The 116429-nt window shown below is 35.6% G+C and overlaps 10 protein-coding genes and 5 non-coding genes across 28 annotated transcripts; 13 read left to right on the top strand and 2 right to left on the bottom strand.

Annotated features, from left to right (window-relative positions):
- Positions 1–1990: 1990 nt before the first annotated feature.
- On the bottom strand, positions 1991–20236 carry LOC109075109 (ubiquitin carboxyl-terminal hydrolase 20). 6 transcript variants are annotated; one of them, XM_042724204.1, is made up of 25 exons: positions 20130–20236; positions 18904–19002; positions 18766–18819; positions 18595–18657; positions 18345–18479; positions 18027–18129; positions 17199–17268; positions 16934–17047; positions 16711–16798; positions 16122–16554; positions 13315–13461; positions 13099–13211; positions 12625–12797; positions 12228–12322; positions 12094–12127; positions 10841–10886; positions 10565–10745; positions 10327–10453; positions 8951–9120; positions 7200–7281; positions 6798–6906; positions 6147–6249; positions 5097–5165; positions 4822–4980; positions 1991–3498 (listed from the first exon to the last, which is right to left on the bottom strand). In XM_042724204.1, the coding sequence occupies exons 2-24, from the start codon at positions 18982–18984 to the stop codon at positions 4826–4828; spliced, it is 2745 nt and encodes a 914-aa protein (XP_042580138.1). In that variant the 5' UTR covers positions 18985–19002; positions 20130–20236; the 3' UTR covers positions 1991–3498; positions 4822–4825. The 6 variants fall into 6 exon arrangements, with proteins under 6 accessions (XP_042580138.1, XP_042580137.1, XP_042580136.1 ...); XM_042724203.1 differs by lacking the exon at positions 20130–20236 and adding an exon at positions 19876–20018; XM_042724202.1 differs by lacking the exon at positions 20130–20236 and adding an exon at positions 19291–19826 and having other exon boundaries at positions 12228–12298.
- Positions 20121–22706, top strand: LOC109090145 (telomere length and silencing protein 1 homolog). Its single transcript, XM_042724211.1, is given in 9 exon segments — positions 20121–20454; positions 20618–20682; positions 20807–20853; positions 20971–21041; positions 21136–21213; positions 21333–21497; positions 21606–21741; positions 21888–21984; positions 22078–22706. Coding segments are annotated over 9 exon segments (831 nt in total). The 5' UTR covers positions 20121–20374; the 3' UTR covers positions 22170–22706.
- A 386-nt stretch (positions 22707–23092) lies between these two features.
- On the bottom strand, positions 23093–26315 carry LOC109090670 (mediator of RNA polymerase II transcription subunit 22). 2 transcript variants are annotated; one of them, XM_019104499.2, is made up of 5 exons: positions 26199–26313; positions 25638–25792; positions 25467–25547; positions 25180–25388; positions 23093–23376 (listed from the first exon to the last, which is right to left on the bottom strand). In XM_019104499.2, exons 2-5 carry the CDS (start codon positions 25758–25760, stop codon positions 23187–23189), a joined length of 603 nt encoding a protein of 200 aa, XP_018960044.1. In that variant the 5' UTR covers positions 25761–25792; positions 26199–26313; the 3' UTR covers positions 23093–23186. The 2 variants fall into 2 exon arrangements, with proteins under 2 accessions (XP_018960044.1, XP_018960045.1); XM_019104500.2 differs by lacking the exon at positions 23093–23376 and having other exon boundaries at positions 23806–25388; positions 26199–26315.
- Positions 26315–29437, top strand: LOC109090671 (60S ribosomal protein L7a). Of its 2 annotated transcripts, none has more exons than XM_042724209.1 (8): positions 26315–26343; positions 27102–27222; positions 27434–27583; positions 28130–28270; positions 28413–28492; positions 28749–28879; positions 29085–29154; positions 29294–29437. In XM_042724209.1, exons 1-8 carry the CDS (start codon positions 26341–26343, stop codon positions 29396–29398), a joined length of 801 nt encoding a protein of 266 aa, XP_042580143.1. In that variant the 5' UTR covers positions 26315–26340; the 3' UTR covers positions 29399–29437. The 2 variants fall into 2 exon arrangements, with proteins under 2 accessions (XP_042580143.1, XP_018960046.2); XM_019104501.2 differs by lacking the exon at positions 26315–26343 and adding an exon at positions 26886–26915.
- LOC122137520 lies at positions 26950–27016 on the top strand. Its single transcript, XR_006154923.1, has one exon. It is a non-coding gene; the product is annotated as a small nucleolar RNA SNORD36 (small nucleolar RNA).
- On the top strand, positions 27290–27361 carry LOC122137522. Its single transcript, XR_006154925.1, has one exon. It is a non-coding gene; the product is annotated as a small nucleolar RNA SNORD24 (small nucleolar RNA).
- On the top strand, positions 27888–27960 carry LOC122137521. Its single transcript, XR_006154924.1, has one exon. It is a non-coding gene; the product is annotated as a small nucleolar RNA SNORD24 (small nucleolar RNA).
- Positions 28546–28622, top strand: LOC122137518. The gene has a single exon (XR_006154921.1). It is a non-coding gene; the product is annotated as a small nucleolar RNA SNORD36 (small nucleolar RNA).
- Positions 28929–29000, top strand: LOC122137519. The gene has a single exon (XR_006154922.1). It is a non-coding gene; the product is annotated as a small nucleolar RNA SNORD36 (small nucleolar RNA).
- A 3319-nt stretch (positions 29438–32756) lies between the features above and the next one.
- On the top strand, positions 32757–35528 carry surf6 (surfeit 6). 2 transcript variants are annotated; one of them, XM_042724208.1, is made up of 6 exons: positions 32757–33004; positions 33200–33298; positions 33486–33683; positions 33772–33851; positions 34293–35114; positions 35466–35528. In XM_042724208.1, the coding sequence occupies exons 2-5, from the start codon at positions 33205–33207 to the stop codon at positions 35004–35006; spliced, it is 1086 nt and encodes a 361-aa protein (XP_042580142.1). In that variant the 5' UTR covers positions 32757–33004; positions 33200–33204; the 3' UTR covers positions 35007–35114; positions 35466–35528. The 2 variants fall into 2 exon arrangements, with proteins under 2 accessions (XP_042580142.1, XP_042580141.1); XM_042724207.1 differs by having other exon boundaries at positions 32758–32999.
- A 154-nt stretch (positions 35529–35682) lies between these two features.
- On the top strand, positions 35683–41518 carry LOC109089785 (kynurenine--oxoglutarate transaminase 1-like). Its single transcript, XM_042724210.1, has 14 exons — positions 35683–35956; positions 36194–36299; positions 36407–36468; positions 37127–37274; positions 37413–37562; positions 37672–37758; positions 37849–37974; positions 38334–38454; positions 38535–38611; positions 38753–38842; positions 38924–39110; positions 39685–39761; positions 39861–39947; positions 40356–41518. The coding sequence occupies exons 2-14, from the start codon at positions 36228–36230 to the stop codon at positions 40425–40427; spliced, it is 1356 nt and encodes a 451-aa protein (XP_042580144.1). The 5' UTR covers positions 35683–35956; positions 36194–36227; the 3' UTR covers positions 40428–41518.
- A 4733-nt stretch (positions 41519–46251) lies between these two features.
- On the top strand, positions 46252–46808 carry ifitm1 (interferon induced transmembrane protein 1). Its single transcript, XM_019104496.2, has 2 exons — positions 46252–46482; positions 46569–46808. The coding sequence occupies exons 1-2, from the start codon at positions 46294–46296 to the stop codon at positions 46737–46739; spliced, it is 360 nt and encodes a 119-aa protein (XP_018960041.1). The 5' UTR covers positions 46252–46293; the 3' UTR covers positions 46740–46808.
- A 597-nt stretch (positions 46809–47405) lies between these two features.
- LOC109090650 (5'-AMP-activated protein kinase catalytic subunit alpha-1) lies at positions 47406–60082 on the top strand. Its single transcript, XM_019104472.2, has 10 exons — positions 47406–47565; positions 50991–51132; positions 51441–51534; positions 52543–52687; positions 52801–52888; positions 53022–53246; positions 53368–53517; positions 54294–54642; positions 56643–56769; positions 57443–60082. Exons 1-10 carry the CDS (start codon positions 47469–47471, stop codon positions 57745–57747), a joined length of 1722 nt encoding a protein of 573 aa, XP_018960017.1. The 5' UTR covers positions 47406–47468; the 3' UTR covers positions 57748–60082.
- Positions 60083–60949: 867 nt separating this feature from the next.
- On the top strand, positions 60950–71958 carry LOC109070532 (KN motif and ankyrin repeat domain-containing protein 1-like). 4 transcript variants are annotated; one of them, XM_042724197.1, is made up of 14 exons: positions 60950–61219; positions 62163–62273; positions 62398–62414; positions 62806–62887; positions 63691–66144; positions 66237–66323; positions 67579–67678; positions 67869–67991; positions 68083–68170; positions 68963–69182; positions 70667–70809; positions 70893–71093; positions 71233–71331; positions 71431–71958. In XM_042724197.1, exons 4-14 carry the CDS (start codon positions 62857–62859, stop codon positions 71503–71505), a joined length of 3621 nt encoding a protein of 1206 aa, XP_042580131.1. In that variant the 5' UTR covers positions 60950–61219; positions 62163–62273; positions 62398–62414; positions 62806–62856; the 3' UTR covers positions 71506–71958. The 4 variants fall into 4 exon arrangements, with proteins under 4 accessions (XP_042580131.1, XP_042580132.1, XP_042580129.1 ...); XM_042724198.1 differs by having other exon boundaries at positions 62160–62273; XM_042724195.1 differs by lacking the exons at positions 62163–62273; positions 62398–62414.
- Positions 71959–80267: 8309 nt separating this feature from the next.
- On the top strand, positions 80268–85726 carry LOC109099642 (probable global transcription activator SNF2L2). 3 transcript variants are annotated; one of them, XM_042724194.1, is made up of 6 exons: positions 80268–80544; positions 82812–83041; positions 83253–83358; positions 83687–83788; positions 84412–84544; positions 84715–85726. In XM_042724194.1, exons 1-6 carry the CDS (start codon positions 80461–80463, stop codon positions 84864–84866), a joined length of 807 nt encoding a protein of 268 aa, XP_042580128.1. In that variant the 5' UTR covers positions 80268–80460; the 3' UTR covers positions 84867–85726. The 3 variants fall into 3 exon arrangements, with proteins under 3 accessions (XP_042580128.1, XP_018968711.2, XP_018968710.1); XM_019113166.2 differs by lacking the exon at positions 80268–80544 and adding an exon at positions 80657–81043; XM_019113165.2 differs by lacking the exon at positions 80268–80544 and adding an exon at positions 81422–81776.
- Positions 85727–116429: the final 30703 nt, after the last annotated feature.

The raw sequence follows: 116429 nt of genomic DNA, 5'->3' as shown, positions 1-116429 counted from the left end.
CTCTCTGCATCCTTCTCTCCTCCTCCTCCTCCTGCGCTGTCCTTTCTTCAGCCTGCAGATGGAAAGAGGACTTACAATGACATCAGCATTGATAGTGAGCTCTGTCATATAAATATTCACCTTCCCTGTCAGATTATTTGGTTTATACAGGGCAGCTGATGGAAGCAATATTCCAGGGGCTGTCTGAGGACAAAGGGAGAATGGAGATGAAGGGTGGGGGTTGGGGGCACGTGGGGAATGGTGATTAAGATGAACAGAGCTTGGAGAATACACGTAACATTGAGTAGCCGTTCCTCAGCATGCTTAAAGAACGCCTGTGTCTCTGGGAGCTAAATATGGATCCTTGAAAATTTAAAGATGTGTGCTGGACCCATGGAAATAGCTCCACTTGAGAATCACACATTTTTTTTTTAATGTCGTAATAGCAAAAAAAACGGAGAAAATAAATAATGATTAAAAAAAAATTATTAATAAGACCCTGCGGCCTTATATGAGGACATTGTATTTTGGTAAATTTCTCTGAGACTGTACATGTCACAGTTTTAAGTCTGAATATCCTGTACAGAGCACACTAGGGCTTTTCAGAGATAGCAAATGATTGGATGTTTCACTATGACCACTCCCTCTCCTTGGTCATCAAAAAAGCTGAAATTAATTTAGTGACACTCTTATGAAAATATATTATTTTGTAATTATCATTTAAATCTGTCTAATTTTTAAATTGTGTGTCATAAATAAACATCTCAGGAAAATGTTATGGGGTTTCAAATTTCTGTTACGAAACAGGATGTTGATTTCATACATCTCATATGAGGACACCAGGACATTTTTATTATGCATTTTGGGAGACATAACAAATGAATAGGTAAAAAAAATATATATATATATATTTAAATATTCTATGAAATATTATGTATTATTATGAAAATCTTGTCAATTATCACTCCCATTATTACACTTATTTTTTTCATTACATGTTGCCCCAAAAACACATTAATATGCAAATTAGATTTATTTTATAGAGACGTTGTATATAATGAGAAAACCCATTTATGGTAATTTTACACACATTTTGCAGAAAGAGAACTGGTATATTGAATCATTCTGTTATAACATAGCTGAGAATCATCGTTATACAAAGTTTGGTAAAAAATCTTGAAAACTAAAAATGTATTGGTGACTTAAAAAAGCAATTGTTTTTGCCTATGCATCTTCATTCATGTCTTTTTATTTTTTTAAAGAAATTTACCAAGGACATAGCATAACTTATGAATGAAATATCTTTTTTTTTTTTAAATGCTCTAAACAATGTAAAGACATGGAAAAAAGTTTTCCTAAAGTTTTCCTAAAACTTTTTTCTCGGGTCTTAAGAGGTTAAAAAGCTGTAAAAGAGTGGAGTTTTTTTATTATGGTAAATAATAAAAAACAAAAAATTGTTTATTAAAAAATTTTTAATTGTAATGAAGATAAATATAAGAAAACAAATCGATCTAAAAATAAATAGATGAACGATTAAAAATATTGCCTTGGCAACTAACTGACACAAAAGTTTAAGTATTAAAATTACTAAAACTGAAATAAAAATAAAGAATGACAAAAAACATAAAAAAATGTAAAAAAAAAAAAAAAATCAAAATGTAAAATATTAAAATAAATATTATTAAATATTATTACAGTATATAAATAATAGAAGCTTAGAGTATATTGTCAATGTCCAGTGCAATTTATTAAAACAATTTATTTTTAAGAAATTATTTAAAATAATCAGCTAAAAAAATGAGACTATTAGAATGCTGGTTAAGAAGTAACTTTCGCTTCAGTGTTAACAAGTGTGGGCATGAGTTAAGGTTTCGCAAAAGAGATATTTGCTGAAGTTTCTGGATCAAACAAGTCATGAGTGTAATCACAGCCATTACTCATAGATGTGGAGAAAATTCCGGGAACCACAAGAAGTGTATATAAACTAATAAAAGAAAAGAAATGGACACTGTGAAGAAAGAACAGGCTTTATTTCTATTTGTCAAATCAGACAGACCTTAACATTTAAATCATTTAAGTTAAAAAGACATTACATCAGAAGTTACCTTGGAATTTTAGATTCCTGCAACAAAATATGTAACAGACCATGTTGTCCTAAACACAACTCAGCAATTCTGCACAATTCTGACCTGCTTATGAGACATTCATAAATAAAAACTGTTACATTTTACTATGTACAAAGAATACATTTGGAAAGACAGCATTCAATTAGCATTTCTAATGCATCTGATACAGCTCATTGCACGTTCCCTTAGAAATGTAGTTTAGTTACATTTTGGGCCATGGTGCTGCATCATTATATCACTGTAACATATAAATGATGCAGCTTTTAATAGACCACACATCAAGCATTTAAATAAACAGTTATGTTTTTGCCAGTCTGAGGAAATTGGGAAAATTTGAAGACCATTTAATACTGAAGAAATACTGCAGCTTGCGCAACCCTGTGTAAGAGTTGGGGCACTGAAATGGTAATATCCGGGAAAGATTCACTTCCTTTGATTGGGACAGAGCATGGAGCTATGCCAAAACTTAGGATTTTAAAGGGCATGAAAACCAAATGCAATATTAATGGCAGAAAAAGAGAAACATCCTGATAGTTAGTCAGATTTCAGTAGTATTGAGTAAACAGTCCTCGATTAAAGAAAACTTTTACTATCAACATGTAAAGGCAAAGTCACCTATAACATCACAGCCTGTTGCTACTTAAGATTTTTAATGCCTGAATTATAACTTCCAAACGCAAATGTGTCGGCACCAACGTATATCTGCAATATCAAAGCTTATCCCTCTTACAGTATAGTTCCCAAAAAGTTTTAATGGCCAGTGTGAACATGAACGTTGGATTGAGAAGTATTTTTTGGAAATTGTTTTAATGGATCCCGGGGGTAGGAAGTGAGTTGGAACATAAACAGAACTCACTTTGATGTGAAATAGGGAAACAAGCCTTCACCACTATTATGATTCACTTGTTTCTTCGTAAAAAACACAGTGCCAATAGGCTTGATTTCATCACATTTTTAGTGTGAATTATTGGGATATAGTGTAGTTTGGTGACAGGGAATGCTTCTTTGAACATGCAGGTACTAAGTTCAAGCCTTGTTTTTCCTAGGCAGACGTCAGAAAAGAGCTCCAACAAAGATTTGAATGTGTCCTGCGTGATGAATTATGTATTTACCTCTGCACTTCTGAGAAAGGCTTATGTCACTGCCCTGAGTCCCACTGACAACAGACACAAGCATATCACCAGCGCACACGAATGAAGCTTGTTCATGAATGTTAAATATGTTTTATGCGTGTATCTGATAGAAGATTTATTCACTTAATAAATAAGACCCTTTCCTACACTAGAAGAGCTCTGTCAGAAATAGCAGATCCACAGAAAGGCTCACAAAGTGCTTGTGAGACAGAAATGTAAGCATAGTGAGTATCGGTCATCCACACAAGGGTCTTCATTACCTACAGCAGAGCAAAGAAACAAAGAAGACCTATCAATAACAAATTAATGTTTTATGCCTTACTATATATGATTGGGTTATTTTTGGAGCTTCTCTGTCCCTTAGGATGATTTTACAAGAAAGAAAGTTTGATATTTTTCTTTCAAAATCATGCAAGGGGACTATATATATATATATATATATATATATATATATATATAATATATTATATATATATATATATATAGAGAGAGAGAGAGGAGAGAGAGAGAGAGAGAGAGAGAGAGAGAGAGAGAGAGAGAGAGAGAGAGAGAGAGAGAGAGAGAGAGAGAGAGAGAGAGAGAGAGAGAGAGAGAGGAGAGAGAGAGAGAGAGAGACAGATAGATGGATAACATCAGGTTAATAGTTTAAGTCCATAGCTTAATCAACACATTTTTCAAAATGTGAAATATATCTTTAAACGTGTGTTACCATCTCTCACACACACACACCATTAAAAAAAACTACATTGCACATTATATCAAAATCCACCTTAAGATTAATGAAAACCTTTATTAGAACTAGTATTAAATATTTGAAAAACCAAGTCTGAAGAACTTTTATTTTTCAGGATTTCAAGAAGTATATACAAAGTTCCCTATAACTGAAGAATCCTTGTAACTCTCTTATGACACACACATACACACACAAGGGTGATGTATTTATTTAGTGATGAATCAGCCTGTCTGTACCATACACTGATAAAACATGTCTGGCATTAATGATGCTAGAGCTTTTCTCAGAACCATCTTCACTTTCTCAGACTAGAGGATGTTTAAAGGGTTCCCCTCTAGGTCAGAAGAGTAGATATAATACCAGAAGACTAGATATAATACACCGTTTTAACTACACACATATTCTATAACATTTAAAAACCAAAAAGGGGCTAAATACTTGTATTCATTTTGAACAACAAAACATTGTCATATTAAAGTTGTGTGAGTTTTATGACATTATTTTGTTTGAAAAGCATGTTTGTGCTATTTGTTTTAAATAAATGATACTTGGTTTAACATTTTATTATAGAATGGGAAGAAATCTTATATGCTGATTTAGTGCTCAAGAAACATTTATTATCGTCAACGTAGAACAGTTATTAATTATAATTAATTAATTTTGTAAATGCCTATATATAATTATAAATGACACTTGTGTGGTGTATATATATGCGGTAATTGGCTGAATTAGAAAAAAGAAAAAAAAATCTTACTGTCCCTAAACTTTTGGAAAGTACTGTATTATACATAACACATATAAGTGTGGCTTAGTGTTTTAAATGCTTTTGTGGTTATTCTATGTGCCTCACCATTTCAGAGGGCTCTGGTCTCCGCCTCTATCTTCCTCTCACCATGCGTGTCAGTGTCTGGGGGGCTGATTGTTTGCCGCACTGCAATCTCTGGCCCACCGCCATAAATACTTAACAAGTACTGCCATGTTTCTTCAGATATCTGCCCATAATCTGCTCCTAAAACCAAGTCATAGATAATGAATTATACATACACATATGCGTGTCAGACAAAGTTTTGAAATGCAAGATGAGTCACAGACATGTCAATCTGACACACACACAAACAACCATACCTTGTTTAAGCTGGATATGTCCACCTTTCATTACTGCAATCTTGCTGTTGTCAATGGGGCCTGGCGGCTCTAAACCAGCAGAGATAGAGACAGAGAGAGAAAGATGAAAAAAATAATGACCTTTACAGTGCATAAGCAAACATTCCCTTGAAAATACAGAGGGTGGTCTTGACAGAGCTAACAAGAGTTGATGTCGCCATGTCAGGCTGGTCCAAACACTCAAACAAACAGAGCAATGTTTTAAATGTGTTTCAGAGATGCAGTGTTTACAATTTGTGGGGAGCACTATAACATCAGAAAAATGTACCTAAATGTAACATGGATTTTTGCAATGCATTTTACACAAAGCCTAAAAAAATAAAAAAAATAAAAATAAAATGAAAACACTGTGGAACACAAGAAAAATATATCAGTAAGAAATTGTATAAATGTTGCAGTGATATTTGGCCTTATAGTAAAAGTCAATGGAACATATTTTTTTAAAATATCTATCAAGTCTGCATGTACAGGAAATTGTGATTGACTGTTCTTCTCTATTATGACATTAAATGCGAGTGAAGGGCATCTCAAACAAGACACATAAAGAAAATGTGTCCACCAGGAAACGATTGAATTTTTGTCATATGCTACTTATTGTAATCGTTTCATGTGAGAGACAAATTGCTGGAGGAAAGGGATTGCAACTCATCAGACCATTGGACAACGTAATTACCCAGCCCTCAAGCTCACACCAGCAGTTTAGAGATTACAAGGACATGCAAATTTAAAAATGTGCAAGGATAAATTATTTGTAATAAATACTGCAAAAAAAAAAAAAGATTTGTCAATGTTGATTTCACTTTAAAAATGGAAATTAGACAAATAGAATACAAATAGAAATTGTCACAATGGTCACAAAGTATAACCAGACACCTATATACCACCCTCAGGTCAGTGAACTAAATGCCACAGATTACATTATTTATTTTGCTGCATATTTTCTCAGATTAAAAAAAAAAAAAGTTTCATGTTTCTTGAGATGTGCATTACTCTGTTTGTATGAGACTGTACCGTTGTCTTTGCCCTTGACAAAGTTCTCCCATTCTCTAAACCACTGCATGCTGATACACAGGATGACTGTAGGCGCTTCTTCAGCTTGAAACTCCTTATTTAACTACAGACAGTGAGAGAAAAAGAGAAACAGAGATCAAACTCCCTTCTACCAATCTGAGGATTTCAGCATTTGACTGAATTGAATTATATAGCAATTCAATTGTTATATTTCATTCTTATGTTCCCCTTGCAAACCTGAGGAGTTTCATACAAGACCTCTAGGTATTTCCAAAGCTTTAAAACATGCATCTCACAGATCCTGCATTTCTTATAAGACTGCAGTGCAGATCACACCCTTGATCTGTCAAGCATGCAGTCTGTGTTTCATCAATTTTCTGGCTTTTACGAGCACCAAACACTTCCAAGAACATTTAGCTCCTTCCAAGAGGAGTTTCCACACCATGTTACATAAAAATGCTGTAGCTATGAGGACATAATCTAGAATAACAGTATTCAAATACACTTACTCCCCATCTATGATTGACAGTGAGGGTTGTGGTGATAAGCAGCATCTCATTGTATACTTTTAAGTGGGTTACAATAGTCGGCAATACACAAGCAGGCACTAATTTGTCTGTACTTGGATATCATTTGAAGTAATTTGCTCACCTTTATGAAGGTGTCTATCTCCAGTTTCCGCCGTTTGGCTAAAGTCTCGATCTCTACTTGGCAGATGGCACACACATATAAGTGATTCACGGCCGGGCCTCCCCCAAACCTGTGAAAAATGTTTCAAACCATGAGGAAACGTTCAAAGCATGGCCAGTGAAAAGAGCAAACACATAACTCAACAATGTTTACATTTAACTGCTGGTGGAGGTCTATACACATGACATCAGACGTCTTGAACCGACAGAACTCCATACGCATTTTGTTAGTTCAGGATTGGACTGAGATTTTGTTGACTTCACCAGATCAAAAGCTTAAAAGTCATACCATATTCCACTAATTCGGTAAATGTCACAAGGACTTCCTAAAGGTCAAAAATGTGCATCGCTATGCATGACTCACCTGTTGTAGAGATATTCCCACACATTTTGGGGAAGGATCACAACCAGATCATCCACATAATGGTACTTGGTAGGAGGGATTCCTGTATAAAATCACACCTGAGTTTAGTTTTTACTGCTTACAGTAAGTGGAAAAAGGTGAAAATCCACCAAGGTGCACATTATGGGGGGATATACCAGGCTCAAGATTACCTATTAGTTGTAACTGACAAAAGTGGATTAATTTTCTTGCACCAAACCGTTGAGCTCATTGTGTCACTTGTAATACAATGTCAGCAGTTATCAACCAGGGAACTCCACTAAGGGGCCTCAGCAAACTCCCAAGAAGGGCCCAATATTTTTTAAAGGGGTCATATGACGTTGCTAAAAAAAGAACATTATTTTGCGTATTTGGTGTAATGAAATGTGTTTATGTGGTTTAAGGTTCAAAAAACACATTATTTTCTATGCACCGCCTTTCTGAAACGTGTCAATTTTTACAAAGCTCATCAGTCTGAAAAGCGAGGTGTATGCTGATTGGCCAGCTATCCAGTGCATTGTGATTGGCTGAATAGCATGTGACAGAAATGTTATGCCCATTACCATACTGTGATGCCATATCCCGGCATGACGAAACAAAACCAATAAAACCCATTATAAACGAGGCATTTGTTGCATCCAGTGGGGACATAATTACTGATTATAATGACTGATTCTATCTTTTTATGCATTGCATTGTGCCGCGTAAACATAAAATCATGTCTGCATTTGTGATCAAAGAAACGACAAACAATAAGTGCTACCCTACTGCTCAAAACTCATGTTTGAATCATCAGTGGCAAATCCTTTAAACATTTATACAATCATTCGGTGGATTAATGTAATTAATAGTTCACATATGAGTCATCACATAGAGCTCTAGAGGAGGGAAAAAACAAACTTCAGCCATCCTAGATAAACTTCTGAAGGTAAATTTCCCACTAAGGGGAAAAAATGCTGTAAAAAGATGTGTGAGTTCTGACGGCTCAAATCTGTTGATTTGAGAAGAAACACAAACATTTACACTATAAGATTGTATCCTTGATTTATTTTTATATGTCACTTATGTTAGGCAAAAAAAGGGCCAGCCTACAGTTCTTGCAATTTAATGTGATAGTTCACCCAAGAATAAACATTCTGCCATTAATTACTCACCCTCATGTTGTACTAAACAAGTCCATTTCTCATAGCTTTATAAAACTAAGGTTGAACCACTGATGTCACATGGACTATTCTAACAATGTCCTTACTACCTTTTTTAGCTGCATTGCTGTCTATGCAGGATCAGAAAGCTTTTGTATTTAATCAGAAACATTTTAATTTGTTCTGAAGATGAACAAAGGTCTTATGGGTTTGGAACAACATGAGGGTGAGTAATTAATGATGGAATTTTCATTTTTGTGTAACTATACCTTTAAATTATTTATATTGCGTCATCTTACATCAGTTAATATCTACCACATACTGTAGCCAGTAAAGCCATTAACATACTTGCTAAAATGTATAATCACATTCAACTCTTCATTCTTGCACAGTAATCACAGCAGTGTATAAAAAAAACACAAGTAACTGTCCTTATAGCAGCCAAGTTTATGACAGAGCAAGACTCAGCAGTGCCCCCCTAAACTCTTCTGAACTTATTGTGTAACACAAACTTGATGTAAATAAATTAATACTTCCAAAATAAATCCACTTAAATTAAATATACATCAGAGTATTAGTGTGTGATTGTACCTCCATGCTGACAGAGGAAAGTGTGGTTGGTGATGGGTCCAGGCTCAGTAAATGTGTTGAACTTGTTGAGCCATTCTCTGGAGATGTAGAACTGCAGCAGACTGGGCTCCTTTAAATTAGCCAGAGCAACAACCTTCTGTCTTTCTCTCACAGATTCTTCACTGCTCTTCCTGAAAGAGAAATGAACATAAAATTACAATCATTTTTGCTTTCACTCCATATCATAAAACAGTACCAGTATAATAGACATTCTTGGAACCAACTGAAATGAATTTTTGTATTCTGCTGGTGATTCATTATGGTGCACGGCAAGTCACGTGATGCCAACATAGCAGCTTCCATGAAGAGGCAACCTACTCTATGTAGAGCAAAAAAAGCTATCATTAGGCTACTGATATAACTGCAGTCAGCCTCTTATGTTAATGTTAGGGATGCAACAATGCACCATAAGCTGGTTGAAAATTGATAAAAATGTGACGATTCAAATTGATTGAGATGTTAAATGAATTGTGATACAGTTGGGAGTGGGGTTCTCTGAGGGGAATTGACTGTCTTCAGAAGAAGTTGAGATTTTTAAGCATTTTCTTTTCATCATGCCTCTGTGTAATGCATATTAAGGTAGTGTTTATAAGAGTAGCCCTGCTTTGTTTACATCAAGCAAACCCTATATCTATAAACAAGAGCTGTTCCATTAGCACCACCTGTTGTCAGAGAGTGAATTTGTATCTCATTCAGCCTGTCTGCTGCTTTTTATTTCGTGCAGATGTTTTATGTAGCATCATTTCACAAAGCTAAAGTCAGAACATAATGTTTTAGCTTCAAACTTTGAAATTATACAATTTTATTTTAGATTAAAAACTGCTCATGCTGCATGTATGCAGCATCTTTTTTTCGTTCATGATTCAAATACAGTGGTTGCCTCAAATTTTAAATGGAAGGACCACAGGCAAAGCCATTTATTTTATTTGTATTAATTATTTATTTTATTTGGGATTTGTTTTAAAATTCAGTTGTTTTGACATATTTCGGTTTCACAAAGAAATGTACGACATTTTGTCTGAGAAATAATAAAAAGACCTTTTTATGTATAATTTGTTTTAAATATCATTTTGTTAAAAAATCATAAAAAAATGTAATCTTGAAATCACACTAAGTGAATCGTTACATCCCTATTGAATGTAAATTTTTTTACTCATATCTTTCAAAATTATTCCATTTTACCGTGTGTAAAACAGTTTAAAGGCATGACAGATCTTCCGTAGTATCTGAGTGAAAATGAATATTGAAAAAAAATGTAGGGAAGAACTTTTTTACAAAAAAAAAAATTACTGAGTGTGCTATTCACAACCATTACAAGGTCAAAAAAAGAAGTGTACCTGTAAAAGAGAACATATGCCTCAGCGTTCTGCACTACTGTCTCATGAACTTCTGTTACATACTGATCGTCAAACTCATACCACTGTCCATTGATCACATTCTGACAGTAGGCTATGTAGTGACCACCTGTCGAACACAAAAAACAACAAATTTTCACCTTAAAATAATGTCGTAATTCTCATCTGCCAAAAGCTTCTGCTCCAATTTATTTCGCAATATTACAAAGAAGCATCTTACTCCCAGCAGTGCCGTGATGACAGATGACAGACAGTAGGTCGTAGGTAGTAACCTGAGATGGGCTCTCCTTAGCCAAGAAGGGCTTAAGATCCAAACCCTCCAATGGGAATGACACGTGGCTATTTATCTTGAATGAGTACATGATTTCATGCCTGAAACGCTTCAGATGAATGCACAATATCTGAAAAGGAGATGACACACATTCAAACTCACTAGGATTACAAGCTGTATTCAATAGAGCAGTAAATGAGCAAACTTACACACAAACATACTTACTTCTGGCAGACGCAGAACTTTACAATATTTCACACCATTTCTCAATCTGGGAAAACAGGTAAAGTAAATAAGCTCATGTTTCATCAACTTAACATGCAAACCACAGCTACAGCATGATTTTGGCTGTAAAAACATAATTACTATTTAAATTAGACTATTTAATTAGGGCTGTGCGATACTGAAGAAAAATGCGATATTCAATATGTGATACGATATTGTTTAAAGTGTGTAGAATCCATTAAAATTATATTTTAAAATATTTAAAAATTTTAGCAGCAGTGTTTTAGCATTACATAAAAGGAAATGTCACAAATCAGAAAATGTCATTTTAACATCAGTGTGAACATACAAACAAAAAAAATTAATGACACTTATTTTATATCATTGTAACTTTGCTTTCCATACGCTTTACACTACCACAGCAAAAACTATAGTCTGAGAAAGTTCAAACATGATTAAAGACAAGTGAACACTCAGTAAAAAAATAAATTAATAAATACACAATTTCCAAGCATAGATAAAATAAACAGTAGTATTTAGGTACAGAAATTTAATAATTAAGTGTAAAATAACACCGCATAGTGTTCACTGTATTAATTAAATCTTTGCTATAGCTGTTTTGTTGTTTGATTAACATTAGTGACACATTCAGCAGCATGTATTTATAAGTTGCTGTCCCTTTAAATCCAACTGCACGGATCCAGTATAATGATACACATCCGATTTCTTTCTCAGCTGTTTACATTCATTTAAAACATAACCGACTGTGTTTACAAGAATGATCGTCGAGACGGGTACATAATTCTGTGTGTATGTGTCTGTTCAAACATGAGAAGATGCGAAAAGACAAATCAGCTTGGTGTTCGCGCTCTCTGAAACGGTCTCTGTGTGTGTGTGAATGCGCACGCTTTGCATGTGTGCGACAGAACTGAAGATACGATGTGCGAGATGCGGCTTGTGCATGCACTTCAGGTATGAATCGGAGAGCAAGACGAGACGGCAAAGAGTTGTTTTCTGCAACTTATTGCACTTATCTCTTTTTAACGTCAAGCAATTCTCTGCTATATGCATCGAACTAAAACTTTGAACTGTTGCAGCGTTTTGATTTAAATATTAATAAAATTATTCAGATAGCGCTCTGCATATTGCTATATTTCGATAATTTCGATATATCGTGCAGCCCTATGTTAAATATTTACACAGCATAGCAACCACTACATTTTTAAATGTTGATCACACATTTAAAATCTTACTTTTTACATCGCTCACAGCTGTACATGTTGTCTCCTGTTTGGCAGAAAGAATATACACATCAGCCAAGGGTTTTTCCATCTTGCCTATCTCACTCATATTGCACATTCAGAAATGTCAAACACAATGTGCTTACCTTTCAGCTCATCAGCAGCAAAGAAGGCTGCCAGGCAGTCCTCCAGTGTTACCATTGGGCCCCAAAACCAACTGGGAATACACGACACAACAAACCTGCATAAACACATATGTTTATATTAAAAGATCAATGTCTGGTTTCAGGCCAATTACATTTTTTTACATTCAGTTTTTAGTAAACACACTAACGTTCAAAAACTGACACTAAAGGCTTTTGTTTAAAAATAAAGTTATTTTACACATCCTATTCATCAAAAAAATGCTTTCCACAAAAATATCAACCAATTAAGAATATCAGAATGATTTCAGAAGGATCATGTGACACTGTCCGGAGTAATAGTTGCTTGAAAATGTGAAAAATCTTGATCATTCTCTGCCACATCACTCTCTCACTGTACCTTCGTATAGATTCCATGATGTAGGAGACCCAGCCCTGGGTGGCATAGCCTTCCGTGCAGACACCAGCTTTAACAGGAGCACTCTGGTGGATGGAGGAATGGAGTTTGGCCAAATCCTCTTTACCCGGAATAGGCAAAGAGAGGTCCTGAAAGGTCTCCACGGTTGTTGAAACCTACAACGGCAGATATTTTCTTTGAAACATTGCTCTTTCTGCTGTCTCACACATACCGTTCCCTTAAAATAAATCCTTCTACAGTTACATAACATTTAGTTTATGTGATATGAACACTGTTTGTGCAGCTATACATTGCAGTATTCTTTGAGAAGCAATATGAATTGAAAGTGGAGCTTCTCAAAAAATACTACATGGTGCATGATGATCTTGCAGTTTTTAATGCATTTTTAAGCGTAATGAAATGATTTGATGCTTAGTGCCCTCAAGAGACAGAAAAACTCCTTGCATCCTTCCTCACCCTGTCACATGTCAAACACTGAACAAGACTCAGAATGGATCCGTCAAAAATATCTGAAATAACACTGCGGAAACGGGACTGCTTCTTCTTCTTGGTGCTTAAGAGCATCTGAGCTATAGGACAAACAATCACAACGGTTATTCAGTGCAAAGCAAAGTACTTTTTTACTAAAAACCTTTTTTTTATGCTGCATTTAGTTATATGAGAGAAGCAAACCTTTCTTGAACGTATAAGTGGGTCCAGCTCTGAGGGGGCTTGATCTTGGTGGGCTGCTGGAGAGTCTGGAGTGGAGTTCCTGCACACTGTGAGTGGGGCTACAGGGACGAGAGGATGAACAATGCATGGAGGCTTCATTATCAGGTTCTGTAATAAAAAGAGGGATCAGGAAGTGAGAAGGTTTATATCTTTTTAAAGAATTATATTCCCATTCATAAACTACTAAACATACACTACCTTTCAAAAGTTGGGAGTAAGTAAGATTAAAGGGATACTCCACCCCAAAATGAAAATCTGCCATCAGACGTGCAATCTGAGTTACACAGCATACGGGGATATGGAGAGACACATAAGAGACTGTTGACAAAGGAATTGTTGAAAAAAGTCGTTATTTTATTTTTTCTTCGCTTACAAAAAGTGTTCCTGTTGCTTCATATAACCAAGATTGCACGTCTGATGGCAGATGGAGTATTCTGACGACGGCTTTCATACCTTTTCTGGACCTTGACACTGTTATTTACTTGGCAGTCTATGGGACAGTCACAGGCCTCCCGGTTTTCATCCAAAATATCTTAAATTGTGTTCCGAAGATGAACAAAGCTTTTACGGGTTTGGAAAGACATGGAGGTAAGTGATTAATGACAAAATTTTCATTTTGGGGTGGAGTATCCCTTTAATACTTTAAAGGGGTCATCGGATGGCCATTTACCACATCTTGATATGATTCTTTAGGGTCTTAATGAAAAGCCTATAACATACTTTAGTTAAAATTTCTCATTGGTAGTGTAAAACAACACCCTTTTTACCTTGTCAAAATCAGCTCTGTGGAAATCAACTCGTTTTTTTGTTTGTTGTTGCTTTAAATGCTAATGAGCTCTGCTCACCCTGCCCCTCTCTTCTGTGGGGTGACTAGCTGTGCTCTGAGAGACTATTTACTCAAAGAAGTAGTTCACGTCCAGAACAAAAATGAACAGATAATGTACTCACCCCCTTGTCATCCAAGATGTTCATGTCTTTCTTTCTTCACTGAGCAAAACATTTTAGGATTCCTCTCCATATAATGGACTTCTATGGTGCCCCCGAGTTTGAACTTCCAAAATGCAGTTAAAATGCAGCTTCAAAGGGCTCTAAATGATCCCAGACGAGGAAGAAGAGTCTTATCTAGCTAAACGATTGGTTATTTTCTAAAAAAAAAAATACAATTTATATACTTTTTAACCTCAAACCCTCGTCTTGTCTAGCTCTGCGTGAACTGTTTTTCCTGGTTCATGACAGTTAGGGTATGTCGTAAAACTCCCGTCTCATTTTCTCCTCCAACTTCAAAATCGTCCTACATTGCATTTTTACCGTTTTTTGTAAAGGGCGTTTGACCTTCTTTGCACGTTTCCTTTGTAAACACTGGGTCGGTACATCTGCAGAGACGTAGGGTGATTTTGTAGTTAGAGGAGAAAATGAGATGGGAGTTTTTCGACATACCCTAACTGTCATGAACTGAAAAAATGGAAAAAAGTTCATGCAGAGCTAGACAAGATGAGGGTTTGAGGTTAAAAAGTATATAAATTGTCATTTATTTTTAGAAAATAACAGATGGTTTAGCTAGATAAGACTCTTCTTCCTCGTCTGGGATCGTTTAGAGCCCTTTGAAGCTGCATTTAAACTGCATTTTGGAAGTTCAAACACGGGGGCACCATAGAAGGCCATTATATGGAGAGAAATCCTAAAATGTTTTGCTCAAAAAACATAATTTCTTTACGACTGAAGAAAGAAAGACATGAAAATCTTAGATGACAAGCGGGCGAGTACATTATCTGTATTTTTTGTTCTGGAAGTGAACTATTCCTTTAAGCCGCATTTAATCGCGAAACTTGCTAACTAACACGTTATTAGGAATAGCGATTGCAAAGATTCATAAAAAAACTTATACTCACTTCTGCTGTAAGTGGAGCTGGATCACAAATGATTTGCGCTAATGTAGATGCACTTAGGTAGATCGGGAGGTGCATTCCCTTCACAAACAAAAGTAATCCACTGCGTCTTCAGTGGATCAGATGTCGGGAGTAAATGACAACTGCTATGTTCATTATTACATCCAACAACAAAACACCTCATTTGCTATGGAGTCATTCTTGTCTATGTCCCTGCTAAGGCATCGAAACAATGGTGATCGGACTGTTAGAGCTCACTCAAGGCGGGTCTAAGGTAAGTCGGCTGTGTCAATCAACTATCGTGGGAGTGGCCTTCGTCCGTGTGATGTCACACAGACAAGAAGCTAAGAACAACCTGATTTGAATAAGGGGATATTATTTTTAGGGATCAAATAAAAACCACTAGGTGGATTATCATTATAGGGTAGATGTGTACACACACTGCCAACACACATTTATGTTCAAAAAACAGTGAATTTAGCATCCAATGACCCACTTTAAGCAGGAAAGATGCATTGAGCGACAGAAAAGACTATATTTATATTTTAAATAACTGCTGTTCTTTTGAGCTTTCTTTTCATTAAAGTATCTTTAAAAAAAGATCATGATTTCCACAAAAACGTTAAGCAGCACAAATGAAGATTTTTTTTTATTTCTGAAAGACACTGAAGACTGGAGTAATGGCTGTTGAAAAATTCAGCTTTGCCATCACAAGAATACATTTTAAAAATATTAAAATAGAGAGAAGATTCTAATAGCTGTAATAACATTTCACAATATTACTGTTTTTGCTGTATTTTTGCAGTCTTGGTGGAATTCTTTCGAACACACAGTCACACACACACACAAAAATCTATATGTAAGACTATAAGAACATCATACCTGTATTTCCTGGTGCCGGCACATGTGTGGTTGCAGTTGTTGCCTCTGTTTCTCTCTCTGCCTGTCCTTCTTGTGCAGTCGTGTCCACATCTGCATCCTCATCCATTTCCCGTGTCCTCTCTTCTCCTCTTCTCTCCTTCAGTCTCTCTTTCTCCGAGATTACTCCATTTCCTCTCACTCCCACACATTCATCTTGGATGAGCAGCTCTGCTTCTCCTCCAGCTCTCTCTCCATCTCCTCTCTCGCTTCCTGATCCTGAGTCACACGACAGGAACTCATCCTCAGAGGGGCTTCGGTCTCCATCGACATGATTACGGCTGTCAACCTTGTGGTCAGGCTCGACATCTGAGATTGCACCGCTGCAGTCGGTCAAAGGCTCCTTCAGCTCCTCATGAAGTTGGTCCATCAGACATCGCAAAAACTCCTGAGTGTCCTAAAAAATTACAAATTAAATTAAAACAAATATTTTAAAAACTAAAAATGACAAAAGTTCCTAAACAAATTAATAAAACATAATATCAAAATAAAAAGCATTTTAAAATATGAATAATTACTATAAAAGTATATAAATAATACTTAAATTACTTGCTTCATATACCTGTTGAGCATAGCCACGAAACATGGGGTTCACCAGCTTGATTCCATGAAACAGACTAGTGGGCACAACATAACTTGGCTTGACAGAGTTAAAAAGAAACCAACAAAGAACCATAAGATTCAAGTAAATTATGAACAAGCTCAATAGATTAAGATTACGTTAGCTACAACTGGCCAAGTCTAGGTGAACAGTTTGGCGAGTCGGTGCTTGTTACCGTTTCCTGTGCCAGAGCTCAGAGATAAGCTTCTGAAAGCTTTTACACAACGCCGGCTTCTTATCCGTACGGACCAACCCACTGCAATCCAGGAAAAACTGAGTCAAAGGAGGACTGGAGAGAAAAATAAAAAGAAACAAGAAAACAATGTAAATTTAAGAGGCAGGATACATGGAACTGAAAAATAAACCAGTCAAATCAGTCAAGCTTCCACTTTGTGTTGTCTGAATTATGCTTATTCGTGCTTCACAAGTTGTGAGCTCACCAATTGGAGAGGGCCTGCAGTGCAGCATTCATGTAACAGGAGTTCCCAATGTTCTTCATCCCTGTGAGACCTTTGGCATGTGGAACAGAATCTTAACCGTTACACATAACCACTTACAATGAGATCCAATTTAATGCAGCTTACTTCCATTAAGCCTTCTCATATTAAGAGAACAGAAAAGGTAACTGGTTATTTGTTATTATAGACATTATTCAATCTGCTCCTTTAAAATGTTGCATAAGCAGGACATAATAGTCATCTGTTAGTAAATATACAAGTTACAGAAAAGGTCATTTGAAAAATCCATACTGACTGACAACTACTGTAAATATTTGGGGTCGCTTACATTTTTAAAAAAAAATCAATACTTCTACTCAGCAAGGATGCATAAATGTTGTTATTTAGAACTTTACATTCAAAGAAATCTGAAACAAGTATCACAGTTTCCACAAAAATGTCCAACACTGATAAAAATAAGAAATGTTTCATGAGAGCCAAATCAGTTTCTTGAGTTTCAAATGTTTTTGAACACCAAATCAGAAAATTCAGCTTTGCCATTTCAGAAATAAATTGCATTTAATAATATATGTAAATTAAAAAAAAGATAATTAATTGTAGTCATATTTCAAAATATTGCTGTTTTGCTTAAATCTGTTTTTCAGTCAAATAAATGCAGGTTTGGTGAGCATAGGGGACTTATTTCAAAATCATCAAAAGATCTTATCAATCTTAATATTTTCTATGTGCGTGTCCTTGCTTTTTAGCCTTTATTAGAGGATTTGAAATACCATGCAATGTGTACTAGCTAACCTGTTCATATAATTATACCTCTAGGTTTGAGCTCATCCTCCTCAGATTCTGAGCCTTCCTCATCCGCCACTGCGATAGGTACTGCTTTTAACGGGTGACATGCTGTTTGGGGAAGAGGATCCTTTGGGGATGAAAAACAATAGAATTATGTTTATTGTATTACACATGTGCTTTATAACTTATTGTGACTAAATGACATGTTAAGACTGATATTAACAATGCAGGAGACACGGCCAACCTCAACCAGGAAGAACCATCTTAATCTTGTTTACACAATCCTAAAAAGCTAAAAGTGCACATTTCTGTGAGATGTTTCGAATAGTCTGATGACTTTACCTGATCATGTGGTTTGCAGCGGTGAGTTAATGATACAGGAGTAACAGGCTTTGGTTCCAGAAACACCTCTCTCTCACAGACATAACACCACACCCTGAATGTGGTCAAGTTTACTGTCAGATTGTGTTTTTTGGCCTGGGAAAAAAAAGATGCACATGTACAAAAGAACAAGAGAAACTGATATGGATAATAACTGAACAGAATGAATGCCAGAGAATGGAGTGAATAATTGAATGAATAAGAATTTCACCTGTGCATGTATAGTACTGTGATCTGAATATGATTCTCCACAGCCTACATAAGGACAGTCAAACTGTGGGAAAAGCAGGGCAAAGAGAGTAATAATTATGATTTTTTTTTTTCTGGGCTTAAAAATGCATTTTACTTATCTAACATGTTTGCTAGGGAAAGGGCTCCTCACCTGTAGACATGCCCAGAGGTTGGGTCCACCTACTCCACATGACTGGCATGTGCCTTGAGTAAAATCAATGAGATCAAATTCACTCTGCACCACTCATAACACATCTAAGACTTAAATATTAGCAAAAGCAATTCTTACCTTTGATTTCTGAATCAGTTCCTCCTTAGTAACTTCACCAATAGAGTCCAAGTGGTGACAAAGATCCCCGCTGTCAGTCATCTTGATTTTCACCTCACTCTATTACAATGCACAAAGAACACTTTGAGAACTACTGGTACAGCACCAATACAATAGACATTGAAAAAATTTAAATGAAATCATCTACTCAGCCTCGTGTAGTTTTAAAAATCTAATAACTTTCTTTTTTTCTGTGATGAATAAAAAAAAAAATGACTATTCACTTTAACTCTATGCAAAAAATATTCTGTGCAACATCTCCATTTGCGTTCCACAGAAAAACACGGATTTGGAAAACCATCTGTTTTCGTTTTTGTTAAAAAAAGTATAACCTTCTAATGTACTTACAGTCTCGGTATCAGCGTAATGGAGAACATTTGCCATCAACGAATGCATTATTTGAAAAATATAATGAAAGAAGAAGTGTGTTATCTAGCAGCGAGAAGCTGAGTCTGTGCCTGAAACTCTCAGGAGCCCAAAACTGCTGTTTCATGCGCCTAGCACGACTGAGAAGGATGCATTCACCCCGTATCACCTCGTCTATTGTTACAGTGAGGAAATGCACAGTAATGCATCATAAAGATGTAATTAATCCGTCAATCTATTTTTCCATAAGTAAAGAAGCTTAAACAGAAATCCGAAAAAAAGGGAAAAACAATAGCTAATAATAATAATATGAATCGGCCCCACTATTCGTCTGAATTTAAAGAATAATATCTCAAAACAAACGGCATCTTTCTGCGTCTACAGTTACTCTACATGTCATCGCCAGCCACCTAAAAGCTGTTTAACATCACGATCTTAACAGAATAAACAGGCCATATTTCCACTCTGCAAGACACCATCCATGCGCTGACTCGACATGATAGTATCTAAGGAAATAAACAGTGACACTCCGCTTTAGCCGAAGGAAAGATAAGAACAAACATTTACCTGTCAGACAGAAACCAAAATAACGCTAATAGATGATCATTTAGGCCAATCGGTGGTATTTGTAACAGTGTTGCACTAGGCAGCATCCATACTGAATACAGCATGAGTGTGCGTCACAGCTTTCACGGAGCCAATGAACGCTTTCAGTTCTTTCATCTGATCAAAAACTATTTTTAATTGACTTAAACGTATACAGTTTACATGCTGCTTGGTTTAGGAGTTGATGTTTCTAATTGTTTTGTTATTATTTTTACCTCGTTTTTTTAATGACATATAAGTAGCTGATCTTGAACCAGCCTCTTCATCCGCATTAGTCACTTTACACCGTTAAACGCTTGTATGGAAAACAGAAGAGCTGACCTCAGATCAGCTGTTAAAACCGTAATTGTGACGTCGGCGGAAGTTACGGGAAATGTGAGGAAAGCGGTCCGTCGATAAACACAGACCGCCGACGTTGCGTACAGAATAAACATTAAATAATTCAACGCTTTTTGAAATCATGCCCTCAGGTAAGATTAACAGGAGGAGGAAGGAGGAAACATCCGACGAGGAAGATGATGAGACAAAAGCCGTGGTCAGGTAGATATGTTTTCACAATAGAGTAACTTAACCAAAAAATGTCCGTATATGGAAAAGTATTTATGTAACGTTAAGTGTCAAATTCATTCAGATGCCACATCCAGACGCCTTTTTATATGTGAGAATATATTTAAAAATGTTACATTCAAACCTATTTTCTAAGGTCCAAGGTGGATGAAGCCAAGGAGCTTCAAAGTTTTTCGAAAAAGGCAGCATGGAGTAAGGTTGGTCACATGTCTAATTGGAATGATTTTCATTTTATACGAATATAACAGTCTTAAACGTTTTGTGCATGTCTTATTTTTACAGTGTGTAATTTCCCAGTTTAAATTAATGTATACATTCTGTAATATTCTGTTACTTGTAGGAGAGAAGCTTCCTTTGGAGGCTGAGCTTGAAGTATGTTTTTTTTTTTAAACCAAACTACATTTTGTATTACAATGAAGGTCTTGCAGTGTTAGAGTAAATGTATAATTTAAGTGCTTAAATATTGTCACTCCATGTTTTGTGCATTAGGACGACCCATTTAAACTTAAGACCGGGGGTGTTGTTGACATGAACAAAGTGAAAGACAGAAATCAAGATATGTAAGTGATATTATGGAGCCATGTTTGCTGTTTATTTAAAGTTGATGTTTCTGTATTTTAAAAGTGAAATGATTAACATTACTCTCCACTACAGGACAGCGGATGAAAACGACCTGAATCTTGGTACCTCCTTTTCTGCTGAAACTAACAGACGAGATGAAGATGCAGACATGTAAGTGCATATGTGTCCACGCAAACCATCTGCATTCTACATGATCGTTCTACATGATGCTTGTATTTTGTGTTTATTATGTTTATATCATCTCTCTCCTTGTATGTTTTTTAATTCAGGATGGAGTACATTGAGACCGAATTAAAGAAAGGCATGGTGATGGCGGAAGGGCAGAAAATGAAGAATCCAGAGGACCTCCTGTATGAGCTTCCAGAGAACAAGACAGAAAAGATGTTGTCCAATCAGATGCTGAGTGGAATTGTAGAGGTGGATCTGGGGATAGAGTAAGTAAAGACCAAAACTAATTCACTTTGCTAACATCTGTGATATTTCTTTATACTCCACCTAGCAATGGATGTCAGCTTAAAAACCTTTTTTCCCTTTCTTATCAGTGCAAAAATAAATAACATCATCATTACAGAAGAAGCCAAAGCAAAGCTGCTTGCTGAGCAGAGGAATAAAAAGGACAACGGGACCTCCTTTGTTCCCACTAACATTGCTGTGTATTACATCCAGCATAATCGCTGTAAGTGCACAAGTATATCTGAACTACCAGCATTTTGTATTTTAAGATCATATGCTTAGTGCTCATGAATCAAGAAGTTTGTCTCCATAATTATTTTCTTCCCTAAAGGACAAAGATTAAGTCATTTTCTGTATATTTTTTTTCATAATATACATAGGATGTAAACACTCCCCAGAGATGACACAGAGAAGAACCCAAAGCCAGGCCACTACGAGTAGAAAACACTGAGAAGCCAGTACCTGAGAGTAAGATCATAATATCTTATTTCGCTAAAAATAACACATAGAACTGCATTTGTTGGATTTATATTAATGTTTAAACCTCTTGTCGTTCTCCAGCTTCACCACCCAATTACCACAAGAGGCCGAATAATGAGAAGGCCACAGATGACTACCACTATGAGAAATTCAAGATGAACCGACGATACTAATCCTCCACCTTCGCTACACAGTCACCTAGTTGGACACTTTTTTCCTGTAAAATTTGAGATGTAAATATTTTATACTGTATTTATAAATGTGTTCATAGCTTGAATGCAGTCATAAACATTTTACAAAAAAACTCCCCCCAAAACATTGGTCATTTTTGCAAACTTTATAAAATAGAAGAACATTGTTTTCATAATAATGTACTGTGCACCATTAATGCATTATAATGTGTTTCAGTCTGTGGAATAGTCTAAAATTGATTTATCACTTTATATTAATGAAATTCATTGTTTTATTAAAGGTTATTTTTATTCTACACATTTTGATAATGAAATAACAAAGTAATATTATAACCTTTATTAGAGTTACAACATATTTCCTTTTCCTCTTAGTTTTTGCTTGGATGTCTTTTAATTACCTAAAATGGAAAGGTTGTCCTAAAGTAGCACAGAAATAAAAAATATACATGTAAATGAATAATAAAAAAAAAAGAACAGTTCCTTGGCAGTCACATTTGGAAGAGCATTACAGTGCACATATACTATGAATCATACAATGACATTTAACAGCTTATTTTGTTACTTAGAGGAGCTAGATTTACTCCAAATGTATGCAGCATGTTTACAGACAAGTCTCTTTTTCTTTTAGCATCCAAAACACCACTTGCTTAAAGTTGTTAAATTACCTAACTTCTATTTTTTGCAGACCAACAATGAAAGTATAGCATAATTGTAATTCTGCTCAAAGAGACATTTAATTTAGCCAACAATCAAACACAAAGACAAACACTTCTTTATTCCAATGCAGCAAGTTACCCAACTACGATTTAAAAATACTATTCATAGAAATGTTCTCAGCATTAATTCAGTGTCATTTTTTGCAGGACAAAATCACATCATTAATTCAAGTAGTAGACTAGATTTGCAGTCTGCAGCTGGAGGTTTAAGATGGGACTTATTATAAAGGCAAATCGCTTAAATGTGTAATCTAACTGGTCCTTGAAGGAAGCCACCGGTATTTCATGACTGCTCACTAGTGCTGCTGCCGTGGCTGTTTAGGTGACGCTGCATGGACTCCTGGGTCCCCAAGTGGTCTGAATCCTCTGGGTTGGCACACGAGGGGTCAGAGGTCGTCTCAGGGGACCCCCAACTGTCCTGCCGATGAAAGGCCTCACAAAGTGGCAACTCAACACCATCCCACTGTCCACAGCTAGAAATGTTATACACACACACACACGCGTTACACAAAAACTAACATTTCCTTTGCCCACTTCTGCCTAAAAATACCCAATAATCCATTAGGAGTATGTATGAATAATGTTGAACATTCATTCACTCATTACAAAACAAACTCACACAACATGTGAAGGAACTGGGAAAGAAAGCACAAGCAGGGAAAGGAAGTTGTGAAAAGCATTGCTACTGACATGTCTGGAACCGTGTGGTCACATGACATTACTCTTCTGTTTGCTGTCTTTCTATACATTGAACAGATAAGCGTAGAGTCTAATAATAATAACTGCTCAACAGATGAAAAGCAAAAGGCTGTAAGCAGCAGAGAATTTAGATAATGCACTCAGCAGAGGCAGAAGATAAATTCCAATCAGTGGGGAGCAAATAATAGATCAGACACTAAATGTGCTCTATTTTATCTCTGGTTTATTTATGAAATTTGAAATGACCAGTTGGTTTGTGAAAAAACTGACAAATATTCTGATACATTCTGAACAGGTACTAATGTGACCAACACTGTTTCGATTTAAAATGTCACCACAAAGAAACACAGTGTAGTGCAATTTCACACACTCCATAAATGATAAATATAACATTTTGAACATGACACATATGCCACTGAAAGGTAAATATTATCCCAGTTTACAAAAACTTTGATTAGTTTAACAGAGAGAGAGAGAGAGAATAAAATCACTGCATATATAGTGAACATCTCCCCAAAAAAATCTGTTTCTTGATTTGATTTTCTGTTTCTTTAATGATTTTCTTCCACTAAGCTAATTTATATGATTCTTTAAAGTAATTTTTACAATACATACAGCACCCTACATTTTTTTTTCTTCAAATTCTAAAGTGCTCTGAATTTTGCAGCTCATCATTGAGTACAGCCATCAAAATTAATGTGCTCAGTCCAATATCAAATTTAGGTTCACATGTACATTTTTCTTAAAAAATGTAGAAAATTATTTCCAGAATTATTTCCAAAATGTCTCTTCTCATATAACTATTAATGTTTATACTGGTGTGCTTCAAAGACAGCGTGAATTGATTTAAAATCTCTGAATATAATACTAATCTCTATAAAAATTAAACCCAAACAGCACCACTAAAAAGACTAAATACACATCCTGATTGCAATAAAAATCTTCTAAAACATAATCATTTAAGGCACCTGGAGGGGATATATTTACATGCACTTCTGTATAACAGATGGGTTTTCTTGTGCAAAATCAGTTATACTGAAAGTGCTTGATAATGTCTTTGGTGTGACTACAATATGAATGGATATGACAATATGGATGGATATATGGATTTTGCTATATGTTTGCTATATAAGAAGCATAGCAGAAAAAGATATGTCTGGCTTTTTATAATTATGACAAGCTGAATAAAGCACAAAGGCCATACAGTTTCTAAAATGACTTACTACGTGACTGAACTGGGTTAAAGGAGAATGTACTCTTTCATTAGTTATTTTCTTACCTGCAAGAATGAACTCTTATTAAGGCACAATGGTATGATATGACTGTGCATGAAGGACCAAAATGGCATGGTTTAATTCAAACAAATAGCAAACCAACATGGTTAGCACATGATATTTTAGTAAAATGAAAACCAGTCAGAGCCTATAATTGGTTGTGCAAGTTAAAAATACCCTTAGCTCCATAAATCACCATGTGTTATGTTCTTATGATGAACATTTGCATCACATTTATGGTGTTGGTAAGCAAGGGGAGGCAGAGGTAACTGCACACGTTTGGGATCACTGCTCTATTTGTACCTGGAGGAGTAATACTCTTCCTCGAGCTCATACAGGTCGATGGCAATCTCATCACGCAGGGAGATGAGCTTCTTGTCGCACTCTTCCTGCAGCGTGCGTAGCTGCTGGTTGCGGAGACTGATGGCCTCGTTGACAGAGGGGAAGTCATTCAGGATGAGGAACTGCTTCAGGTCTGAAACAAGCTTCATGAGAGACTCTCCTGCACGTACCTAGGACACATTAAACATGGAAATGTCATCCAAGTCTAATACATGTATTCATTTTCATACTATCACTGTAGATCTTACAATGTTGGCAGCTCGCACGTGCATTTCATAGTGATCCTGCTCAGCTTGCGTCGCCCTGGAAACCTGAGTCTCATCTTCCACCTGATAGATGAGATGACCAGATTATCGTCCTTGTAAAATGATATTGATAATGAATGTCACATAGGCATAGCAAAACGCACACCAACATACCTTTGCTGTTTTGATTATTTCAGTGAAATTGTCTAGAATTGACCTGATGTCATCTTTAAGTCTTTTATTGTAGTTCTGCAGAAGAGTTTCTTTGCTTTGTGGAAGTACTCTCTGTGTGGCCATCACAGCGCTCTTCAGTCACACTTGACTCAGTGCTAAAGGGTCACAAACAAGACTTCACTGTTAGAACTGCAACTAGTTTTCACATTAACAACTACTAAATACATACAATAAACAGCCATTGATACATTTCCGACCCCAAACTGCAACAATATTTATTAGGTCAGTATCTTAGCTGGTGATGGCAACGCAGCTTTTTTTTAGTAATCGTCTGTGAAAACGTCTATTTCACGAAACGTATAAAAGCGAAAACAAGAATAAAACACGAGTTAATGCGTTTGCCGTCAATATTCGACATTTTGCTTTTCTCTCAGGCGCTAAAACGTAACTAAACAGCGCGTACGGGCTTCTGTTACTATACACCACGCGTGAATAATTAATGAAGTCAAAACTTTGTTGTTACTATAAATGAAAAGTAAGTTAATTCAAATCGCTACTCACAGCAAGCATTTTTTGGAAATCTCTTCAAATAAACTTGAGCCTCCCTCTTTTGTTCTGTCGCGTACAGATGATGTCATTACCAAACGTCGCGGTAGTTATATTTCCCACAATCCCTTTCTTCTTCCTTTCTGTCTGAACCAACATGGTGAGTGCCCGATGGTTTTGACTGGGAAGCCTTCACTTGTTTAAAATCCTTAAGCATCCTGCTTTGTAATATGTTTTAGGACTCCTAAAATATCGGTTATGGAAAGTAGAGTACCAACGCTTTCACTCTGAATGAAAATTGCAATCATTTTAAGTATTTCGATTAAGAATTAAGAGAACTTTTGTGAGCTGTGTAGTCCCCGCTTACTGTCAGAGCTGACGCCTCGAGATGCACGCCGTTAGACCGTAAGCCATTAAACGTTATTACCCGTGGTTTTAATACGAACTCCCTTGCCTATGTATTTTTAATATGTTTATTATTATGAGAAACTTAACCATGGGTTCCAACGCGAATGCTAACCTGTTAGCGGGCTTGTTTGTAGGCCAAAATGAATTACATTGGCCCGTCGGTTTTTATTAAACACATAAGTGCTGCTGTATTCTACACTATTGCACAGCTGTTGGTCCGTTTAAAAATTCTAATTCTAATTACTGAAAATGCGTTGTCGAGTAAGCTTTTATATCTGAGATGCTAAACTGGTGAAGTTGCTACAACGCATGTCACACCACAAGGTAGTGTATTTTGACTAGTAGGTTTTTTTGGCTTTTGCAGTGATGGCTTGAATTTCTTCACCTGAACATTTTTGTAGAACATCTTTTCAAAACTGAGCATTAGCCAAAAAAAAAGGAATTTCTCTAGAATTTTCTGCTCATTTTGGGTGATGAACTCATGAAGTATTGTTGTGCATTTTTCCACAGCCTAAGGGAAAAAAGGCTAAGGGGAAGAAGGTGGCACCAGCCCCTTCAGTGGCCAAGAAGCATGAGGCCAAGAAAGTCGTGAATCCCCTGTTTGAGAAGAGGCCCAAGAACTTTGGCATTGGTGAGTAACAACCGGACCACACATGCGATTGAGTCCTCAGTCATTTAAAATGTATCTTTTAAAAAAGTGCAGATGATGTTAAAAATATTTGCTATCTTAACAGCATTGCAGACATTCTACCATCAAGATCGCTGATGCACAATACGTCAGGAAACCAACTTTCAGTCTGTTGACCCTAATGCACTTTAAAGTCATGCACTTTAATCTCCAGGTCAGGACATCCAGCCGAAGAGGGATCTGACCCGATTCGTGAAATGGCCACGTTACGTCCGGCTGCAGCGCCAGCGGGCCATTCTCTACAAGCGTCTGAAGGTGCCCCCTGCAATCAACCAGTTCACCCAGGCTCTGGACCGTCAGACCGGTGAGTTATTCACTCAACTGGAGTCTCTCTTGACTTTCAGGTGCTGTTCATACAATAATGCTTGTAGAGGTCGACCGATAATAGATCTTATCAATAGTGAGTTTTTAATCAATAACATGAACAAAAACTTGCTTGATGTAAAATAGTGCTGCTCTTAATTAAAAAATTAACAATAATGGCTTGAACATGACCATATTGTATGTCTCACAGAGGAAATAAAATAACTTTTTTTTAATATATATCAGTGCTGATTGTTGAAAATATATCGGTCGATCTCTTAATACTTTTTAGACTTTTGTGAATGTGCAGATGATGTGAAAGAATATTTGCTATCTGAATAGTCGATGCGGACAGTTTCCACCAAGATCACTGATGCACTGTTGTATATTATTGTATTATTGCTGTTTAATTCAGCTTGGATTGTACTGTAAAATTAGTGATTTTAAGTTTTCATCAGAATGTTAACTTTGAAGACTTGGCATTGGTGCTTGAATTGAAGAGATAATTTGGGGTGTGTTACACTTAACACTTTGAAATCTTTCTGAGCTACCCAGCTGTTCAAGCTGGCCCACAAGTACAGGCCCGAGACCAAGCAGGAGAAGAAACAGAGACTGCTGGCTCGTGCTGAACAGAAAGCTGCTGGAAAGGGCGACGTGCCCACCAAGAGGCCACCAGTCCTCCGCGCAGGTGGGTGTTTTTATAGAGTATCTTTTCCTTGAAGACACCTTTCCGGAGGTGCAAGTTGCATTTTCCACTGTTCTCAAACTGTTTGACTATCAGGCCCATCCTTTGTCCAAGACAATATTTGATGATCCTTGTTTCTTCTCAGGTGTGAACACAGTAACCACACTAGTGGAGAGCAAGAAGGCACAGCTGGTCGTTATTGCTCACGATGTGGATCCCATTGAGGTGTGTTTTTCAACAGGATATAGACATCTTGTCCTAAATCTTGTTGTGGTTGTCTGCAATGATGTCTTGAATTTCTTCACCTGAATTTAAACTGAAGATCAAAAATACGAGCTTTTTAACCCTGAGCAACAACCACTTACTGGAGCATTTCTGTAACTATTATCAGAATGTCCTGCTTTGGATTGTCATTTTATCAGACTGCTGAATGCTGCTATGGATGTCTATATATAATTGATTTAATTTGTTCTATTTGTAGCTGGTGGTGTTCTTGCCTGCTCTGTGTCGTAAGATGGGTGTCCCATACTGCATTGTAAAGGGCAAGGCCAGACTGGGCAAACTGGTGCACAGAAAGACCTGCACCTCTGTTGCCTTTACACAGACCAACCCGTGAGTAAAACGCACACTCAGGTTTTATTTTCCTTTGCTGCACATCCTGAGGCTATGATGTCTGAATTTCTTCAACTGAATAACCGTGTGGTTTCAAATGAGCTTTTTAACCCTGAGCAAAATGATTTGCAGTTGATCTGTAATTTGGCCATTTTAGAGACAAGACCTTTTGTGATTGACCTTGTTTTTGTTCACCCATCTTTAGCGAAGACAAAGCAGCTCTTGCTAAGCTGGTGGAGGCCATCAGGACCAACTACAATGACAGATATGAGGAGGTCAGTTTATTGGCTATAGTGCTGATCCATTCACAATTTGATGACATTGTTTCAGTTAGCCTAACTTTTATACATTTTCCTAAGTGATGTCTTAATTTAATTCCAATGTTTGTTTCTTCCACTTCAATTCTGTCTTCAGATCCGTCGTCACTGGGGAGGCAATGTCCTGGGTGCCAAGTCAACTGCTCGCATTGCTAAACTTGAGAAGGCAAAGGCCAAGGAGCTGGCTACTAAACTGGGTTGAGCTCCTGTCTTGTTTAATAAATAAAAATGATCCCACAAAGTGGCTGGACTTTGACTGGTTCTTTAAAAAATAAAAATGAGGTATAAGCCAATACATGCAATTAGAAAACAGATTTCTAAACATTGTATGACTTTGAAAATTGTATAAGACTTCAAAAATTTTAAGAGACTGTCAATCTCTAAACTTAACTATTAATGAAATTTAAATGAAACCATCAGCAGGGCTTCTAAAACTTTTTGACTCAAAGCGCTTTCATTTTTCCAACACAATATTCAAAAGTCCCTCCCATATGGGTGTAGATTTTTTTTTTTTCTGGTATTTCTCCATTTTAAAACGTTAACACAACTGTTGTTTTAAAAAAGGCATTTATTTTGTGCTTGAAGATGTGAGATTCTGATCTGGCGTCCTGTGTATTTTTCAAAAATATTAGGGTATATTTAGTTTTTTATTTCTTAACACTTATTTCATTCTGTGGCCTACTGAGAACCCTTGTTCTAGAAGCTAGATTTCCCTGTACAGCCTTAGTATCCAAGTAATGCATTAAAGTAATATACACGCGCAAACAAATCCATGTTTATATTACCAGTACTGAGTTAAACATATCTTGATTCTAAATATATTCCATAACGGCGAAGTGCTGAATATATCTCATAAAGCAATGCGCTTAATGAATTTTGCATACCACATGTAGGAGGTAGCAGCACACAATCCATACCTAAAAGAAAAGAAAGAACAGTTCACCTCGAAGTCATCTTTAAGATTACAGTCAAAACTCATTTTTAAAAGCAATCTTTTATTTTACAGTTCAATAGTACATGCAATGCAATATAAATGCATGATTTAAATTAAAACACTCTAAATAATAAAAACAGATTCTGTGTTAAGGTATGAAAATAGATTAGCAAAATGTGTTTAATTAAACAAACCATGTGATGACATATTGCCTGTGTTCATTCCTTAAGGTTACTCTTGTCTGCCCTCCTATTGGCCCATCTGGTATTGTGCTGTCTGAATTGGGGGGGGGGGGTTTAAACAGATTTATGCACTTTTCTGGTCAAAACTTTTTATACCTTTGTACACCATATAGTCACCAATCATTACTATTAAGAGCACTTCTAACCAAGCACAGCATCAATGAAGATTTCTTAAGCGCCATGGCCTTCGGGTCACGATAGTGCCACCTATTCGCTTCCACATTTTTTTGAGGGACAATTCCTCTGCTCAGTTAAACGCATCACACCAACAAGATCCACAACTTTAGTCACCTTTTAGAAAATTTAAACACCTCTTTAACATTTAGAAAGATTGAGAAATGAATAAAGTAAGCTTGTCTGTTGATAATGTTTATGCCTGGATTTGATCAGAATCAGAATCAGAAAGAGCTTTATTGCCAAGTATGCTTGCGCATACAAGGAATTTGTTTTAGTGACATAAGCTTCCAGTACTCAAAAGACAACAACACAGTCAAAAAAAAATAAAAACCCTTTGCAGATAAATAAGTGTATAAACAATTGTGCTATAAATGATAATGGAATTGGATTGAGTAAGATGCAGGGATGTACTATGATGAAGTGGTAACAAATAAATATAAGGATATTGCACATTTTTATTGTATAAGTGGGGAACATTTAACTGTTCATGAGGTAGATTGCCGGGGGGAAGAAACTGTTCTTGTGCCTGGCTGTCCTTGTATTTGCGGCTCTGAAGCGCCGGCCAGATGGCAAAAGTTCAAAGATGGGGTAACTTGGGTGTGAGGGATCCAGAGTGATTTTCTGAGCCCTTTCTCCTCACTCTGGATGTATACAGTTCTTGAAGGGTGGGCAGGGGAGCACCAATAATCCTTTCAGCAGTCCGAACCGTTCTCTGTAGTCTTCTGAATCAAACGAGACTAAGAAAAATGGTATTACCTGCCCCTTCATTCTGGTTTCTGGTCTGATCTTATCTTTTGTTACATAACCTCTGTTCACCAAGATGGTGATTCTTAAAATTTGATCCAAAAAGCCATATCACAGTTCAAAGCAAGTGTACGGAATTAAGTGTATGGAATTCAAATTGTGTGTGTTTGTACCCCAGATCAGTACAGTAGAATGGTGTAATGCCATTAGCTCCACTGCCTCCCGGGCCTCTCTCTCAGGGTCCACAGGGGAGCAGGGAAGGACATACAGCTCTTTAGAGTGGTCAGAGTGTCCTCGCACCTTTACTCGCCTGTACTCCAGCTGCTTAATAGGACTGTCACATACAGATTACAACACCATTTCATCAAAACTTGTAATCTTACAAACACTAGAGATTATGTCTCATGGGTTTGGAAGGAGACTCACTCTACAGGCAGTGGGATAGATTCTGAAGTTCACGGATCAACTCCAACTTCCACTTTCTGCGTTTCAACTACAAAATCAAACGGAAGGCTTTTCACAAACAGCTAATAGCTGTTTTAGTTATGGTTTTTATCAGATAAACACCAAGCTCATGCATGTATCTGCCATATTCCGAGACAAAAGGTTGTGGCAGGTATCAACAAGAGAAGCCACTTCAGGAAGGAGTCTTCTCCTTCTCGGTTCCCGCAACAGCGGAACTTGACCGATGGCCATACCTGGCTAGATTACCTACAGAAAAAACATTGTAAAACATTTTAAAAAGTCACATCAGGCTGTGCAAACTGCTCAAGCAAAACACCTGGAAGAAAGACAGCTATATTTCAGTCACTAGTCTATTAGAAAGTCACTCTAACCTTACCGATTTTATTTTATGCTACTATTAAAAAAATTGGGTCAGCATTTTATTATTATTATTAAAGAAATTAATCATTTCATTAAGCATGGATACAGTGGTACAGTCTAACAATGACATTATGTTGATGATAATAACAAGAACTGTTTCTTGTTTTTAGAATGATTTCTGAAAGATCGTGACACTGAAAATTGGAGAAATGGCTGCTGAAAATTCAGAAGAATATAATAATGAGCAAGCTAAACAGAATTACACCGGAGTAACGTTACTGGAGCATCCTGACGTCTGATAAGACCCTGTCGTGTCACAAATAGGGTCCTCTTTGGTGAGATGAAATTCTTAGAAAAGAATAAATAAAATACACTTTACTCTTAGCTGTCAAGAGTGAGTGTTTGACGAAAAACGTACTGAGAAAGAAGAAAAATAAAAAAAACACACATACACATACACACACACATACATGAGGGGAAAATTAAAATAAATTTACACAGCCTTGGATTATTTTAGATGCGCTATTAGAGAGCATCAGCATTAATCTGAAACTACTCATGTTCGCTGGAATTGTAATAATCTAACAAGCAACCGCCAGGTTGACTATAACATGCCTTGTGCTTTCGGGGGAATGTTTTAAGTGTAACCATTTCCGGGGATACCGAACCATCCTGCGCATGTGTAAGATCATACACACGTGGGGCATGTTTCTGAACTTGTATTTGGCGACGTAAGAAGGGATATTGTATATAGTTCACATTTCAAGGATTTTATCCGAATGAGTTTGTAATTTCTAAGGAGGTACACAAATCCCTTTATACCGTTCTCAGCTGATGAAACGCTTCACCGCTGTTTCGACTGACGTGTTTGATTGAGCGAGGTAAGGTAAATATTCCGTACAAGCGAATAATGACACGTTTATTAAATGTATTAATTGACGTATTTGTTATTGTTGTCATAAAATACTGCATAGGTTTCTGACTTTGCTAAATGTTTTGTTTTGAGCTGTTTAGTGATGACGTTACATATCTGCATCAAATGTCTGTATTTATTAATTTATTGTTAATTTATTTATAATAGGAAACATGGCCAGCCTTGCTGCGAAGTATGATTACCTAGAGAAGCTGACCCGTAAAGTCTGCGTGTCTCACAACCAGGAGCCAAAGAAAAGACCCTATGGTAAAATTCTGGATTGTTAATTGCATATTGATACATTAGTAAATACTGAACAGACACCTGGAGCAGTTTTATTGCTGGTTTATTTATTCATTCAAAGTTTGTATTTTTCAAAGTCAATAGTTTAAAAAAAAAAAAGTATTTAAATATAATAACGATTCGAATAAAGTTTTATTAATTCCCCTTTTAGTTCCATTCCGAGGCAGTGGGGTAAATGATGGTGCTCCTTCAAACAAGAAAAAGAAGAACAATCAAAAGCCAACAAAAGGAGATAACATGAGTGCAAACAAAAAGAAACCAGTTCTAAAGAGCACTCCGCCTGCAGCACCCCTAACTCAGAGAAAAACTGTCCAGAATGGGATTTCAGAGACTCGGAAGAAGACTGAGGGTAAAAAGTAGTTTGTAAAGAGAGATTAGTACAGTTTCCAGCATGCCTTATTCTTGTTGCCTTATTCTTGCTGATTCATTTCTATTAGGTGGAACATCACAAGAATTTAATGCTGTAGACATTCTTCGTCAGAGACTTCACCAGAAGATTGAGGAATCTCGAGGACAGGTACATGCTCAAGTTGGACTAAAATATTGAAATTGGCTAAAATGTTTTCTCGGTCAAAGGATTGTTAAATGTTTGAATGTTAATATGCTGAATCACTTTACTTCAAAGATCGTTCACCCAAAAACAAAACTTCTGTCATCACTTCTGATCTTCTGCGGAACATAAAATAAGATATTATTTTCTTTTTTTGTGTTCAACAGAATAACGAAACTCGTACAGGTTGAGGGTGAATTTTCTTTTTTGGATGAACTATCCCTTTAAAAATGCCATGTTTATTTGTATGGTTCTGAGAAATTAATTGCCCGTAAATGCAAAATTATGACTGTTTTGCAGTAAAAACAAGAAAAAGTAAAAGTATTAAATGGAAAAAGTTTAATTTATTATATCATTCCTTTAAGAATTTTTAAGCCAAGCCTTTATTTCTGTTTTTTTTTTTTCCAGGGCCCTCCTAAAGATCCCTCCTCCGAGGAGATAAAGAAGAAACGAGAGAGACGAAAACAAGAAAGGGAGCGTCGGAAGAGGAAAAGAAAAGAGTTTCGAAAGAAAAAGTTAGCAGATGCTGCAGCTTTGCAGGCAGGAGAAGAGGACAAAGAGACAGCAAATCACCAACCACAAGAAACTTCTACATCAAGCCCTCCTGTCAAAAATGAGCAGAGCTTCATAGTCTTCAACAAGATGGAGGTTGGAGAAGACTATGTGGACAAAGGGACAAAGATGATGGAGAAAAAAAAGAAAAGGAAAGTGAAAGGAACGCTGACTCCGCTCACTGGCAAGAACTACAAACAGCTTTTAACACGTATTGAGGCGAGGAAAGCTCACCTGGAGGAGCTTAGAGAGAAGGATGAAGGGAAAGCAAAAAAAGAGGAAGAGAAGATGAGGTGGACCAATGTTCTCTACAAAGCTGAAGGCATGAAAATCAAAGACAACGAGGTACTCTTGTGTGCATCATTGAAGAAGAAGGAGAAAAGAAAGGCTCAGAAAAAAAAGAAGTGGGTACAGAGGAGCCAGCAAGTCGTGGAGAAGATGCAAAAGAGGCAAGACAAGCGGAGAAGGAATATTAAGAAACGCAAGGATGCCAAGATGGAGAAACGCAAACAGAGGGCAAGGAAAAAGGGTTGTGTACTGCCTGAGGATCTCAAGAAGGCCAGCTTATAGGCAGAAAGGATGAAAAGAAGTGAGAATTGGTAAAGGGCAGAAAGGATAATGCTCGCGGGGACTTCGCCTTGTGTTTGAGAGCATTTCTTCACAAAATTTCAATGGGATGTAATAGGGCTGGACAATATATCGAACGATATGATCATGCGCATCTCGTCAGTAAAGCCGGTTCCATGATTAGCGGTAAATCCCCATCACCTGCTTTCAAATGGAGCTGCAGTTAATACACAGAGCCATAGTTCACTGACAAGCTACGCTATATCGAGTTCATTATCAAAGGCGATTCATCTTCAATAATTAACTCGATATAGCGTAGCTTCTCAGTGAACTACGGCTCTGTTTATTAACTGCAGCTCCATTTGAAAGCAGGTGATGGGGATTTACCGCTAATCATGGAACCGGCTTTACTGACGAGATGCGCATGATCATATCGTTCGATATATTGTCCAGCCCTGGGATGTAATGTTTTTTCTGTTGTCACTTTTAAGATGTCAGCTTTATAAAGAATGCATTTTGTGTCCATATTTTGTGTTTTTATTCTGTCAGTGTCAACCCAATGTTGGGCATTCATCTATATTTGTGCATTTTATCCAAAGTGACTTACAATAGATGTACATAACCAATTTGTCACAGAGCCAACAATATTCATGGAGCACTATAAAAGGTTTATTAGAATGCTAGATGAGGAAACAAGCTTTTTTCCTCTTGTCTGTTCTGCATATTTAAAACTGTACAATAAGAATACTCACTACAAATATATACTACAACGTATACCGTTAGCAGTGACTGGCCCTGCCCACAGCGGAAGTACTCTTACAAAAATAAAGAGTGCTACCCGGTGCTGCCTGGAAGAGGAGCTCTGCTCGAGTTTTCATTGGCTCAGACTAAGTAAGGCGCTTGAGAAGTCAATGTGTGACGTCTTTAACAGCTGGGAGAAGTAAATGAACAAGGTTTGGTTCGAAACAGTTTTGTGTATTCGCTTTTTAGATTACAGTATGAAATCGACATTTACCACAGTATTTTATACTCTGTTTGTCTCTTGAATCTCTAAATCACAAGGACAAGACTGCTGTCAAGTCACTGAATTATCGACTGCCAGACGTTTAAAGGTTGACAGTTAAAATGCTAAAGATTCGCCTCGATTCTAATCTCTTACTATGTGTGTTACTGATTTACGGTTTTAGCAGAAATCCTGCAGTAAAGGTGTTTTGAAACACTGGAATGTGGAGAAGAGCAGCGGTATATGGGCCTTGGCTGTCAATCAGATTAGTAAACGCAGGGTTTCATGAGAAGGTATGAGATATTTTACACTCGATCGCTACACCTGTATGTATGATCAACCTGCGGTTTAGTAATGTGCAATTTTTTTGTTATTGCATGTTTTCTTCTTGATTGTGCAGCAGGGCAATATGTCTCGTAAGTTGCACGCGAGAAGAATCGAAGGAATCGACAAGAATATATGGTAATTAAGTTTCACGGCCTGTAAATCAACTGAAAGTATAAATTGGTAGACTGTATGGTAGTCATTTAGTGCTTAGGCACTTACCAAATAAGTAAATAATTGGATATAAAATAGCATATTGAGTTATTTATTATTATTATCATCATTGCAGCTAAGTTTCTGCTAGAAAGTCTGTTATAACAGAGCAAGACGAACACTAAAATATACTTGTTTAATTATTTAGTATTTTAAAATATCTTGTTTTTTTCCCAACGTTCGGCTTGTTGCTTTATCAATAGTTTTGATACATTTTTTAGGTTTATTATTATTATGCAACCAATGTAATGTACTTGGCGGACGATTTCTTCCTCTATAGTTTAAGTTCTCTCTCATCTTTGTGGTTTTTTGGCGGTTATTTATTTATTTTTCATTTTATTGCTTTAACTACTAACGTTTTTTTTTATATTTACTCATGAATAATACAATAACAATGTACTCCATTTTTAAAATAATCGCAATAACAGTTTTGATCGCAAGATGGTGCCAATTAGCAATTCCAGTATTTCAGTGAGCTGTGTAATAAGAATAGTTTATTATTCCCACAAGTAAATGAACTCAGATTTTGCTGATTTTAATGTTTAAAACTGCATGTTATTCCTTTTGTGTATGTCATCTGTAGGGTGGAATTAACTCAGCTGGCTGCTGACTATAAGGCAGTGAACCTGGGTCAGGGGTTCCCTGATTTCTCCCCTCCTAGTTTTGTTCAGGAGGCTTTCTGCAAAGCCCTGAATGAAGGTTTCTCTATGCACCAGTACACACGTGCTTTTGTAAGAACTTAAAAATACAAGTCCTTTGCTCGCTTTCAATTTGCAGTTTGTTAAGTAAATGATCAGCTACCACTGCGTAATGTAATAAGTATATAAGTAAAGCTTTGCTAAACAATCTTACAACATGCGGTCATACAGGGCCACCCAAATCTTGTGAAGATCCTGGCCAAGTTCTTCAGTAGGATTGTAGGCCGGGAAATAGACCCAATGGAGGATATCTTGGTTTCTGTAGGAGCATATCAAGCACTTTTCTGTACCTTCCAGGCTCTCATTGATGAGGGCGATGAGGTAACAATATTCATATTCAGAAAATTATATTGTTAGTAGGGAATAAAAAAGACACGGTTTATGTTCAATATGTGGTATCAGAATGCATCTTTTTTCCTTTATTGCGCAGGTTATTATTGTGGAGCCATTCTTTGATTGTTATCAGCCAATGGTAATGATGGCGGGAGGAACAGCTATATATGTGCCCCTTAAACCAGTATGTTCATAAATCACGTGACAAGATCTGTTTGCTTTATCTAAACAACTAAAAGGTTTGTTTTGAGTAATATTAGCTGTTTATTAACAGAGAGAAGACTTCTTTCAACCACAACCCATTCAAGACTGGGTGTTGTCTCCTGAAGAGTTGGCGAGTAAATTTAGTCCTCGTACCAAAGCCATTGTCATTAACACTCCTAATAACCCTCTTGGCAAGGTGAGTCAGTCACCAACAAATGGTGGACAGGTTTACCCATTCTTATATTGTTGTCCAATATATTCTTATATGTGTGAATTTCATGAAAACTGTCAAGAAAATCAAATCAAAAGAATGAAATTAAAATGTAATGTTTTAAAAAGAAATCATAAATGTCTTCACTGTCACTTTTGATCAATTTAATGCACCATTGCTGAATAAAAGTATTAATTTCTTTAAAATCTTACTGCCCCCAAATCTTTAAATGGAAATGTAATTAATATAAAAAAGTAAACTGAGCTGAAATTACTTTTCAGGTCAGTGTGTACAATTTTTACCACAGAGACAAATTCAGCCTAACCCTAACTGGTTTCTTGCAGGTCTACAAGCGGAAGGAACTTCAGATGATTGCTGATTTATGCATTAAACATGATGTCATTTGCATCAGCGACGAGGTGTACGAGTGGCTCACATATGATGGAACAAAACATGTGAAAATCGGTAAGAGCAGAACTGTGCAGTTAATGTGATTAATCATAGTTTTGTGTTCTTTCAAAGTAACATACCTTTTTTTTTGACAGCCAGTCTGCCAGGTATGTGGGAACGCACTGTCACCATTGGGAGTGCAGGCAAGACTTTCAGTGCCACAGGATGGAAGGTGAGCAGGTGGAATTTAACAGGTTTTATTTCTTGCAGTGTTATATCTCTCTGTTGACTGGCTGGAAGTGTCATGGTGATAAGGTTCAGTATGTATACACAGCATGCAGGTCATTAAATTACTCTTATTATTTTAATGTAGGTGGGCTGGGCAATGGGATCAGAACATATCCTAAAGCACTTAAAAACCGTCCATCAGAATTCAGTGTATCACTGTGCCACAGCTGCCCAGGTAAAACAATGCTCCTTTGTAAGGTGTAAAATTTGTGTAATTTGTTTTCAGTGGGCTGACATTGTCTAATGTTGTTTTTAAGAGGCCGTAGCAGTAGGTTTTCAGAGGGAATATGATGTATTTGGCACAGAGGAAAGCTATTTCCACCAGTTACCCATACATCTTCATGAAAAGCGCCTGAGGCTGGCAGATTGTTTGAAGAGCGTTGGCCTAAAACCTATACTGCCCCAGGGAGGATACTTCATGATCGCAGATATCTCAAATCTTAGTAAGTAACAGAAAAAAAAGGTAGAACAAAGTATTAAAGCAATAAATATTGATAATTATTATTATTATATATTTAAAAATCATTTTAAAGGGTTTGCACTTACAAAGAGCCATTTCTAGCTGGTAAAATAATGTAGCACTGACTGGAAAGTAATATATATAGCAAAAGTTGAGAAAACTTAAAAGTTTAAGGCAGAGTTTTCTCAAGTTGTTGTTTTCAGTTTATACAACAAAAAGTTGAGAAACCTCAAAAATCTCCCGCAAAAACAAGTTGAGAAAACTCAAAAATCTCATGAAGCTGGTTGCCTTAAAGTTTTTTCAACTTTTGATTTTTTTTTTTTTTTACAGTGTACAGAATATTTCTATAATTTAGTGTTTTGTTAATTTCCAGAAAACATTTCAAATTCCCTGATATATCCAGGTTTTCCATGAGTAGGGGAATCTTCATAATATGAGAAATCAAAGTATAGAAAGGCTACACTGTGTGATAGCAATTATAATTGTTTTGACGTGATTATTTCAAAATAAAGTCTGTTTTTAATATTGCCTTTTGTTTTTAAATGTTTTTCTACAAGATGTTGACCTTACTGACCCTAGTACTAAAGATGAACCCTATGACTACAGATTTGTGAAATGGCTCATAAAAGAGAAGGTAAGCCAAAACATAGCATTTACGATGGGTTATAAAATCTTCTCATATAGTGACATCCGTGAGCAAAATAAGTTATTAAAGTTCTACACTTCTAAATAGGGACTGGCCACTATCCCTGTGTCTGCATTCTACAGCCCGGAACACAGAAATGAATTCCAGAAATACATCCGATTCTGTTTTGTTAAGGTAAAAAGGTCTAAAAATAAAGTTCTTTATAATTGTTTAGGATGTTAATCTTGTTAGTTTTTTTTTTTTCAATAAGATTAACATTAAGTATATTTAATTTATTATCTTTTTAGAAATTGATGCATTGTGAATTTTATGCTTTAGAGACTCTTATTTAGTTTTGTTATCATCATTAAAAGTCATTTTACTTTAAATTACTTTTAATAAACTAATGATAAGCCAACTGTTACTTATTCACATGAGCCAACATGGAAACTTTGACCTTTATTTTATTGTAATATGGATTGCTTTATATAAGTGAATAGTACATCATGATACTAAATCAGGAAAAGTGATTTCCATTGTGACCTGTTCACATTGTTAAAATGTTGTATATTATTTAATTCATATTTTTGTCAACATTAATAGGAGGACTCAACCCTGCAAGCAGCAGAGGACATACTGAGGCAGTGGAGTGATGGCAAATTAAAAAAATTCTGACAGGACAGGCCTAGCACAGACTAAAAAACCTGAAAAGCAAGAGATCGTACAGCATAACAAATCTAAAATGAGACTGGGTTTTGGCAGTTTGGGATATGAATAGTTATTAAAAAGAAAAGTGTTTGTTATTAGGCTTAAGATTGACTATATGCCAGACGAACAGATGGTGCTAATTGCATCACAAAACAAAGGTATGAAAATCTTGCATGGCATGTGTGCTTAAAAAAAGGAAATGAGAATCATTGTTCCCATGATAACAATTAATATAATGTAATTTTAGTATTAGTATAATTTTATGCTCAAAACACACTAGTGGGTGCAATCTTTTCGGCCGGTTAAGTGTTATTGTTCTTTGAATGTTGTTCTCTCACATTTTTTGGCATTGTATTGCCACATATTTCCTTCCTCTCTGGATTATACCTTGAACTGCATCACCGCCTGTTATTACTGGATCCACTCCGAGTTACGAATTACACATGAATAGATTTCATTTTATGTTACACTGTGTTATTAATTGGTACAATGTGTTCTATTGTTCTAAAATGTTCTAAACACTGTCACCAATTACGCAAGTTTTTTTTTTTTTTTTTTTTTTTTTTTTTGACATTTCTGCAGGAGATATAGTAATAAATTAAGTGTAATTTTCACACACTGGTCTGTTTAAAATAATATACACAATTAATTGCAGTATAAATAGTAATAAAACAAATCTGAACATACTCTTTATAGCACAGGCACACTCATTTCTAGCATATAAAATTAAAGCATTTAGCCTTTCTTATTACAGTAGATCACTGGGTAAATGAAAATGCAATATTCCCATCAATATTGCCAAATCCAAACTAAAAGGAAACAAGGTCAAAGTGGGGAAGTGGGACAATTACTTTTTTGGCAAAAAAATAAATTTGACCCTTTCCATTAATAGTATACATTAAAAAGTACTTACTATACTTAGAATGTGAATAATTGAGAGGTATATTGCTGAACTTTACACAGAGGTCATAAACAATCAACACAATAATAGCAAAATCTTCAGGAGAAAATGTATGTTCTGTTAGATTTCAGGAATAAAAATGTGACTTCAAAACTAATTTCTGTATAGACTTTTTACTATGGATACATCTCACAGTGTGACTTTGTTTCTTTTTTAACTGATATTTAATAACAATAATCAGGTAACAAGGTGGGCAAGGGATAGACAATAGACATGAGAGCACATGGCACACAGAAACAAGACATGAACAGGCAGCTATGATAAAAACTTATGAGCTGCATGTTCACACAAAACAGTACAAAAAAGCACACGGCCATGCTAACACGAACCACATTGCACACCGAACATGACAACACAAGAATGCCTGGCTAATGAAGACATAAACCAAGCACTCACAAGACGAGAGTGCACAGTGGGTGAATGAATACACAGCTTGTGAAAGACATGAAACGAAAAGACAAGACATGGAGCGTGAGTATCCAAACCACGATTGAAGCTGCGCACTCCCGCGAAAACAAGACATGACGAGACTGACAAGTAACCTCTGAAGTAGATAAATAGAGTGACGAGGTGTGTCTTAGCCAGTGCTCAAACTGAATCAAGTCTTATGGGGGGTCCCCAAGACTTTTTTTTTTTTTTTTTTTTTTTTTTTTTTGTGGGGGTAGGGGTCTCGCAATATACAATTTAAATACACAGTATATTTGATCATAATATGCATAACTATATACTATTTATTAAAAACAGGCTTACATAAAAGAACATGCTTTTGTGTTGATGAATAATCAGTCCAACGTTGCATAACAAAGAGAGATTAAGCTACTATTCTTCTTTTAAATGGCTTACTCCAAGTAATACTGGATTTAGATTGTGACAAAGCAGCAGAGCCAAAAGGGCAACTATGGCAAATATACCAGAGGACTACATTTAAGGCACTTGGAGATCCATAAAAGCATGTGACCTCAAAATACACTGAAATTTCTCAAAAACAGTATAAAATATTCAGATGGCTTTCAGACTCACTGAATTGTATTCAGATTCAGCAGTGGCACAGGAATCATTATTTCATAATGTCTCAGAAAGCAGTGATAAAGAGCAGTCAGTAACTTCAAATGGACCCGTTTAAGGACCTTTTATTACTTAAACAGTAGAAAAAGGATGGAAAAAATGCTATCAGGCTGTAATGATACTATAGAGATGAGATCAGGTATTATTCAAAGAGTGCAAGGCAACTGGGCAAACAGGATATAGTCTTATATAATAGTTTAACATAAAAGTTTAACATAAGCATGTCCAGGAGATTCTCAAAAGTCAACTTATTTATCCATAACAGCTCTCAAGGTAATTTCAGGAACCAGTGGGTGAAGACATAAACCAGTGTTGAAAACAGTTGAATTACAAATTGTTTTCAGGATTCTTTGATGAGTAGAAAGTTCAAAAGAACAGCATTTCTCTGAAATAGAATATTTTGTAACATTTTAAATGTCTTTCCTGTCAATTTTGATCAATTTAATGCAATCTTTCATTTCTTTCCACACACAAAAAGATATTTGTTTAAATTCTTACTAACCCCAAACTTTTGAACGGTAGTGTATAATGTTACAAATTATATCTATTTCAGATAAATGTTGTTCTTTGAACTTTCTATTAATCACAGAATCCTGGAAAAAAAAAATTGTACACAACTGTTTTCAACATTGATAATATTTAGAAATGTTTCTTGGGCACCAAATCAGCATATTAGAATGATTTCTAAAGATCATGTGACACTGAAGATTTACTATTGGACTATTATTATTTTAAATTGTAATAATATATCATGATATTACGGTTTTTACTGTGTTTTGGATCAAATAAATGCAGGCTTGGTGAACAGAAATGACTTTTGAACAGTAATGTACATCCAACAGAATAATTCTACCATTATTTACCAATGTAGTATTTATTATTTTCCCTAAAAACAACTGGATGATTGACACTTTGTGATAATAATGTTTGTTCCAAAAGGCGTTTAAATGCAAGAAACTAGTTTATTAGATATTAAAAATGTAAATTGTGACATGAACGGGTGTCAGTCTGTGTTTTTCAACGATTTAAGTGCAGTTTACATAGTTAGGTCCAGTAGGTGGAGACAAGGAACTGTTATGAGTGAGTCTATCGGTCAGCAGACTATTCAACCATTTCAGTCCAAAAGTCTGCTTTATTCAGGAACTGACTATGGCTATCAATATATCAATTATAGCTATTTCAATAGTAAATCCCGCATTTATATGCCGATGTAATTCCCATTGGTCTTAGCAGCATGAAAAACAAGTTTTATACAATTCTGAATGGATTACATATATAGCACAGAAACCGCACAACGAGCAATCCCTTTATAATTACTAAAAAGCTGTCACTCATCTTCATCGAGATCTCTAGCACCCCAGAACCAGACCTAATAATAACTTACGCAAGGAATACAAAAGCCCCTACATGGAGTTGATAAATATAGTGGAAAGATATATAGAGAGAGAAAATTACCCCTCAAAAAAAAAGTCAGTAAGAAGCTTCCTCTTCCCGACTGCGAGTGGAGGTTGATTATTCTCCATTTTTTAGCTGAAGTTAGCTTCACCGGAGCGGCGCAAATCAAGCTGCTGTCATGTTAACAATGTCCTGCGCTTAGCGGTCTTCAGACGTGGAGACATGACAACTAGCCCATAAACAAACTTAATATAAATGATTGTAAATAATTAATTCCATTGCATGAATTTAATCACATTTGGCATTATCATTTTAACTCAAATAAAAATGACTCTTAGCATGAGCAAGCATCATTGCGACATACAGTTTACTTATCATTAAAAGTTTGTGACGAAAACATACCAAACCCAAAAAAGAAAGACTAGTTCTCTTGTGACTTCTGGGGGATGCTGCTCCTGTATGATTTCATTCTTGTACCTAATTTACAAGTTGTTGAATTTACGATGTTAAGTTTGTTCTTGATCGAAATAAAGATTTCATATCATATCATATCATATCATATCATATCATATCATATCATATCATATCATATCATATCAAGGAATAAACTGAGCCTGATCAATGACACTATCTTCTGTAGAGCTGCAATAAAGCTAAAATTGAATTCATTTCATAAATGTTTTTTTTTTAACACTGAAATTGTTGCTTTTTAACATGAAGCTACTTCAAAACATTGCCTGTAGATGTGTGTACACTCTTAAAAATAAAGCTGCTTAAAAGGTTCTCCACAGCGATGCCATAAGAACCATTTTTGGTTCCACAAAGAACCATTCAGTCAAAGGTATTTTAAAGAACCACATCTTGTTACTTTTTTATAATCTGAAGAACCTTTTTTCACCACAAAGAACCTTTTGTGAAACAGAAATATTCTAGAGATGTTAAAGTTTCTTTATGGAACTATTTAGAAAAAAGGTTTTTCTATGGCATCATGAAGCACTTTTATTATTAAGAGTGTATATGTGTTTTTTCGGCACTAGGATAGCCTAAATGACACTACTTAGGACAAGCGGTTTTGGTTTGAAGAATGGATGATGGATGAATATTGCACAAAAGAAAACACTTTTACTGACTTTGAGTAAGTTTAATTCTCAATAATGTTGCAATATTTAAAGATACACTGCAATGTTACAAAACCTAGGTTGACCAACTTCCTTTTACCTCAGAGGAAAGAGAAGGTGATTTCTTGAATATTGTCACATGAGAAAAAAAATTAAACAAAAACCTTTAGGCAGCAAATACACTATACTGATGTTTAAAAAAAAAAGTAAGTGAGCATATAACAAATTTAGGTGTCAAACCTCCAATTTAACACAAAGATAAACAAAAAGGCATTGTCAGGGAGTTGAAATTCGGCACACACCTGGCACAAGATCCAGCACAGAGAAAACAGGATAACAAGGGCTGGTTGATTTCACTTAAATTACTTTTAAATGTTTCATTTTTCTAAAATGTTTGTTAAATGAGTTTAAATGTAGCCAATATTGTATACACATTCAAATGGTATAAGATATCTTATATTAAGAAGTAAGCCTACTCATTAAAAATAAAGATATGATGTAGGCCTAGTGAGAATGAAGATATCATGTAAACATGTTGTGTTGTATATTGTACAAAGATTTAGAGGATTGGGTTAATCTGTAAATACTAATTCAAATATGAGGATCTTTGTCAGGTTTGTTGAGAAGGTGCGAAAGACAGTGGTCTGGAGTGGCCTGGTCCTGGGGGCCCCCTGTTCTGCACATTTTCCATGTCTCCCTTAATTGATACACTAGATTCAGATCATCAGCTTGTTAGGAGAGAGCATTAAAGTGCCAGCCACCATTCAAGCACTTAAACGCTGTTGCCACTGGTATTGTTTAACCCACTTCACTGGGTTAGCCCAGCATGTGTTCTGTCCCATATTCACCCAGCCTCTGGGCTAAAAAATAAATATATATTAAAAATGTTTGTTTTTTCTAGGAGCCACAGTTATTAATTTTTGACTCTTAAAGTGACAGCACCCTTTTACTTGCATATTATGAATCACCAAGAAACATGGGTTCAACAAAAAATCATTGCTAGTGTTTTACTGAAGAAAGTGTGTATTTGTGTTGTATAAACACTGAAAACATTTAGTAGTTTTGCAATGGGGTAGTTCACCCAAAAATGAAAATTGCACATTACACACACACACACACACACACACACACAAAACTCCACTCTCAGACATTGTTTCTGAGTGAACTATCCCTTTAACTCCACCCAGTATTCCTTGTCATTGCAAAACACACATGCACCAGTTAGACCTTTCTATAAAAGAGAGCTGAACACTTGCAAACATCACTGAGAGCAGCTTCTTGGTATTGAATTGACATGGCGACGCAGAACTACCCAGCACCTGGGGAGAGCATGAAGCAGGACGACAGAGTCTCCACTGCCCAGCCAGTAATACTCTCCATGCCTGACCAAAAAGTCAATGATGATATCATTTTTTCCACATTCAATCTTCACTTCTGTAACCCTTGCTGTCTTGGGTTCGGGGCCTTTTACAACTCAATTAAGGTAAGCAATATACATATATGTAATTATATAACTGTCCTGCTGCTTTACAAATACCTGAGGCTTATCATATATTTTTTGTGTCTCAGGCCAGGGACAACAGACTGCTTGGAGACATCCCAATGGCTCGGTCTTATGGCAATAGAGCTCGCAAGCTAAACATTGCTGCCGCCATTATTGGTTCCATCTCTTTACTTATCATCATCATTGTCCTATCCAAGTCATTTAGTCCAGTCGTATCAAGTCATCCCCGTTATTAACTTCTTCAAAGAATTAAATGTCTGAATGTTTTTATTTGCCTTTCATTAAAACATTCATATTTGTTGAAACTTTGATTTGTTCTTGTTTGGTCATTGTCATATAAATACAGCATATACATATATACATATACACATTAGCTATGCAGTTCAGCTGTGTATTTATTTATTTCGTTTTTTTGAACCTGTGATATATAACAACATATATATATATATAAATCAATTTCACATGTCTTTGCTGAATAAAAGTATTTCTTTCTTTCAAAAAATACAGATAAACATAAATTTGAACTGCAGTATAACAATAATAATTTAACAACACAAATAAATAAATAAATAAATAAATAAATAAATAAATAAATAAATAAACTTTCCAGGACACATGCAGTCTCTCTCTGTGTGTGTGGTCTCAAACAACACTTAAATTTAGCCAGTTAATCACTTATTCCTGCTATAATAATAATAATAAGAAGAAGAAGAAGAAGAAGAAGAAGAAGAATTTTTTTTAATAATTTTTTTTATAATAGAATAATTATTTTTTATAATTTTTTTGTATTCATTTTAGTTAATTAGTTCATTATTTTAGTTAATAATTAATGTTTTTTACTTATGTATTAAACATTAATCCTAGCGTTTGAAACCTGTTGTTTTGGCGCGCTCTTCTGTACCGGTAGTTGTCAGTAGAGACGCTGCTGTATCTCTCTCTCTCTCAGGTAGGGCCTCGGAGCGAAGATGGCGACGGACAAACAGAAACATGAAGGCAGGGTGAAAATCGGACATTATATTCTCGGAGACACCCTAGGAGTGGGAACTTTTGGAAAAGTCAAAGGTAAAGCTGTCCGATGTGTTCTGGGTTTTGTGTTATTGTTGTATTGAAGACAGTAAAGCAAAACTGGAGAAGATTGAGCCTTTAAGTGCGGCTCAAGCAGCAGCACAAGCTGCAGCACTTGTTGGCTAATCACAGTGTAGTCATGAAACAAACATTAACAACAAAGATTTCTGCGAAGGTCAGCGTTGATAATGTTAGCCGATCGATGCTGACGTGGTTTTCTGAATATGTGCGTGCATGTTTTGTGTTAGTCTGGTTTGTAGAGGGATTGGTCGCAGCTAACCTGGTTAGCTTCATGGTTTATGAAGTGATTAGTATTCTGAAGTTGCAGTTTGCTGAGGATTGATAGATTCGCTCATGCACAGGCCAAATGACAACGACAGATGCAGCTAGTCATAAAGTCTTTGTCAGAATGACAAGAAAATAGTTTTTTTTTTTTAAAAAAACGTAATTTAGCCGATTAGGTGCATGCTATGAGTCCGATCAATTAAAAATACTTGCGCTTTTTCTGTGATCCAGTCTTGACTTCAGTAATCGAAGATGACATGTAAGTTATATTTATGGCAATTAATGACATCCGTATTTGTCAGGCTAGCGTTGTCTTAAATTGGGGTGCAACTTTATAATAATCGATTCTTAATAAAACATCCGGCAGTCACGTCACTTTACAGTAGTGAATAACTTTTGTCTATAAAAAAAAAAAACCTTTTGAAATATAGTGAAACAGAATAGTTATATTTTTATTAGTTGTAATAGAGTATAAACGTAATATAATTACTTTATCCAGATAAGTAAATATGTTTTTAGTCTGTGCTTGTCTTTAACTTTATTATGGTGGTCAAGTTTTAGGATATAATCTTTATTTTTTTTTACCTTTTATTGCATATACCAGTTCATGTATAGCATAGCCTGCATAGATACATTCTTCAGTTTGCACAGTTAGAAGAACATTATATATAATGTTAAAAATTAAATACTGAAAATAAATATTTGCTTTTAAATCAGATGAATCAAAGACACATTAATTGATTAACATACTTTTAACTGCATGTTTGCCAAGGAGCACCCAACAGTTAGTGACATTTCAAAAAGTCCACTCTTTCTCAATCATGTTTCCTTTTTTCCCACACCAGTGACACCACATCTGATGCAATAATGAAATGCCTACTGTACTAAGCCATGGCTTTCTAGCTTGCTGTGCCCCTGAAACTAATGCATTTGCCTGTGTTATGGGGCAATACATGATGCAAAACAAAGGTTTCAAGACAGGATGTGTGTTGTGTGTAAAGATTTCTGGGAAAAGAGAAGTTTGTGTACTGCTGACAGAACATGGAACCTACTAATCAACAATCTAACAAGTAGCCTTTATAAACAAGGTTGACAGCGATGTTTTAGTACTAAGAAATTTGTGAGGTCTGTGGTTACACACACACACAGAATTTCCTCTGCATGACTGAGTTTGTGTTAATGCATAACTAGAGCAGTCTAGTTAATGCAGGCAGCCTGTTTTTAAATGTTGCAACTTAACCGAGACCATACCCAGCTTCTAGGAATGGTTCAGTGTACGGCCTTCAGCACTTATTGATGCAGCAATATCCAAACTTATAAGAAGCTGGTTGGCAAGGCCTTTGCCCTTAAGAAAATAGTTTATGGAAAAATTGAGTATAAGTGCGGTGAACCTCGCACATTAACTTTCTCCATGATGTTAATGCAAGCCTCAAAGGAGTTGACTTTAGACATGTGCCGGTATTCGGTAATGCGATATATCACGGTAATGAATATGCACGATATTGTTATTGTGGGCACTTCTAAATACCGTGAATAATTATATATTAAAAATTATTCAGAATTTGGAATGCATTTTAAGAACTCTTTTCCCATCAACTGGTCAAAATGCACAACATCGCTGTATGCTTCTTGAAAGATGTGTGCGCTCTGATGTAAACAAGCATGCATGAGAAGCACATGGAGGAACAGTGAGAGACGCGCTGAATGAAAACACATTCACTCTCTGACAGCAGATGGCGCTAAACTGCAGAAAATGCAGCCCTTACCCTGGAAACCCCATAAAATAAAGCAGCTGCTACATTCTAAAACCTATTTAAATAATTGTAAGTAGCCATTCAGGTTTGTGTATTCACTATGTTGTTCATCACAGTGCCAAATACTTAAATGTTTAGACTTAATAGGCTATTTATTTTCAAACTTTTGTTTTCCCATAATTTTAATCTGGACTACAACATGCCCTAGATATTGTTTGAAAGTGTTTTGATTCTTTATTGTTCATTCACACTTTACATTAGGGCTTCATTAGTTAACATAATCTGCCAATGAAAAATTCTTCTGAACATTCATTAATCTTAGGTATTCCAATATTTAATAACACCTTATAATCGAAAGTTGCAACTGTGTTATTTAATGAGCTAACATGAATTAAGACTTTTATTTTTTAACAAAGATTAATAACTTCTGTAGCAAATGTTGCATTGTGAATGTTAATGCATTAACTAAGGTTAACTAATTAGGTCTTATTGTAAAGTGATACCTCTTGGTCTTTATAGTTCTTTTGCACTTTAATCTGTGTAAAACTTTTAACTTTATATATTTTTTCTGTATTGCTTTATTGTATTTAAATGTTCAGTTAATTTTGTTATAAGAAAAACGTTATTTAACCTGTTATACTGTATTGTGACCACTTTTTAAACTAAATTTCAATACCGTGATAATACCATACACCGTGATAAAAGCATTATCAATTAATTGCAACAGGAAAATTTGATACCGGCATATCCCTAGTTGACTTGCAGCTGTTTGAGTGTCATTTAACTCAGTGTTTATTTCAGGATGCAGATATTACAGTAACAGTGTTGATATTAAGCTAACCAAAATGGAAATCAGTATTGGTAATATCAAATAATAGTATATTATAATTATTGTTATTATTATTATTATTACCGGAAATGGCAATGGCCTGAAAATTTGCAAATTGATTAGGCTGAAATATTGTCCTAGTAAAATGGACAATTTTATAAATGTATACAGCAGCAAATGTGTGGTTTACCAGTGTGGAGTAAACACTGGGTGAAAAAGTATTAGTTTTAGCCAAATTACCAAGTGACACATGTATTTGTACCATTTGTACAAACAGCCGTTGCCATCAACAGCAAAACATTGAGAGAACACTTTCTGCTCCTTTTCAAATGTCTGTTTATTTTGCTATAGTAAGTATGATTATATGGTTGCTTGCATTTTATTAGCAAGTAGCAATTTTTCCACTGCTCTCCGTGGCCTTATCAGAACAGACCTGTCACCCACTGGCGCTAATTTTGTATCTTTGTCAGAAACACATTGGACATTTATTTTATTGTAAATTTGCATAAATGTAATCCTTCACAAACATTTGTTTCTTCTACCTGTCTATGCAGTGGGCCAGCATGAGTTGACAAAGCACCAGGTGGCGGTAAAGATTCTGAACCGGCAGAAGATCCGCAGTCTGGATGTGGTGGGGAAGATTCGACGCGAGATCCAGAACCTCAAACTCTTCCGTCACCCGCATATAATCAAACTGTGAGTACTGATTCATTCCATCTGTATTCTAATACACAGATGATGAATTTGCAGTGTTCTATTCAATAGTAGTGAATAGCAGAAGTGAAAATGTCGAAGCCTTGAAATATGTCTAAATTAGTCTCTAAATCAGTACTAAATAGGGAAAGGTCAGATTTTTTTTTTTTTTTTTTTTTTTTTAAATGATGCAAACATTTTGTACACATTTGAGATTTTTGCATAGTTCTGAAGATGCATTTCATTGACTACACTGACAGAACCAGTGACATGTATTCTTTGCAAATTTGTGCATTTTGTTTTTTTCGTAGTTACCAAGTCATCAGCACACCAACAGACATCTTCATGGTAATGGAATATGTGTCAGGAGGAGAACTCTTTGACTACATCTGTAAAAATGGAAAGGTACATCTTCAGTTTTAATTTGTGGGATATGATTAGGGCCTGAAAATGAATTGATTATAATGGATAATGAAAATAATTGACTTAATTTAGTTGTTGTGTAGTTTGGTCTTTGTGCTGTGCCTAGAGATGCTCCATCAGTTCTGGCTTTTTAAAGTTGTTAAATAATTTATAGTGGAAAAATACATTTACTTAAATTTTAATGTGGTGTTCTTACAACGAGAACATTTCAGTTTTGCGGATTGACCAGCAGAAAGTGATAAATTTATGCCACACACGTTAATCAGATACATCATAGAGCATCTGCATGCTTGTCAATCAAACAGAGCTCCACAGAAAGAAAAAGTTCATTTTGATTACAATAGTTAACCAATAGCCATACAATTTAGGTTTGAATGATCTGTAATCTTGAAATCCTAAATAGAATGCAAGTAATTTGGTATTTGTTTATTACAGTTCATCTGAAATATGTTCTTCTGCTAAGAATTAATAAAAAAAATGTACACTACTATTTCAAATTTTGGAATTTTATTTTTATTTTTTAAATATAAATATTTTAAAAAGTTTATTCAGAAACATTACATTTATTCAGCATGCATTAAATTGGTCAAAAATGACAGAAAATTGTAAAAAAAAAAAAAAAAAAATTCATTGCATTTAAGATTTTTGCATCAGTTTCTACAAATATTTTAAGTGGCACAACTGTTTTCAACCCTGATAGTAATAAGAAATGTTTATTGAGCACAAAATCAGCTTATTAGAATGATTTCCGAGGGATCATGTGCAGAAAATGTAGTTTTGCCATCAAAAGAATAAATTAAATATTAAAATATATATTATATGGTGAATGTAAGACATCTATCAAAAACCGACCCCAAACGTTTAAAAAGTAGTATATATCAGGAGCCACAAAAATGGCACAGTAGGCTGCAGAAGGGGAACTGTAAACTGAATGTTCAGGTCAGTCCACATGGGAAATGTGTAAAAACATGTTCCTGCATCTCTGGTCAGTTGGACGAGAAGGAGAGCAGGCGTCTGTTCCAGCAGATCATCTCAGGGGTGGATTACTGCCACAGACATATGGTGGTGCACAGAGACCTCAAGCCTGAGAACGTCCTGCTGGATGCACACATGAATGCCAAGATTGCAGACTTTGGTATGTGAACTCTTCATATTAAGAAACAAGTTAGGCTGTTGGTGGATTTGCTCTTTCTTTAATGTTTATATTACAAGCCATACTAACTTAAACTTTGACCTTTCTTCATGTAGGCTTGTCAAACATGATGTCAGATGGAGAATTCTTAAGGACGAGTTGCGGTTCTCCTAATTATGCTGCTCCTGAAGTCATCTCTGGAAGGTACTGTTTGCATTGGTTTTTTTAATTTGAAATAATCTCAACCTGCTCTCATCCTCCTACGATAATGCCCTGTGTTGTTTTGAATGGCTTTGTGTTGTCCGTTCATTTATAATTTCTCGCTGTTCTTGCTCAGGTTATACGCAGGGCCTGAGGTGGACATCTGGAGCAGTGGTGTGATTTTGTACGCTCTGCTGTGTGGAACGCTGCCATTTGACGATGACCACGTGCCAACACTGTTCAAGAAGATCTGCGATGGGATCTTCTTCACGCCTCAGTATCTGCACTCCTCCGTTATTAGCCTTCTGAAACACATGCTCCAGGTGGACCCCATGAAGAGAGCCACCATTAAAGAGATTCGGTCAGAAACTACACAGCCACTGTCCATTTCAATTTTAGCAATGCCAAAACTATTAGGATGTGGAGAGCAAGATTTCTAAAAGGGCAAATCTCTTTCTCTGTTCGTTGCTCTCCATTTTTAGGGAGGATGAGTGGTTTAAACAAGATCTCCCCAAGTATCTGTTCCCAGAGGACGCTGCATATAGCAGTAATATGATTGATGAGGAGGCACTGAAGGAGGTGTGCGAGAAGTTTGAGTGCACTGAGGAGGAGGTGCTCAACTGCTTGTACAGGTTTGTGTGCGTTTTCCTTTTTGCATCACACCTTTTGTTACTTACACTTCTTTAGGGTGTCTATGCACTGGAGGGAAATTTCATATCAGAGGAAATTATGACTGGCATTTGAAATGGGGAATTGCAGTGGTGTAGATATAAAATGCAAGGTTTTTTATATGATCACAAATTCAGGATATTTAAACTTTTGCGAAGGACATTCATGTTAGCATCTAATCCCGGCTTTTGATAAAGATTTCCTGATTTGATTAGATTTCATCAACCTACTAGCTGTTTTAGTTCCCTATTAAAACATTATTTCAGTATTCAAAATTTGGTAACACCATTCCATTAGATAATACATCTAACTAAACAGCAATACATTTGTTATTATTTATTAATCTTTGTTAATGATAGTTAATAAAAAAATACAACTGTTTATTGTTAGTTCATGGTAGGTATGATCCTTTTTAAATAAAAAAAAGTATAATATCTCATCATCATTATTAGCAAAATTTAAAAAACAAAATTTTCGTCAATATCGCAGTTTTGTTACATTTGGGTATGTTACAGTTAAAATGTCCATTTCACTTAGCTATAAAAGAATTCTCTCTGCTCATTAGACTGATTTAAAATTGTAACTCATTTTTTTTAAACTACCTGTTGTTGAGAGAAACACCTAAAAGAGTTAAATGTTTCAGGAATTGAGCTGTACTAGCATGTAAGCTCTTTCAGTGGCACTGCAGTCAAACTATAAACTCTCATCTGTCCTGTTTTTGCCCTTGCTTTCTTTGCAGTCACAATCACCAGGATCCTCTTGCTGTGGCCTATCACTTGATCATAGACAACCGGCGCATTATGAACGAGGCCAAAGATTTCTATTTGGCCTCCAGCCCCCCGGACAGCTTCCTAGATGACCTGCCTGCGCACCACTCTGCGAAGATTCACCCCGAGAGAGTGCCATTCCTGGTGACTGAATCCCAGCCACGTCCTCGACACACGCTGGATGAGCTTAACCCCCAAAAGTCCAAGCATCTCGGTGTCCGGCGGGCCAAGTGGCACCTGGGAATCCGTAGCCAGAGCAGACCGAATGATATCATGAGTGAGGTCTGTCGTGCTATGAAGCAGTTGGACTATGAATGGAAGGTAAGCGCCCGTGCTTGTGTTTTGGGTTGTACTTTACATTTGTAGGAACACTGCACTGTTTAGCATTTAAAGAGTTATCCTGTATGAAATGCTTTCTTCTGCGGAACACGGAAAAATATATTTTACAATGAAAATGCTGTCCAATGCAATATAAGAATGACATAAGGGGTGAGTAAATGGTGATTGAATTTTGTGGGTGAACTGTCCCTTTAAGATGAGTCATATGTTGTTGCCATGTTTTGGAACAGACTATAGGAATAAATTGCATCCAGACAAGGAACCAGTTAGTCAGTTTAGGGACTGGAAAATAGAAATTGTAGTAATACAGGGTGGAGGAGTGGTAAAAACAGATAAATAGAGTGAAGTGCATTTCTACTGCTTGTCCTCCTGAGGTTCATGAGCTTAGGCTAAATTCCATCTCTGCCTTGTGGGAAAGATGTTTTAGGGCTTCTTGTAGATTCTATAAATGGAAAAACTTGCCCACTCTCTCTCTCTCTCTGTCTCACACACACACACACACAGAGATGTACAGGCATGCCAAATAGAATGTTAAAAGAAATCTTTACAATATGATCTCTGCATATCTTACTGTCATTATTATAACACCTTGGAGCTAAACATAACCTCTAATGTATTAAGGACAAAATTTGTTTGGGGTCAGTAAGATATTTTTAGATATGTTTTTGAAACCTTTTTAAAAGTCTTTTATGCTCACAAAGCTGCATCTGTTTGGTACAGTAAAACAGGATTTAAAATCAGTGTTCTTTTTTAAATAGTTTTCTTAAAGTTGTATTTATTCCTGTGATTGCAAAGCTGCATTTCAGCAGCCATTCTGTCTTCACAATCTTTCAGAAATCATTCTAATATGCTGATTTGGTGCTTTAAAGGGATACTCCACCCCATAATGAAAATTTTGTCATTAATCACTTACCCCCATGTATTCCAAACCCGTAAAAGCTTCGTTTGTCTTCGGAACACAATCTCTGTTTCTCTCCAAATCAGTAATCATAGTGCCATTTGGACAAATCTGAGCAGTACGCAGGTGATGTACGCTCTTCTGAGAAGAGTGTACACCGCCTGCGTACTGCTCAGATTTGACAAAATGGCGCTACGCTGATTTGGAGAGAAACAGAGAAGAGAAATTGTTAAATAAAGTCGTGATTTTTGGGTTCTTCGTGTACAAAAAGTATTCTTGTCGCTTCATAACGTTACGGTTGAATCATTGATGGCAGATGGACTATATTGACGATGCTTTTCATACTTTCCTGGACCTTGACACTGTTACTTACTTGGCAGTCTATGGGACAGTCTCAAGCCTCCCGGTTTTCATCCAAAATATCTTAAATTGTGTTCCGAAGATGAAAAAATCTTTTACGCATTTGGAACGATATGGGGGTAAGTGAATAATGACAAAATTTTCATTTTGCGGTGGAGTAACCCTTTAACATTTTACTGTGGAATTCTGGGCTCTCTGTCGACATCTGTGGATGAAACATAAATTTACAGATGATCAGTTTTTTTTTTTTTTTTTTTTTTTTTTTTTTGTCAATCACAGTATGAAAAAAATGCCTACAAGAGGAATAAAACGATGTTGTAGCAGACATACTTCCTTAAATGTAAATACAAAAGGACAAATAATTATTTAATTATTTTGATGTATGCCTTAATTTAAACTGAAATGATGATTGTCAACCTGTGGCAGAAGTTCATGTATGACTGAGTGAGTCATCGTTTTAGAGGGAAATGGCCTACATGATTTTGTTTATAATTGTTTTCATTCTTTGTGTTATCTCATAACGGCCTCTGATCATGTGAAACTGAAAACTTGCTATCCAGGAGTACACCATTCAGACTTTCTCAAAACAGTGCAAACAGTCTTGCAGTGCAATGTACCAGTCCCTTTTAAAGTTAAAAGCGTTGCTGAATATTAATGAACTTTAGATCCATTACAGTCACATTGTACTCTGCTGACCTTTTTTATTTCCTCTGTGGTTTGATAGGTAGTTAATCCTTATTACTTGCGAGTGCGGAGGAAGAACCCAGTCACTGGCATACATACAAAGATGAGCCTCCAGCTCTACCAGGTGGACAGCAGGACCTATTTACTAGACTTCAGGAGCATAGATGGTAAAACTCACTTTGTGTGTGTGGCTTTATTCAGTGCTTTAAAACGTATTATTTATTTACATGTCACTTTAATTTATAGTGATTAATTTAAAGATATAAAAATGTATACATAATCACACATAAGGATATGAATCACACAGAGTGGTAACTGAATAAATCGGACTCTTGTACTGAATGCAAATATTATTTCAGGATGTCCAAAGTGTTACCATGTTATTCATTACTTAAGTCTTGTGAGACTGTGACAGTGTAGTTGCTCAATGGTTGTTCATTTGACAACATGTAAAAATACACATTTTGAGTTTCGTAATCAGTAGTATTTTATAAAAATGAATTTAATTTAACCACATTCTTTCTGACTGTCTGTCTATCTAAATAATAATAATATTATATAAAATGTTTTTTGGCATTTAAAACTAGTTATTGCATTGTGTTAGTGTAGTTATTTTTATTAAAAAGTTAGCATGAAATTTGAAAACACTTTACGTAAGAATGTAAATTAAAACAAAATATTTATTTCTTAATTGTTATATTGGTTCTGCTAAAATCTCAGTGAGCATTCCAGAAAAGGAATCGTAACTTAAATTGTTTACCGAAATTCTGTTGCGGAGTGTTCTGGAGAGTGTTTTCTGTATATTTCGCTCTCTAAAGCCTTCTGTTCTGTTTCATTTAGATGACATGATAGAAATAAAATCAGGGACTGCCACACCTCACCGCTCTGGCTCAGTCGGTAACAACCGGACTACCTTAAAGAACGACAGGAATGAAAAAAACGAATGTGAGGATGCAGCAAAGGGCGACATGTCCGCTCCCTCCACGCCTCCGATATCCGGAGGGAGAGCGGCAGAAGGCTCTCTGGCTTCTTCTCTTACCTCCTCAGTGGATTCCGCAGGGGGAGAGATCCTCCCCCGTCCAGGAAGTCACACCATAGAGTTCTTTGAGATGTGCGCCAACCTCATCAAGCTGCTAGCACGATAACTTGTGGTTCCTCTGATGCCTTCTCTCTCTCACTCTCCTCTGTCTTCCCTTTCAATCTCTTTCTTCTGGAATACTGTCTACCTCTTCGTCCTCTGATATCTGTGTCATCATCCACAGCAGTCCTTCTATCTCTGTTCTTTTCGTCTCTTTTTTTTCTCTCTCAGTGTCTTTAGAGCAATAAGAATGCGGACGGACTCAAGACTCCATGCATCCCACTCGCATGAAAAAGCTGAATGGTCTGTGGCACAACAGTCGCCTAGATCAGCCTGTTTAAGAGGATTGAGAAAAGGTACAAGGAGGAAAAGGATGGAGGTTGTTTTTTGTGCCACAGTTAAGATGTCAGAAAGATTGCTATGCTAAGCCACTTTATAGTGTCTAAACTCTTTTAGAGATGGTTTTACAATTCTTTTCTGGGTTTTATAGCAAGGATTTCCTTGCAGAGTGAGGCGTAGAGGTGCATTTAAATGAGTTGTACACTGAGCTAGCTGTACTGTACACAATGCTGTTGTGATTCTTGGCGGACCAAGAGATGTATAAAGAAAGAGCCCTTGTGAGGCATGTGGGACGATGAGTAAGACAGAAAGCGCTTTTGCACAGTTTTACCTGTAAGTTTTTGTGGGCCAGTGTCAGAACTGGTTATCCCATTGATGTGGCCTACTGGAAAGGGCACTCGATTAGGAGGAGCCGTCTTAAAAAGTGGGGCCAATTAAACGTGGTGGGCACTTTAACACAAAGGGACAACTTGATAAGTCAGCCTTTCTTAAGGAAGAGACCAATATTAAACCAGTTTATCCTGAAGGAGTGAAATGTCCTTGCCTCTGTTTCATAGATTTTTGTTTGTTTGTCACACCTTAGTTAGATTTTTTTTTTTTCTCTATTCTCTCACATTTTACATAAATCGAAGTATATACAGAATTTAAACATGCATTTGGATTTATATTTATCAGTGCTTTAAATGGGGTTGTAGATTGTATTAAAATTGTGATATTGGACTGGATTTTTTAAAAAGAAATATTTGATTGTATCGCTGTAAGATGTTTTATTCCATACACTGCTTTATCAAAAACTTTTTCTTTTTTATTATTATTTTAGTTGTTTTACAAAACAGTCGTTGCTTGAAAAAGAAGTTCTCCTTAAAGAAAGAAATCAAATGTATTTGTATCACCCCCCCACCCACCCACGCGCACACTTTTACACATTAAATCTCTGTAGTAAGATTAGTATTAAAACTTTTTTTTTTTAATGTTGGCTGAGATGTAAAAAAAAAAACACAGCTGAAGTATCTAATAAAGTTGATCACCACAATGAAAATGGAAAAAAAAAGATCAAATAAGAGTTGAAATATTGACGCATACTGATCAATCTCCTGAGCGAATCATATAGCCATGTCTTAATACTGTGTTTGCAAAGTCATAATCGTAAGATCAAAAAATAGTAAAGCGCTTCCTACTTGCATGTGACTTTATGTGCCCTCATATGAGTCTGTGTAATAAACAAAATTCTACAAAAGTCCACAAAGGAAAGAACTGCAACCTTTTAACAATGAATGAAATTATGTAGGAGCTTACTGACAGGAGTAATCATCTTCTTAAGATCAGTTCTTTCAACGTATGTTTCATAGATGAAAATGAAAATAATAAAAGTTTTAAGTAAGTTGCTCTGGTTCATTTGCCTGCCCAGAGCTCCAGCTATGTTCAAATTAAATATCCCAAATTCGATGCTAAAAAAGCTAAGACGTCATTTTAAATAATACATTTATTCTGTGGTATGTATGGCATAGCATATTTACATTTATAGTCTGAATGTCTAAACACACATTCTTACCACATTAAAGAAATAACTCTTAGTTCTTAAAAAAGAAAAATAGATTATTTAAGGCCAGTAATTCTGATTTGACCTTCTGGAATTCTTGAGTCTTTATGTTCAAGATCTAGTTTCCTAAAAGGATGATGTTGTTTTGTTCTAAATCATTTCAGAATCTCTATTAATGAGATTTTTTTTTTTTTTCGCTAAAACTTGACAATCTGTGCTTTGCAAGTCAGCTTAAGACAAATCCCCCCCCCCCCAAAAGGTTATTTCCCTGTGTAGTTGTCTTAATTCAAATGTTAACTCTTCTTTATCACTAGGGAACTATTTCAGTGTCTCCACAGGCTGTTTCTTCAGCCATCGAAAAGAAGTTTAGAAAATCTGTTGATGTTCTTCTATTAACGGCATTTATGTTGATTATCTTTGCAGAGATGCACCTCATGGAGGCTTGCCAATGTAAATTTACTGATAATTTACAGTTGAAAAGATTTGTAAATACAACTGCCTAATAAACTGATACATGAAAAATGATTGTATTGTATCTTTTGAAAACATGGTGTATGTTATGTGACTATTTTAAAAGAAATGTTTGATAACTAACTTTAATTACAGTAGTAAGCATATACAGTAGGCTACACAGAACTTTTAAGTCAGACTTCTTTTTCTTCTTTTTTTGTTTTGTTTTTAATTAACTAGTAAAATAAATACAAAAAATTAAAATCTTTTTTTTTTATGTATTCTAATATTTTTGTTGAGCAAACAAGTACAATAAAACCATAAAGTTTATCCAAAGGGTTAAAATTGTTCTTAGGCTAAGTATTTTTTATACATTTTGTCAGGCCAAGTTGTCACGTGTCACATTTATTTTTTCATTATATTAATAGTTCATGATTTTTATAATTAATACTTTTTCATCAATAAGTAATTACAAAACATTTTCATAGGTTGATTAGTTATAAAAAAAAAATCTTGAAAAATGATCAATAGGTTTTCTATAGACTTTTGTAGACCTAAAGGTATGTACAGAAATAGACTTTCTAAGCAAACCCACCTTTATTCATTTAAAGTGAATGAAGGCGGTCTCCCTCACCTATGTGTAGGCCTGTTATTTATTGCGTTTCATCCAATGCACATTCTCTAAAGAGAGATCTGTACTTCAGAAAATGACCAGCAGATGTCACTTTAATCCTGAAGACATCTGTCATTATTAGAGTTAACTTGAGTTTTGACAAAACATTCGTTTCTGATTTCTAACTTCTATGCATTTAACAGTATTAGGCTACATTTTTATAATTATAAATTAAATGCTATTTTTAAATATATTATTTTAATATTTTTATACAAACCATATATAAATATATACCACAGAAGGATACATGTGGTTATTTTAAATTTAAATAAAAAGTACGTAGTAGCACGCTATTACGAATTCACGCTGATAGACCTCTGCTGCACACCTGCCGTAGTGCGCCATGGCGTAAGCAGCAGCTCCTCCATACGCATATCTACAGAGAGCAGCATGGTAAAGTTACTCCAGGACTGGCTGTTCACGCTAAGTTTTCAAAACTGGAACTCTGTTTCAGGATAAACAACAGTGTTCAATTGAAAACGCAGAAGAAATGATGAGCAGTGTTCGTGTTCATCTCTGAAGCTGGGCTTCGCTGTGGTATGTAAACAACAGACTCACCTGCATTAGTGCAGATGGGATAGCCTATCTGTTTAGAAGTATTTCACTGTATTATTTAGTCGTTCCTTTGGCCAGTCCAGAAGTATATTGCTGCAGAGATGCCGTTTTGGAGTCTTTAAATGTATGTAAATATCATTAATGTTTCAGAGAAAAGTTTAAAAATATCTCAAGGCGAGGTAGAGTAATTATTGCTTCCAAAATACAAAGTAGGCTATTAGGTATTGTACTCTCTATTTTAGTTATGTTTACATTAATGAAATATGATGTTGATATTAGTTAGGGATCTGGGCTCTGTGGTACAGCTGAGCTAGTCTCAAGTTAGTGTGTAATCCACTGAGCCCAAGATATAGCCTACTGGTCTGTACCAGGAGCGGATTATGTCCATTATTGCACACATACATATTTTTTCCCCTTAAAGAATGCAGTATCCAGTAAAGCTAACCAAATTGCCTTTCCCTCTTTCATTGCATTCCAACAAAACAGCCTTTGTTTGTGTTTTAGGATTACATTTTAGTTGTTTTGCTAGAGTGCTGACAAAGTCAACAGCATGGGCATTTGTTACATTTAGTAATTCATTTGTAGTTTTTGTCTGTTATCAAAATTTTGCATATTAGATGCATAAATGACTTATCCATGAGTAGTCATTTCAATTCATATTTGTTTTTCTGCAGTGCAAAACAACTGTATTGGGCGAAAAAAAATGATACAGAACTTTCTTGTCCTCTTTCATCAGTTTTTTTTTACATTTATTCTTTTAGTTGTTATTCTCAGGTGTTACTTTATGCCCTAAAGCCTTTATGCTTATATCATATATGCATGCGTGTTCATGGATCAGTGTGCCTCCATTCGTGCGTGTTGTCAATGTGTCTGTGCTCTCCCACTGCCAAGCAATTCAGCTGACACAATGCTTTACCCAAAGCAGGTCTCATGTTTCAGATATCTGTCTGCAGTAAAAGTGCAAGCTTCTCCTGGTTTGCAGGGTCTCTTTTATTTTGTCACTGAGCTACAACTCCTGCTTGCAGCTGCAGCAACTGTAAGAACTATAAAAATATATATATATATTGTTTTTCAAACCAGTTTATCCAAAAGCTGAGAAAAGAACCATTTTTTAACAATCCCTTAATGTTTCACTATCATTGCCTTTCTCATTCTTTCAGCCTCTCTCTTTCTTCAGGTGGTGTATTGCAGAACTACAGACCGCTTATACTTCATATCTCCAGCAGGGGGCAGAATATGAAAAGATAATGAATCTGTTAACCATAAATAAGCAGACACAAAACCTTCATCTTACACCTGACCAGTTTTATATATTGTTTGATTGAAGTGGCTTGAATTTTAAATTGTTACATAAAATACAGCTTGCAGTCTGGATAAAACCCTACCTGTAACAGTTTATTGTGGAACAAGAAAAGATTAATAGCAGAGCTCTGGTTGCAATACTTTGTCATTGAGTAATATATATATATATATAATACATTTCATCAGCTATACAACAACAGGCACATAATAGGTGATATGTTTAATGTGCTCTGATTATATATTCTTGTCTGTTCTTGTTTTCCCAGCGTTTCCACTGCTGAGAAATTTAACAGCGGTATCGTCAATCAGCAGCTGCTATGACTCAAGAAACACATTTCCATCAACAACGTAAGAATCAGCAACTCTGCAGTTGGCGTTTCACCAGTTGTCACCAAAATGATTTTGACTTGCATTCTCTCTTTTTTTCTAAATAAAATGCAAGGGGGTAGATTTTGTTGTATTTGATTGTTTAGTTTTTTTTTTTTTCTGTATAAAGGCATGGTTAGTGTGGTTTTTATTCATTTTCAAAGGAAATGTTTAAGAGTGCTTGAGTAGATGAAAGAGGAAGGGAATTAAAAAGCAGTGGGTGGAGAGTAATGCAAAATAAGAGACTGAAGGCCACATGGAGGAGGAGAGCAGACAGAATAAGACAAGGACAGAGAGGAGAAAGAGAGCAGTTGAACTTTCCTGGAACTTTATTAGATTTTTTTTGTGTGGAAATTCTAATCAGCTGGTAAGGAAAATAATAAATATGTCATCTTTTAGGTATATTTAATTTTGATTGACATTTGAGGGTTTTAATAAGGAATGCATACTACTTTTTCACAGAAATCAGATACATTTTGAAAGTTGAGAGTGTCACCATTTGAAATGTTTCTAGATTGTAAAGAATATGTATGTACTATTTTATTTTGAACTCTGAAATGGTTTTCTTTTTGGTTTCTATAAGTCTCAATTTTGTTCTGTGATTTTATATAGTGTTTTCAGGCAAGTCAGTTATTTCTATAGTTATACATTTTCATGCTCTTGGCTTGGAAGTGTATTTAAAGCTTTTACAAAAAAATGATGATAAAGATGCATTCATATTAAACTTTCTGTTCTCTTCTAAATTTCTCTGCTAAGGTCATTTTTGTTCTTCTTTGTTTAAACAGACTGGAGTGAGATCTCTGCTGACACTTTCCAGAGTAGCCCATTCAGCATCGATACACCATATGGGTACCAGCTTGACTTAGACTTTGTTAAATACGTGGATGATATCGAGCGAAGTGACACCATTCGCCGACTGCATTTTAACAAGCGGCCGGGGGTGGCAAATGCTGCCTCTGAGCCGCAGCGCATCATAAACCCCACACACTGGACTTCCTCAGAGACTTTGTCCTCTGTGAGCAGTGATGAAGCTAAGAAACCCTCTCCCTCTTCATCCTCTTCTTCTGTCAACAAAAGAAGACCGCCACTTCCCCATTCCAAACCTAAATCTTCCAGTCAAAGACCAGAGGTCCCTCAAGACCTAGTTACCTCTCAGAGGAATGAACATGGGATGCCTACCTCAGCCACACAACATCCTACCCCAACCAAATCAAATCCTCTAGTAGAAAAGACTCTGATGGAAACATGCAGGCGTTTGGAACATGAGAAAGGCTCATCACAGCAAGGACCTCCAGAACCACAGCCACGACGTAGACTGTCCAGTTTTGGTGGTCTTGGCTCTACCGGTACCCTGTCTCCATACACAAGCTGGAGTGGCCTAAATCAAGGTGCTAAGATGAAAGTCTTAGACCAGCCTAGGCAAGGTACCTTGTTATTGGGGAGCGGCCTAAAAATCAGCCCCTCAAGCTCAGGCCAGGCATCTCCAGTGAGTGGTGTGAGTCAACCCCACTTGCAGATGGTCAGGGATCAGATGGCAGCTGCTTTACGAAGATTAAAGGACCTAGAGGAGAAAGTGAAGGCCATTCCTGTCCTACAGGTGAAGATTGCTGTTTTGCAGGAAGAAAAGAGACAACTGACTGCCTTGGTCAAGCGCCAGGAGGAAGCTCAAAAATCTAGCTCTAGCATTGACAAAGATTTACAAGAATTGAACAGCAAACCAGCGATGGAGGGTTGGGAGCACAGTCCCATCTCTGGTCTGACAGATTTTCAACAGCTCAGTGTTGAAATGCAACTGCTTGAAAGGAAGATTCAAGATGCACGTCTTGAATCCTCAGCTTTCAAGATGAGGGATCGAACGTCTGTCACAGTTGTAGATGACAGGCACATCGATGAAGTCACTGTTATTCATCACCACAAATTAAACTTCTGTAAGGATGTTGCTGTCGATGCCAAACTTGAGACTCAATCAGTGGCTGTCGGTGTCACTGAGACTATGCTCGGCGTGGTATCCGAAAAGGAAGCAGAAACCGAGTTGCAGCAGCAAACCATCCAACATTTAAGTGACCGGGTTCAGATACTGGAGGCAGAGCTTAAAGAAGCAATGCTCAAGGCAGAAATGGGTAGGCTGAGGAGTGAACTGCGGGAAGCAGAAGCGAGAAACCGTGCTGACAAGAGTTCCTCTGCACAACCGCAGGTAAACTGCGCCGCCACCCAGACTGAGTCGCAAACTCGCACTCTTGGGGTTGGAAACCACACCAACCATGTGCATTCTGCTGTTGGAGGAGGACTAGAGCAGATTTCCACTGATGTTGGAGTTTCCTGCAAACCTGAGTTAAAGGTTGCATCGTCTGGCCCAGATACACCTATGGAAGAGTGGGAAGTGCGCAAAAGAGTAGAGCAAAAAGATCAGTGTGTCGGAAGCAAGAGTGTGGCAACACACAGTCAAGGTGTTGGGACGACTGTGTGTGTGTGTGATGCTGCCACAATTACCTCGGAGACAATGGAGAACAAAAGGAGCATTTCCCGCCAAACAGTGGGCTGTGGTGACTGCACGGTCGACATGGATGTCAGATCTGTCAAATCACTAATTTCCCAAGGAACTGTCACTGACCCAGTTCGAAGTGTTGACTTGGGTGTGATGGCAATCCCTCAGACCATGTCTCAGCGTACCAGTACAGCCTTTTGCACCGTCTCGCGCAGCACCAGCACTTTGCAAGCCTGTATCTCTGAAGCCAGCACCAACACAAAGCACACACTGACCAGGGAAAGGCATACCAACACAGCACATGCAGTGACCCGATCTCTGGCGGTTGGAGATGGGAAGGTTTGCGACCGAGTGGCTGCTGTTCAGATGCACTCTGTTGGAACCACTGCATGCTTAGATAGAGGCACAAACACCCCTGCTGTTCCTAATGTTATGACACGTGACATGGGCGTTGGAATGGCAAATATCAATGAGAATATCCTCATCGGACTTCATACGCGCAACATTGCATGTGGTCCATCCCATCTGCCAGATCCGGTCAAGACGCGTAGCATTGGCGTAGAAGTGGGAGACGGGAGAATACGCGACTCAGAGGGCCAAATGTTTGTGCAGATTGAGCCTGGACTTGATCATTATATAGATCGCAAGCAAAAATTACTCAAAGAACAACAGGGCCTATTTATTGACAGTTACCCTGGGGCAAAACATGAGGTCATTTTACAGTCCCATGGTGTTTTAGATAAACAAGTTGGAGGTAATGATGTGTATATTTGTGTTTCTGCCTTTGAAAGCATTTTTTGGAATTTTAGATACTTTATTTGCTTTCAATTTCTTTCTTACTCCCAGGCTTTGCACAAAACCAGACAACAAATGAAACTTCAAAAATTAAAGAAAGAAATCAAATGGAGTTGCAGATGTCTGCTGCTCTTCATGGTATGTATTATTTGTTTCAAAGACAACTCAAGTCAGCTAGCAAGCAAAAGTATAGCATCCTGGTCTAAATGACTCCACCCGACAAAAAAGTGCATGCAGGAAAAAAAGAAGCAGAAAGGAGGAGGCTTTTTTAAAATCTTTTTGCATTGGAATTTGAACAGGAGGTGAAAATAGCACTCTCTGGTTTGTCTTTTGGCTGAATAAGCCCTAAACTTAGAATATTTGGGTTGCTGTTGGCTTGTGGAATGCTCTCATATCTTTTGGTATGTGGCAGACACAGGCATGAATACCATCCACACTGGAAGCCTGCTCTGCGCATGGTTTCTGAAAGACAGGAATGTTTGTGTTTCAGGAGTCCTTATTACAGAATAAAAAGAGCCTTTAGCAGGTGTGTTTGCTATATAAAGGAGTGTGTGCATGTTAAGGTGCTGTCATGGCAGATCATGAACAAGAATGGAATGTTTTCAGGAATTTTTAAGCTTTTTGTAACTTTTTTTTTTAAAGGCAAGGATCTGCAAATATTCCCTCACAAAAGACTTAATTTCGTATTATTTATTATTTCAATATCATGTTGCAAGGAAAGGGAGATAAACATCAGCTGTATGCAGATTTAATTTTATCCCCAAACTTCAGTTTAAAAACTGTTTAATGTGTTTTAAGAGTTCTGCAAAAAAGAAAAAAAAAAAGAATCAATATCAAATTTTACTTGAAAGTCATTTTTGAGTCATATATTGTGTCCCATCTTATTAAAGGGTTACTCCACCCCAAAATAAAAATTTTGTCATTAATCACTTACCCCCATGTCGTTCCAAACCCGTAAAAGCTTTGTTCGTCTTCGGAACACAATTTAAGATATTTTGGATGAAAACCGGGAGGCTTCAGACTGTCCCACAGACTGCCAAGTAAAATACACTGTCAAGGTCCAGGAAAGTATGAAAAGCATCGTCAGAATAGTCCATCTGCCATCAATGATTCAATCGTAACGTTATGAAGCGACAAGAATACTTTTTGTACACAAAGAAAACAAAAATAATGACTTTATTCAACAATTCCTCTCCTCTGTCTCTCTTCAAGTCTATGGGACAGTCTCAAGCCTCCCAGTTTTCATCCAAAATATCTTAAATTGTGTTCCGAAGACTAACGAAGCTTTTACGGGTTTGGAATGACATGGGGGTAAGTGATTAATGACAAAATTTTCATTTTGGGGTGGAGTAACCCTTTAATTTAATCAGGAATATGATGGCATTTCTTTCAGGCTCACCCAGTGATGATCGTTGTCTCAGGTCCATCATGAAAAGGAGAAGCACCAATCTGAAGTCCATGGATAGTATGAACCCTAAGCCTGCCTCACATGGGTAAATAAAGGCTTTCATTATTTAATCATAACTAATACATTTAGCTCATTGTCCCTTTTTGTTCTTAATGCTGAACTAGAATTATTTTACCAGATTGGTTGTGTAATTAATTTTTAATAATATGCATTGCTATTCATACCTATGCATTGTACATTTAATTGTACATCTCTCTCTCTTTGCATCTACACAGAGGTACTGTGGACCCCCTGTCTGAGGGTGGTGATTCTGAGGATGAAGAGCAAAAAAGAAGAGAAAAGAGGAAGAAAGAGGGGAGTGCCAAAGATAAAGGGAAGATCCCCAAGAGAAAAGAAAGGTTCATGCTTCTAACAAGTTTTGTTTTATCAGTGCAAGATGATGCTGTTTAGCAAAACGTTGTCATGTTACATTTGTTTTCTACTGTGTAGGTATACATTTAGTGAGAAGATGATTTCTGCCTGCCAAACTCTGGAGGTTCACCTCAATGGCAGCAAGGTTATATCCAACAGAGAACTGGTGAGTTTCAGAACAGAGTTAATAGCGATCTGTGTTTTAATGTCAGTTCTTAACTTCTTTTATTGTTTCCAGGTTTTTTTCTTCTCTTCAGTTAGTAGTTACTGTATAGTAGATGCTTTATGAGGAGTCTTAGTCTGTAACATTTAAAGCCCTTTGAATGAATGTGTTTTGTATATCCTTTATTATAAGAGATGGATTCCCAGACTTTAAATCACTATTTTTTAACAGATTGTATAGGTTCCATTTATTTTATTTTTTTTACTTCTCTTTGGCTTTTGCTGAGTAATCATTTCAACCAAATTGTTAGTGACTGAATTGTTAGTGTTTTCTGTTGCTTTACAGCAACAATAACAGCGCTGAACCATCTCAGACAGATCTAGCTTTAGTGAGCAAACATTTTTATGAAACTTGTGGGAATTAATTCTTAAGGCGTAGAAATATATAACAAACCCAACTTAATTTATGATGTATTGTGGAACTGTATTTCAGTCTGAAAAGTTCAGATGTTTATGTGTTCTATGTTTACTTACTCATATCCCATAATTACCCACTGGCATATAGATCAGATTGTTCGGTACGCTGTGGGATTTGGGGAAGTTTAAAATTATAGTGTTGCTGTATTTTCTTTCTGTGTTAAAAGTAATTTAAGCCTGCTTCATTTATTTGGTGTCATTTTTGTTCTTGCCTTATCATGTCTAAAAGTTTCTGTGTGGTTTACCCAGATACTCTACCTGCCATTTTAGTTAAATTTATTTATTTATTTTTCATTTGATCTGTTTGTCTTTGTAAAAGCGTTCCTGTCTGAGCACAGTGCAGCAGGAGTGGTTCTGTGTGTCCAGTCAGAAGAGGGCATGCCCACAGATCGTGGAGGACTTCCTCTTCGCTTGTCGCCATGTCTCGCCTGATGTCCTGTGCTATGTGGCCAACATGGCTGACCAAAATGGCAACACAGCCCTCCACTACAGTGTGTCACACTCTAATTTCAGCATAGTAAAGGTTCTGCTTGCTGCAGGTACCTTCAAATTTATTAACCTATAATCCTAGATTCATCTGTTGTGAAGTAGCGCACCAGCTCAAACTTTTGTGTTCATTCTATATATCTTTCTTTAGCTGTATTACTATTTATTTAGCTGTACTATTATTACTTTTCATTTAGCTGTATTAGTTGTGCTTGTTGGTTCTGCTTTGCATATTTCTAAACCAAGTATATACTATTTAAATACTTTTATTCAGCAAGAATCCATTAAATAAATGGTTTTCTAATGACCTTTCTATTCATGAAAGTATGAATACTTTTGAGAATTATTTCTGAAGAATCATGTGACACTAAAGCCTTGAGTAATGACTGCTGAAAATTCAGATTTCCATCACAAGAATTAGTTACATTTTAAAATCTATTAAAATAGAAATGTTATTTTAAAATGTGATAGTATTTCACAATATTACTGTTTAACTGCATTTGATCAAAAATACAGAAAAAAATGTAATATTGTGATATATTATTACAATTTAAAATAATTGTTTTTAAATGTATTATAATTTAAATTATCATTTATTTCTGTGATGCAAAGCTGAATTTTTAGGATCATTATCACATGATCCTTTAGAAATCATTCTAATATGATGATTCATTATCAAAGTTGGAAACAGTTCTGCTGCTTAATATTTTTTCAGAACATGTGATACTTTTTTAGGATACTTTGATGAATAAAAAGTAAAAAAAAAAAAAAAAAAAAGCTATGTTTTTAAAATATAAATATTTTGTAATAACAATATACACTACTGGTCAGTAATTTGGGGTCAGTCATTTTTTTTTTCTTTCTTTTTTTTTTTAAATAAAATCAATACTGTGTTAGATGTGTTAAATTGATAAAAAGTGATAGTAAAGAAAATATATTATTAGAATATATATTATTAGAATTTTTTATTTTTTTATTTTGAATAAATCCAGTTCTTTTTAACCTTTTATTCAACAAATATATTAGACAGCAGAACTGTTTCCAACACTCATAATAAATCAGAATATTAGAATGATTTCTAAATGATCATGTGATAGACTGGATGTTACATGTGACACTGAAGGCTGGAGTAATAATGCTGAAAATTTGCATCAGCTTTGCATCACAGGAATAAATTATTTTTTTAAAGTATATTCAAATAGAAAACTATTATTTTAAGTTGTAATAATATTTCACAATATTACTGTTTTTTCTGTATTTTTGATCAAATAAATGCAGGCTTAATGAGCAGAAGAGACTTCTTTCAAAAACATTAAAAATAGTAATGTTTCCAAACTTTTGACCTGTACTGTATATATATGTATATGTATGTATGCATGTGTGTATATATATATATATATATATATATATATATATATATATATATATATATATATATATATATATATATATATTCGTACAGAGGTATTACATTTTTCTGTTGAGAGACACTCAAAAGGGTTCCATAATTCATTAGGTCTTGATTCTTTTCATGCAGGAGTATGTAATGTTGATCATCAGAATAAGGCCGGTTATACTCCCATAATGCTTGCCTCCCTGGCTGCCGTGGAAATGAAAGACGACATGATGGTGGTGCAAGAACTCTTCAGCAGAGGAGATGTTAATGCTAAGGCCAGCCAGGTATCTGTCTGTCTATGTTTTTGAGAAAACTGCTTCTACCCAAGAGTATCCATGTATCCTTTTGTGTACTGTTTGCTCAATAGGCTGGTCAGACAGCTCTCATGCTAGCAGTCAGTCATGGGCGTATAGATATGGTCAGGGCTCTGCTGGCTGCTGGGGCAGAGGTCAATATCCAGGATGATGAGGGGTCAACTGCTCTAATGTGTGCTGGTGAACACGGCCATGCTGACATTGTCAAACTCTTACTGGCCCGGCCAGGCTGTGATGCCACACTGACTGACAATGTGAGTAACCACATGGCTATCTAAGAGAAAAGATTTACAGTAATGATTTAAAATTGTCATTTGTGTTTTAAATTGATGTTCTTGTTTAAATTTGTCTGTGTGCTTTTGCTTGGTATGTTTTGTGTCTGTGTGCTGGTAGGACGAGAGCACTGCTCTGTCCATTGCTCTGGAGGCTGGACACAAAGATATCGCTATGCTTCTCTATGCCCATGTCAACTACTCAAAGGGCCAACCGAGGGTATGACTATTCCTTGTCTGCATTTGTACTCTCTTATAGCATTTTACTTACTTACCAATAACATATTTTTACCAATTACTCACATCAGCTGCACAACAGTTTCTGTTTGCGTGTGTGTCAATGCTCATCCACAGGGTTCCCCTCGAAGCAAGACTCCACCGGTTGCACGCATAAGCTCTTCTGATTGATATGACATTTTCCCATGCTCTCTTCATCCATTCAGACATCCCCTCTGAACGACCTGTTCAATCATATGACTGAGATGAATGTGACAGGTTATGTTTTCCAACAGGTGTAATATTAAAGAGAGCAATATTTTCAAAAGTGCAGTGCACTGTTGGTACAAGCTGCATCATTTATTTTCTTCTTTACTGACAGTTATGTTTTCCAGATATAAAAATACCAGTTATGCAGACTGACAGTAATAAAGACCTACTATAATAGGAAACTGCATGCCAAAACAGTTTTATATATTCATTTTAGGTGATGTATAAATGTATATACATTTTAGAATTATATACATTATTCTCACATTTTAAAAGCTTGAATTAGTTTCTTGTAATATATATTTTACCAAGTAGGCTATACACTATTCACTTCCAAAATCTGAAATCTAGATTTTAAGAACTCTTAATGAAAATGAATGAAATGTAAATGTCATGTTCATATATATATAAATATATATATATATATATATATATATATAATATATATATAACATAAAAGTAAATAAATATGTGATTACATCACCACCTTGTGTTTCCTGCAAATATTGCATTACTTTGCTCTCTTGTGTTTTAGATCTGTAGAATTCATACAGTTGCAATGCCATCCAATGGTGAAAAGCTGGACTGCAGATGATCAGCAGACATGAGGAAGGTTGTGCTAACTCTAAGGAACAAATCTGCAAATAATTATTATTATTATTATCATCATCATTATAACAATCGAACTGACGAAATCAGAGTGTTAACATACCCATTTTTTTAGTAGTTCGTTTAGAATCTGAACCAGAGAGTCCCTGAGTCATGAGTGCAATTAAATTGGTTCTTTTGAATCGGCCATCGTTTTGCGAACCGGTCAGAATCACTCATGGACTGAATTGATCATTCTCACTTCCTGAAATTGTTAACATGATGCTGTAAAACAGAGAAGAGAACCATAAAAGTGCAGGAAGTGGATATTTGCCTACAATTAATTAAGTCGGCTTTAAAAAGCTATCTAACTGAAATCTTATTTAAACTTCTTCTTCTTCTTCTTCTTTTGAGACCAAATTTTAAAATTGCTAAAAAAAAGGCTAACACCATGCTAGTAATGTGCTAATCATGCTAGAAATATGCTAGCAACTTGTTAAACATGCTAGAAACATGGTAATCATCTTAGAATCACGCTAGTAACATGCAGATCATGCAAGTAACATGCTAGTAACTGGCTAATCATGTTAGAAACATGCTAACAAAATGCTAGTAACTTGCTAATCATGTTAACACCATGATAGTAATTTGCTAATCATGGTAGAAACTTGATAACAACTTTGTTAAACATGCTAGAAACATGCAATCATGCTAGAATCATGCTAGTAACTTGCTAATAATGCTAACAAAATGTTAACACCATGCTAGTAACATGCTAATCATGCTAGCAACATGTTAATAACTTGGTAATTATGATAACAACCTGCTAGTAACATGCTAATCATGTTAGAAACTTGACAATAACATACTAACTGTGCTAGGCCTACTTATCTGTTTTTCTGGTATACTGTATTGCCTTGAAAACATTCAAACTTTAGTCTTTAAAACTTATAACTTTCAAACTAAAAACTTTCAGACTGCAAGCTTTTAAAACTTTTTCAAACTTTATAGCTAGGCTAGAAAAGAAAATGAAAAAAAAAAGATGAAGCCCGTGCATCACTTTCAGGTAGTCAACATTCATAATCCTGTGAAACTTTTTGGGATGTTAACATTAATAATGTGTTTTTAATGTCGGTGATAATTTAACCACCAACAACGCATCTTATATTCTCTTTGGCTTTTCATGTTCCCTTACAAAAATTAGCTATGGTTTTATAAATAAAACCAAAAATCATGGTTCTTGTAGCCATGGATGGTAACCACATATTAGCCATGGTTTTGTTGCTTCAAATAGTTTATAAAGAAGTAATAAGATAATATTTTTGTGGTTATAAAATCAGACCTAAGCCAACAACAGCCTTTAAATTTACTTAAAATGCATTATATAAAACAATGAGGTAATAATGATTGGTTAATTAATAATTAAGTGGATCATTGAATAACACTGTTAAAATACATAATGTAATACAAAGTAAACAATTTATGTACATTACATATTACAAAAGCTTGCAAAGGGAGCCAAAGACCTGGTAACTGCTGCTGTTACACTTACAGGACGAGCAAGTCCTTTAATATTGACTAGACATGTGCCGGTATTCGGTAATGCGATATATCACGGTAATGAATATGCACGATATTGTTATTGTGGGCACTTCTAAATACCGTGAATAATTATATATTACAAATTATTCAGAATTTGGAATGCATTTTAAGAACTCTTTTCCCATCAACTGGTCAAAATGCACAACATCGCTGTATGCTTCTTGAAAGACGTGTGCGCTCTGATGGAAACAAGCATGCATGAGAAGCACATGGAGGAACACGTGAGAGACGCGCTGAATGAAAACACATTCACTCTCTGACAGCAGATGGCGCTAAACTGCAGAAAATGCAGCCCTTACCCTGAAAACCCCATAAATAAAGCAGCTGCTACATTCTAAAACCTATTTAAATAATTGTAAGTAGCCATTCAGGTTTGTGTATTCACTATGTTGTTCATCACAGTGCCAAATACTTAAATGTTTAGACTTAATAGGCTATTTATTTTCAAACTTTTTTTTCCCATAATTTTAATCTGGACTACAACATGCCCTAGATATTGTTTGAAAGTGTTTTGATTCTTTATTGTTCATTCACACTTTACATTAGGGCTTTATTAGTTAACATAATCTGCCAATGAAAAATTCTTCTGAACATTCATTAATCTTAGGTATTCCAATATTTAATAACACCTTATAATCGAAAGTTGCAACTGTGTTATTTAATGAGCTAACATGAATTAAGACTTGTATTTTTTAACAAAGATTAATAACTTCTGTAGCAAATGTTGCATTGTGAATGTTAATGCATTAACTAAGGTTAAGGTCTTATTGTAAAGTGATAACTCTTGGTCTTTATAGTTCTTTTGCACTTTAATCTGTGTAAAACTTTTAACTTTATATATTTTTTTCTGTATTGCTTTATTGTATTTAAATGTTCAGTTATTTTTGTTATAAGAAAAACGTTATTTAACCTGTTATACTGTATTGTGACCACTTTTTAAACTAAATTTCAATACCGTGATAATACCATACACCGTGATAAAAGCATTATCAATTAATCGCAACAGGAAAATTTGATACCGGCATATCCCTAATATTGACCAAACATTTAATTCAAATATCCACTTAATCTTACATTTTTGGCCACCTTTTTGGAAAAGAAATGCGACTGCTCAATAATTTCCTCAACAAAAACTTGTGGATATCACAACCCTTACAAAAAATTAACCATGGTTTTATCATAGTAAAACTGCTTAGTTTTGCATGATTTCTGAATGCTTGAGACTAAAATCAATCAGACAACTGTATCAGTAAAATAATAGCCATAGGTAACTGTCTGGGGCTACAATTGTAATTTGTAAATAATACAATATACAGGTGCTGGTCATATAATTAGAATATTATCAAAAAGTTGATTTATTTCACTAATTCCATTCAAAAAGTGAAACTTGTACATTATATTCATTCATTACACACAGACTGATATATTTCAAATGTTTATTTATTTTAATTTTGATGATTATAACTGACAACTAAGGAAAATCCCAAATTCAGAATCTCAGAAAATTAGAATATTACTTAAGACCAATACAAAGAAAGGATTTTTAGAAATCTTGGCCAACTGAAAGTATGAACATGTACAGCACTCAATACTTAGTTGGGTCTCCTTTTGTCTGAATTACTGCAGCAATGCGGCGTGGCATGGAGTCGATCAGTCTGTGGCACTGCTCAGGTGTTAAGAGAGCCCAGGTTGCTCTGATAGTGGCCTTCAGCTCTTCTGCATTCTTGGGTCTGGCATATCGCATCTTCCTCTTCCCAATACCCCATAGATTTTCTATGGGGTTAAGGTCAGGTGAGTTTGCTGGCCAATTACGAACAGGGATACCATGGTCCTTAAACCAGGTACTGGTAGCTTTGGCACTGCGTACAGGTGCTAAGTCCTGTTGGAAAATGAAACTGCATCTCCATAAAGTTGGTCAGCAGCAGGAAGATTGAAGTGCTCTAAAACTTCCTGGTATACGGCTGCGTTGACCTTGGACTTTAGAAAACACAGTGGACCAACACCAGCAGATGACATGGCACCCCAAACCTCTATCACTGACTGTGGAAACTTGACACTGGACCTCAAGCAACGTGGATTGTGTGCCTCTCCTCTCTTCCTCCAGACTCTGGGACCCTGATTTCCAAAGGAAATGCAAAATTTACTTTCATCAGAGAACATAACTTTGGACCAATCAGCAGCAGTCCAGTCCTTTTTGAAGCGAGACGCTTCTGACGCTGTCTGTTGTTCAAGAATGGCTTGACACAAGGAATGCGACAGCTGAAACCCATGTCTTGCATACATCTGTGCGTAGTGGTTCTTGAAGCACTGACTCCAGCTGCAGTCCACTCTTTGTGAATCTCCCCCACATTTTTGAATGGGTTTTGTTTCACAATCCTCTCCAGGGTGCGGTTATCCCTATTGCTTGTACATTTTTTTCTACCACATCTTTTCCTTCCCATTGCCTCTCAATTAATGGGCTTGGACACAGAGATCTGTGAACAGCCAGCCTCTTTTGCAATGACCTTTTGTGTCTTGCCCTCCTTGTGCAAGGTGTCAATGGTCGTCTTTTGGACAACTGTCAAGTCAGCAGTCTTCCTCATGATTGTGTAGCCTACAGAACTAGACTTTGAGACCATTTAAAGGCCTCTGCAGGTGTTTTGAGTTAATTAGCTGATTAGAGTGTGGCACCAGGTGTCTTTAATATTGAACCTTTTCAAAATATTCAAATTTTCTGAGATACTGAATTTGGGATTTTCCTTAGTTGTCAGTTATAATCATCAAAATTAAAAGGAATAAACATTTGAAATATATCAGTCTGTGTGTAATGAATGAATATAATATACAAGTTTCACTTTTTGAATGGAATTAGTGAAATAAATCTACTTTTTGGTCATATTCTAATTATATGACCAGCACCTGTAATTACAATGTATTATTATTTATTTACTTTTATATTTTAGCAAAGTTCTGTTTTGACCCCTATAATAGGAGTTTTTTTGTTTGTTTGTTTGTTTATTTTACATCCATAATATTTGGGGGAGGGGGCACAACAATACATTTCTGCTTAGGGCACCCATTTGACCCTGATTTATCATGTAAATGCTGAAATACACTGCATGATTTTTGTCCCAATTTTCCGCCAATTTTTTAAATTCAGACTTTGATTCCATCAGTCAGAGGATATCAAACATTTTTGATCTTTTGAGCTGATTTTAGAAACACGTGTTTTCATTTGTTGTCACACATCTTCAAGCAATAAGGCACACATAACTGTGTGAGTTTGTCATAATCAGAACAACTTTAAGGTTTGGTAGTAGTAATATCCTCATTCCTTTAGTGTATGATGGACAGCTTTTCCTCTGTTACTATTACAGAGTAGGTAAGTGATGCCTAGGATTGTTTTAAAATCTGTAAAGATTTTAAAAGTTGTGTAGTGTATTCCAGTCTACGCAACAAAAGAAATGTGGAAATTCTGTGGAATTTCACAGTGACATTATTTAATTCGTTCATCAAGCTGTTTTTCCCATGGGGAACTTTAGCTGGTCCACCGGAAGACAAAAATATCTTAAAATGTTGATCTTTGCCTGAACTGTAGAATTAATTTTTTAGACTGAAGAACAGAAAATGTGGCTTTTAAACACACCTGGCCTTCTTGGGGCATATAAGATATCAGTGTTCAGTAGCACAGCCGGTGATGAGCTAATTTTACCAGCCTCTGCCACTGTCTGCTCAGGAGGGAGCAGCTCCCACACCAGACACTGATACAGCTGCTTAGAATGCTTTCAGTGGTGCATTTATAGAAACTGCTCTGGATATTTGAACATATGCCATTTGACTGTGATCTGCTCTTTTTAACCCCATAGAGAGTTATGGTGTCCCAACCCAAACAGACGGGTAATTATTAGGCTACTCTGATAAGAAATGCCACTCCATGGCTTTCATATATAGTGTGAAGGGCGTTTGATTGTTCAGACATCATCTGAATTTAATACTTTTCATGAAAAGCTTATCATTTAGAATACAGTTGTTACAACTGGATATTTTCTCCATTAAAACATGACAAAAGTCCAAAAACGTACATAGAGCAAAAGTAGTTTGGACCACTTTTATGATACTGCTTTTCAGTGGCATTTCATGAACCATGAGCCTGAAAAATACATCAGGTAATCAAAAAAAAAAAAAAAAAAAAAACCTTTCCTCCTGTATGTATCAGTTGTATGTCTTTTGCCATTTCATTGCATCTTGCTATTTTATATATATAAGTTACAAAAAATATAAAATATTAGACTACATAATTTGTCATTAAGAGCCACTGGACATCTTTTTTTTTTAAGCTTAAAAACTCCATTCCCCATTCATTGTAACTGCATGGAAAAGAGCAGCTAGTACATTTTTCAAAACTAATTATTTTGTGTTCCACAGGAAACAAAAAAAGTCTTTCATGGTCGGAATCAACTTGAGGGTGAGTAACTGATAACAGTTTTATTAATTCAGTTTTGTGTGAACTCATCTTTAAAATGAAATCCTGTCTGATATTACACTCTACTGCATAATGACGATCAGTTGGAGCCCATTTTTGAGGTTACACAATCATGTTTGCAATTGGTAACATGACAAAAGTAATTCTTCAGAAAAAGAGGGACATTTTTATTTAACAATACACAAAGAAATATAAAAAGGACAACAGCTGACATTCAAATCTTATGTATAATCAGAGCAGCTGTAGTGAAAAAGAAAATAGATGGCTGTCAGATAAAAGGCAGCCCATAGTATTACGCAAACAATATCTTGTGGTAAGAAATGAATTTGAAGGCTGTCTATTGAGGTTAGCTTAGAAGGTTTGCTTTTTTTGTGTAGCTTTTGTATAACATGACTTACTACATCCATGTTTTTGATACCTGACACATCACCTATGTGGATGCATGCATGGACTTACATTAACTTTATTGATTTTTAGTTCAGCATGTCTTTGGATTTTAGCTCATCTTTATGTAGCTCAGAGACTCATTGTGTTTGAGACTGTTCAGCTCAGTGTGTCTGTACGACAAAGTGTGTGTCTGTGTTTTGTGATGGAATGCTATAGCATTACAGCTCGGTGCGGTCTGCAGCCAGTAAAACGTGGTGTTGCCATAGTAACCGCCTGAGATGTTTTACCAAAATGCCCTTGTCGACCTGATAGCAAAACATGCATATGAAATGTAAAATTATGACAGCGTGTAATCATACCACAACACATGCATACACTAAAAATCTACTCTTCCATGATAAAACAATACTGATATTTCTCAGAGGCTTGTCAAAAATATGACTGGATATGATTGTTTGATAAATTAAACAATGGCTTTTATAATGAAGCTGTTGCCATGGCAAATGTACATGAACAATGTTCTTGTTCAATCTTAAAACTGCATCTGATTTTAAACAGACACTTAAGAGGCATATTTCATTCATGAAAATTATTAAGGAAAATATTGAAAGCAGAAATATGACTCATCACAGGGATTTCTGGTGACAGATGGCAATTTAGCCTCCTAGGAAATTTTGGCAATTTATTAAACTGAACTTCCATAATGGATTTAAAATCAGATTGCATAATGCTAAAATTGATAACACATGACATTATAAAGTGCTGATTTTACGTCCTATCACAAACTAAAGTTTATTTGCTGTTCACATGAAGAGTTATTTTGTCAAGTTATGGTTTATTGCCGAGATTCATTCTAATTACAAATATGATAAACATGGCCAATTTTATTTTTATTGGTGTATGTGCCCCTGACACAAATTTCTCACCTTTTTTTCTCAGGGTCTGTTTTGTCTATTTCAATTAATTAATTTATTAAGCACATTTTCACACCCATACCAATTCAGCAATATCATTTCAAAATGAATGTGTCTCAGGTCTGCCATCAGCCGATTATATTTGACCAAGAATACAATCCAAGTAATATCAGGACACCGCTGAGCCCTTGCAATAATACAGCATAAAAATAATCAAGCATATGCAATGTCTTTGAGCTACATGTGAAGCTACTTTACAAGTTATTAGTCTCAGTTCTCAAAGGGAAGCAGACAGAAACTATTATGTTTTGGACTATCTGGTAATATTTATAGCCCCAAATGATTTCACCAGAATCTCTATTCTTTTTTATGTTGTAAAAGCTCCCAGACGCAGATACAAACATGCCATTAGCCAATTTATGTGCGTGTGTGTTTGAGAGTGTGTGCAACACAACATTAACAACCCTGGAATCCTCTCAAGATGTCAGTAAAGCTTGAAAAAAGGAAGAACAAGAAGAAAAAACATCTGCATAGGCACAAAAATGGAGCCCGCTTCTTTTAACAGAGGGGCGTTTAAAAAAAGACTAAAGGAGAGCATAAAAGAGAGGGAGACGGGAAAGGGAAAAAAGGAAAAGAAACCAGATTGCGACAGTCGATATTAAAACATGCAGTGAGTGAGAGAGAAAAGGAGAGAGAGAGAGAGGGTGGAGAGAGAGAAAAGCGAGCTGCAGGCCTTTCCACGGGGACAAACTAGCAGAAAGGCATCTCGCAGTTATTCCTTTCTCTCTCTCTTTCTCTCTCTCTCTCTCTCTCTCTCTCTCTCTCAACATCCTAACGGCAATTGATTTGTGTATGAAAAGCTGGGCGCTTTCGCCCCCCTTTCGGGCTGTGCGTTTTGAGTGATCAGCTGATGAAGAGACTGGCTGCGCGCTGCAATGCTGGTTTGCTAATTCTCTCTCCTCCAGACTGGAGCCAGCCTGGAGACCACAGTCAGGTAAATCGCCCTCTTCCTCTCTCTCTCTATCTCTCTCTCTCTCTCTCACTCTCTCTCGCTCTCTCTCTCCTTCTCACTTGCTCTCTCTCCTGCGCATAGAGCACGCAATCACACCAGGCTTCAGCACATGGGCACACAGACAGAAAGTGAGAGAGGGAATGTGTGTGTGTGTGTGTGTGTGTGTGTGTGTGTGTAGGTGTGAACTGTGTCTGGTGAAGGAAACCATTGCCCAGACAAATCGGTTGTGTGGATCCTGACACCTTTTTGTTTTCTTTCTAGAGGTTACGGGAACAGACTTGAATAGCGTAACAAGGGTTTATGGCTTGCTGCACCAAGTACAGACTCTTCTGAATGTGCTTTTTGCAAGCACCCTGCATGTTTTGTGTGCAGCGGTTCAGTTGTGCGTCTGTGCATGCGAGCGTTATGTGTGTGCGTCAGTGTGCATTCCATTATTATGCAGTTGATTATTAGGCCTCCTTCCTTCCACATGGTCCCCTGGGTACGTGTGAATAAATGCATTCCGTGTGTTTCTCTGTCTTTCATATTTGTCTTGCGCCCGTGCAGAGGATATTTGCATGTAATGTTTGCGTCTGTGAGGGCTGCTCTCTCGTGTCAGTAGGCTATATTGCGTCTTGTTTTGTCTGATTCTTTGCATAAAAGTATATGAGAGCGTTTTGTGCGCCGCGCTCGTGTTTGATTTAGACATCAATGGCTGGCTCTGCCTTCATAGCGTCATACTCAGAATTCATATTTTCTTCCCTCATAAGCTCTCTGCGGCAGGCATATCACTGCACTTTAATTGCCTTTGTGTAAAACACACACACACACACACACACACACACACACAAACACAAACACACAAACACTATAACACACAAAAACAAACACAAAGAGAATTCCGCATTTGAGGCGTGTGCATGTTGCTAGCCGCTGCGTTCTAGTCCCGTTTTTAATGAAACGCGTTCGGAGCACTGTATAGTGAACCGTACGCCACTGTTCCGTTATGTCAGGTGTGTTGGCTGGAGATCAGCATCCCCGTAAACGTCAATCATTTCATTCACAATGGGACTGAAGATCAGTGTACCAGCGTCTCCTGCCTCCACAACAGCCCCTGTGTTGGATCATACAGAGCTAGTGGGACATTGTTAAGTGATTCTTTATCAAATATTAAAATGGAAGTGAAAGCAGCTGCTCGTGTTAGAGGGGACTGAAGATTGAAGGCAGATTGCCTGGTGAGACTTACAGCCAAGATGAGTTGGACCTGGATGTGTTCGGATGAAAGGCCAGAAAAAGTTCATTAAACTGCTTACTAATTTAACGCTGATTGTCTTGCTTTATTATTACTTAAAATTCAACATGGCAAATAGGTGGTTATTATACATTCTGCAAACTTATCATAGTTCATAGTGCAATAATTACCATAAAGTTTCAACTGTTATTTGCATAGAGAAGGTTGATAATGGCACAGAAACACTATATTAAAATTAGGTTCTGTGATGGTTATTAATACTACAATAATGATTAGCAAATTCACATTTTTTTTTTTTGCATAATTATGTCCTGAATAGCTCTTATACATTATAGAATAGTGTTTATAAAAATAAAAAATAAAAAAAAAAAAATTTTTAGAAATTGTAACCTAAACCGTAACTCAGTAGAACTTTACAATAAAGTTTAATTTATTGAAGGAATATATCACCCCAAAATGGAAATTTGCTGAAACTTACTCACCCTCGGGCAATCTATAATGTAGATGAGTTTGTTTCTTAATTGAAACAGATTGGAGAAACATAGCATTACATTGCTCACCAATGAATCCTCTGTGTGAATGGGTGTTGTCAGAATGAGAGTTCAAACTTGTTCAAACAATGAACAATAGTATATTTATAAATTAACATTAAATTAACCTTGAGTCAATAAATAAATATTTGTTCATTATTATTGTCCATTATCACGATAGGCTATATAAAGTTGAACCTTATTTTAAAGTATTACTCCTAACTAGTATAACTCCTATCTATCTATCTATCTATCTATCTATCTATCTATAAAAAGTATAAACAAAATATCACTTCTCTTTCTCGTTAAATGAAAAGTGAAAAACTATTCATAGTTGTAGGTATTTTTTTTATCCTAAAACGTGCACAGTGAGCATACTTTTAAGTTCCGGTTCATGATCACATTTTAATATTTTTAAAACTGCAAAATCCTTATTTCTGTCAAATCGAGTACTGCTCATCACTGTTTCCATGTCTTCTTTTTTTTAGTCTCAGGCCATCCAAAACGGAGTGTCTGAGGTTATGGAGGAGGAAAGCAACTTGAAGAAACGAAAAATTGATCAACAAGGCAACCAGGTCTCTGAGACTGGTCAGGAGGTGGTGGAGAAAGTCAAAAAGCGACGGGGTCGCCCTCCTGCCGAGAAACTGCCACCCAACCCTCCCAAGCTCACAAAACAGATGAACACCATCGTAGACATGGTCATCAACTACAAGGACACGTCAGTAGTTAAACACACAGACTTAATAGGTTGTTGGTGGCTGTTTTATTACTTGACATGATGTAAATCGTGACACTAAAACTTTGCCAGCAGTTTTAAGTTCATTCTCTTTCCCTTTATTTTTGCATGTGTGCTTCATGACAGACAGTACAATAACATGCATAACAGCTCTTTTTTTATACCCCTTCTTTAATATATCACTGTTCTACAGGTTGGGCCGACAGATCAGTAAAGGTTTCGTTCAGCTGCCCTCAAGGAAAGAGGTGCCAGAGTACTACGAGCTCATCCGCAAGCCAGTCGACTTCAGGAGGATCAGGGTGAACTATCAGCATGTTTATTTGTCATCCTACAATCCTGTCTAATTTTTCAAAAATGTCCAATTCTCATCCTCCACTTCCATCATCCCCTTTTCCACAGACCTTTCTTCACTTTTTTCCATTCTTACTGTATATCCACACTGACATCCTTAAGAAATGTATTGATTTTGCTCTTGTCACACAGGTTGTGTTTTTTGCCGCCTTTTACAGATTTAATGAAAATCTCTCATTACTTTAAAAGTTTCATAGGAGAATGTGTATGGCTGTTAATATACCTTTTTGATTGTTCGTGTATTATTTTGAATCTTTCCTGGCTTTTTTTATGCAGGAGAGAGTACGTAATCACAAATATAGGTGCATTGCCGACCTGGAAAAGGATATCATGCAGATGTGCCACAATGCTCAGACCTTTAATCTGGAAGGATCTCAGGTTTGATTTATTTACATTTTCTTGTTATAAAAATACTTTGTAAATTAATTTTTTTTTCTTCTTGTTTGCATTCACTGTGCGTAAATGATGAAAGAAATCAAGCGTAGCATTAGTTCTGGCAGGTCACGTCAGTCAAGCTCGTGTCAGCTGACTCTAAGCTGATCCACGTCTACCTATAGGAATACGACACCAATCTCAGCATTCATATATAAGGTCCCTTAGTTTTAATTGATAGCTTTTGCATTGCTCAATAGCTAATTACCCTCCTCCATCCCCAGCTCCTCCTCTCATCCAGTCAGGATGTGGCCTTCTGATTCTCTTTTGAATCAGACTAATTCTAAAGTGTGTATATTAAATTATTGAACATTAATGATATCTGTACATGTATGTTAGTTCTGTTCTGTTTACTCTGGGGGATTATCGCTACTCTCCCTGCTCTTATCCATGTTAGGCTTGGCCAGAACAGAACCATACCGCCAATCCAAACTTTATGTAAATTTGTCAATTATCTTTGATTATAGTGGTCCTGACAGGATTATAACTGTCCCCACAATGAGCCTGAATATTTGTGAATATAGCTGATGAACTGTGTGGAGATTGTTAAATGTCTCTCTATATCTTAGATCTTTGAGGACTCCATTGTTTTGAAGTCAGTTTTTGAAAGTGCAAGACAGCGAATAGTGGAACTCAGCGAGGAAGACAATGATGCTGTTGGAAGCAGTGAAGCAGATGGTGGCCAACTTTTAAATCTAGATCGTAAGTCAAAATGCATGCTTTGTCTTGTCCAGTTAGAGATGCAATAGATTATAATCAGTAAAACCTAAAATACAATAAATGCATAAGACTATGAATCAAAATCAGTCAAATGATTAATGATAAAGTCTGTATTTTTTGTGTAGAGTGTGTAAATGTTTTTGTCTTAAAAGCTCCTGTTTCGGAATCCACAAATCCCAAGCTGGATGAAAAAAAGGAGAAAAATAAAACCGATCCTAGTAATACCAGTTCAAAGAAGGTCACAAACAGTGACGAAGACCTTGGCAAAGAATGTGAGAATAACACAAGAGGACTATTAAATTAGACCCCAAATGACAGTCTGATAAAAAGAGCATTGTATGCCATTTTAAGAACATTGTATGGCCATTTTAGTCCCGTTTTCTTGATGTTTCGGTCAAGGAATTGCTCAGAATGTGATCTCTCATTATTATGGTTGCTTAAAACTCCTTTGTAAAACCTTTGTATTCTAAAAATAACATTGTTAATGCAGTGCTTCTGCAGTGATACATCTGAAATTGGCATTGTTTTCTCATGTATTTATAAAATGTAAATAAGTCATAAACCCAAAATAGATATAAAATATCATGGTAAAAAGGTCTATAAGTTCGGACTGCCTGCAAACTTTCACTTTTTTGTGCCCCAAGGATGAAAAATTGGTGGTATGACACATTATGATATTGTATGATCATTTAAACGGATGCATTCAATCTTTCAAGATGGTATAAGCTGTGCTAAATTTGCAAGCTATTATGTCTCTGTTTCAGAGAATTTTTAATCTGTGTTTTTTGTGACTATGAGCACTTTGTCAATCCCTCTTTGTATGTTTCCCTTTCCTTCATTAACTGTTAACATCTTTTTTGTTTTTTAAAGGAACATTTTTATCCGCAGCTCTTTATCTTTCTTTAGTAATCACAGGATCTTAACTATCTATACACAGAGGACTTGGGGCATGATGGCAATGTATTCTTTGGTGACAGATCAGATACTGCCCTCAAAGAGAGGCACCTATTGATGCTGTCACGTTTGTGTGTTTAGTTTATGATGGATGGGAGAAGTGGTGTGTTTGTGGACAGATTCTGAAATTAAAGTGTATGGGGTTTCTATGATGTGGAAGGGCAAGGTTTAAATCATCATATTACAAAAATAAAAGGTTTTATGAAATCACAGGCGCTAATGTGGATCAGTTTTCTCTTTTGCTTTGTAGGTAAACAAAACCTGTTGTATACATTCACATTAGGATATTTTACCTTATTAAAGCAGGTTTTATGAGTTTTATGAACTGTAAGTAATGCAACAATAAGTAAGCATTGAGTTTCTGTTAGTAATTTTAGTAATCTGGCTTTCTAAATATTGTATTTTATTGATGACTTGTTACACTGATTCGTGAATAGCACTTTTTCTTATACAAATAGGTTTTGTTCGGTTAAATAAGGATAATACTACAATGCTACAAAATCAAAAGCTACAATGTAATGCTACAAAATAATAATTTATTTTTTTATAAAAAGTAAAAATTAATTAGATTAATTTAAGAATGCTTGAATGGTTAACATATGTATAATTATTATTATTATTATTAATCACTGATGCATTGCATATTTGATACATTTGTATTATTAATATTATTACTGTTATTATATGCTGTTCAAAAATGGGGTCATAAGATTTTTTAAAATAAACTGATACTTTAATTCAGCAGGAATGCTACATGAAAAGATTGGACAATAATAAGGGATTGAATAATACATTATTATTATTATTCTTGCTTCTATCTAACCTGTTTATAAAATCACTCTCCACATTGTTTTCTGTCCGCTTTACTCTCATTGAAAAATTGAAGTTGAGAATAGAGTTGTAAATCACAGATCATACGTTAATAGCTTTCGTGGTGTGAAATAAGGCATATAACTACATTGTCTTAAATCTTATGTGCACTCTACACTTTTGTTGCAAACACATATTTTCATCTGCTGCCTGTTAATGCAGTTCAAATGATTTAGCCTGGCCTTCATTTCTGATTTAGTAATTTATTATCATTTATTATTGTCATTTATTATACAGGACTATTTTTTGGGGGTTTTCAGTGGAATGCCTAGAAACAATGTGCAGTGATACATAATGTGAAACACTCACAGTCTTGTTATTTTTCTCTGTGATGCCTCTGGGCAATGCTGTGTAGTTAGGCTTTGTTTTTGAGTGTGTGTGTGTGTGTGTATAGTGCTCTATGCAGGATATGTAATTAAAGCACAAAACTGTTGTTTTTAGGTCAAAACCTAAACCATAATATGAAACTCTTGTAACGAATCAGAGTTGTGGGATACAGCTACATTTACCAAAAAATTACCCGTTATTAAGAGATCATGCATCATAAGGAAAGCCAAGGAAAGATCTAAGAAGAAGAATATTCAGGGACAAGGATTTACTCCTAAAGTCATATGAACGTAATTATTATATCCATTTTTTTGTATGTAAGTAATGTCCTATTAAAAAAAACACTTTTGGTACTTCGTTGCCCTAAGGCATAAATAATATTTGGATATGTTTGTCGAAATTTCTTATCTTAATAACTGCTGTTTATTGCTAAACCTGCGAACTTGATTTAGTAGCCAAGATTTTTTAAATATTGGTGTGCTATAAAAATCCAAATTAATTAATATGCTGCAGGAACTGTGCAATAATTGGCAGTATCGAAAGAATAAATTAGAATTATTGTACATGTCAGCAGGCTGTTAGTGGTAGTATAGACTAATTACAAAATTTTGGTCTGATTAAGGAGCTGAGCTGTCAGCAGTGGAGGAGAAGCAACAAGCAAGCAAGCAATATTTACTTTCTACAAGAAAGAGAGAAACAATTCCTGACCAAACTGTCCAATACAATAACCTTTCATGTGTTTCATAACAACAGAGAGAATTAAAAAATAAATTGTTATAGAGTTCAACTTAAATTCAATTAATTCAGGTTAGAAACAACTGGCGAAGAATAGAGCGGAAATTTGCTATTTGTAGAGGTTGTTAGAGCCATTGTGATAGCCATTTGTAGTAATTTTACTATTTACAGCAGTTGTTGATGGCCTTAAGGGTTTTTTTCTTTATGTTATTCCTAAACTTAAAGGGGTCATATGACATTGCTGAAAAAAACATTATTTTGTGTATTTGGTGTAATGAAATGTGTTTATGCGATTTAAAGTAAAAAAAAAAAAAAAAAAACATTATTTTCCACATAATGTACATTGTTGCTTCTCCTCTATGCCCCACCTTTCTGAAATGTGTCGATTTTAACAAAGCTCATAGTTCTGAAAAGCAAGTTGTACGCTGATTGGCCAGCTATCCAGTGCATTGTGATTGGCCGAATCCCTCAAGCTGAAATGTTACGCCCCTTAACATACTATGATGCCATGTCCCATCACGACGAGACAAAACCAATACAACCCATCACAAACAAGGCATTTGTAACATCCAGTGGGGACAAAATTACTGATTACGATGACTTTGTCTTTTTACGCACTGCATTGCATCGCGCCACGTAAACATAAAACCATATCTGCATTTGTGATCGGAGAAACAACAAACAACAAGCGCTAATCTACACTGCTCAAAACACACGTTTGAATCGTCAGTGGCATATCCTTTAAATGTGTCAACATACTTACAGTGTGTGAGTCAGAACAGCCGGCATTGTAGGCTACTCTCCCAGTTTCAGGAAACAGTCCTCCGTAAAATGTGCTGCACACATCTGAAAATTTTGTTTGAACTGTTCTGGAACAGTGTTGTAAATACAACTTAACCACTGATTTCTAGTCGTGTCCTCTTTTGGAAGGCCAAACAAAGTAGTTTTGCTTTCACAATGAAACACACAGCGTCTCCACGACATGGCGGCAGAAACAATACAAGAATAAAAGTTAGGCCTTCTTTCTTTGCGTGAACATTTAGGCGGTGTTATACACATCTTCCCACACAGTGACGTAGACATGTGGGCAGAGGTGGACAGTAATGAAGTACATTTACTTGAGTACTGTACTTAAGTACACTTTTTGAGTATCTGTACTTTACTTGAGTACATTTTTTTCTGGAAACTTGCTACTTCAACTTCATTACATTTGAAAGAAAAATATGTTACTTTTTAAAACTTTTCAAGGTCCCCAAGTAGAAAGTCGTTATATGTAGCAGTTTTTTCCATTGTGGGCATTTTCACAATCACTGAACCCTTTTTTTTTTAAAATCCCGCCTGTGATCTGCCAGGACCTTCCACTGTTTTGTCAAGTCTTACAGTATTTCTAAGCCTGAAGTTTTCCGCGTAGCTTTGAATGGATGTTTGGGTGATTTTTTTAATGCAAATCTGGCAACATCGAGACCTTCCCCGCTAACGTCTGCGCTATTGCACAGCGTGCTCTAAAAAGGCAAATAAAAGATAAAAGATGAAAAAGTCAAATATTTATAATGTGGTGTGATCATCTGTGTATTCCCCACATTGATTTTAAAGAGACAACTGTATGTGATGCCTTAGATAGGCCGAGCGCTCCGATCAAAGATCATATTGTAATGATTGGTATTCGGTAAATAAAAATGACTTAACTTACACCTTGATCTACATGACAAAGAAAATGTATAGTTTTTATTCTGTGTGAACTCGCATATTTATGTGTTAACTCATTAAAGCTCTTAATTAACCATGTTTTTACTATAGTAACAAGTTTAACTATGGTATTGCAGTAAAATCAGTTTTCACAAATTTACTATTCTCTCACTATAGTAACCATAATTATGATATTTGTAGTAAAACTACATTAACCACAAATTTAACAGTTTCATTATAGTAACTACAGTTTAATATTTGTGGCAATATTGCAATACAATACTATGGCAATACAAATGGTAGACTAATATATCCATCAAAAATGGCTGCTATTACCATATATTAAAAACCTTACTACTCAGGCCTACTGGTAAATTGCTGCTAAAAACTGGTCAAGGAAGTATATAAATCTGAACATTATTTTATTGTCAAAACATTGCACATAAATACATTTTTTTTAATTTTTTAATTTTATTGTTTTTTTCTTTTTTTTGCAAACAAATTATCAATAAGTAGGTTAAATGATCACACAGGTCAAAATGTATTACTATACTTTTTTACAACTTTGGAATCTAAAATGGGACTCGATAAGAATTGAAATCAGTAAGCAGAATCGGAATGGATAAAATTCAAACAATATTCAACCCTAGCCACATGTTGTGAAGTTCACCGATTTATGAGCATTTTATGAACACTGATCATTTGATGGCAAAATTCAAAAAGACGGTTCTTTGGCGTAACTTGCATACCCATGGCCATTCTGAGAGAGTATGTTCCAGTTTTCTGAAAAGACTAAAGATTTGTTTTCTTTTCAATGTTTGCTTTGTTTGCCTAAAATGAACCATATCATATCCTTCAATATCTCTTTGAAAAAGAACTTTGGAACTTTTAAACAAGTATTAAAATGAGTTCAATATAACTGTAGGAGTGTTAAATAAAAAATAAAGATGATTATCTTCATTCAGTTGTTCCATTTCTATAGGTTTGGTAACATAAAAGCTCTTAATTCCAAAGATAATACAACGGTCTCCTCTGTGTCTCTTCATATCACTGAATGCTGTGTATGCTCTTCTGTGTCATCCGCGCCACAAGGATGCACTGTTTAATTTCAAATCAAAGCTAAATACACATTCAAACAGTGCATCCTTGTGGCGCGGCTGACACAGAAGAGCATATATAGTCATTTTTGTTTTCTTCGCTTACAAAAAGTGTTCCCGTCACTTTATATAACCCAGATTGCATGTCTGATGGCAGATGGAGTATTCTGATGACAACTTTCATACGTTTTATGGACCTTGACACTGTTATTTACATGGCAGTCATGACAGGTTTTCATCCAAAATATCTTAAAATGTGTTCTGAAGACAAACTGAGTTTTTATGGGTTTGGAACGACATGGGGCTAAGTGATTAATGACAAAATTTTCATTTTGGGGTGGAGTATCCCTTTAAGTTTTTTTAAAAGCATGTACTTTTGTACTTTTACTTAAGTAAAAGCCTGTCTTTACAACTTTCACTTGTAGTGGAGTAGTATTTGACCAGTAGTATCTGTACTTTCACTCAAGTAAAGAAGTTGTGTTCTTTGTCCGCCTCTGCATGTGGGGTGTGTTTAAACAAGGTGTTTTAGGAGGGCGTAGACGAGTCTTAACTTTTGAGACTTTAGTCTTTGCAACTTTAGGGATCTTATCTATTCACGAACAGCTTGTAACACTCCAAAGAGAAAGAAAAACTTGAAATCGCATCATATGACCCCTTTAAAAGTCATTTCTGTAGACCAAAATGCCTATTCACACTTTTCCCCGTGCTTTTTCCTCTGTATTGAATTACTTCTTTAAATAATCTCTAATGTGTGTGTTTGTTTGTATTGCATATTAAATACAGCAAAGATACTTTCTTCGTATAAAAGGTCGCCAGTTCATGAAGAACCAGACAAAAACAGTTTATCGTGGAGTTCTCAAATGCTGACATTTATTAACATCCGACATCCATTTATTTAACATCCAGGTAACTCCATAGATGTTTCTCTCCTTTTTTTTTATTTTTTTTATTTTTGTCAGACCAGATCAACACTATAGCACTGATGTCCTCAGTTATTATAGAAATAACATCACTGTCACCAACTCACACAACATAGAACCTTTTCTATGATATCATATGTAAATTAAATGTTCTTGGAAACGGTGGAAATCATAAAAGCGTTAAAACTATTTGGAACCTAATTTTTAAGTTCAACGAAGACATACAGTATAATCTGCATGTGTGTATTCCACAAAACCACAAGATGGCGCCAAGAAACTAAAGCTGCAGAAGTTAAAGCTCAACATGGGCAATGAAGAAGGGGAAATTTATATATATATATATATATATATATATATATATATATATATATATATATATATATAAAACATGGAAGTCATTGGCTACTGTCAATGGTTTGGCTACCAACATTAGTCAAACTATCTTTTGAATTCAGAAAAACAAAGGAAATTGATACAGGTTTGGAACAACTTGATACTTTATGTTGTCGTAAAACATTTGATATGTGACTTTAGTCTTATAAAGGATCTCACTGCTGGAAGAGAGTGACAAATTTATTTTAACAATTAAATTTTAGAACAATAAATATTTGAAAGATAAAGATCACTAAAACATTTTGGTTAAGGTTGAGGCATATGAAACTAAAAGAAAGTGGTATTTCATCATGCAGTTGTGTGGAGATATCAGGAGCAGGTAAATAAAGGGAACTAAAACATCAAATGTAGAGAACTTGCACAATTTCTTTGACTCGTTTTGCGTTGTGCAGCAGAACAAAGAAAAACACTTTCATGTTAGACAGGCTTCAGGCTTTACCGATATCAAAGAAAACTATTTTCTATTGCTCATATTTCACATACAGATCATAATGCAATTCATGCTACTGTCAAAGGAAACATGAGGGAGGAGGAGAATAAGATTATTGCCATGCCAAACTATTTAAAATCCATTAGAAAAACATTATTAAGCTTGACAGCTCCTGAACACCCGACTTTTATTGGGTGGAATTAATATTGTTTGTCTTCAGCACACATAGATCCAGTAAGTTATGCAGAATGTATATGTATTTCATATTCTATTTGCGTATATATTAAGCTTCAGAGATTACTTACAAATTCTATTACAGTTTGCAACTTACATGATGACAATTGTAGTTGTGTAATGTAATCTATTTTAGGTAATACAATTGGGCTACTTTTTTGATTACTTTTAGTGGTCTTGTTAAATTTGAACTCATTGGACAAAAGTCATGTTTAACACTGTGTGCTGATTTATCATTAAACAAGTTTATACTTCTGTGCATTCAAATCGCACCGGTTGTTTAATTTGGATATGGAAATTAAACTATGCTAACTTGCATAATGTCCATGTAATAATAAGGTGCTGTAATTTAAAATATCTGAATCAACCCTAAAAAAAAAAAAAAAAAAACTTTCTGCATTTTAAATTATGACAACAATAATAATAACAATTATTATTATTCACTTATATTTTACAGTTTTTACACATTTTTTTTAAATTTTTTTTACAGTTTTTACTCCCCAGAAGGAGGTTTTGTCAAATTTCCAACACTTCAGAGTGCAAACTTGTCATCAAAACATGGTTAAGTGGGTACTCACACACTCACACACTATAAATGTAAAAAATGTGCATACAATTTACTAGCAACAGTTTCTGTAAGCTAAAGCAATGGTCTGATTTTTATTTTGCATTGTAATTGTTTTACTATATAGATTTTGCTGTAAAAAAATGCTAGTAAGACTATTAGTTATAAGTTATTAGTTACTATAAGTTATTGGCTATTTATCTGCTGTAATTACATATGTAGTACTATACTATACAATATACAAATAGCTCCCAACTGATGTGACTCAAAGCATATAATACTGCACACACACACTCATAAAAAACAAATCCATTTTGAGGACATTTTTGAAAACATCAACAAAATAAGATCTGAGAGGAGCAAAGTGTTTTTCAAACAAAAGGTCTTGTCGAAAGAGAGGCCTATAGCCATTCAGTATTTGAGAATCAAAATGTCAGAGGAAGATGGAGAAGAATCTTTTTTTTTTATTTTTTTTTTATTTAAATGATGCAGTTGGTATGACAGTGTGCCAAGAACATGCCAGGCTGAACTATAGTCCCTGAGCTACCTGGTGTTCTGTTCACTAACAAGGGCAGTTATTTGACATATGCCAAAACATTCTATAACTACAAGTGTTCTTTCTAAAATATTCTGATGATCAGCATTGTGTGCGTGTCAAATTTTATGTCAGGATGCATCTGTGGTGCTATTATTTTAACATTTTTCAACAAATGAATTCGTATGGTTTTTACCAGAGTATAAATTTGAAACTGTGAGAATACTTTGAGACGAACCTTCAACCGAAGGATGACACATTACTGACTTCAGCATGCCATTATTTCAGACCAGATCTGGAATCTCTCACAAAATATTTGAAATTTATTGACATTTTTGAAGGCAACCCATTCTTTCTGTGGTTTGTAACAAGTGTCAGTAGTTGTCACTTCAAGTAACATCACATACTGTAATTTCCCTTTTCACAACCCCATCAAGTTACACTCACCGTGTTTTGCTAGCCAGCTCAGTACCTTTATGGTGAGTGACAAGCCAGTGATTATAAGTTTGAATAATTATACTTTATATATAAAATATAGTTATTCATACTTCTATTTTAATATTTTTTTTAGTTTGTTTTGTATACTTGTCATATAAAATGTCAACAAAATGCAAAAGCTAAGGTCAGCCAGGTGAAAAACATTGTCACCTTTCATAAAAAGTGCAGTTTCTAGCACAGCAGGAAGGAACAAAAATTAGAAACTACTTGAAAAAAATTATTCTGCTTAATTTAAGCACACTTGGATGGCCTGAGCTAAACCCTCAGTCTCTATTTATACACACACAGAAAACTTGTGTAAATGTAGTCATATTATGTATGCAGTCATATTAATCTAGTCAAAAGTAGTCATAGTATTCATTACTTTATCTTTCTTTTTTTTTTTTTTTACCAAAATTTCACAAAGATCATGAAATACAAATACGGCATGAATTTTCTCTAGACTAAAATAAAGCAAAACACAAAAAAAGGACTTTGCCTCTTCATATGAATAATAAAACTAATTAATAATAAATCAAACCATAATGCTGGTGGGTGAAGAGTACCCCGTCATACTGATTATTATCAATGTTATTTCTAGTCATACTTTGTAGATGCTGTATAAGACATGCTAAACAAGCTGGAAATGTAGCTGGCTCACCTCATGTTTTCAATCTGGAACGTGTTTAGAATATACTTGTTTATTCTCAAGTGAATTCCTTTATTTGATTATTTTTGGTTTAATGTTTTTCCCCTTGTATAAGCTTGTGAGATCCATTTTGAGCAGGTTGTAGTAACAATAATGTAAAAATATGTTTTCAAATTAATTAATTTAAAAAAAAAAAAGTTATTTCTAAAACCATTTATTTTTATTGTACTACGAATGATATGATAATAGCCAGTTCGAGCATTTAGAATAAAATTCTTGTTAGCCTATATAACAGAAATAGCACTGAACATGTTTTGGTCCCACTGCCCAGACACAATCCACAACTGAGGGGCATCATTCAAAGAAAGAGGAGAAGTGCTCTGTCAACATGAGCTTGGAGGTAATCAGTCTGGCAGAGTGATCTGTGAAGCTGCTTTCCTTTTACTCAGTGCTGTGCTTGGGCTGCTGATCGTTTTGAGTAAACAGTGTTTTCAGTGCGTCCTCTGGTTTAGGATGAAATGATCTCTATCACTCTTCTCTCTCTTCCCCTCTGTTTGTCTTTGTTGAATTATGTGCTCCTCTCGACATTTGTCTCTTGTTTTAAGTGAAATGTGCGTGTTATTGAACACAGGTCCTGGGATTTTATAATTTGTGAAGAACATTTCAGGAGAGAGAGACCTGGACAAAGACAATAGGTGAGTGATTCCCACAGATATTTGAGGTGGCAGTTGAAAGACTTCTTGAGTCAAGGGAGGCTGTGCAACACTATTTAGATGCATGACTGTGCTAATAATCCTATTCCTCTGATGGGCTTGACGCCTCAGTGCTTTATCAGAAGGAACAGAAAGCAGAGCATGTCCCCAGTTAGCATGATTCCAAGTTGATCAATAACAACTCCTCTGTCACTGATAGGTTACTAACTTCTGGACAGTTATATGTCTCTTATACAGCAGGTAAAATAAGTATTGAACACGTCACCATTTTTCTCAGTAAATATATTTCCAAAGGTGCTGTTGACTTTTACCAGATGTCGGTAACAACCCAAATAATCCATACATACAAAGAAAAGAAAACTAATAAGTTCAGAAATTAATAGGGCTGCCCCCAAATAGTTAACTAATCGTTAGTCAACCAGCAGAGGCTTGGTTGACTAAACTTTTATTAGTCACAAAAATATATATAATTTTTTTTTAAATCAACAGTTTGTGACAGACAGATCGTTAATGGTCTTTGTGGTAGTACAGTACATCAGGCAGGACATCCAAACGCTCACCTATATAATTCATTGGCCTCAAATATGGCTTATCATCTTAAAATCATGTAAGTATTAGCAACTTTACATGGCTGCTCAATCTAATGTTAACCTAGAGAAATTTGTGCTATTGAAGTGAAGTATTGAGTGTGGAAGCTGAACAGTAGCACGCTCACTGCAAGACAGATGGAGGCACCGGTGCAGTCACTTGCTCTTAAAATACTCCATCATTTTTGGTCATACACATAAGAGTAATACATCTTTCAAATCTGTGAAGACTCTACGTTTATTTGTGTGCACTCACAATAACAACAAAACGTGCTTTTGTAAAATAATAAAAGCAAACAGGATACGCTTTCTGCTGTCTCAGTTTCTGTGAACTTGAGCGCAAAACTCTGTATATATCTTTGCCTTACAGAGATAAAAAAAAAATATATAGAGAGTGAATGTCAACTTTCATATGAACCAATTCAAGTGGAAAACAAATATTCTCCGTTTATGTAATCCATATGAAACATGCATAAAGGCCCTTCACTACTGTGGAAATGATGAATCAGTGTCAGTGTCTCCGACTTCATCTCTTAAACCGAGAACAAAGAAAGCACTAGTTTATCAAATTATTAAAATCTTTTTATTAAAAGCTTTATGCATGTGCTTGAGCGCTTATTAGGCTATGTAGGCAATTAAAGACTCATTATAATGATTTAAATGGTTTATTAATAAATGTGGGATTAGTTGACTAATGCTGAAAATGAACGACTACTAGTCGACCAGAAAAATCCTTAGACGAGGGCAGCCCTAGAAATGAAGTTATGTGTAATAAAATGGAATGACCCAGGGAAAAATTAATTTATTGAAATTTATTTAATACTTCGTACAAAAGCCTTTGTTGGTAATGACACCTTCAAAACACCTCCTGTATGGAGAAACTAGTCGCATGCACTGCTCAGGTGTGATTTTGGTCCATTTTTCCACGCAGTCTTCAAATCTTGAGTTCTATGAACTCTGATCTTTAGTTCTTATTTTCTATTGGATCCAAATCATGTGATTGGCATGGCAATTCTATTAGCTTTATTTTCTTTTTCTGAAACCAATCGAGAGTTTTCAAGTCAACAACACCTTTAGAAATATATTTACTGAGAAAAATGGTGACGTGTTCAATACTTATTTTACCCGCTGTATATGACCCATGACTATTACAGTTGTAAACACAAAACTTTGGCCACTGAGGTAAACATTTAACAGATGTGGTAGATTTGCACTGGGGTTGAGCACATAGTATTAAAGTGTTAGTTCTGCCAGATAATCAAACTAGGGTTAGTGTTTCCAAGATGAATAAATGAATATAAATGATGAGTTATTAATGACAGACTTTTCATTTTTGGGTGTACAATCCCTTTAAGGCTTATTTGATACTTCAGTGTAAGTTTGCTTGGTCCATCTGTGTGTACGTTTCAAAGAGTTCTACACATCTACAGTCATAGAGAGTGAGACAGGATTGGTGTACAGAGAAGAGTTAGAGATAAAGAAAGAGTGATGGGAAAGCCACTGGAGAACCAGAACATTTGATGTGCCTCTGGAGCCTTGACAGGTGAATTATGAGAATAATTTGACAGAGCAAGATCCTTTACAGCTGCATCAGAGACAAACATTAAATGGTCTGAACAACAACAAATGGCAGTAAATGGAGGTATGACAGTGGCATGTGGAAGAAGAAAGGCAGTAAGGAATGAAGAAAAAGAGTACAAATGAGTAAAAGACAAAACAGATGGCTGTGATGGATGAGAGATAGGTCTGTAATCAGAATTTTGTCACTGAGATTGTTTCATGCGCATCACTGTGAACAGAGAACATATGAGACTGAGAGAGCACATTGACTACTCCCCCACCCTTACAAACACACACACACACACACACACACACACACACACACACACACACACACACACACACACACACACACACACAAACAAAGCGCAGCTATATTTGATTTGGTTCCCTTACAGATAATGGTGTGAAAGGTTTATGAAGTGATGACACTTAAAGACCACATGATTGAATTGGGGAAAGAAACATCTATAACCTTAAATTTCAAAGTGGACAAGTAAACATTTTTAAATGGGAGATTATGTTGCTGTCAAGAATAGCTAGTGGTTCTCGCTGTTATCCAATTCTAACCCAAATATAACCTTTGAAGGCAATAGGAAAATAATATCCTTCATCACAATCACCTGCTCTCAAGCACAGCCCATAATAATGTTTTCCCCTTCAATTTGTCTCTCATTTTTTCCTCTTTAAATCTTTCTCTTGTATGTAACAAACAATGTGATTGATACATTCATCCCTTGACTCACTTTATACAGACTCTATGGGGAAAATATTTTAGGATGGGAGACTGTCTAACAGTAGGTGGCACTTATGTAACAGCAGAAATAGGATTGGGGCTAAAAGGCATACAGCTACAGCTGGAAGAGAGGCAAAATCTCACCATAAAATAGCAGTAAACTTACGCTGCATGTTGCATTAGAATGTTACTGAGTTTTTCAAATCTTCATAACCAAATACGATTATAATTAAAATTTTATAATAGTAATGCTAACCATCGAGACTTTTTCTCATCAACTGGTAATTGTTTCATCCCTATTTCACAGGATCCAAAAATTGTTGACTAAATTGTTAAAACCTTCTACTGCATAAACAGCCAAGTTTTATTAAAAGCCCATCTTGCGTCCCTTTAACATTCCCTCCATTCCATCATCCCTCCATACATCATCTCTTCCTGTTCAATTGGACAGACTCTGTTCTTGGATGTGAATGGTTCATATAATTCTTACAATTACCATCTAGTACCCTAAAATACATAACTGAATATGTTCCAGTGAAAAGCATGTTCATGCACCTGCTGATCTGAGTATGAGTCAGTAGGTGCTGATGGTGTTTGTATGAATAGATATTTTGAACTAATAAGGCAGGAAGCTGATAAAGCTGATAAATTAAAATGAACAGAGACGTCACATACCCCAGTTGAGACCTTTGGGGTTAATATGCCGACACGAAAGGTAATGGAAATTTTATCGTCATGATTAAATTATATATTGGGTAATAATATTGCCATTATTGCATACATGTTGGGGTTTGATTTTTCAATGTAAACAGTCACAACAGTTTTATTTATATTACAAGATTTACACATTTATGAGCACATAACCCAACCCCTGTCCCTAAACCTACCATTTGTCAACAAAACACAAGATATAACAAGCAGATACAGCTACAGTCATAATTTATTCAAAAAGTATTAATATTCCAAGTCTTCGAGACAAAATGATTTGTGAGAGGAATAGACGCGATCGCCATCTCCGTCCGCCGTAAAGCTCAGATCTTGTGTGCAGTCTGTGCACAAATTCAAAAAATGCCGCCAGAAGACTTACATCAGCCTTGGTTGTGAAATGCTATTGACTCTTGTATGTCTCGTGACCAATTTCGTCATGCTACAGGGGTATCTTTTTGAATGAGATAATTTTCAGTGATTAAAACCTTATGTTTTACTCAATTCTTTGCATAAAGACTTTGTATGGCTTCAGAAGCATTGGAATGCAACACGACTTGTTTGTAAGAATTTTATACTGTTTGTTCATAGTCATTTTTTGCAATAAATACTTGTGACTGCACTTATAATTGCCTGTTACATGTTTTATATTGTTCAGAAGTGGGTAGGTTTAGGGTAGGGGTGGGGTTAGGTGCTACAAAGAAAATATACATTTATATAAAATTATTCCTATTTTTTACAAATGCATGCAAACCATTAAATAAAAAAAAAAAACTAAAAAAAAACCAGAACCCTGCATGTCGAAAAAGTAACACTAAAGGGGTACCTTGAGCATCAAAAAGCGATGCCAAGGGGTCCTGACCAAGCGTCAATATGTGACGAGTTGGGAGTGAGAACGTGTTCGACATACAGAAAGAAACATCTGACATAGGGTCTATGTCACAAGCTGTTTATAAGGTTGCTAGCTAGAGATGGTACATTGTATTTTCATACAGTTTTATTACTACACAGCATTACCGGAATGGAAGTTTGCCAATGAATAATCAAAAGAGATTATATATCTTGCCTCAAACCCTGAGAGCTTGATAACCGCCTCTGTGAAAGCTGATGAAGTGTTGAGTGGGGAGAGGTTGGGTATGGCAGTCTAAAATACAATATGACATATGCTGTAGACCCTGAGCAAAGCATTATTAAATCTACAAAGAGATAAAATGCAACTGTTATCATCAATAGCTTATCCTAAATATTCAGCTTAATGGGATAGTTCACACAAAACTAGAAACTGCTGTCATATGTTGTTCTAAACCTTTGTGACTGGTGTGGAACACGTAAGATATTTTGAAAAAAGACTTTGTCCACACTGCAATCAAATTACTTTCGTTATACATTTTTCACAATATCTTCTTTTGTGTTTAAACAGAAGAAAGAAAGGCATGATGGTTTTAATTGATACATGGTCATTAAAGTCTCCAGACCTCTTACTCACACTGAGTTTTGCCAAAGGAAAGTCAAGATTAGAGCTCATAATATTCCTGTTAACAGGGTTGTTGGAACCAGTCAAAATGCTTTTGAACTGTGAGTTTTAGAGGCATGACCGAATCTGTTCTTCTTTTCTTAAATTCCAACAAAAATCTGAACACTGGCATCCTAATAAATTGAAGATACAATGAGAGAGATTGTCAGTGGCAGGAAAAAAAAAGGGAGGTGCAGGAGAATTTCTTTTTAAAAGAAACATTAGACCGTTTCTGAATTTGTTGGATTCTCTGTACCCTATATAAAGATAATTTTCAGATATTTAAATTATTGTGATTCTATCAAACAAGTGCTAATTTTCTTATTCTAGTGTGCATGTATGCTCATTATCAAAAGAAAAACTTGTGATCGCTTTGATAGAGTGGTCATTCAGAGCAATGAAACACTGAGAACAATAATGACATTAGCACTGCTGTTGAGTGCTGCCATCAACAGGATAATTATGAATAGAAATTATTAGTTTGTCAGAGTTTTATAGATCAAAATCAAGAATATATTTGCATGTTTTACTCTTGTATTTAAGCTTATTTTACTTGAGTCAAGACTTGACTCAATGCAGAGGAAACACAGAAGCTGCATCTGAAGTGGCATTTAGATGCATATACTCACTGTTTAATGCAAGACATGAATGCTTTGCTATTAAACCGATTCATTCAAACGGTTGATTCATTCAGGAACGAAACACCTTCATGTAGCTCAGAGACGCAAATGGCTTTGTTTGGAACCATTCTTGAGAAAAAAAACAGGCAATATGGTGTCTAAAACGTAAGTCTCTTAATATTAACTTCTTGTTTATTGAACCGTTGTATAAAATCAATATCACATTTGTAATTTTTGCGGAAAAAACGGCACTATTCTTGTGATATTGATCAACTATATGAAATGATATAAATATATACATTTTCTGCCCCCATATATCTTGAATTCTGGGAGCATTCTAAATGCATTTTATTAGACTGAATCATGGAGTGAAAGAACACACTCTAAATGAGCATTCAGTCTAGCTAGTGTTTAAGCACTCATAACTCCTCTTATAATCAATGAAGCTGTCCATGCAAGGTATGATAAATGAATCTCTAATTAACATCGTACATACATCTGCACTTTGTTGCTTATGATGAGGGAATACGCGAGTTTCAGTCTAAACAAAACTCTGGGGTTTTAGCGATGACTAATCTGAACGCCTATGATTGGCTACTGCATTCCTAAGCTCAACAGAATCGTGTGTGATTGGTTATAATGAGCAAAGCTGTAAAAACGCATAAAAATAAAATATGTAACATAAGCAGGCCTAAATTTAATACAGCAATCTAAATTTCATTTTAAGTGTTAAAGTTTTATTGAAAAATCAGGGGACCCCCAAGTAAATTTTTTAAGGTGTAATGGGGGTCCCTTAATGCTTATGGGAGGTCGGGGACCCCCCAGCACCGCCTCAATTCTAACACTGGGTTTAATAAAGGAATCGTGTCCAGTTTCCTGATGAAGATGTCAATGTGACAAACATGTGGAAGGCCACACATTTATATACACATTATACACAAGACATTTTATTTATTTTGCTTTATGCAAAATTGCAACTGAAATTGCCAATTAGTGATCACCACACACCATCACCAAATTTAGAAGTTAACAGATTTTGTGTTCCATAGAAAAAAAAGGCATTGTTTCATATGTGGCTTGAGAGAGGGTGGGTAGATGATGACAGAAGCAAATACGATCATTTTATATCACTTGACCCAAAATAAAGTCATAAATGGACTTGACTTGAGTCATGAACTTTGTTGATAATGATTTTATTTGTTTGGTAACAGCCTCAAATGTCTTATTATTGTGATTGATTTTTTTTATTAAATGTAAGAATTTCACACACTTCTAGAAAAAAAAGGCTTTACAAAGATAAAAACCCAAAGAAACGATTCGAACACCAATTAAACCAGCAATAATAAGTTATACAGCAACATAATTGATTCTCTTATGAATTTCAGTAGCCTTGAAGTAAAAAAAAAAAAATGATTTTTGTAAAGGCAAGGCAAACCACTGACTGAAAAACCTTGACAAGATTAAAGTTGTTAAAGTTAACCAAACCTTTCACCAGTGTGTTTTATATATGACTGATACTGGTAAGCAACATGGCTTATGAAATTATATCATCAGTTATTACATATATAACATCAAATCCTTCTTTATTCTGTAAGTAAATGATGTTTGGAATGTCCCTTTAAGCATATAGAATATTGCTATTTTATTGCTATTATACAAAAAGCAGTCTCATTACCCATAATATCTGACTAATTTTCTTCTACAGCATTGCAATTCAACAACACAGAACTTTGATAATTTGATATACTTACAACCTATGGAAAACTACAGTGCAACTCTTTTCTCTTTTCACACAAAGCAAATTCTCTGGCTCCAGACTCCACCAAGATGAATTAAAGATTAGATTTACTGATTTATTTACAAGAATGTTAACAGAATGTAATAAATTGTGTGGATTAGATCATTGGGTTTGCAGATAAGTCTGTTGAGGTATTAGTTGATGCTTTTTTGCCAGTGTCTGGGTACCGCTAAAAAACTAAATTTGGCATTCAAATCCTAACCCAAAACATAAACTTGAGGTTGCCACAACATCACGAGAAACAATATAAAATAATACATCTCTGAACAATCACATTTAATTTTAAAAGCAAATTCTTCCCTGCATCCCAATGTGCATACTATCCACCCTATCTGCCCTAAATAGTATTGAAAATGACTAATATCACATAGAATTTAGGATGGATAGTATGCACATTGGGACACAAGCCTGTTGTACAGTAACTTACTGTATAGTCGTACATATCTGGCAATTCTTAACTTTGAATTATCAGATTCTAGTCCCTGTCTTAGCTGTAGCTCTAGCCATGCTGATGTTTACAACATATCAACTAAATGACCCCATCAGTTTGTTTTTCTAACCTTATTAATGTATTGCAAAATAATGTTATGTAAATATATTCACTGAATAATCCCATAATAACAGTCCAACTTGCCTGAATTTGTAAAGTAAAGAAATGAAATGCAATGCATGAATTAAATGAAACATTTTATATAGAGCAGGTGGGCATGATAACCGCTTCCCAGATTTAATAAGCACTCACACAGAGCATTAAAATTAAGTTATTACTTGTTGATATAAAGGTTCACATGCTTTTTTTAGACTTTGTACAATTAGATTAAACTATTATAAATGTGTTATGTGTTGTTTGTCTATTGTTAAATTATATATGTAAATCACATTTTATTTCAAATGTAGGTGTCATTCATACTGCATGTAGTTTGTGGATTTGCTTCACTCAAAATCTTCACCCTCTCAGCAAGAGAGAGTTTTACACACATTCACCAGCATGTGTGTAAATTCACTTGTGATGACGCTGTATATTTTGTTATTTTGTTTTTGTGCTCACTATATCCACACTCCATGTACAGTAGGTGGTTTCACACCACGTGCTGAGTACTGATAAGATATCTGAGCTGACAAAACACAATGATTTTTGTGTCTTTATAATTTCCAAAAGACACAAAGAGAAGATAAAGCTCTTTGGATCTTGATGCACTCATGATATGTTGGAACAAGAAAAGTCTCTTTGATATTTTCTTATGTAATAAGTATTTGGATGTGAATGTTAATTTGATAAGATATATTTTGACTGAAGACAACAAGTTTCTCCTTAGAGTCCCATAGGAGTTTCCAGTTCCTTAAATTTGCTTCCATTCCATAGGTCTCTTCTGTTTTATGGCTCATTTCAAGATAGACTCGTCACAGTGTCTGTTCTGTGTCTCCCTGGGTGGCCACTAGAGGTCTCACTTCCCCTGATTGTCACCCCCTTCTGAACTACATTTCCCACTAGCCTTATCTGTTCATCACTGTTCATTGTGTTCAGCTGTCACCACTTACCTTGTTTGCACCTGTCTATAAATACCCTGGTTGTTTCTGTCATTGTTACGGAGTCCTTGTTGAATGTCACCCTGCGTTTTCCTGGTTCCCTGGTGGATGTTCATGGTTCATGTTTTGGACTGTTTATGTTTGGTTTTGACCCCTGCCTGGACTGTTTATGATTTTGGATTGCCCTAATAAAACATACTGCATTTGGATCTACCTGTCTGTGTGCGTTACGTGACAAGACTCAAGTGAGACTAATCTACCTATACACTCTTAAAAATAAAGGTGCTTCACAATGCAATAGAAGAACCTTTTTTGTCTAAATGGTTCCATCAAGAACCTTTAACATCTGAAAAACCTTTCTGTTTCACAAAAGGTTCTTTGTGGCTAAGGGAGGTTCTTAAGATTATAAAAAGGCAAGAAAGAAATGGTTCTTTAAAGAAGAACCTTTAAGCACCTTTATTTTTAAGAGTGTAAGTCTTGTTTGATAGACATAGATGATGAACGTGCAGTATGAAAGTCTACAGATGTTGTTGTTTTTTTTAAATGTATTTTCAAAACTACGGAATGTCACAGTTTATCTTTGGGTGTTTTAACACATAAATGTTTTACCAGCTAAGAAGATCAGTGCTTTTACAGACTCAGGTCTGTAAAATCCCCAACAACCTCCAGAAACTGGGGTGATGCTCTGACAATCTACTGTCCGCAGGAGAATTTGACACAGAATTACAGTAGCTATACAGCAAGACGCAAACAAGACGCAAACCTCTGACAAGCACTAAAAATAGAAAGGCAAGATTAGAGTTTGCAAAAGCCTGTAGAGTTTTGGAACAGTGTTTTATGGACAGATGAGACAAAGATTAACCTTTATCTAAATAATGGGAAAGCAAAAGTGTGAAAAAAGAAAAAAGGGAACTGCAAATGATCTCTCATCTGTAAAGCATGGTGGAGGTGATGTCATGGCATGGGCATAATTGGCTGTCTCTGGAACAGGCCCTCTCAATTTTAATGATGAATTAATGTAGGATGACAGTGGCAGGATGAATCTGGAAGGGTACAAAACCATCTTGGCTACCAAATTTTCAAGAAAATGCCACCAGACTCATCAGAAAGCGCTATATATTGCATCAGCAATGACCCAAAACATCCTGTCAGTTCAGTCAAGAAGTTTATCAGGGCAAAAATAATTTAATGTCATAGATTGCCCAAATCAATACCTAGATTTAAATCTGATTGAACATGAATTTCAAGCGACATGAACACATGCTTGAACATCAAGTGCCAGTGTAGCAAGACAGAACTACTGGTATGCAGAGTATAAAACAAAATCCATAAACAAGCAACTCTGTTAAGCAGAGAAAACATCAATATATCTGCTCTGCCAGATCCAGCAACAGATATTGGCCTGTTCTCTTTTTATATTTCCATCCCCCTCTCTTCACTCTCTGTCTCAATTGTGTTTTTTGTCAATTATTTTCCCAGCCAAAACTGAATCAGAATTTCTGTGGTTCTGTTGCCTCTTGCTGTTAGCAATAATGAGCTGGAGTGCTGTCAGTGCAGTTGGTCAGAGGGTTTTTATTTTTTATAATGATAGGCCACTGTAAATTGACTGAATATTAATTGTGCTCTCTCATGCCATTTCTAAATAAATATATAAGAAGAACCAGTTATACACTTTTTAAAATAAAATTTAAGCAGATCATATATAATCAAAATTTTGATCTGCAAACAGTATGATTGGGGCTCTAATTTAGATCTGGATTTGGGGGTGTGGATTTTCCTTTCTTATCATAACAGAATAAAAAATAAATAAAAAAATGTTAGAAGATGGCATATGTTCAAAAGAGAAAAGTCACTTCTGACTGCTGTCTCCAGATCTGGGTTCGACATAAAAGTAGATAACTAAAAGTAAAAAAAATATACAGATATACATATGTTTTTGAAAATAAAAAATACTAAACAAATAAATGACAAATTAGTATTGTCACTATAGCATGTTACTTTAAATGGTCATCAAAAGTGTTAACCTTACATAAGTTGGTACATGTGAAACAAGAAGGGTTTTGTGGATTGTTCTGAAATTTCTCATTGCTGGCATTGTGTGGATGTCTAATGTTCAGTTTGTTGTGTATATGCCTGAAGTTCCTGTTTGGATCTAGTAAGGGTTGAAAGTGTGATATTCATTTAATCAAACAGTTTCAGTCACCCATCAGTAATGATGGATTTGTCGTTGAGCAGTTCAAAGTCTGATATGTTACTATTCAAGTAAAGGGCTAATTAGTCTGTGTGACTTGACTCATTCTTTCTGTTTTGTGCCATGTTCTGTTGTTGCAGTTGTGTGCTTTATGTTCTCACTTAAACAGCAGTTTAGCAAATGTGAGGATCAAATAAAATAACCTAGGAAAATACCCCAGTTACCTACTTCATTGTCGTTCTTTTTCATCTATTCTTCATCAACCTATTCTTCACAAACCTTTTTAACACTATTATCACCTTTATAACCAGTAGTTCAAAGTAATCCACACTTTGTATTTTTAGTTTTATTTATTGTAATTATTTTTCTCTTAACACTTGAATGTTTAAAATGTATATAGCCTATGTCTAATATATGGTATTTAATGCTGTATGAGTGTGTTTATATAGGTATCACAGATCTGTGAAATACATTTGTGGGATGGTATACTGTGTATGATTCATATATGAGTTGTTTTTGATTTCACATTAAATGTGTATTTAGCCATAAGTAAAAAAAAAAAAAAAAAACTTCACACTTTCTTTCCTAAACGTTTCTTTGAATCATAAGGTTGCTTAGCAACACAATTTTCTTGAGAGAAGAAATAGATCGGTAGCTGTGTAACTAATCATATGCATTTTGGTGAGTCAGACGGTCAACTAATAGCCAATGAATCATTGCTTAATGGAGATGGAGGTTTGAGTTGAAACCCTCACATGCCACACAACTCTGTGAATTTCTGTAATTACAATTTATGTTTAGGATAGGTAAACTTTGTTTTACGGTGTCTTTGCTACATGTTACATGTACTTACTATTAAAATAATGGTAAATTATGCATAATGACATGCAAGTAAACCTAAGCCAAACTCAAATCCTAACCCTAACCATATAGTAAGTACTTAATATTACTCAGTACTTAAATGTATAATTACACTGTAACAAGGACACCTTAAGATAAAGTGTAATCTTAGAATATACATACTGTGTGTGTGTGTGTGTGTGTGTGTGTGTGTGTGTGTGTGTGTGTGTGTGTGTGTGTGTGTGTAAATTGTGGATATTTTATCTGTGTCTAAAGGTGATATTGTTTAAACATACATGCAAAAAACGAGTAAAAATATGATAGCTAGCCCCAGCCTCCTCCGTAAGTTTTTATATTAATATCACAAGTTTCCACACACGTGCATTTACATTTATACATAATTCATGGTCTCCATGTTTATTAAAGACTTCTGCATAAGATACAACTTTTTGTAGAAAAAAAGTATAAATATAAAGAACTCAACAAACTTGTTTTTCTAATAAAAAGTGGTCACAGATCAAATAAAACTAATTAAAAAAATAATCCCCGTTTAGGTTTCAGAAGTTTAGAGTTTTAACCCGTTTAATCCCACCGGTCACAATAGTGACTGTAAAAAAGGATTTCATTTATAAAGCTCTAAAAACCACACTGACTGACGTTTTAGTGCACTTCCTGCAAATATGGAAAAAATAAAGGGTCTCAATTAAATATGTGCAGTTTCAGATGATTAGTGCAAATTGTCACATGACCAGAGCAGCTTATTTCCTGTTTGCACCTTGAGAAGATGATGGCTGCATCAAAGCTCCAAAAGTAAAGGCTAGTAAAGTGTCTTAACATAAATATATGACAAAGATTTTTGGTACACATGATCTTTAGGGTGTCTAATATTAATATATGCATTACCCTTATATTTTGTTTTGCTGAGTGTGGTCATAGAATGAGTAAACATGTTGATGGTCACAATAGTGACCGGTGGTATAACAGTGAACTTAGGTATTCAATGTAAATCAAATTGCAGTTGCTAGTGAAAATGACAATAAAATGTTGCAATGACAAAATATTGCACTAAATTAAAAATTCAAATGTTACAAAAAATTTACAATAATGATGTTGTAATACTTGAAGCATTAGTATAAAAATGTTATATTATATTTTACAAAAAAGTAACAATTTTGAAATGCGGTGATCTTAGATTTTTTTTTCTTCTGTTCCTATTAATGTTGCATAAGGTTTTTTTATGCATAATAGTAACCCTAGAATGTGATCAAACAGTTTAAAATAGCTGGGCTAAGATATCTAACCATTTTTAAGACTGCAGAAATATGTTATTTGAGTGCATACATTATCCCACCGGTCACAATTGTGACCGAACAATTTTTCTCACACTTTTCCCCAAAAAATAATTATTGATTATTTAAAAGGGTTACTAATGACACATCATTTGGATATTTTCATGTCTGGGAAAAAACTATAAAACTGAAAAAAATAGACTGCTAATCCCCTGCTAGCTCAACACTAACAAACATAGAGAGACAGATTGTGCCAGGAGCAGTGACACATTAATGACCCAGAAATAACTGAAGTTCAAACGCCTCGCTCAAGGGTTAAACAAGAACTTGTGTGGAACAATGTCTCATTAAATTAAAATGGTCCTCACTTCTCTAAAAGCAAGGTCAGCTGCTTCAATGAATTCAGAGTATCAATAATTTTTGACTCACTGCCATGTTGATCTGGAATAGGGGCCATAGGATGTTTGAAACAGAACTGCTGTTGATACTTGAATATGTAATAGTTGACATTTAGCAATAACAGAAATGTAGTTGTCCCCAAATCTTTTATGTTTATTATTGTAATTTGTGGGGAAATGTGTTCTTATGTTGTCTGCAGCAACATTTTCCTGCTCTAAAAAGCCATGATTGTGTTGTGTGATGTGTTGACCGACAGATTTGTGGTGGATGATTGCTTTGATCACAGTGAGAGCCTCACTGTCACAGATGAAAGAACACACTCAGAGAAAACACAAGTGAGCACGTCTCAAGATCATGAAAAAGATGTTTTCGATGTTTCCCCAAAAGGTTGAGTTTGAAGTGGCTATAGCACTTTCATGTATGCTTTCCACTTTTCCTAATAATGCTTGTGTGTTACTTTTTGTAGACATTCATTGTTCCAAGTTGCTTTTAACATACATAAAAAACTTGGTAAATACCCAGAGATAAAGCAAAACCACTATAGATTCTTTAAAGCATAACAGTCCTTATGACTCCTATAAATAATAGGTAGTAATATGGATTACCAGTCAAGAATAAAGTGAAGTTGGAATACTGCTTGAATTATTAATAGATATTCATGCACTAACAACTGACTCAACAAAAACAATGTGCCTTCCTACGAATAATTATTTTGGGAAATGTCTGCAATTTACTGTGCATTGCAAGGCATGCCTATCTGTTGTGGCAATTTTCTATTTCAATAAAGTTACGAGACAAAAGTCTTTTGAAGATTTATTTTCTTGCAAGAAACGGTGACTGTCATACAGTATGAATGCATATGTACACACACACACACACACACACACACACACAATATTTGGCTATAAAAAATACAGGGATTCTAGAAAGTCAAATTGCTTCAGCTCACTCATAAACTTGTTTAACATCTCATTGTAACTGTGTAAATAATTCTAATTAGCTCTTCAAGTTGTAAAGCATCATGGGAATGTATTGTTTTACTCTCTCCCTCTTAGAAGTGTAGTGCATTTAATGGAGTGCAGTTGGAATGTCTGTTGTTTGAATGTCTTTTTCTACATTTTTATGTTACATAAAAAGGAAAAAGACCATTTGATAATACAGTTGCTCTTATGTTTTTGATTCAAGGAGTTGAATCACTAAAATTGTTTCAATTGGTTACTCCCAAGTGCGTTACTTGACTGCCCACATTTACAAAGGCTGGTGACTGGCAACTCTCTCTGCAAACCAAGTCATGGTAAAGCACTAGAATAAAAAAAAATATATACAATTCCAGTCTGTATATAACAAATGATGTTAGAAACAAGTGGCTGAAGTTTTCTGGTTCCTCATTTCATGAATTCAACCATAATGGTTTGCATTTCAGTTTGAATTGTTTTGTGAACCTGCCAAAAAGTAATTCACGCTTTGTGACTGATGGGACATCTTCAGGTATATTGGACTCGACAGTGAAGCTGTAATTGAGTTTTAAATGACTGGAGTAGTAAATGGCTGTTTTGGTGCAAGAAACATGGTGTAAAACCTCTTGATAGCCCATGTCTCACAGTGTTGTTTTATGTACTGTATGAGCTGCAGTGCTCGAGTTACACACATATTTCCAGTTAATAAAATGAAGACTGAGTTTACAGTGGGTTACGCCAATGCATTTTACATTCAATGCTTCTCAAAGACCTTCACAGAGAGGATATTTGTTATCAAACAAAACCAAAATGCTTCACCTCTACATTGCATATTAAGGCCATAATGAATGTTATGGGTTATCTGAGAAAGGCAGCTTAGAAAGACCTTAAAGCACTTGTATGTAATGAGAACTTCATTTAATCATGGAGATATTGTCATGAACTGCTCCAAGACATGAAGGTAAAGGAGTGCAGTGTATTTAATGAAGGATAATCCACAAACAGAGTCCAAAAACAGGCAAAGGTCCAAACAGTGAGTGCTGATGAGTCTGGGCAAATGATTATGGGAAATGAAGTCTTTGGAATGGTAGAAGTCTGGGATGAAGTGCCCTCTAGCAAAGCTCACAGGCACTCCAGCTAGAGATTTTGACAAATGAAGATGGCATGTTTTTTGTTTATACTCATAGATGTACATACAGTGGCATGCAAAAGTTTGGGAACCCCTTGCAGAATCTGTGAAAATGTGAATAATTTAACAAATTAAGAGAAATAATACAAAATGCATGTAATTTTTTTTTATTTAGTACTGTCCAGGGTAAGATATTTTACATAAAAGATGTTTACATATAGTCCACAAGACAATCAAATTAAAATAACCCCATTCAAAAGTGTGGGAACCCTTGGTTCTTAATATGGTTACCTGGATGATACACAACTGTTTTTTTTTTTTTTTTGTGTGTGTGTGTGTGTGTGTGTGTGATGGTTGTTCATGAGTCTCTTGTTTGTTCTGAACAGTGAAACTTAGCATTGTTCTTCAGAAAAATCCTCCATGTCCAGCAGATTCTTCAGTTTGCCAGCATCTTTTGCATATTTGAACCCTTTCCAGCAGTGACTGTATGATTTTGAGATCCATCTTTTCACACTGAGGACAACTGAGGGACTCCAACGCAACTATTAAAAAAGGTTTAAATATTCACTGATGCTCCAGAAGGAAACATGATGCATTAAGAGCCGGGGGATGAAAACTTTACATTACATAGGCTATATATTTGGGTTTGTGTGTGTGTGTGTTTACAATCATTACAAAACCTTTTACAAAATACATCAAAATCACATGACTGGGAAGGAGAGACTCAGAGCTGGGCACAGCTGGCAGAGTATTATAAGAGATAGCTGTGGCCACTTGGAGTGAATACATGAAGATGTCTACATAAGTATGAGGAAGAAAAAGACAAACAAACTACATGACAATACCCTTCAACATCTTTTTCCCCATTTTTAAAGCCCTTTCCACACCACTGCTTTTGGTCTCTACTTAACTCAATCTCTGCATGTATTGTCAGTTTTAACGTGTTCTTGGAAACACAATGTGGACCAGTTACTCTATTTTCAATGAGGTAAAATGAGATATGTTTATAAGCCCATATTCACACGTGCAAGAAGGAATCACGACAAAAAATAAATTACTACAAAAATTATATATATACTTATGATATATTATGAAAAACAATATAATGGGGAGCCACTGTATGACTATATGGGGGGTGTACAAGAGAGATCACACTAGTACTAGAGAAACAAAAGTGCCCCAGGGGAATAAGGCCAGAAACAAAAAAAAAAAAAAACAAAAAAAAATGAAGAAGAGGTGAGAATGACAGAAGACCACATGTCACTGCAGAGGCAATGAGGGCTGCAACAGGACTCATCTAAGTGTGTTTACATGCACAGTCTTATATCAATTTCCTGATTTTGCTCTAGATGTACACATGGTACCTGTGTTCAGAATATTCAACAAGCACATATCTGTTTATATCAGTTTCTTATATTTCTAGGATGTTATAAGCTATTTTAAATCAAATTTTGTTGTACGTATAAGCACACTTTAAAATGCAAAGGAATGCAATCAAGATTAGTTAATTCAATCACAAGCAGTACATGCTTTCCATCAGTATTCAATCTACAGCCCAAATTCAGTTACAAGTTATTTTACTTCATATAATATGCTTTCCATTTCACTGTGAGATTGCATTAGTTACATTCATGTAATTTGTCAAAACAACACATCGCTTGTCACTGATCAAGTCAAAGCACCTCAGTCAGCATATAACAACCATCTGAGAGAAGCTGTCTTTCTTTAATTTTCAGTGAACATGAACAGTAGCAAAATATTCTCTCTTTAAGTATCAGCAGAGAGTTAAGTCTCTCTATCTTTCTAATTAATTGCGCTTACAATAATCCTTTAATGGACAGTTGCCATCTCTCTCCCTTATCGAAAGATTTTTAGAGATAATCTAATAATGGATGATTTGTCCTCCCTCAGGAAGTCCTTGGCATAAATGGTGAAGTGCTATTTTTCATTTTTGCTTGCTGCATGGCATTGTCATGGGAAAGCTTAAGACACCATTTACCTTTTCCTCTGTCAAACACTTCAGTCAAGCACCTCAGTCTTTGTGAACAAATAAATGTCATTATTCTAACAGAAATACAGTGAATATGGGTACTTAAGTAAGTAGGACACTTTTTTATCATCGAAATGAATAGCAGACAGTGTCTCACGTTATCTTCCTTAAGATGATTTGCTGGATTAGCATTACACATATCACTTTGGCTGCATGCATTTAAATGTATAATATATCATCCATAAAGCTTACTGTATTTCATGTGCTCACATGGCTTGTCCATGAAATACAAAAACTGCACCTCCTCGCATGTGCGAAACAACCACAGCATTTCAGCACATCAACCACATGCCACCAATACCAAAACAATACTGACACAGATTCTTAAAAGAGTCAGAATGAAGCATGAGGTTGACACACCAGTGTCTTGCAATCAAATATAACCATTGGATATATATTGCTTTCTCAGGGGTGCTGTGTGGAGGGAATCTCTGCAATTATTGTCTAGAATGTTTCGTGTCCACTTAATTAAAAAATGATCGTTTTATAGGGCAAAACACCCATCCTGTTATATCTCATTAGTCAATGGTTCCTTTAAGTAGTATTTTACTTTCATTGGATGAGAAAACAGTTAAATCACACAGGTTTTTATATTTACAGAACATATTCACATAATGACTTCTGCATTCTCTGATTATGAACTCAATACAAACATTTGAGACAGACTGGACTAAATTTAGGGAACATGAAACACAGCAAAAACACATATTAGTCACATTAAAAGGGTTGCATTTTTTAACACCAAATAGGTGTAATTTACGGTCTGCCTATTCATTAATCTGACATCACGAACTGAACTTCAGACAATGACAATAGCAATTAAGTCCAGCTTAATAGGATTTATGTGAATATAAAGTAATATATAAAAAGTTTGAACATGCTGTTGTTCTGTAAAAGCTGGCACACACTCTGAAGAAAACACAGGCGTCAACCACAGCTATTCTAAAATCATGCCTCAAAAGTTGCATTTATCAGACACAATCAACACATTTAATACACAATAATTTATTTATTACTTAGTTTTACTTAATATGTAGGCTACTAAGGCAAAAACAATATATTTACAGGTACATATTCTACTATCTATTTTTAAACAACAACAGAGATAAGCAGTCATTTTTCTTGTAATGATACACAAAGCTATACAAATCTCAAAAGGCGAAGAAAAAGTCCCTTATTTTGCTGTTTTTAGTGTTTGTATAAATATGCAATTGAGGAGTGTTCAGTGAATTGTAGACTCTGATATGAGGTTTGTACACGCAAACTGTCACACAAGAGTGGACATCTGTCAAACAATTACAAAAATAAGTATGCCCAGAAAATCTTCAAATGTGACATCATGCAGTTTCATAGATTTGACATTCCAGGTAAATACAAACACCATTCCAGTGTGCTCAGACACAGTGATTACTATACAGTACAAAATTTACAATTCAATACCACTGTCTAACATATTTTCACTCTTCAACTGGCCTGGTTTAATTATCTGTTTAATTTCATCTGGTTTCATTATCATTAAATGTTCAGGGGATGTGTTTGGAGACCATAGCCTTAAATAATATACAAACAGATCAAAATAACACACACAGTACAATAAATGATTGAGGGTGTAAGAATGTTAAATGACACAAATATATCTGTGTAATACTCATTATTTCAATTGCTTACTTAATCAGTAGCAGACATGTTGCAATGTGGCTATTACATGGACAGGGTAACCTGGTATTGGTAAATTAATAATTTTTTTCTTGTTCAAGAAGCTGTTTCACTCTGATATGTCCCAATAGGTAAGAAAAGATGATTGCAAGTTGCTTCTGTTTCATGCTGACTTTAACCACAAGGCTATCATTGCCACTTGATGAGTGAAAATAAGCTTCAAAGAGCTGAAAGAGGAACATTTCCAATTCAATAAAGAAGAAACAGAACTGGATTCAGATCAGAGGCCATGGGCTGTTAACATTATCAAGATGCTTGCACATTTATGCTCTTAAAGATGCTGTGCTGCAACTGGAGATTGACACTGAGTGCAGCCAGTGCACACAAGATCTTTTTCCCAAACACACACAAACATGTATATTTCACATTGTCTGCACATACTTGAGATTACATTAAATGTGGTCATTGCTTGCCAAGAGAACACAGAGAGGATTAACATAGCAAGTATATTATTGACATAGGTGTTTCAGAGCTCTAGTATTAAGAATGATTACCAGTGATTTACCTGTAACAGCAATTAACATAAATGCATAACATCTTTAAAGGGATAGTGCACCCATTTTTTTATTTAATCATTTACTCCGCCTTATGTCAGTCCAAACCTGTATGACTGTCGTTCTTCTGAGAAATTAGATATTTTGAGAAATGTCAAAGGAAACACAGTCTATGGAAGTCATTGGTAACCAAAATGGTTAGTTCTTCAAAACATTCTTCAAAGCATCTTTAATGAAATGAAGAAAGAATTTTTAATTTGGGGGAAAACTATCCAAAATTTAAATTCTCTTTACTTATTCTGGAACTATTAAACTATTAACTAAGTTAAGTTACTATTAGTTAAGTTTTAGAATACAATTTTAGGCTTCATACTGTATGTTAATGTATATACTGTATTTTTTTTATAATTTACTGTAGCAGTTTTTTTAAAGGAAAAAAGGGTTGAATAGGATGAACAGTAAAAAGACAGCAGAGGAAAAAAGGTAAAGGTAAAAAAAGAAATCCTATGATTTTATCATATGATTTATCCTATGACTTTTACCATGGTTACTGAAGTATGTAAATATACTGGGCCTGTTCTAATACCCACACTTGTGTTCTTGGCTGCTTTAGAGTGTGCACACGACAGGAAGTAAGTGTGCAAAACTAAGTGTGAATAATGATAATAATAAAGTATTTGAGGCTGTATTTGAGGCTAAGCGAATTACATAATTCATTATGTTCAGGAATTCACATCTAATTAATGTCACATGTCAGTAACACTAATTAGATACTACATATAATTTGGTAGTGAAACTTAACATTTTGCCAATAATTTTATACCAATTTTATTGGTTCAGAGATGATAATGTTTTTGTAAAAAGTTTGCAACTGCTTTTTATCACTTAATTAGAAGCACCACAATCATATCTTGTTGTCTGTCACATAGGAACTTCAGGCATTAAAGGCATTTTACAAGTGTGTCTTTGGGTAAAGATAAGTTCTACACACATACATTTGTGGTCTTCATGCCCACCTGAACAGCTGGGTCAAATGTGTCTTGTAAGTAGGCAAGTGGTCACATGCAATTGGTCAGACTAGTTCTTAAGACACAGTTATAACATGGTGACCAAGTTTATGCAACTGGTCCCAGGTTCTAAAGAAGAGTAAGACTTAACATCAGTGTAGAATG

This window comes from Cyprinus carpio, chromosome B5 (assembly GCF_018340385.1).
Source record: "Cyprinus carpio isolate SPL01 chromosome B5, ASM1834038v1, whole genome shotgun sequence".
Lineage (NCBI taxonomy): Eukaryota > Metazoa > Chordata > Actinopteri > Cypriniformes > Cyprinidae > Cyprinus > Cyprinus carpio.
Note: the sequence above shows the minus strand (reverse complement) of the source record. Positions and strands in the feature narration are given on the sequence as shown.

Coding starts and splice junctions, on each gene's coding strand:
- LOC109090671 (XM_019104501.2), top strand. Junction 27,584..28,129: donor GGCTCTGGACCGTCAGACCG/GTGAGTTATTCA, acceptor AATCTTTCTGAG/CTACCCAGCTGTTCAAGCTG. Junction 28,880..29,084: donor GCCTTTACACAGACCAACCC/GTGAGTAAAACG, acceptor ACCCATCTTTAG/CGAAGACAAAGCAGCTCTTG.
- LOC109099642 (XM_019113166.2), top strand. CDS start 80,957: ATGCGAGCGTTATGTGTGTGCGTCAGTGTGCATTCCATTATTATGCAG. Junction 81,044..82,811: donor CCTTCCACATGGTCCCCTGG/GTACGTGTGAAT, acceptor TCTTTTTTTTAG/TCTCAGGCCATCCAAAACGG. Junction 83,042..83,252: donor GTCATCAACTACAAGGACAC/GTCAGTAGTTAA, acceptor ACTGTTCTACAG/GTTGGGCCGACAGATCAGTA.
- surf6 (XM_042724208.1), top strand. CDS start 33,205: ATGGCCAGCCTTGCTGCGAAGTATGATTACCTAGAGAAGCTGACCCGT. Junction 33,684..33,771: donor GACTCGGAAGAAGACTGAGG/GTAAAAAGTAGT, acceptor CATTTCTATTAG/GTGGAACATCACAAGAATTT. Junction 33,852..34,292: donor TTGAGGAATCTCGAGGACAG/GTACATGCTCAA, acceptor TTTTTTTTCCAG/GGCCCTCCTAAAGATCCCTC.
- LOC109075109 (XM_042724200.1), bottom strand. CDS start 19,338: ATGCATTCGTTGATGGCAAATGTTCTCCATTACGCTGATACCGAGACT. Junction 12,128..12,227: donor TGCTGCTGATGAGCTGAAAG/GTAAGCACATTG, acceptor TCTGCCAAACAG/GAGACAACATGTACAGCTGT. Junction 10,746..10,840: donor AAGTTCTGCGTCTGCCAGAA/GTAAGTATGTTT, acceptor TCTCCTTTTCAG/ATATTGTGCATTCATCTGAA.
- LOC109089785 (XM_042724210.1), top strand. CDS start 36,228: ATGTGGAGAAGAGCAGCGGTATATGGGCCTTGGCTGTCAATCAGATTA. Junction 36,469..37,126: donor GGAATCGACAAGAATATATG/GTAATTAAGTTT, acceptor TGTCATCTGTAG/GGTGGAATTAACTCAGCTGG. Junction 39,762..39,860: donor AATGGCTCATAAAAGAGAAG/GTAAGCCAAAAC, acceptor ACTTCTAAATAG/GGACTGGCCACTATCCCTGT.
- LOC109090650 (XM_019104472.2), top strand. CDS start 47,469: ATGGCGACGGACAAACAGAAACATGAAGGCAGGGTGAAAATCGGACAT. Junction 51,535..52,542: donor ACATCTGTAAAAATGGAAAG/GTACATCTTCAG, acceptor ATCTCTGGTCAG/TTGGACGAGAAGGAGAGCAG. Junction 56,770..57,442: donor AGACTTCAGGAGCATAGATG/GTAAAACTCACT, acceptor TGTTTCATTTAG/ATGACATGATAGAAATAAAA.
- ifitm1 (XM_019104496.2), top strand. CDS start 46,294: ATGGCGACGCAGAACTACCCAGCACCTGGGGAGAGCATGAAGCAGGAC. Junction 46,483..46,568: donor CCTTTTACAACTCAATTAAG/GTAAGCAATATA, acceptor TTTGTGTCTCAG/GCCAGGGACAACAGACTGCT.
- LOC109090670 (XM_019104499.2), bottom strand. CDS start 25,760: ATGGCCACACAGAGAGTACTTCCACAAAGCAAAGAAACTCTTCTGCAG. Junction 25,548..25,637: donor AAATAATCAAAACAGCAAAG/GTATGTTGGTGT, acceptor CTCATCTATCAG/GTGGAAGATGAGACTCAGGT. Junction 25,389..25,466: donor ACGTGCGAGCTGCCAACATT/GTAAGATCTACA, acceptor AATGTGTCCTAG/GTACGTGCAGGAGAGTCTCT.
- LOC109070532 (XM_042724195.1), top strand. CDS start 62,857: ATGACTCAAGAAACACATTTCCATCAACAAC. Junction 67,679..67,868: donor CCTAAGCCTGCCTCACATGG/GTAAATAAAGGC, acceptor GCATCTACACAG/AGGTACTGTGGACCCCCTGT. Junction 71,332..71,430: donor ACTCAAAGGGCCAACCGAGG/GTATGACTATTC, acceptor GCTGCACAACAG/TTTCTGTTTGCGTGTGTGTC.